The sequence below is a fragment of the Mugil cephalus genome, chromosome 1 (assembly GCF_022458985.1).
Source record: "Mugil cephalus isolate CIBA_MC_2020 chromosome 1, CIBA_Mcephalus_1.1, whole genome shotgun sequence".
Classification (NCBI taxonomy): domain Eukaryota; kingdom Metazoa; phylum Chordata; class Actinopteri; order Mugiliformes; family Mugilidae; genus Mugil; species Mugil cephalus.
Window position 1 is genome coordinate 13,298,435 of NC_061770.1, and position 144,179 is coordinate 13,442,613.

At 42.7% G+C, this 144,179-nt stretch overlaps 5 protein-coding genes across 15 annotated transcripts; 2 read left to right on the top strand and 3 right to left on the bottom strand.

Moving 5' to 3' along the window:
* Positions 1–1,039: 1,039 nt before the first annotated feature.
* On the bottom strand, positions 1,040–17,260 carry uckl1b (uridine-cytidine kinase 1-like 1b). 5 transcript variants are annotated; one of them, XM_047594889.1, is made up of 15 exons: positions 17,118–17,260; positions 12,216–12,409; positions 11,007–11,113; positions 9,776–9,946; positions 9,398–9,469; positions 8,206–8,395; positions 7,909–7,970; positions 5,420–5,439; positions 4,612–4,710; positions 4,398–4,491; positions 3,689–3,751; positions 3,406–3,528; positions 2,979–3,086; positions 2,730–2,886; positions 1,040–2,627 (listed from the first exon to the last, which is right to left on the bottom strand). In XM_047594889.1, the coding sequence occupies exons 1-15, from the start codon at positions 17,189–17,191 to the stop codon at positions 2,548–2,550; spliced, it is 1,614 nt and encodes a 537-aa protein (XP_047450845.1). In that variant the 5' UTR covers positions 17,192–17,260; the 3' UTR covers positions 1,040–2,547. The 5 variants fall into 5 exon arrangements, with proteins under 5 accessions (XP_047450845.1, XP_047450853.1, XP_047450862.1 ...); XM_047594897.1 differs by lacking the exon at positions 5,420–5,439 and adding an exon at positions 6,562–6,578; XM_047594906.1 differs by lacking the exon at positions 17,118–17,260 and adding an exon at positions 14,523–15,206.
* Positions 17,261–17,842: 582 nt separating this feature from the next.
* znf512b (zinc finger protein 512B) lies at positions 17,843–43,978 on the bottom strand. 6 transcript variants are annotated; one of them, XM_047595088.1, is made up of 17 exons: positions 42,614–43,978; positions 40,850–40,984; positions 31,644–31,723; positions 31,362–31,490; positions 30,885–31,060; positions 30,490–30,773; positions 30,311–30,382; positions 29,431–29,565; positions 28,828–28,955; positions 27,497–27,589; positions 24,836–24,934; positions 24,005–24,259; positions 23,532–23,873; positions 22,688–22,789; positions 22,485–22,547; positions 22,029–22,127; positions 17,843–21,616 (listed from the first exon to the last, which is right to left on the bottom strand). In XM_047595088.1, exons 2-17 carry the CDS (start codon positions 40,980–40,982, stop codon positions 21,272–21,274), a joined length of 2,535 nt encoding a protein of 844 aa, XP_047451044.1. In that variant the 5' UTR covers positions 40,983–40,984; positions 42,614–43,978; the 3' UTR covers positions 17,843–21,271. The 6 variants fall into 6 exon arrangements, with proteins under 6 accessions (XP_047451044.1, XP_047451036.1, XP_047451051.1 ...); XM_047595080.1 differs by having other exon boundaries at positions 42,442–43,977; XM_047595095.1 differs by having other exon boundaries at positions 24,005–24,157; positions 42,442–43,967.
* A 2,804-nt stretch (positions 43,979–46,782) lies between these two features.
* Positions 46,783–95,743, bottom strand: LOC125019331 (sterile alpha motif domain-containing protein 10-like). 2 transcript variants are annotated; one of them, XM_047605246.1, is made up of 5 exons: positions 95,394–95,743; positions 75,093–75,277; positions 61,376–61,544; positions 54,998–55,138; positions 46,783–48,347 (listed from the first exon to the last, which is right to left on the bottom strand). In XM_047605246.1, the coding sequence occupies exons 1-5, from the start codon at positions 95,404–95,406 to the stop codon at positions 48,325–48,327; spliced, it is 531 nt and encodes a 176-aa protein (XP_047461202.1). In that variant the 5' UTR covers positions 95,407–95,743; the 3' UTR covers positions 46,783–48,324. The 2 variants fall into 2 exon arrangements, with proteins under 2 accessions (XP_047461202.1, XP_047460400.1); XM_047604444.1 differs by lacking the exon at positions 95,394–95,743 and adding an exon at positions 84,992–85,122.
* A 12,290-nt stretch (positions 95,744–108,033) lies between these two features.
* prpf6 (PRP6 pre-mRNA processing factor 6 homolog (S. cerevisiae)) lies at positions 108,034–120,604 on the top strand. Its single transcript, XM_047601577.1, has 21 exons — positions 108,034–108,265; positions 109,347–109,509; positions 109,656–109,774; positions 109,883–109,961; positions 110,983–111,159; positions 111,422–111,550; positions 111,679–111,773; positions 111,911–112,067; positions 112,585–112,747; positions 113,503–113,621; positions 113,728–113,946; positions 114,834–114,956; positions 115,070–115,191; positions 115,955–116,093; positions 116,219–116,338; positions 117,035–117,211; positions 117,698–117,831; positions 118,140–118,231; positions 118,640–118,754; positions 118,849–118,975; positions 119,493–120,604. Exons 1-21 carry the CDS (start codon positions 108,078–108,080, stop codon positions 119,643–119,645), a joined length of 2,910 nt encoding a protein of 969 aa, XP_047457533.1. The 5' UTR covers positions 108,034–108,077; the 3' UTR covers positions 119,646–120,604.
* Positions 120,605–123,307: 2,703 nt separating this feature from the next.
* aar2 (AAR2 splicing factor) lies at positions 123,308–126,441 on the top strand. Its single transcript, XM_047579508.1, has 4 exons — positions 123,308–123,368; positions 123,495–124,431; positions 124,521–124,750; positions 125,636–126,441. The coding sequence occupies exons 2-4, from the start codon at positions 123,657–123,659 to the stop codon at positions 125,801–125,803; spliced, it is 1,173 nt and encodes a 390-aa protein (XP_047435464.1). The 5' UTR covers positions 123,308–123,368; positions 123,495–123,656; the 3' UTR covers positions 125,804–126,441.
* The last annotated feature ends 17,738 nt before the right edge of the window (positions 126,442–144,179 follow it).

A 144,179-nucleotide genomic window follows, 5' to 3' on the forward strand; every position in this document is an offset into this window, starting at 1 on the left:
CTTTCAAAGTCTTTTGTGTGTGCTCCTTACCCACATGGCAGACCCGGTGACTCCTCAGAAGCAAGCCAAGGCAGACAGGCAAGCTGATCTTCATCATTTGAAGTCTAGACCGAAAAGAAGGCGCACAGGAAGAGAGCAGAGCTACCTGGAGCCCAGAGCTGGTGACATGAAAGAGAAACACAGGTCGCTGACTTTTAACGGCCACTCCTGCTATCTTTACCAAGCTGTGACCTCATCATGCTCTCTACTACCAATGGGGATGCAACTCACTCGCACTCGCACACACACACACACACACACACACACACACACACACACACACAGCCGCACGCACAGACGCACACACCACCTTCCTGTTTGTCAGTGCTGGTGGTAAACTTTCCACTGACATCTTCATTCAAGGGACCAATGTGACGCTTTCATTCATTCTGTCATTAAAAGTTAAACACAGTGAACTTTAAAGGCAGATTTCCATTTGACTTGATTTATTGCACATTAACCGCGACGAATTAACATTTTAATTAAAACTGAGCCATTTTAGCCCTAAGAATCTGCGACAGCTGCATTTACGGAGAGCACAACATGACCACAGATTGTTGCTGCTGCTGCTGCTGCTGAGCTTTCTGATATTCTTAGCCCTTGTGTGTGTCTTTTGACCGTCCTTCTCACACCTCCTCCCTCAGGAATTAAAAAAAAAAGAAAAAAAAGATGCCTCTCACGCGCCAATATCTGCCCGATAGGCCGCTGGTTTCTAATTGTCCATCAGCCTCATGAAATGCGTGTCAATCAAACTTTACCGTGGCTGACGTCTTGACAGCTGTCAAGAGTGATAATTATGGAAAGTGATGGAAGATATCAAGGTTACGTTCCATGAGAAGAGGACAACCACAATATCCTTCCTGTTCATTTTCAGAGACTAGGTAAAGTGTCTCTGTGTCTTGTTTGATAAAGGTTCAAATATGACAAATATATCTGAGTCATGGTCATGTTATGTGCTGCGAGGCGCGTTTTTAATTACCAGTGAAATGAAACAATGCACTGTGAGCAGTTCCAAAATCTCCATTGCACTTTTATTAAATATATATATATATTTCTTTTTTTAAAAACAAAACAAACAAAAAAAACAACAAACAAAAAAATAAAGAAGCGTGCAGAAGTGGTAAACTCCAAAGAGCACAGTGAGACTGCTAACGCAACTGTATTTGGCGCTGGCTGTAGTGACAGGTGACTAAATGGAAAAGTAATGATTAGGCAACAGTGGCAACTTGAAGCGGTGACAGGATGCAGTGAGATGCTCAGTTAAAACACCCCATTTCTACTTTTTCCCTTAATGGTTTTGCATTTCCTTTTCTCAAAAAAAACAAAAAAAAAATTAATAAATGAAATGCTACCACATGTAAATTCTGATTAATACTGTGCATGTGATATGTTTTAAAACTTATGACACAGGATGAATTGTTGCATCGACTATAATAAGGAGTAAAAACTCATACCTCAAAAACAAAAAAATAAATAAAAGCCTTATTAAACAGGCTATCAAGTGTTGCTATCAAGTAAAAAACAAAAAAAATCTCTCCATTCTTTTGAGCTGTGGATATTTTAAGTTCACATGCCCGTAACACAAGACCACTTTTCTAAAGAAGCAACCCAACATGCTGCACGTTAAACAGAGGCACAAATAAGGATGTGTGACACTGTAATAAACAATCTGCGTCCGCTAAATGCAGGCGACCCATTTTTCAGCGTCAAAACGATGTATGACTTGCTGCTGAGTGGTCAGGTCTATCCACAGCAAAAATTATGAAAATGCAGAAACACGACACATTAATATTTTAATATACAGCAGGAGTACGTACTTTAAGGCATATCATGAAAAATCGTTTTCAACATCCTTTTCAGCTGGTTAGGTCAGCATCCACACACGTGGGAAAAGGCTGAACCAGAGAGCTAAAAAAAAAAAAATACACAGACAGATACACCTACACATTTTCCGACTGAATGGTCCTTCAGAAAGCGCTCATGGTGATGGAAGTTGAGCAACACGGGTTCATTTTCTGATTCTACTTTTGTGAAAGCTGTGAACATGGTATGTGATAAAAATAACCATAAAAGCTGAGCTTTTTTTCCATCTTTTTCTTTGTCTTCTGCGTCACGTGCAAATACACATTCAGTTGTGTCGTCCACAGTAATGTCTAGAGGCTCGAAATCATCCTTTCAATACGCATTTGCACATTTCGATAGATTGTCGCAATTTAAGCACTAAAATAAATCATTTTGACTTCATGACACGCTCTACAAGTAAAAAGATTTCAGAACACAAAACACAACTGTGCTCAACAGCCTTTACGCAGGATTAAATAATATAATTATTATAAATTATTATTATACATAATAAATTATTAATACATTTTTTCAGGGCTCTCTTGTTTTGGCCTCTGAAGGAGGCGTGTTTCGGCCAAACAGAGGCTTAGAGTAGATCCTCATATTGTCCACTGACGGGCACAGCCTTGGATTATCCAATAAGCAAGTGCAATGACAAAAGTTGAATCAGTAACTGGGCTCGTCCGTGTCTTCATCGCTCCAGTCAGGGGGCGCATCTGTTCCAAAGTATCGATCCCCAAAGTTTCCTACAATAATAAAAAAAATAAACAGGTTAATATAAATTCAACTGTAAGAAAATCTGATGTGACATTAAGAAGTGTTTTTCTTGAACTCTCTGTCTTCCCCACCGATGCCTGGTATGATGTGAAAGACATCATTGACTTTCTTGTCGACGGCGGTGGTGATGATTTTGACCTGTGGGAAAGCGTAGGCCACCGAATGAACTCCCATTTCAGCCATGAGCAGAGAAACCAGCAAGATCTTGTCCTCCTGAACGTCGTGATCCTGAAAGTGAAAACACCCCCATGAGAACGGACTACGTGCGCGACGCATTTCACCGCAGTGGGTGTGTGAACAAAAACAAACGGTGCACCCACCAGCAGGACCCGTACGGCCATCATGGCAGCAGCCCCGGTGGACACGGTGCAGTCCATCAGAATCACATGGTCTTCACTGATGTCTTTAGGCAACCGCAGGTAATGAAGCTGAAAGTGTGCAAAGACAGGAAGTGGCTTTATACCAAATGCCAAAACTGACCTGTAAATATGTATATAATCGTCAGTGGCAATATTTAGAAATCCCCCGACCTTATCATTTCCTAGAAAAGACATTTAGTCAAACAAAACATGTGACAAATACAACCATGCCAAACTATACACGGTTCACTCTGACATATTTATAAAAATGTGGTTATACATAAATAACCCCATGCGTGTTTCAAAAATGTGAAAGTGGGACAGAGCTACGACAGTAAAGTTACATACAAAGTACGATAAGTCACACGCCAATAACTCATTTCTGTACCTCGGGTTCTCCTGTGTCCTGGTTGGTCTGGATGAGGATCTTGCCGATGCGGACGTCTTTGCAGACGGCCCTCAGAGCCGGCTCCATGGTCTCCCCGGCTCGCAGGATGGACACGCCTGTAATCTAAAGAAAACAAAGACAAGGAAAAATTAAACAGAGGTTAATTGCACGGTTTAGGGAGAGGCGAAACTTTTCTTAATGTTTTTTGAGATTAAAAAAAAAAAAAAAAAAAAAAAAAAAGCAGCGTGGAGAAGATGTCGGGGAGAAAATGGAGTTCACTCACCCTCTTTCCGTGGAAAGCCCTGCCTTCATAATCCTCTCCCTGGGGCGTCTGCACTACGTGGACCTGGAATAATTTTAACAGCCATAACAGTGAGAACACAGTGCTGATCACAGTGCAACAGAGTGTGCTATAAAAAAAAAATAGTCAGGAATATATATCGTGACAAGCTTCAGCAATTCACAAACTTTCAGTCACGCGTGTTTGTATAATGCACATTTTATCTCAGGGTTAAGGTATGGAAACGTTCCACTGTGGTGAACTGAAAGTTTCCATGCTCACGTTGCAAACCAGTACAGTATGATTATATCAACCTGATTGTCTTTTGCTAATACAAGCACTTTCTCTTTTTCCATTCAATTTTTAGATTCTCATACTCGTCCACCACAAAAGCCACCAAAAGGAACTTTCAGTCCCAGGTACTAAAAGGTTCCTAAAAGGTTCTCAGCTCCAGTCCAGTAGGTGGCTGTAATACAGGAAACAAAAAGGGGCATGTGCCACAATAGCACGGTGGAAAATTCAATCCAGTCTGTGTGATTTAAGCAAACAGACGTTACAAAATACTGCTGAGATGACAAATAAAAATGCTGAAATGTTCAGAGCTCCCAGCTTCCACCAAAGTTCCTTCACTGCTGTATGTTATCATATCTGTGTCCACTGGTTGTGAGTCAATGTCCTACTTAATTCTTGAGAGTAACTTAGTATTTTTAACCTGTGAGGGGAGGAAGGAGAGCGCTCGCTCAATCAAGAGACGCATCAGCCTCTTGGAGTAGAAGATGAACTCATCTCGACTGGTTTCTTTGTTTCTAGATGTGGGCACGGGGACAAAAGAAGGACAGGATTTAGAGTCGGCAGCAGCTCTACATCGCACAGACTTAACGAAAACACGTGGAGCTATTAATGTAACAAATCAGGTTTTCTTTTACCTGATGATGGTGTGCATGCCCCTGACTTGAGGTGTGCTCTCCAGAACGCTGAGGGTTTGGGGGAGGGGCTGGGCTTGATGTGCAGAAGCCAGGGCTGCCCTGTAACCACGGCAACAAATAGTAGCGCGGGGGTGGCACAGGGTGAGAGCGGCGGAAAAGAGGAGAGATGGACAGGCACATGAATACGACACGCGGTATGAATACGAGTGCAATTAAGACGGCATGTGCATGCACGTGTGTATGCACAGTCAGAACACACACAGACACACGCACACATAGATGTGACCACACATGCACATAACACAAATCTTTTTTTTCTTTTTTTTTTCTCAATGGTAGTTAGAGCAAAGTTGATAATGGTAGTGTAATAGGATTGCTTGGGAAATGATAGACGCACAAAACTGCAGAGCACACAGGGCCAGTGTGGAGTGTTTCAGTGGAAAATTACAACAGAACAAAGACCATGCTAATGGAAAATAAGGTCAAGAATGAAAACGGATCCGTTTCAAAAATAACATTACACAGGTTGGGAACAACGGACAATTTTCTTATCTAATTTAAATGATGGCACAATTGTTATTTTCCATTATCAGTGTCTATGTGTAACAATTCCACAAATTTCCACAGGAAAAACAAAAAAAAACATTTTAGTTCTGAATATCTAGTTAGCCCACGTCTACCTTTGACTCTAGAGGAATACACACTCTATTACAAATACTCAGTGATGCACTCATGTTGACACAACAAGTCACCGAGATTCAGATTAGCCAGTTGCAAAGAAAAGAGAAATCATAGCAAATGTGCTCACATATCCCAGCGGAGCTTCCTCTATGGGGAGAGTGTTTTTTTTTCGACGAAACACAACAGTCACAACACAGAAAGACGAAAAACAACACAAAAGAGGAGGAAAAATGAGAAGAGACACAACATCAGGTGGATGAAGGGATGAAGGGATTGTCAGACACAGTGTAAAGTGTGACAGCTGAGGCTCGGGGGGGGAAAGAAAAGTCTCAGAAACACGCTCACTGACGACACAAACTCCAATTTTGAGTCATTTTGTTGGGTTGTGACTTGTTACACTGAGAAGATACTTTAAAACGGGTTCACGTATTCTAGCGTTGAGAAAGACAACAATCGAGTTTTGGATCAGATTTTGGTATCTATGCACAGGCATCATCATTGTGTGTACGCGTGGGAGGTGCACAATCTATCGTGTGGCTGTCACTCTTTCACCATGTAGAACAGTAGAGGTTGGTATTTCAGCTCGCAGGCCCCAGCACATCCTGTGTCTAAAGACAGACACCAAGCTCACTTCCTCTCTCTCTGTCTCACATACTGTGGCCGACATTCAATGGAAAAACTCAGCGCTTTGTAGTAGGGTATTGGAAACTTTCTCTGTGGCTGAGGTATGTGATAGTCAACAATAGCTGTAGCGAGAGCTTCCTCTCTCTCGCTTTCTGTTATAGTCACTCTCTCTTATTCTTGCTGGCGCTGAAAGGAGGGGTCAGTGACTTGACTCATTGGTGTATTTTTAGACACAGAAGGCAGGAAGAGTGCAAGTTGTCATTTCTCTAAAAGGTAGAGAGAAGGAAAACCAACACCTTCGCATTAATGCTGGCTGCACGATCACCACTTTCAAACTTTTGATCTGAACTTTCAAATGTTCGCAGCGGGTTTATTTATTTATTTATTCATACCGCTGGCGTGGACCGAGGCTTTTTCATTGTGATCGCTAATTTGCCGTACGTGGTTCACAGCTGCGAGAGTGCCGCCTGGTGATGTGTCACGGCAGCCAGCAGATCAGAGGAAGGTCGAGGTTGGTTTTGCTGGACCCTTCCTTTTTCTCTCCCTCCCAGAAAAAAAATAAATAAATAAAAAATAGCTGGACCAGTCGGGGGAACTGAGCAGATGTTGAGGAGAGAATGATAGACAGGATAAAGGCCACTCTACCTGACGCTGAGCTCGCGCTGGGAGCCATGGTGGGATTTAGGGGGGGGAGGAGGGGGGAGTGGGGGAGAGAGAGAGTGAGAAAGCAGTCCATCAACAGCATGTGTGTATAGTGGGGAGGACACAAAGCAAACCGCACTGTCGCACATACTGCTCCCTACGGGCAAAAATGTGCCTTTGGCGACTGGCGACTGGTGATTGGTGCGTGTTGTGAAACTAATCCAAAAGTCAGTCTGTTCAGCCACGAATCCACACTATGAATGATGGAGATAGAATTTCTTAAAGGGCAGCACGTGTAATGGTGCATTATTGTGTATTGGGATGTCGTTGTTTTCAAAATATTTAATTCACCCAGAAACTCACAAACACCTAAACAGGTTTGGAAATTAGTTTGGTACGAATGAAGGCAAACACTCTTATAACGCAATCTCATTTAAAAATACATCATCACAGAGAAGCCACAAATGTGTAGAAACTCTCAGTTACATTACTGAAATAAGACAGTTTTTAAAATGGAGGATGCAGAGAAGTTGACTCATGCTTTCATTGCTCCAAGGTTGGACTAACGTAATGCCCTGTTTGGTGGCCGACCAAAAAAAACTGAAAAAGTGGGTTCAGATCTAAAATAATGTTACTCACACACCAAGCCTTTAATGTTTTTTTCTTTTTATGGGTTCAGCATCAGGCGATCTAAGGGGTCTTGTCACTTTATAACAAGCAGGAGAAAAATCAGCTAACAGCTAACTGCTTTAGCTACTATACTACAAGACTGTGGAACAACCTGTCCGGTTATGTTATTTTATATTACTATATTATATTAAATGTGCTGTTGATTAATTTGAATTAAATAAAATATTTTTTGTCAGTCAGCTCACATTATAATGAGTGACCTTAGTTATTGAAGAGTTGGACTTAGAAGAGAGAAACAAATACATTTACAGTTACAGCACATTGCTTTGACAGAAAATCAGATAATGATTAAATGTGAAGATAATGAGTGAAGGTCATGACAGCATAAATTACAATAATGTCTTACTACTCTGCAAATACATAACACATTACTTCATTTAAATTTACTGAACAACGCCAGAGAAATCCCACATTTACATTACGTTTACGTTCAGCCTCCTCACCTGCAGTGAATCGTCTAACCACTAGAGGGAGTAATGTAGCCTGTAATCACTTGGAAAAACTGCAGGGCTGCAGGCGACAACATCGCTTATGAGTGAAACAATAATATAAAAAAAAAAAACATGACTCCAGGAAGAAGAAATACTAGTTACGGCGCCGCAACAAGTCAATGTGTCTGTGTGTGTGTGAATGAACAGCCATGAGTGTAACGTCTCTTACCTCCTCCAGCTGACTGTGAACATGCTGTACAATCAAATCGATGGCCACCATGTTGCCACCACCTGACAGGAGGACAAACAGAGAATGATGTTAATTTGGCATCATGGAAGTCTGAAAGCAATCTGTAACCTTTTTAGTTCAGTAAATGCAAAATACAGTTCAACAAAATGCCAAAAGCAGCATGAGAGAAGCAACTTGCATGGTATACGTAAATAAAAGTGTTTATGTCTTTTTTATATTGACGCTGCATGACAGCTGAGGTTACATAAAACAGAAAATACACAAATATGCACGCACCACGTGGTACCACGATGTCAGCCAGGCGCATGGTGGGCTCGATGTACTGCTCAAAGGCCGGTTTGACAAACTTGTTGTACTGTTTGATGACTCCCTCAATTTCCCGGCCCCTTTCTGTGATGTCCCTCCTCAACCGCCGCACCAAACGGATGTCAGAGTCTGTGTCCACGAAGAGCTTCATGTCCAGCAGCTGACAGGAAATAATGAAACATGACACAACACACACACAAAAGCATGACATGAGAAGGCCTGCAACCTGGATATACATAATTCTATATTTATATTAATATAACATTATCGGCTTATTTCCAGCTCTATCAGTGTAATTTATTTCACTTGTCTGAGAGGTTGCTGCGCTTGAAATTATTTTAGAGAATTTGTCCATTTTTTGAGGCAAAAAATAACATCAGGAGTTTAGCTGCTGAAGCGCTGTTTGCTTTTACAACTAATTATCACATTGGAGCTGGAATTACGTGATGAAAATGAACTTTCAAAACTGATTCAGATTTTTATGTTTGTGAACCAGCGCGCTGGTGCAATGGGTAAATATCTGACAAATTTCACTTTTGAAGATAAAATAGCTACATCTCCAATGGGTCTTTTCTTAATTATACAGTTAAACACACAAACGCAGGCTGTTAAATAAAATCAATACGTATTAGCCATTAAATTCTGACGATATTGGCCTGTGTTTCTTCTGTGCTTGTAATTTCCTCTGAAGTGAACAAACCTTAACTTTAACAGAAACATTAACTCTGTTGTAGCAAATGAATGAGTATATCAACGTCAATCAATTCAGAAGCAACAGTCAATGATACTATCCAATAAATTAAATGTGTGATACTCACACACCAGTGCTCCCTGGTGGACAAACGATGTCATACAGACACCATTCCTAATTCACCTCAAACATGGGTTTGCCGTTGTCGTCTATCGGTTTGTTGGCACTTAAAAGTTACCATAGACATATAATATAAGCTATATTTCATTTTTGAATTTGATTATTTTTCAATCAGGTATTACATGTCGTATATACTACATGTAAGGGTGTTTAAAAACAGAGTAAGCTGTAAGGACAAATAATGGCATTCAAATCATACCTCCGACTTTCTAAAAACCACATATACTGAGGAGTTAATAGGACTTCTCACTTAGCAGCTGTACCATTTGAACAACAACGACCTCGTCCTACCTGCAAAAGTCCTTTATCTGCGAAGGACATGATTCCCTCAAAGATGATAACGCTGGCTCCATATACGGTTTTCTGTGGTGGACAAAAGTGCATGTACGGTGAAATGTACGATCAGTGGCACTGTGGACATTCTGTACACGTCTCATATGCTGCCGTACGAGGACGGTGCCACTGATCCATAAGTATCTCATTGCAGCAAATGCACATTACAAAAAATAAATAAATAAATAAATAAAATGAAACACAGACTGCATCTAAAATATGCAGACTTGCAATGTGACTAAACTTCAAAAGAGGAAGATTAAAAACACTCATGTGATCATATGCAACGTTTCTGATATGCTACACATGAACTTTGATGTGTGCAGTCGTCCTTACCCACTCCTTCTGCCTCCCATGTGTTGTGAAGTCATACACAGGGATTTTCACGCTCTTGCCCTGTTTGAGTTTGCGCAGAGTATGTTTCAGCAAATCAAAGTCAAAGGCGTCGGGGTGGTCGAAGTTGTAGTCGCTGCTGGCGGCCAGGGCCTGCTCGTTTTCCGACAGGACCTGAGGATCGTGGAGACGTTCGGGTTAAGAGCTAGAGGCAACAGTGTTGTTTGAGTGCAGCATGATTTCCTAAACAACACGCTCCTCTCTCTGCTTAGACACAGATGTTAACGTATCAAAAAAGACAAACAGCAATATTACACAAATACACTGTAAACAAATGCTTAAACACTGGCACATACGTTGCATAAGCGTGTGCCTAAACACTTTGGCACGGTGCACTGTTAAAGAGCAGTTGAAGTTGGGAGGCCTAAATTTAGGAGAACATCATGCGCCACTGTGACGTCTGTACCAGGTGGTGTGTGTGTGTGTGTGTGTGTGTGTCATGCGTGTGCCCTTAGGGTGGTCGGGCATTAAAACCCCAGACATGGTATTTGGCAGTTTATGAGAAGCAACTCCCCCTTCTCAAGTGAACTGATTACAGTAATATGATGTTCAAGGCTCTATGAGAAGAACAGCAGATACATACATACATCAATATGAGAAGACATGCATCTATATGTGAAATGTAAATGAATAGCGGCTTGTGATGCAATGAGCTAAGTGGCCCTCGCTAAGGGCTACAGGGGTGCTGGTCACCGATAAATCCCTCCCACTCTGCTGTCAGACTCTGTGAGGATTACACAACCAGACAGTGGGTGGAGGTATGGAGGGGCAAGAAGGATGGCTCTAGCTTGATTGCTCTCCACCACTCTTTTTCTCTGTCACCGTGCTCCTTTTTCAACACATGTGGCTTCTTCTGTTTTATCCGTACATCTCCCTTCTTTGCAGACACTCCTCTTATCCTCATTTTCCCTCTGGGAACCGAAGGAAATCCTATTTTCTCTCATTCACTCTGTCTCCTGCACTCAGACTCACTCGTTTTTTGCCCTTCCTTCAGGCCACTGTGGAGTTAGCAGTCAAACAAAGCAGAGATGAAGCAATAATCACAGGAGCACATTTCCTGGACCTGAATCAAAAACTACTTGGAGTGATGTAAAGACACACGCAAACATGTCAAAATCAGCTAAGCTATAATGGCATTAAACAGGTGCGTGACTGCATGTGCGCACATGCGTACCTTGTAAAAAGAGTCCATTGAGAGCAGCACGACCCATGGAACGTCTAAGGCCTCGATGATTTTCCTGGCGACAGTTGTCTTTCCTGAAGCGCTGCCACCACACAGGCCTGTGACGGAAAGCGAACATTAACTGATATTCACACGAATGTTTAATTGCAAAAGAGCAATTTAGACATCGCTTTGCTTGGTGGAAACACGCTAACACTGGCTTGGCAGCACACTCTGTTATGTTCTTCCTCCAGAGTATTATTTCCATTCACAGAGGCAGGCACAAACTGGTGTTCTTTGAAGTAAACATTCCAGTTGACAGGTTAAGGTATTTTCTCAAATTCTCTAGCACTTCTTTGCAGCAGGGCAGCTCTACCTTTAACTGCCACCAATGACAGTGAATGAGCCTGTCGGTGCCCAGCAGCACCACTATGATGATTTCTTATTTATGCAGAACACTTCTTATCTGCTTACACAGCAGAGCAGTTATCTTTTTCCTGCAGACCAAACATTTTTGAGCTTCTTAAACTCAGCATTACAGTACGATATTTCACTAGTGTTAGTACTTAATCTAATGTAGAGCTGCTTTTTTTCCTTCACTGTTAAAAAAGGTGTATTGGTCCAATATCTACCCTTATATGGAGTTTAATACAGGGGCAATGAGAGGGGTGTTGATAATATGCTGGAGAATGAGATAAGTTATAATTTATTAGTTCCTAATGTGAACCCTTGGTAACGCTTGATCTGATCATCTCTATCTGGGAGGAGTAAATACATTTGTGATGCGCATGCTTGCCCACAATGGAATAAACATCAGGTGATCGTGAGGAGTTTCAGGGAGGTGACACAACTACAAGCTATTCAAAGTGTTTGAAAGGATGAAAAAAGCCAGAAACAATATACTTCTACTTACTGACAGTATTTTACATTATTCATTCATATGTTATTATTGTATGTGGTCTGTCACTGTTTGTTTTTATTGATTTAATATTTGGTCCTTTAATTGAATTAATATTTGATTTCTTGATTGAAATATTTGGTCCTTGTTCCAGTAGCGCTCCTAATCTCGTTCAATGACAATACAGACTTATCAGTAAATCCAGTTTCTACAGTATTTGTATTGTAACATTCTGTGTTACACAACCGCACATTTATGAGAGAAATTGAAACAAAGGAACATAAGCAAATAAAGAAGCCGGCGTTTCGACACATTTTTCCTACCAATGACGAAAGCCTCTTTGGACTGTGTTCCATGTTCGTTGTACCAGGGCGGGCGACCAGCGGTGTAGATGGTTCGTTTGGACGTGCGTAGCAGAGGAGGCTGAGACTTGCACTGGCTGGTGGTCCTTTTCCTGGGCGAGAGGCCCGGGCTCACCGTGGGGAGAAGACGATCCAGCGATCCCTCACCGCCTCCACTGTAAAACATGTAACATGTGCTTGTCAAGGCTTGTCAAGGCACTTGTAAGCTAAATGGTACGGTATCTAATGAAATGTCTTCGGGTGAAATGATGGGAGTTTTAATTTCACATCATAAGATCGACATTGAAAGAAAAGCCCAAACCCCCTAGGGTGTTTGTGTCAAGATTTATATTTGAACCGAGGTAACAGTTCAACAAAAGCCAACAAAGCATGCCGAGAACAAGGACGTTGTGCAAGTAAGACACAAATGTATTCAACAGAATCATTAAAAAATTAAAAAAGATCATGCCCTGGTCTCTTTATGTGATGATGGGTGTGTGTTTGGGTGTGTCACCCAAATAGATCAATGCAGAAGTGAATATAACTGACAGTAGATAAGACTGAGACTGTACTGTAGCGTTGTCCCGCCTGTTTCTGGGTAATGTTTTAATATTTTACATCTTTCACAAGCAAACTTTGCCCAGTCTTGTAGAGTAAAACCACTACAGATAACAAAGTGCAGACACTGTACAGTATGTATAGTATCTGCACTTTGTAAGGAAACTCAGTTGGTGCAAAAGCTTAGACAACTGCAATGTTCTGATGAATTGTGCAAATAAATTGGGACACTGTAATAATGTGCCAACACAGGAAAACAAGATAAACATGTCTTCATGAACAAATGGCAGCAAGCTAATTCAAAGCAGGCGTGGGGCTCAGAGAGGACATTTGCATAGACTATTCAAACTAAATACGATGGTCAATCACTTCTAATACAATACTGATGACTTCATTTCCTCTGAGAGACATTTGCGTAATACCCAGTGCAAATGTGATTCAACATTAAAAAATGCAACCACAAACTTTTGGAATGGCTTTTGAACTTTTGCAGCAGTGTTTGGAAATAGTTAGCCATTACAGATAGGCAAAAAGAACGAGCATTAACATGGAATCAGTCAATCAATCAATCAGTCAAACTTTATTCAGGACACAGTGAAGGTCCTTAGTAGAAAACAAGACAAGCTGTGGCTAATTGAGGTTTGGTGCGCAAAACAAAACAGGTACAAAGAACTGGTCTAACCACTGTAAAGTAACCACTGTAGAACTCGATCTCCTTTGAAAACCCTGCTTCGCTTCTTTTACACAGTTCGTGTAGTTAACTCTGTTAGAAAGAGCTTTTTTGACATCCAACCACAAGTAACTCAAGCAGCACCACCCTGAAATGTCACCAAATGCTTGTCACCAAATGCTGTTTCGGTTGTTGTGCAAACACAACGAACAGTGTGTGATAGCTCTAAGTTGCTAGCAACACTTACTGCAGTATCCGAGACATCCACACCTCACCCGGTGAGGACTGCAAGAAGCCAGAAGCCGTAATTACAGAAGACTGTGAAATAAAGGCAGTAGGTCTTCTTCTCTGTTACACGGCCACCTCTCAGCCTCCACATATTTATATTGGCCATATACCTCCCCCGGTGCAGTGTCAATAGGTCAAAAGGGAAGCAAACAAAGAGAGAGCAAAGCTTTATCTTATTGCATCAGGGTCACCTGGGCCCCCCGATGGAGCTGGGGAGTGGACTGAGAATACACAGTACAGCTCTCTCCAGCTGGGTTATCAGTTAAAGTCAAACCAAGGCCCCATAAAAGATTAGCCTAGTTAACATCGCTGAATCATGCCGTTGGTGAGTTGTTACACTCACAGTGCTCTAAAGGTCTTACTACATGTTTATGGAACGAAAAGGTTGACGAAGAGGTCAAAGTGCAGGTTACCTGAGAAGGAGGGAGCGTCTATGGTCTACGGTCAGCAGTAGCGGAGGGTAATATTAGCAGTAACCAAGACCCTTCACACAATTGTATGACATAACTAAATGGAATTTGCACAAGATCATTCGTTTGGGCAAAAGCGCCTGTCGTTACCGAGTGACAGATGCAAAATTTCCCAAAGTCTGTCCGAAGGCTACATCCCAGGGAGCTACCGATCAGAGTTGTCGCTCCTGTTTTTCCGACTTTCTCAAAAAGAAAGACTGCCGACACTTAAACCTCACAGAGCAAAAACACTCGTCTAGCACGGCTGAGGAAGAGAGACGAAGGTAGAAAAATATAAATAAATATAAAATAAAAGGCACTTACCTGCCATCAGATCTTAGAGTCCAGCAGCCAGATATTCTAGCTCCTGAGTAAGCTGGTAGAGAGTTCATTACTGGACGTGAGGGAGACTTCCAGTGTGTATATTCCGCAAGTTGTGTTTAAATCCTATGTTACTGCCAACAGGTATGACCACTATGTATCACATATAGAAGCACTCAAGCTTAATAGCTAAACAGCACTGAGAGAGAGACAAGACATAGGGGGCAGTATAGAGGGGACTCAGCTTGCACACGAAACGAAACTTTTAACATCAGTTGAGCTTTCAGTTTCTACTAATCTCTCTGTACAGCGAGAGAGAAGAACTTGGACAGAGAACGCAAACTCAGTGTGAACAGCTTTTCCCTCCTCTTTCACTGGCTCTCTGCTCCTCCCCTCAGCCGTCCAGCCAACAAACGTAAGAGGATAACCTATCCTCCAGATTATGTTCATTAGGCGGTATTAATAGCATCAGGTTAAAGCCAGACCTCCCCACTCCTGGCATACGCGCGCATACATAAACACACATGCCGGGCTCAGATCATCTGTCTTTGACAGTCAGTGTCGCAATATGCGGCCGGAGGCGGAAGAAGAGGGACCAGGAGAAAGCGACAGACACACAAGGAGACAAACTGGAAAAAAAAAATAATAAAAAAAATGCTAAGAGCAGACAAACGCCGTGCTATTATTCTGTTCACATGTCGACTGAATTCACAACTGAGACGCCTCGGGATGTGTCGGTGAGGGTAGGGGAGGAGGAAACGGAGAGGGAGGGAGCGGGAGAGAGAGAAGACGACAGAGAGGAAGGGCATAGGGGAGGTGTTGTGTTTTTACCCTGCAGAGACTCGGCATGTCTCTGTGTGCCTAATACCAAGTCTGGAGACGTCAGCTCGGTGGCAAACACATACAGAGCAACGTCCCCACCCTGACTTCACTCGCAGCGAAGGACTGGGGAATAAACAGCATGATGAAACCCAACGCCGCCTCTGCTGCTCTATCAGCTGACAGTTTAAGGAACGGCCCCAGGCAACGCACACATGTACAGCTCAAAAACACACACACACACATACTGACACTCCTCCCGGGGCCACAACTTGTTGGGACAAACAAATCATTATTCTCAGGGTTCAGAGGAGACACACTAATTGTTTTCCAGTGGATAAGAAAAACAAACCAGAGCGGCGCAAGGCACTGTTCAAGAATCACACAGCTTAGAGAAGATGTTACATTTCGTTTAAACCAACATTTAAATCAGCCCAAATACTTTAAGTATGCAATAAATCTTTGTTTATTTCCTAAAAACTAAAGAGAGGAGGGCCACAAGGGAATTCTTCCTTTAATCCTAACTGTCGTTTGGGGACTGTCGCTGTGGCTTTAAAGCGCAGTCAGAAGACAGCTGCAGACCATGAAAGCAACTTCGAAACAAGAAGCCTGGACTGGTTGCTATGCCAAACATTCAGCACATCTCTCTATGGCTACAGGGACACACAGCAGGGTTATGGGCCTGTGCTGATGTAACTCTGTGGTGTACTGTAAGCACACACCAGGCGAAATGTTGAGCATATTAAAACAGCACTTAAAACAAAAAATGTATGTTATGTTTTGTAAGCGAGCAAATATAGGGTACATGTACAGTGTAAACTATGTACAATACATAGTTTACACTGTGCAATGGTGCAGTCGTAAACTTAAACTGCTCTTTGAGTGTGTCAAAATATTACTATTATTAATATTATTGTTTTTTTTCCTTTTATGAATCTTATGGTTTCCCAGGTTAAACAAAGCCATATGAGTTTAATGTATCAAACTTTAAAGCTTCTGACAGTGATTTTAGAGACGCCCCCTCAATGGACAGACCAATGCAGTAACGCCCTCTTGTGGTAGAGTCGTGTAATTAACTGCAGGCTTGTCTGACACAGTGAGCTGGAACTGGGTCAACATGACAATATTAACACGTGTGTGTTTATTCAGCTACAGCATTAGTAGCCTAAACCAACTGTCGCTCACGCCTGAAGCCTTGTATATCCCGTAAGCTGAGGTCCTCTGACAGAAATAGTCGCTTGAGTCATGCTGCAGAGCCACCAGGAAACAGCGTGCCACGCTTCACTGCTTGGTCATACCACAGCTGTACTTTCTCTGCGTTGCCCGCAGGAATATGCCCGTTAATTGCTCCTAAGCTCGAGTCGTCACACGTTAAAGTACGCAGACTCGTTTAAGGTTTTTGTGAATCTTTTTTGTTGCCATTTCCTGGTTTGATTATACTACGATGAAGTTGTAGTAAAGAGGCCACCTCGTGTAAAACTAGACAGCTTGTGAAACCAAAGATAAGAGAGGATAAAACGACAGGGTGGGACGTTTTACAATAGGGGGTTAATTACTGTCTGTAATAAAGTAATAATTACACTGTTATTTCCTGACTGCCATTTCCTATAGGCTAACTTACATGTTCGTTATAAATAAAGGTACAGTACAGCTATACAGTGTGACAAGACGTGTTTCCGTGAAGATGCTTTAACCTAACTGCCAGAGGAAAATAAAGAAGGGGAAAAAAATGTCAAAACGTCGTGTTATAAATATAAATAAATCCCCAAACTCTGATACCTGTTTGACACAGAGGACGTTTTATCTTCGTTGTCCATCTTTGCGAGCCTTTCCTCCCTGCTAACGGCAGACATTTCTGCTCTGTTGACAATCAGGTGTTGAGAGAGCAGCCAGTTAGCCACGAGGCATTGCGGGACTTGTAGGCGTAGCGTCTCTCACCGTTGCAACGCTCTTCCAAAATCGCCCACCCGAATGGACTACAAGTCCCAGAATGTAGCTACATTTTTTCCCCTCGATTTACATCGCTGAGGTTTCGACCCGCCACGTGTAGATCTGATTACTGACGTTTGTTGATTAACTTTTACTATATATAACACACATATAAATATATATATATTTTTGTGATAAAGTAGCATAAACACAATAAGAAAGGATAATAATGAAGCAATGATATACGTCAAAATTGTAATAAACAAGAATACTACAAAGCCAGCATGAAAATGTGAAAATCACATATTGTTAGACTGAGAGTAATTCGTTTTTATAACTGTAAGAATATATCCTTATATATATATATGTATATATATATATATATATATATATATATATATATATATATATATATATATATATATATATATATATTCTGGTATGTGAATTCTTAGTATAAGTAATTAATTATGACTTGAGTCAATTATGGTATAAATTAAAAATGTCCTCACACAGAAAAATCCACTGTAATCCATACAATAAAACATGACATGAGTCAACACAGATGACACAGGTTTAGTCAACAAACTTTTATTAATTAGTTGAGGGATACTAATGCACAGGTACAACAAGTTTGGGAGAAAAATTGTAACAGTTCAGACTCAAAGGAGGTGTTGATCCCTCCAATGTTAGGTACTATACAGCTTTATTTCTGATATGGAAATCTTTAATACATAATTAGTCTCATTTGATCTGTTACCTATATATCATAAACAGTTATAAGCTACAACATCATCTCATAAAACTCTCCAAAGTTTCATCGCAATGGCCCGGAGTGAGCAATGGGCCGGATGCCATTTCCTGCTTTTGAAGTGGGTAGCATACAAAACAAACCACTGTTGTCCAAATAAAAGGGTTAAATTCTTAGGCTGTCTAAGGGAATTTCTAAGGATTAACCTTAGTTTTTGAAATAACATTGCTGACAAAGGGAAGACACTTGAGCCTGCTGTTTCCCCAGGTACAAAAGTCACACCACACACAATCCAGGTAACTAGAAAGCTCCAACAACACTCCTATTTCAAGCCTATTTCATGGTATAGTAAGTGCACTAAATACAGAAACAAACACACATACATATGCCTTGTCGTCCCATATTGAATAGATAATAATAAAGGACTCTCTCGATGTGTTTGCCATCATGTACTGAAAAAGCTCAATTTATGTGCATCATCAAAAATGGATAAAATAACAGTGTATGCCAACACACAGGCCTACAATGTTCTTTGTGTTCTAAAAATTTTTTCAATTATTATTATCATTTTTTTTTTAGATTTCATAATATGTAAAAAGCATTTTCAAAGCAAACAAATAAAATTAGGGGAGTGAAAAAAAAAAAGCCATACAATTTTTTGAGAAGACACATCAATATCAAAATATTAGCAAGCCAACAAAATCCGCTAAATATGGTGTATTGCTGTACTCTCTAAACATGTTGCAGTTAGCTCACACTGCGGGATAGATATGTGTTTCCACATCGTAGGAAGACAGATAGTAAAGGGTGTGATAAAATATAAAATACTCACTGTTAAAAGCAGTGCTAAACTATCATATTGCAACACCAAAGCTTGTCAGGTAAACACAGTCAATGTGACGTTATTAATGAAATGAGTAACAAGCAGCTGATGAACTGATTCTGTGCCACGGCGTAACACTCAACAAAGGTGTTACCATTTCTGACATCCAGTCATTACAAAGGTGCTAACTGTTTAAGACAAACACACACTTGCACACACGCGCACACAGACACAGACACGCACACACACACACGGTCCGGACAACTCATATAGTAAAGGTCCAAGGACCAATCAGTGCTCGTCTGACTTATCCTCTCCATCAACTGAACCTGGATCAGAGATAAAGGTCCATGCTACTAACAGAGACACGTGCATAACCATCCCCGCCTGAAAAGCCTCTATCAGTTGATTGGTAATGGAGGAATTCAGATTGAATATTTGCTTTACACTACAAAAAGTCACAGCGTAGGAAGAACGCACACAAATTTCAAATTCACTGCTTCTCGAAAGCGTTCCGCTGACATCAGTGCTTGATTTTAAAGACGAAAAGTGACATTTTGGTGCAAAATTCAGCCTGTAAGGAGAACACGGCATGGTATCAGGTCGAGTCAAGTAGAGTGGCGAGTAAAAGCACCCTTGTTGCGGCACCGTCATATCCTTGTGTCACAATTTTATCCAAAGCTATCAGATTGCTTTGTAACCAGTACACACGATATAATATAAAATAGACTTACGATCGTTCATTTTTTAAGCAAGCAAGGAATCATTTTTATGGACATAAACTGCAAATATAATCAAATATTAAGTTTTCATTTGCTCAAATTGTTAATGCAACTGTGGATTCAAGTATCGACTTTGTGAAAATGTTCTGTGATGTTGTAGATTTGAAAAGTAATATAATATTTCTTCTTCTTTTATTTAAGTCTAAAGCTAGTTTAACGTTCAGTGGCAAAGCAGCCTTAAACTAGAGCAGTTATGGCTTTGTGGCGTCAGACACACTTTTAAGGTTGTGTTGGGTTAATATATAGAAAGAGTTAACCATGTTGCTCATTACCCATTTAAAGCAAATTTAGTTTTCCTCTAGTTTTCCATCAGAGTAAAATATTCCCACTCCTGTTCAAGACAGCCACTACGTTAGGTTGAATATTCCTGTCAGAAATACAAGAGGTGAGGAAGGAGGGTAAAGGGTTAAAGTGCAAGCGTCCAGGAATTAATTCATATACATATTTATATTTGAATCTTCATTTGCATTTTTTTTCTATTTCATAAAAGATTATTGTCTTCAACCTCTCTATAAAAGATAGTATTTTTTATTCTCTCTCCAGCTTTGATTCAAGCTAAAGCAGTAGCCAATATATGGCCTCCTTTAATATGGTGTCACATCTTTTGATTGTGCTGCAATGGTGCAACAAGCTTCACATAAAGTTCATCGTTCTGTCAAACATTTAGCTTTTCTGTTCTTATTTTAGAAGGCTTCAACTTTGTTCCTCGTCTAAAATCAACTAAACGATGTTAAATCACATGTTACTGAAACTATCGAATAACTTACAAATGAAAATGTCACTTTTTTGGGGGGGTATTCTGCTCATTAACTTCAGTCTAAAAGAACCACAGAATCTTAAATCATCACATGAAAACAGATGTCACTGAAGCTGTGGGTAAGGGTGGAACATGACTAACAACTGACCAACATATTAGCTTATCTGACATTTGCTTACGTGAAACGTAGTTAAAAAAACAACAAAAAAAAACAAAACAATAAAAGTAAAACTGTAAAGAAATGAAAAAACTAAATTCAAAACCACATTGCACTATAGCACACACTGCAAACATTCTGACTGCTCATGATCCTACTGGATGTGTCAGGCTTGAAAATGACAGATGGCATCATTGCTTTGAGTATATACTGCAGATATATATAGATATAGATATTGTTTATGTACACGGTACAGTATATCTGTGGAAAAAATGTGAAAACACTAGCTATCATTAAATGACTTCACCATGCTAATAGATAATCCTTTTTAAAACCTCTCAAACACAACATGAGTCTTGAAGAGAACATTATTCTCTATTGATTAGGAAACTACCTACCTGTTTAAAAAAGGCTATCCACGTAAAGGTCAGGATTTTATCTTTGATTAGTTCTCATCCTCCTGCTGTGAGTACAGAAACTAAAATGTGTGACTTAAAAAGGAGACGGAGGTGGAATGGAGAAATAAAACACTACTGTTCTGAGTATTGTCTGCGACAATACACACATTAACTCTGGGGTTTTCAAACCAAGATTTGAAGATTGAACTGTTTTACTGGTTATTGTTGATTTGGCCTCCTTCTCTGTGTCCTTGTGAAGTAAGAAGGTCTTTCAGTTTCCCGGCAAAACATTTACAGTAAGCATCCTTTCTGGCTCCTGGGTCGACAAATGCAGAGCTACTCTGACAACGACAGCCTCTTGGGTTTGCTTCGTCTTGTGGCGGAGGGAATGGGCTGTTTGTTTTGGCCTGAATTATCACTGTCTGTTAGGTCGGAGCTCATGGTTGGGGTCTGTGCTGGGCTCAAGGAAGGGGTCACGCTGGAGGTTGAGTTTTGAGTAGAGGCAAGTGCTTCAGTTTTTGTTTGGAGAGGCACATCCACAAGGGGGCGTTCTTTTGGTTTGCGACCCCTCTTCTTACCAGTGGTGGCACCGTTCCTCACCTCAGCTTTGATCCCATTGTCCTCCAGCACTTTACTCTTGCTACTGGAGACCACTTGAGTGGCTGCTGCTCGAAACCAGTTCTAAAAAAAAAAAAGCAAAAAAACATCACTCCAAATCCAAACAAAGCACAAAACGTACATACAACCACACAACTACTATTTATCTAATTTTCTCAGCAGTATGGCAGAACCGATGGAGTCTAAAAAGATTATTATTAATCTTGTGGGAACAAAAAATACAAAGACACAAGTAATTTTGCAACTTCATAATCAAACAGCGTGTTCGACTCACTGTATCAGGGGCACAGTGGTTAATATGATGTATAAAAATGGACCCGAAAGTGTTTGCACAACACAATGTTTCCCTACAAGTGAAATAGATTCAGCTGGTTTCACCATCTATTCAAATAAATAGCGATGATGTTTATGAGAGTGTAATTAGGGGGATACTGAATAATATCAACGCTACCCTGAGAATCAGAAAGTGACCCACCTGTGAGTGCGTCTTGCTGATGTGGTACTTGACCCCACTCTCTGAGCTGAACTCCTTCTGACAGATCAGACACGTGTACTTCCCCAGTTCACCACCACCCTGTAATTCACACAAAGAGAAGCACAATTTTTTAAAGAAGGAACACGTAGAATTACTTATCATTGTATTTGACCCTTAAATGTCATATTACTTTTCATACATTTCTTTAAAACGTCATTTTTATAAATAGCTGTTTTCTCTTGCAGTGATAGATTACAAAGAGGCTGCAAAGTCAAAGTGTTTTGCAGAACCGTAGTTTTGATGACAGCATAAAAAAAAAAAATCACAAATATGGTTTGGGAAACTGTGGGTATTCCATATATTTATTTGTACGTGGGAGAGAGTATATGTTCTTATTTTTTACTTGTGTCTGAAGGAGAAATGTAATCAGTTTAGGGGGTTTTGCTGCAGCTGTACCTGGCTGCAGTTGGCGAGATGAGCCTTTAGTCCTGACACACTGGAATAGACAGCTTCACAGTTCTAGGACAAAACAGAAAAAGGAAAAGCAAGCGGACAAACAAAGCTGATCAAAAATCTCATTAATATAAACCTATAGCTTCAAGGTAAAGCCTTGAATTGATATTTTATATATATATTATTAAACCAGACAATGTTCTTACTTCATTTGTGCAGCAGATAAAACCCTTCTCCTTGACTTGGTTCTTCCAGGTTTCTAATAGCTCTGGGCTGAAGTTGGGGAGGCCTGGGCGAGTGTAGTTTAACTAAAAGGAAAACAGTTTTTTCAATATTCATGGTAGCATAAACCAGTTCACATATACAAAAGAAAGAGGGCACCGAGGACCCTATTTATCCACTGAACATCTTTGTGTGGAGCTACTGCATATAAAGGATGTCTCCTGGAGATATCTTCCTACAGTGCCCAATTAGTATTATTGGTGCTTCATTTTGGTGCCACTGAATTTTTAATTACCGCCCTCTTAGCTCTGTCGCTGTGTCGACGCTACACGTGAAAACACGTCAGTTTACCACCTGCATGGATGGAGGTGAACCTTCAAAATGCCTCAGGAGAAATGGTCAAAAGCTTGGCTGTAGTTCACCTCAAAAGATGCAGAATCTGCAACAAGTGCTCGAAGGCGATATTGTGCAAAGGAGGTAACACCTGGAATCTGATTAAAGAAGAAATGTACCATCTTTGAAAGCCTGCGAGACCCCACGCCACTATTTTTATTATGATAATTATGACAGCTTGTTGTGAATTTTATTTCATATTGGTTAATTTATTTCTTAGCCTTGTATTTCTATTATTTAAATTAATACTCTGCTCTTGCATGTCACAAAATCAGTATGGCACCGGTATCAGATAAAACCTTAACGATACCTATTCCTACGCCCAATACTGCATCTAATAATGCATCTCTGCGTATATACGAGAACTATCTATGAGTCTGCTGCCGGCATACTGTGTGTTCATCTTTTCATGTGTGCCGTGTCTGCTCTCCTCACCCTCTTGCTGTCAGGCACCAGGTCGTCCTTGATGCGCCGCTTGGTGCCCCAGTCTTTGGCCAGCTCATCCTCTGCTATCTCCTGCAGGTGGAACACTGCCACCTGAGCTGACCGCCGCCTCACTCTGCCACTGGGGGTCCTTTCAAAGTCCTCCCCCTGGCTCCCGAACTGTGCCACTCTTTCTTTTTCTCGCTCCCTCTCTTTTTCCTTTTCCCGGTCCTTCTCTCTAGATTCTTTGTCCTTTTCCTTAGGCTGGCTGGAAGGTGCTTTCTCTGGCCAATCCTTCTTCTCGGGATGACTCGAGTCCTTCTTGCCTCCCGATGGAGACTCCTCAGAGACCACCTGGAGGAGCAGTTGACTATTTGTTACAGTGGTAAATGCAGGGAAACACAGTTTTTCTTTGTTGTTGTTGTTTTTTTTTAACTAAAATGTGCCTGTGAACTACATAAAATGTATATTCTCTTAGATCTTACCCTCTCATTGCCAGTGTTGTTGTTGGTGTCAATGATACTGTCCTTGTTGCTGTTGGTGGTTGTGGCTGTCATGGCGGAGGTGATGGTCGGGGAGTGCTCGGTGCGAACGTGGTAGTCTCTGCCAGCCTTGGAACGGTAGCTTTTTTCACAGTGCTGGCACAGAAACACAGGCTTCTCATCGTCAGAAATTTGTCTTCCACAACGCTTCTGGTGATACTGGTAGCCCATCAGACTGGAAAAGTGGGCTGAACACCCCTGTGTATGTATGTGTGTGTGTGTGTGTGTGTTGTTTGTACATCGAATGTTTGTGTGATCATATGACACCAGTGACAGAAATGAGACAGAATGAAAACACAGATTAAGCAGGAAACTGGGTAAGTGGAACAAACTGCAGCTCTAATGGAGCAATATTACTGCACTTCAGGTCAATATTTTCAGGTTTAAGGTTAAAAGGACAGAAAAAGCAGGAGGAAGATGCTCATATTTCAGTGTGTAGACATTTCACTATGGAGAGTCTATTTTTTTTGCAGCTCTTTCTCCTTCTCTCTCTGCCTTTTGCACTCTAGTGTGAGTAATGGGAAGCAGAGTGTTGATGTGGTTTTGGGCAACATGTCAAGAGCAAGGCATAAAGGAAAAAGGAGGGAGAGAGGTAAAGGAGGCAGACACAAAAGAGGAGCCTGAGGAAAAGGGGGAAACAGAATCAAAACTGGCAGATGAAGAGGGAGATAAATGTGACACAGAAGACAGAAAAGGACACAGAGAAGCAAGAGTAGTATAGAATGAGAGACAGGAAAAGAGAAAGGGACTGGGGATAAAAGAAGAAGTGCATACCTCACTAGGACACTTGATTCGTCCCATCTGTTTGAGCACTCTGCGCAGCCTTTCTCTCTCCTCGTGCTCGTTGCCCGTCTGGCCTTCGCTCCCTGAGGGCTGAGGGGGAACAAACACACGTCGCATAAGCGTGTCCCACCATAACACCTCCCACTCCCTCATGACTTAAAAAAAAAAAAAAAAAATGCTGCGAAAATGTGTTTTCCATCTTTAGTGTTCGCACTGTGCCAGGATCATTAAGTGGCTTCATGGTGAGGCTGTTACTCAAGGCATGTTTATGACAACTGTCAAACTCGTGTTTTCACTCAAGTGTTGGCTGGTGCTAAACCCCAGCCAAGACCAGAACAACAGATGGTAGGGCTGCCAGGGAGAAGAAAGACATGCAGGGGACAAGGGAGAGTCTGGACTTATGAAGGGACCCCAGCGGAATAAACTTCATGTGTTTTCTCAGATTAATAACACGCAACCCCGTGGCAGCTTTCTGTAAAGGTAAAGATTAGAGGAGATACAGTTACAGTGCTTCAATAATGCCTGTACAAGCCTGCAGGCAAGAGAAAAGACACAGACTCGGCCTCTGATTTAAACTCAAAAGGAAAGAAACTATGAAGCCACATCAGCCTGTATTCTTAGTGCCTCCATCAGAGACACAGCAAAAGAAGAAGCACGAGAGAGAGAGAGAGAGAGCGGGAAAATAGGCAACAAGATCACAGTAGCAACATCAAGGTCAACCTCAGTGGGTGACCTCTGTTTCTCAGCCAGCCTGCTGCTTCCCACACTGCACTGGTGCTGAGCCATGTGACCGCACTGACAACACTGGACGCAGAGATAGTGGGAACTACACTATCCTACACAAACCATCACGGATAAATACCATAACTAATGCAGATGACAGATATGCACCAGCATAAACATGTGTAATGTATAAACATATACGAGTGTATATTAATAATAACATATGCACAATAATAGAAGCAGATGTCTTATTTTTAATCAAAGTTGATATTTCTACTTAAATATTAATAAGGTAATGTGAAGTAGTTTGCTCTAGTGACAGTACAAGACATTAGAGTAATTTATTTATTTATTTTAAACTCAGATGCATATTGAGGTAGTGGCCTCATTTACTATAAATATCTATTTATAGTAAATACTTTCCTATATATCTATTAGCCAAACTAATACAAAAAAAAAACTAAGCAGAGGACACAATCATACACAATATGTGAAAATGCAGTTAAATAGTAAGACCATTAAAGTAAATTATTGTTTAGCTATTAAGAACTGCTACAAACTGAAAACTTCAATCTGACACTGTGCTCTCCTCTTCTGTCCTCATCATATTCTGTGCTGTGGATTAACCTGAGGTGTTTCACGAGGTAGTTTAGTTGCTTTCCACTGTGTTTCTTCATTACCTCGAATGACTGAAGTATCGAAAGTATCGATATTTAGATTTTTGAATTGATCTTAGAGCACAAAGACCTGGTGTCGGACGTATCGAGCGCTCATATCACCAGCCTGCTCTCACCTGCTAGACTTTGACATAGAATTTCCTGACACTGAAAATTTTCCTGGAAAGATAAGAAAAGTATGACTCCAGTGAAACCTGTAGAGGATAAAAGCCTTCTTCTTCTCTAAACTACATCCACTTGAGATTAAAGCACAATGACGGATGCAAACACACTAACACAAAGCGATAGCTGATGATCGCGTTCATCACAAAGTTTAATTATCCAATCTGATAAAAAATGTTTCAAATATTTAATAGTTTGCTGCCGAAACCTTCAAGCGTCTTACTTTTAAAGCACACACATAATTCTGTAATGTCTTTTGCTGTGCTGGACTGGAAAGCTGCCAATAAGGTCGAGGCACAACAGGTCTGGTCTGAAGACAAATGGTGGCATCAAACAGTTTAACTTGGCTGACACAGATGGCACAGTCGTCCATCATCGCTGCGAAACTGGCAAACTTTTCACACCCGGAGCCTCTTACACGCATACAGGTGCACACGTTTCATGTGCTATTAGCTTATGCGCGTGCACAAAAAACACAAACACACAAGCTATGTGCCATGCTACGTTTGCTGCATGAAGATTCATTAAACTTTCATGATACTTTCTGTAACGGCCAGCGTTGAATTATTCAGCAAACTTCATAGCAGTACCGCTGCTCTAATGCAAGAGTGTCATGATAATATCTTAATGAAGCTCCCTCCATTCAGAGCTAAGGCAGCTGCAAACAGAAACGTGAGCAGTTCAAGGACAAGAATACCAATCATCCCCTCAAATGTATGATCACTTACAAACCCCAAGATCAAATTTTAAGCGAAGGTTACAACAGCTGATAATGAATATGCAAAAAAATACCTTACCATAATAGGCCATGTGACACTAGCAGGAGTATGGATGATTATCATATATAGTGTCACAACAGCAACATCCTGCCTCCTGAACTAGTGTGGTTTCTAACTAAGTGCCCTGTTCAAAGGATCAGTGTGACAGTGGTGAAGCATTAGCCGTCTGAGCAGGCAAAGCCTTCCCATCTCGACGCACAGCGAGCGATGGTAAATGGGGCAAAGTTCAGTTCAGTTCAAATAGAAGACGTAAAGTCAGGAGCTGCTGTTATTTGTTTAAAGTAGGTTTTAAAATCGATCTGCAACCGTACCTTGGTGCTGTGTTCCGCCATTGTGTGGTAGTTCAGTCCAGCCTTGGACCTAAACTGTTTGTGGCACTGCTGGCACTTCAGGGCATCCTGGAGCTGTATGGGTTGAAAGCCAAACATAGGATCCAATTACATTTATCAGTGAAAGGCAACTAACAGGTTGTCCACTCTAGAGCCTTGGTCTTTATTGGATCCATCAATATAACAGCATTTCATCTGTAACCTAATCAAGTTTGTTATTAGAGCACAATTGTGGTCAAAGTAAAGGACAAAGGAATCTTCAGGTTTCCCGAAAAAGCCAATTTTACACACAGTGTTCCTCGTCGCAGGCTTCTTTCCTCGCCTCGGTATTGATTTGGAGACAAAGGTGTTTTGATGGTGAGTGACCCAGTGGTAATGTGGTGATTCTGTCATTGCTTAATGGCAGACTGTGACTTTAATGGAGTCACACGGGCCGCTGAGCTAAGGAACCATTACAAAGGCTGCGGGAAGACATTTCTCTGAGGACCTAGGTTACTGGATCACTTACCTGGTTCATGTACAGGAAAAGCTCTATATGATGTAGTTGTACCACGTTTTTCCACTTATTTGCCGCTGCTTCATTTTCTAGCTCTATTGACTACATTCGAGTGCAATGCAAACACATGACGTTTGCACAAATGTAGTGTCCTCCTTCCCCCTTGATCCACTTTATTTGGTATTAGTTTTCATATCAGAAACAATGAACGAGGACATTACACAAAAAAGTGGTGGAGATTACTGCAGTGAGATACTGCCTGATATTATTTCTACAGCCTTCCAATCAATATCTTTACAGTAAAAGCTCCCCAGACTCGGCACAATGGGGTTCTCTGGGAGAGGTATCTAATAACAGTGCAGTCAAAATTATAATTCATTGTGGAAATTACAGCTCCGGGTTAAGAGAGCTTTAGTTCATGCTCACTAAAAAAAAATTAATGACGAGTTTTATCATTATTTAAACAGCTTTTTGCTGATGCATGTATTCCAACGTGTATTTGTGTTGCCAAACTGCTTGCCATAGAGCTCACTTCTTACATATTAATATTGCAAGACGACGCATGTTAGACAGCATTAAAAAAAACAGGAAGAGCACAGGACATTCTTGTCTTATCCAGATTTTCAGAAAGAACAATTCCTCTAGATGTAAAACGAAGCTAAAACAAGCTGAGAACTGAGGTGTTTGTTGTGAAATGGCATTTTTTTATCTGACAGGAAAACATTTTTTTCTTGGTTTCACAGCAAACTCCAACAGAGGTTGTGACAGCACATCCATCCTTCTCCCAGTCTGATGGACAGTTATATCGCCCACTGACCTTCTGGCAAATCTCCATGTGTTTCTTGAGGCCGTGGATTGTTTTTCTGGTGACGATGGAGCAGGTGGGACACACCACTTCGCCTCGCTCTGAGATCGCTCGCTGCCACTGTGTGTCAGGAACAACCCCTACAAAAAAAAAAACAGTAAACAGTTTTACTCTCTTAATTAGCCGATCACCACAGGGGAATGATGTCCCCATAGGTATAATATTTATCTTTGTGGATTAGCATCATTAAAATGCTTCCTCAATGCATCCTGGGTGTGTTCACATCTAAGCTGGCCACCTGATCATGGAACAAATGTTATTGCAAGATCTGAGCAGGAGCAAAGGGCATATGTTCTTAGGTGGGGGACAAAAAAACAAGTGGGTGAGTTTCAGAAAGGGGGTCAAAAACGGTGTGATATCTATGTACGTTATGAGAGAAGTTATGTAATTTTTGAACTTGTATACATGTAAATCTATCGAAGTAAACCCCCATAATAAAATTATGGACCAGCAACCAAAAATGTGGCTATTATATTTTAGCTGGCATCACATTTGTAGTACGTCCTAAAGAACTACAATTTCGTGGAAAAAGAAAAATCTGATCTAGGTGTTCACCAGAGCTTGTTGTGGCTGAGTCTTTCTTTGATGACTGGCTTGAAGTAGTTCTTCTCTGAGGCTCTTCACTACACCCACTCCCCTCTGCTCTCTTCGCGCGGCCAGCCTTCATCTTCTCCTCCGCCTTAGTCATACCTGCGACACACATGTGCACACAAGAAGACAAATCAGAAGACAGTAACTAATACCGGCATTGGAAGTTTTCCAGGTAAAATGAGAGACTCAAGCATTAAGGGACAGATGTAGGACAATGCTGAACAAGAACAAGATACTTAAATGTGAAAGTTGATACTGAACAGTCATTTAGAGCTATACTAGATCAATGACAGGCAGACTGAAAGAGAGCAAGAGAGAGCACCAAGTCCTCCAAACTTCAGATGGATTGCGTGACTCGTGATGATAAGTAGTTTACAGCCCCGTCTGTGCTACAGTATGAGTCAGTAAAGATTTTCAGCATAAGAACGAGACACGAGAAAGAGAGGTTGGTAAAGCTGTGTGTATGTGATGTGTGAGTCACTGGTTCGTTTAGTCAGATCGGAAATATCTCTACATTTTCCACATTACAACTGTTTAAAAACCATTGATCAGTCACAACAGGGGGCGTTCACAATCACTTACATAACCAATCATACAATGTAGGCAATTTTCTATTATTATTATTATTTTTGAAAAAGCCCAGAACCCATTTTGTCCTCTGAAGAATCCAATTATTTAGTAAATCATCACAGGGTTCCCAAAGCCTACTCAAACTAATGATGAATCAGCCAGCACTCAAAAACAATCTGTTCTTTATCACACCCACATGAGATCCCAAACTCATTGATTGTTATGGGCAAGGTGATTAGAAAATCCTGGTTTACTCTTAACAACAGGCACCTACCTTTCAATCCAAACGTTCCAGATATGGAGGGCTGTTCTCCAGTGAATTTCTTGGGCGTTTTCTGCTTCCGTCCTGGCTCAAGAGAAAAAAAGATAGAAAAGAACGGTCAAGCGTGTACAGTGGAAGAATATATAAAAAAGAAGCTGGAGTACATTTCAAAAGATATGCTGTAATCTTACTGTGCCTCATTCGCTCCGGGTCTTCGTCGGGGAATGAAGGGGGAAGGCTGCCCCCCTCGCTTTCGCTCCCCCCTGCGTCGGATGAGGTGCTTTGAGACTGCGACTGCTGAGACTGAGGCTGGACTGGCTGGGATTGGTGAATTTGATGCGAAGGCTGGCTGTGGCTGTGCTGTTTCCTGTCACTCTTCTGGTGGGCCAGCTCCCCGTTCTGAGACGGCATGGACACCTCATGGGTCTTTTTCACTTTGAAGAACACCGGAGAGGGGGGACTGTTCTCCATGGGTCTGAATTCACAGGCCGAGGGAGGACAGTTATGAGCAGTCAGCATTATGACATTACTAACATCATTATGTGGTATACTGTTGGTGGGTATTTGAACTATAAATCCCGGTCACCTTTTCTTTGTGTTGGGCTTCACGGGAGTCTTTTGAAGCTTAGCTTGCTCTTCCTTGGCTTCCATACTAACTCTGTCTGGGTGGTTCCACAGCTTGTGCTTCTGCAAGCGGACCTTTGTGGCAAACACTGCCTCACAGTAGGGACAGCCGTGACTCAGCTTCTCAGCTACAGTGGCCTGAGTACAGACATAACGAGAGGGGATTTAGAGTGATATTTTCCCCGGGCAAAATCTGAAGTCAAGGGGTGGCTATAAGTTTAGGCTTCATTTGACTCATCACAGGCCTTTGAAAAACCCCGACAATTAATTGACTAATGGTCAATGATCACTATATTTGTGTAGTGTGAGCGCGTATTCCCTGGAATTAGGATTAACTGGTTTTATGTGGAAGGTTTTCTCCGATTCTTAACTCCCCCATTAACGTCTACTCTGAAGTGTAAAGGTAAAAAAAGCCACACAGCAGAGGCTAGTGACTCACCCCCTGGCAGCGTTGATAGTGGTACTTGACGCCATAGATGCTGGGAAACTCTAACCAGCAGCCTGAACACGGACATTTAACCCTGGAGCGGCGTTTAAACTCTTCCTTCCATTGTACTATCATATGGGCCTGATCAGGGGTGAGGAAGAGAGAGTTGAGTACATGTAAGTTTTATTGCTAGTAAGCACTGTATGTTGTGCATATTCATGGGAAGCTGCCTACTGTGCAGGAATAATGAAGCTCACTTCAAGCACCCACTCTTTTCAAAGCAATAATACTCACAGGAATGCTTCTCAGTTCCTGCACTTCTGCTTTAGGACGACCTTTCCTCTTTCCCTCTGCTGGCTCATCACAAACCGGACCTGGCAAAGTGAAAAAGGAAATCACATCTGAGTTAGAAACAGACGACTGCCAGCACTACATATTCATGCAATATAAAGTTTGATTCGAAAAGTTTCTGCATCTATTGATTTAGGGCCTTTTATTTATTTGATTTAAAGCAAGACTAGCTGTCTCTGACTTGGCGCTCCCACATTTGTTTTTGATACATTACAAATGTTTCCAAATGTTTCCAAAATTGCTGAATATGGTCTCGTATTCAAAGAAAATATAGGTCACACATAAGGAAAGCCCCTCGGTTACACCCAATTACAACGATTAGGATCATTAACGAATATTTAACTGGTCGAACGTTACTTCCTCATGTGCATGCATGAGTGTTCGTGGTTGTGTCTGTGTAAGTGTTCAGAAGAGAAAGGCAGTACGGGCAAAGGCCTTGTGTTGAGCCCAACAGATCAGCTATAAATCACTAGCGGCTGTGTGAACCTCTGACACAGCAGACTGCAGACCGACTGCCTCAGCTCTCTTTGTGCTATCTATTGCACCTTCCCTCCATCTTTCATATTGCTGCTTACCTCCTTTCTCACACCGCGTCTAGCTTTCTCACTTTCCTTCCCTTTCTCTGCCAACACCCCATCCCAATCTTTCTCCATGGTTCCACCGGCTCATTACTGCTCTCTTCTCTGCTACAATTAGACCTCCGCACAATCCGCCCTGCACTCTATTCCCTCTATACACTGCTACTTGAAGGAAGGAGAGAGGGAAGGAGGAGAGAGTTCAAGATGAGTGCAAGCATTCGAAAGGCGGGAAGGGGGCGATAAAGGGGGGAAGAAGAAGAGCAAATGATGTTGAAGTAGAGAGGAGGATTGCAGAGGCGGCTGACTCTGACCAAGCATGGTACTGAATGGCTGTGCTGCAGGTAGCTATACTCCTGCTCTTTAGAAACAAATACATCTTCACAGGTGCTATCAGCTCCAATTGATTGATCTGGAAAGACTTTACAGCAGCAGCAGAAACAAAGCAAGCAGGAGACGTAGATGCTGCAAGAGCCTGTTCAGTCATATCAGATCTAGAAAACGTCAAAGGGAAACTATTTCTTGTAGAGATGTTATGACGTGGAATGGAGCAGCGGTCTTGCATTCACTTTTTTTTTTTTTTTTTGAATGTGTTTCACTTCCCCATGCCGAGGAACATGGCACTGTGTCTGGAAAGCGCTTTCTTTTGGTGCGCACTCATTGACAAGCAGAGGCAGCCTGCCCACATGCCCATTTGCGGCAGATCCCAAGCTGGATCAGAGCACTCCGTGTGCCAACCAGGATTATTAAAATGGTTAGATAATTTTCCATCAGATAAATGAATTGACTTACTACCTTCGTTGCTCATGCAAAAACAGCTCATGCAGGCAGTAGGACAGCCTTTGCCCCTTAAAAACATTTCTCTATGTCAGTGATGTTAATGTGTATAAGCAACGCTCATGGACTAACCTACCATGACCTCCCCTTCTTATTTCCCAGTGTTCTGTTACACAGCTTTCCCCTTTTTCCCTCATTTGTCTTCTTTTTTTTTTTTTTCTCACAGAGAAGCAGAGCAGACACAAACACGGGCTGACAGATTATATGTAGTCTTTTACCTTCGGATTCACAATAATAAGGTAGAATAAAATGCAAGGCCGAGTGAGATGGAATGAGAACTAGCACAGCATTGCATTGGCTGTGTTTCGGAATAGTTCACGACACGAGGTGTAAACACACGCACATGAAAGTGCACGCTGACACACAAACGAGAGCACAAAACCATTGCCAGCGTGTGTTGTGTGAGCGCGGATATGAGTGTATTAATATTCTCCAGGCGACAGAGCATTTCTCTATTAGCTGTCTGGGTAGCAGCTGGAGAGGTGATGCAGTCGGCGGTGCAGCTCTTGTGCTGAGGAGGAAATTGAGCATGCATTCTAATTCCTGTCTTAGAAAATAAAGGTCTTGTAAAAGAAAGGCATAATTAATGAATTCTGCTCTTGGGAAAGATATGTTCTTGTTGCTATGGGAATAAGATCCACTTGTCTTAGTTACCACTATCGGAGGCTTCTTTGCTGCGAGCAGAACAATTAGGCCCACATACAGTAGGCCACAATGCAAACAGGCAAAGCCACACAAGCTATGGCACACGTGGTAAAAAAAGACTTAAAAAAGACTATAAAACAGACGAATTTCTGAGTGAACAAACAAAGCGCAGACAATTAAATGTGTTCACATCTTTTACTTCGCTTTGCTTGCATGAATATGGGTAGCACAGTGGTGCTCAGGCCCTCCAGCAATCACAGCCATTGTCTTGATATGAAACAAAGCAGGTCCATTGTGTCAAGTCTAACCCACAGTTCTCAGGCACAGGCCATGGGGATAAAACAGCTGTTCAACTAATGTCAGAGTGTGACTCGCTCCCAGCTGTCTGCAACTGTTGCTCCATACTGGTTAACATTGAGAGAGGAGAACAGCTTTAGGGTTGGGAGAGAAAAAGAAGAGAAGTGGTGAGAAACGAAGAGAAGTGATGAGAAATGGGAAGAGAAGAGAAGAGAAGAGAAGAGAAGAGAAGAGAAGAGAAGAGAAGAGAAGAGAAGAGAAGAGAAGAGAAGAGAAGAGAAGAGAAGAGAAGAGAAGAGAAGAGAAGAGAAGACCAGGACCCAGGAGTGCCAGCAGCTGTCTAATGATCTCAAATAACCTCTGAGCTCTCCTAGCTACGCCTGCAACTGCTCTCCCTGAGTGCAAGGGTTCACACATTACCCACAAAAACAACACACACACGTATGCACACATGCACACAACAGTCATTTGTTTTCCTTGACAAACACTCACACAGGAGCCTTTGTCTGTGTCTGCACAGTAGGTTATAGACAAACTGTAGTTTAGAAAAGACAACACACAAATGCAACTGAGCGCTTCCTCAGTCTCAACGGACGGTAGATGGAGAAACGAATACACCTGGATGAAGACACCGCCAATGAGTGAAACCCGTTTGCTTGTATCTGTAATTTGCACACTGAGTCCAACCACTGGGCCTTGCTGCCATCTCTAGTCTACTACTACTATTACTGTATCTATGTGCTACCTCATAACGTTCCCCTCTGTCACACACTCTGTTCAGTGGCACGCTAGCACTTTCACAACACAGACGTTACCACACAATTTCAACTACTTCCTATACCTGTTCATGTTTTCCTCCTATGATATCATTTTCTCCCTCCCGTTCTCTCTCCCTCTCTCTCTCTCCCATACACAGAGACACACACATTCTTCCCGTTTACACACCTCCTTTTGAAGACGTCCCCATATTCCCTCCCAGTCCGTCCCGATGCCAGACAGTGAGTTAGGAAGGAGAGGCGAGGTGGAGCGGCACCTCAACAGTCTTACAACCCAGACACTGACTAAACCAGACTCTCAGTGAGTGAGTCTGGCTCTCACTCTTTGGGGTTTTTTTCGTATCTCTCTCTCTTTCACTACCTCATTCCACCCTCCCTCTCTCTTTATGTCATTCTGTGTGACTATGTATATAATCCACATATATATATATATGTATATATATATATGTGTGCTGTTTTAAAAAATCTGATTTTCTGAAACTAATTTTGATTAATCATGATAAGATTTCATTCATTTTTAATCTATATAATTACGTCTCATTTTGCATGAGCAAACTCACTCAAGAAAGAAGGGAACTTAACGTGTTTAATAAACACCTTCACCGTATTCAACAAAACTTGAGACAACTTCATAGCTTTTAGTCTCTTTTTTTTTTTTTTAAATAAACATTTATCCACATTAATATGGACCTGTGACTCCTCTTTCAGCAGCTACTAAGGGGCGCACTCATGCTAGGCAACCGCTACACGCTTTTCCCCTAAAGTCCGGATTCTATGACTAGTGTGAGTGCAAGCGCACCCTGCCTGGGTACGGCACACTTCCCTGGCAGGCACGGTTGGAGGGGGTGGACTTTGGCATGGAACGACTGGTCACAAGCGCTGTTGAGCATGCATCGCGCAAAACGTAACCGCATATGAAGCAACGATGGCAGCAGCAAAGGGTTCACGTTGGTTAGAGGAAGAGGGCTGACAATTTTGAAGATAAAAAAAAGTATAAATAAGTCCTTTTAGTATGACGTTGCACCACGTGCATCAGTGTGATGACATATGTGTTGGAGGCAACCGTGCCTCGGCCTGCTTGGTTCGGGGTAATGTGAGTGCAGGCCAGCGGGGGACAAGGGAGGGGGGTGTCATTCATGCCTCAGCACGGCACAGGACACGTGGCCCTGGTGTGAGTGTACCCTGTAAGACAAACTAACTTGTTGACGTTGTCTAAGAGGAGAGCTGATCGCTTCTCATTTACTATGTTGCCTGCAACTGAGAAAGGTCTCTCACATGGAACAGTGGTTGCAGGAGTGGCCAGATATTTGCAAGCCAGCATTGCCAGCTTGTCTTTGTCTTGGTTTGTCTCAAGATAAACCAAGACACGTTTGCCAAAGTGCAGAACCCCAGACTAACGTATGCTTCATGTTAATGTGGTATTTTAAGATGGAAGTGCTTCGGTGAAAAGAAAACTCCTTCCTGCAGAGTGTGCATAATACTTCATGTCGGTCAACTGTTCCGCCTTGTTTTTTTTGTACTCAAATTTCCCATGGAGAGAGCCAACATGCTGTTTAGCGTCTTCCATCTTTATCAGCTGGTTCTGCTGCCCGTCACTCCCTGTTCAACTGCACATTTGCGCATGCGTGACAGTAACTTTACTTGGACAAACTGTCCAAAATGCTTTGCCAGAAATGCTCAGAGTGATTGGGTTAATTTTGTAAAAATTCAGATCATGATGATGGATTAATCTGCATTAACATGTTCATTTTGACAGCCCAGTCGAAAGTTTGGACACACCTTTTCATTCAATTCACAGAGACGGTGTGTCCAACTTTTGACTGGTAGCGCATATATATATATATATATATATATATATATATATATATATATACACACTATCTGCATAATACAAAATATTACTTCCTTGGTAAAATGATGGTATCACTTCACACATCTATTTCCTCATTGGTATTATGAGCATCTACATGCAGTGTGAAAGTCTGTTTGTTTATGCTATCATTAGGTGCACTGCGGTAGTTTTCGTCCTAAAATTCTCTAAAATGCTCTCTTGTTGTTATTTTGTTCACTTTTAGGCGCGGAGAACTCTTAATGATAAATATAAGGGACTCGCTTCTCACCAAATAACTTTTAAATTTAGTATGATGACAAATAATTTCCCTTGCCCTCATTGGCCTGAACTACTGTGGTTGGATTCGCTGCACACAAGAGGCCGAGGCTCATTATGCTAAGCTATCAGTTTGCTAGCGCCACTAAACCACACATAGAGCAGGCAAATGAAAGAAAAGAGCTTGGGCTGGAGTTTCCTGCTACATAATCTAGTGACTCATAGTACCTCGACATCTTCTTCGGGCCCGTATTGATTTTACAGCTTTCCACCTCAATGGCATGATTCATATTATTGGAAACCTAACGTGTTGCCTGATGGCCATTTGGCCAGAGATCAACAGTGTGTTTAGTGATATATGTAGCCAGTGATTTCCTAGGAGATGAGGCTGAACTGACACCAAAGCAAATAAATTGTTCTCAAATTAAAGACAGAAATTTAAACTAATTTATACCGAATATGGCGGAGTCTGCAACTGTTGCACCGCAAATACAAGTGCATGCGAAAAAAAAAAGTTATGTGTTTGAGCAACAGCGCATACATTACAGTATGCCAGACAGACAATGTACCGCTCCAGACTGTTTGCAGTGCCCTCCTTATGGACAGTGACTCACCATCTCCATCTCTCTCCTCTCCAATTTCCCTGTACTCCTTCTCATCTGCTATCCTCAAGCCTGCCAAATAAAGGTGTGACAAAGATGACAAAGGACCCTCCTCAAACCGAGACGCAGCATCAGGCTGAGAAAAGCACCAGAATTCAATTTCAACCCAAAACAAACATCTATAGCTCTTTATCGATTCAGTCTTTTGGTGTTTCTCGAGTTTGGTAGACTCAAAACATTAGCAGGAGGGAGCTGATGTTGAGTCATTGCCGCTTATAGCGCTGCATAATGAGTGAAAAATTAAAGAGCTGAAGAGTTCGAGGGAGGATACAATAAAAATGACAGTTATACGTGGAGAATTGGAAGATACGCGAGTGTGAGAAAGCAGGAGACTGAGAGGAAAATCTAGAGACTGATGTTGAGGCAAATATACAGAGTTGGCAGATGGCCACTCTGGGCCTAAAATAAAGGTCGTACACTCAAGAGTAAAGCACGGTCATGTGGGAATACACAAACAGGGTGGAATGCACATGAGCAGAAATGTGTAAATGTAAACAAAAAGAATTTGAACAAACTAGCACATTATTATTCACACATAGCCATGAGAATACAACATATCCTCCCACTCTTATTTCTCCAACCAGCACACTGATTTTCCCATCCTTTTCCATACTTATACAGACAACACCAAGTGTGGAGCACCCACCTCACTTTACAGCCCGCGTGCCCAGAGGATAGTGTATCTGTAGAGTATTGCACAACTTTCCATGACTTTTCCAGACTCCACTCATCTAGATTAGCGTTAATGTTTGCAGAGAAGGGCCTACTCTCAGGGCTCGTCCACTGCACTTAGCAGAGCAGCGTTCAATTCAGATTCATTCAATCGAAATACAAAAAGAAAAAAAAAAAAAACGACAAAACCATCGCCAAATGAGTTAAAAAAACACCGCACAACTAGAGAGAGAAACGGAGAATCACACAGAGTGCAAGTCACCCTCAAGGACCACATCCTTTTCTCTGAATTATCTGGTGTGGCAAAGCGACAGCGCAACCGCAACACTCTAAAATAGTACACAAACTCAATTTTCAGGTTTTGTTTTTGTGGAGGGAATTCAGGAAACCACCAGTACAAAAACACAGCAGCCAGATGGGATTTCTTCAATGTGACATCACGTAGAGTTTCCATCAGAGACATTTATTGATCAACATCATAACACAACAAGAAGTAATGGTCCAAACACTCCATGGCCCAGGAATGAAAAATGGAAAGCAACCAGTGGGATGAGGGCAGATGCTGAGGTACCTGGTAATCAGAAGAGCACGCTGTGTACAATGGGCATAGACTGAGAACAGAAAACCCTCCATAGGGAGCCTTACATATTGATGCCTTTGTTTCCACAAACTGAGGTTCACAGCCCCCCTGGGATAGACAAGCTAGTGCCAGGCTCGTTATTATTATTAGCGCTGTTGCGTTTCTCTTCATCACTAGCTCTAGCAGGGTGATGACTAATATGCTAAGGAAATTTGAGATTTGAGAAGATGACTTGTCTGCAAAGCACTGTGCGGGAAATAAGGAATATATAAGACACTGTAAACAGGTGCTTTTTCTGAAATGAAAATGGTGAACTTTCCTGTGCATTTCCCATGCACTGTTTTGTATCTAAAAGAAATTCCTGTAGTTATATAATCAAACAGATCTCAGTCTACTGGCAATGTAAACTTCTTAACTGTCTTAGAAACCAATGGGACATATATGATGATCAAGATGATGGAAACTTTCCAACCAAGCAAAACTATTCTTCAACCACAACATGAGTGTAAAAACTGTTTCCTATCTTGTGCAAACAAATTGTGCAAGAAGCTGTCCTCAAAACGCTGCTGTAATAACTGTCCTAGGATCTGTGAGAAGTTCTACGCAAACTATAGTCAAAGCAGATCAACTGTGAAAAAAGAAAATGAAACAGACACTTGGAAACGGTCGAGTCTGAAGTTACCAGAAAAAGTCCCAGAAAAACCGAGGCTGATGCATCACCTGCGATCACATTAACTCAACACACATGCACACAGGTTCGCAATCGTCAGAGTTACTCATTAGTGAACTTTAGCCAAACAAGTATTGCCAAGCGCTGACATGAGTGAAACCCCAAGCCATCGCTCAGTTGTTTCTCTAAGTTGTAGTCAAAACAATCAGGGCAGAGCCCCCCACCAACTTTCTACTGACTGATTTATAAACTCATCTTGTTTATTGAGTAATAAAGTGCAAATAAAAATCTATAAAACATGAGACTTTGAGAGGCCGCGGGGAATAGCCTGTCATTCAAATAGACTTACTTTCTTCTGTTACAATAAATACTTCAAAAGCAAAAACCAGCTGGCAGCCTGTATACAGAGAGAAACAGGAGAGCTCACAGTGAGCCAGTGACATACTGCTAACTACCAGAGGATGAGTTAAGTTGACAAAAGATATATATTAGTAAAGGCTTTGACACGTTGTGTACCCTAATTTATGTCCTACTGGAATGACAAATGACAAAATAAGCTTTGCATTAACCTCCACAACAAGGAAGCAGGCGCACAGACACATGCATGCACCCACACTGCCACGATAATCGAGCCTAGAGGGCTGAATAATAACACGGAAAGAAAATAAACTGAAGCACCTAGTCTGGTGTTGGTACTCTGTGTGTCTGGGAATGAGAGGCTATTTTGCAGCAACCAAAACAACTGGGTCATATTTGAGCAGTCCCAGTTTTCCAAGCCTGCCTGACGCTATTAACAAAGTCATGATGATCTGCTGGTTATTGGATTGAAAAATAATTCCCCAGTCTGGCTCTCTCCTTCCAAAATCTTCCGTCTCCATCCAGATGGCTTGGGGTTTCACTAATGTCAGCGCTTGGCAATACTTGTTTGTTTGGTTTTCTCACTGTAAGGCAGTCTCAGGAAAAACGTTGTAGTTTCCAGGCCCTTCTGCGGTGAGAGGGGTAGAATTACACCGAGGCTGGAACCATTGATTCTTAATAATGTAATAAACTATAAGCCATTTAAAAAAAAAAAAAAAAAAAAAAAAAAAAGCTGCAGAGAGCAATACATATATGGTATGCTAATTAAATCCCTGAGAAACAGCATTAAAGTTCTGCAAAGCCAGCGTAGAAACTCCAGGCATTGGAAAATAAGAAACAAAGGCAGTCGTTAACAGTGCATATGTTAGTACGTCACGCTATATGCAAACTATTCTTAACAATGCATCGCCCAATGGAACGAACCTGGGCCATGCTGACGTCCCACACTGTATTATAAAAAGTGCACTCACTGTGTTTGTTGTTGTTTTCGTGGCCTGGCGTGGCTCTAACCAGCTCCTGGGGATGTCCATGCTTGGGGGCTCGGCCCCTTGGCAGCCCTGAAGACGACAGCTTCCCAAGCCTGGGGCCACTTGGGCTCTCCATGCCTGCAATGGTGGATGAGGGGGAACAAACTCACAAGAGGGAAACTGTATATAGCTAAAGGCAAAACCAGGATGCTTTCTGCTGCTCATTAATCCAGTTACGTTATTTGCCAAAACATTATTAGCAAAGTCTACTACGTCAATAGCCCACGATGATGCTGCTGCCTGCTCCTTCTATAATGCAGTTGCTTCACGTTGGCCGTCGGCGCTATTAGGCAGAAGGTTATCTGAGTGGAGGCGCACACATCGTCTGCGGCGGTAATGAGGGTGTGACCTTCCATGTTTCATTTCAAAATCAATACTCTCACTTACACGCTAACTTCATGCTCTGTCCATTAGACAGAAGGTGGGTCAAAGAGAGGAAAAGGCGCTTCTTTCTCCAGAGCAGCGATGCCTTCTTTCTTTATTATGAAAAGCAGGGATGCTTCTCTCGATAAGGTCACGCGGGCAGAAGCAAAGTTTTCTACATTCAGTGAGGGCTAATCCTGATTTGTCGACCTCTAGACGGATTAGCCCATCGGTCCCATACATTACGTGGCATCCTCATCCACAGCAAGCCAGCACTATATGTCAAATTCAGGCTCCCAGTGATAAATGCTTCTTCCTCATCATCGTGGGACAGTCTAATGAATGGAGGCTGACAATCGCTAATTATGGTAAGTGGTACTGATTGCGATCCACCGTGCTTTCTCTTAGCACACATTTGTGTCACTCTCTTAATGAATCCCAACAAAGGGTCACTCCGAAGGGGCCAGTGTCCGTTTACATGCCGCACCACCCCGTGCACACTGGTTGATGTGGTGCTCGTCGATCACGGTGATAACATGCTCAAACGTTTGCTACGAATGTGACTTTAAAAGGCATGTAGTGAGTGGCTGCAGGACGTGACTTGCCGAAATACAGCACACGTCGTGGTCTTCCTGTATGATGTGAGAGTGTGAAGAGATAGGGTTGACAACAACGGCAGCGGCATTTAAACATCTAAAATTAGCAGATGCTGTGAGAAAGTTACCAGTGAGTCTTCATAGCCGCCTAAATACTTTGTGCTACTTTTTAGTTCCTCTGTTGAGCAGATTGAGTGAATAGCAGTTTTACGGCATAACACTTTCTTTTATCTTTTAGTTTTGCTACAATTTAATTGAACTTAAAACATTGCAGCAGGTACTTTCGTTAAAAAAGAAAGAAGAAAAAAAGAATAATGCCACAAGTAAACAACTGCCACCTACAGCAACTTTACTCATTATTATACATTTAGCTACACACAACAAATCCCGGTGACACCCACTCACAGCCCCCCCACTCGATCTGCTGACAAGCCAACCTGGAAATAAGTATTTTAACACGGCACGTGGCACGCTGCCATGCTGTGTTTGTCAACTACTACGAGGATAGAGAGGCCAGCTAGTGCGGTGAGGATAACACAGGGCTACACTTTCTGTTTCTTCTCCAGCCACACCTACCTGAACTGTCGGGCAGTCACCCAGCACCTGGGGCCGGGTGGCCCCGGGTCACCCACGTGAGGGGGGAGGAGGGGGGGGTGATGGAGGAAGAGGAGGAGGAGGAGGGGGGTCAGGAGACGGGCACCAAAAGTGGGCGTTTTTCCACCAATGTTATGTTACATGGCAATCACACCTGCCGTGCGTCAAGGACCGGTCACGCTGAGGTTGGGGGGCCTGGAAGGAAGCGGACAGTCGTCACCGTCGTGCTGTCCCCCCTCTCCCTGCAGACGACGACCAGATGGACGGCGAATAAAGCAGGGCACGAGAGGAGAAATCCCAATTCCGTGTGTGCACGAAGAGAAATCCAGGATAGTTTCACCTTATTTCCAGTTTCCAATAGCCGTGCCCCCCCTCCTTTCCTGCATTAACATGTAAACCACGAGGCACTTCTCCAACCTCCGTCTTCTCCTTAAACACTCCAGAAATGTTTAAAAAATAGCCACGAAAGGTAGGCAGGTCCTCGACTCCTTGAGGAAAAATATTAGAATACGGGATGGTTTATATAGGCAGTGAAGCAAAATGGCGACTTTATTACGAAGGAGGAGTAAAAAAAAAAAAATCCTTGCGCTGGCTGGAGCTAAAGGGAGGCACAAAAATATGTTTAGTGCAGTATTTTCGACGGCGACGAGACTGTTGGTTAGAGTAAAAGAAAACGAAGCGAAGGAAAATGAGCAGAAACGGCAGACCTCGGTCGGGGTTGGTTCACTCCTCGGCTCCTTACCTCGGGATTATTTCGGGCTTTTTTTTATACGGATATTATCTCGGCGGCCGTGTACAGTATTACAGTAATGTGTGTTGGGTCATGCGCGTATCCACTCCACCTTTGACAGTTGCAACTAGAGTCTTGAGGCAACTTGCAAACTCTCGCGTTATTATTATCTATTTCGAGCGGAATAACAGTGGGGTTTTTCTGGCTAATAAACTCGCTGCGATACCGGCTCGAGCTACTCTTCCGACGTAACGGCGCTCGTTCCTGACGAAAAAGGGGTCAGGGCTTAAATTCCTTAGATCAACCTTCACTCTGTATTTTAATCCATTTGCAGCTAAATATCCTCTTCACATCCCCCAGCCTATATCAGCAACGGTATAAAAGTATTCTATTAAAGGTTATTCTCGTGTCATCGCCTTGCTGTAGGCCGGTGCTGTAGTCAGACACTGCAAATAGCTCCCTTAAAAAAAAAAGAAAAAAAAGACATGAATATAAAATATAAAAAATGGAATATGAAATAACGTGGTACTGTATTGAAAGGTCCACGCAGCAGCTGAGTATAATAAATTTATTTTGCCGAGTTTTTGCACTAATATATGAAAAAATTCAAGGTCAATATTAAGTCTATTATTCCTATTGACACTTGAACAGCACTGCACTCAATAGGCTACAGTATTGGATTTTTAATTGCTGCAAACTGACCACAGGCTACTGGGACATGCTGGCACTTCCCCATTCAACACAGCTAACAATACATGTCTCACATATGGTCCACCATTCACGGCATCACTGTCACCTCACTCAGTTTCTGTAAAACAACAGCGGGGCCCCTCTTCGTCTTTGATTGGTGCCAGTCCTCATGACCTAATATTGCCTTTTAGTGGAAATCTTCTGAAGCCATGATGTAATTTATGTGTAAAAGAAAAAAAGTGTTTCTGTGTTGCCAGTGGGGGGCAGCAGAGCCTCATTTTTGGAGCTTTAATGGGACTTTGTTAGTCCATAATATCACTGGAATCTCATTTAATAGAAGTATATTATGTTTTCTCAATGTCTTTTAACCAAGAGGGACCATCATTACATCAATGGCATACATACTGGCATAAAAAAGATTTATGACGCTGCCCATCACAAAATTAACAGACACTTTTAAAAAGAGTAACGTGACGGAACAAAGCACCAAATGAAATGAATTAATCAATATTTATAAATATACGTCCCGAATGTCACATATTTTGCAGATTAATGCCGTACAACTCAGTTTAGTATGTATAAAAAATATATATCAATATATATTAATGATATATATTAATAAATGAATACTTGATTTTATGGCAATACTAGCAAAATAACACAAACTGTCAGATTATATCCAATCAAATATGTCTGCGTTGCTGTTCCACAAGGGGGCAGAATAGCTCTTTGATTTATCTGGAGTAGCTCTCTCGCTACATGGGAGGAGGCCTTTGTATAAATGTAAAACTTACGGTTGGTTTTGATGGCACTGCCATGGGTTTGGTACAAATGCATTTGGGATTTCTCAAATCTGTTCATTAGACACAAGATCATGGTGGTTTATGGCACACTGAGTCTGGAGAGAGGGTCTTTATCGACTCAATGACAGCTGTCATTCTCCTGCAGAGTATGTCGGGCTTCTAAAAGTTAAATCTGCTTCCTGCCTTCTTTAATGGCTGCTGATGAAAAGTTCACACAGGGCCTTGTTTGACCCGAGATTAATCCCTCCAACCGTGGCAGTGATTTATGTTCCCACTCCTCCTCTGCTGAATGAGCAAAGGACTACCTAATGGTTTTTAAAACTGGCCAAGTGGAGTAATCTGTGCATTTAAGGAGTCGATCCACCAGCTGATTTTGTTATGTATCTTCTGACTTTTTACAGTGAAAGTTGAGGAAGCGTAGTTTTTACATGCTTTGCCGTGGAACGCTGAATATTAACAGTTGGGTGTTGGCCAGAAAAATTATCGTCTTCAGCTGCTCGCGCCATAAAGCAAAGCAGCTGTGGAAGAGCTCCTCGCAGCTCCCAGTAGCTGATGAGACAGGACAGAGTGTTTCTCATTCAATATCAGTGCTGTCAGAGGACTGAGATCCTGCTGATCAAAGTCAGAAGCAGATAACGATAAACAAGCTGGATGAAGAGACTCAGCATTAAGGTGCTTTAGAGAATAATCACGGAAGACAAGCCTCCAAAAGGGAATCGCACATTTTCAGATGTCACTCAGAGGAAGAAAAGATACTTCATAGTAAACAGTACCCAATTAACTGCACCATCCAACCATCTTCTCTGCAGATTTATTCTTTGTCAAGGTTGACAAGCCACTGTTCACTGAATCTGTTTATCATACATGTGCCCTGTTATTAACAGGTGAGATGCTTCATGTCTCCCAGTAATTGGATCCCAGTTTATGTGGGAGCACGAGACAAGCAAGCGTGTACGTCTATTTAGACATGCGGCACTGTTTTGCATTCACAGCGTTAAGAGTCATGACTCATGGACCTTGAATGACGGTTTGGGGAGTAGATGCAATTTTGACGCATACTCTGTGACAAATATAATATTCAGTACCTACAATTAAGATTTTTATATTCAGCTTTGGATTAGGCTGGCATATTTCCCCTGTGAATTAAACAAGTGTTACTTTAACATAAATTCCTATAGTCGTGTATAGATAAACACATGGATAGTAACTGTATAGATTTATCATGTATACACTGAATTTTTGAGACTATATTGGTTATTGTTATATGATAAACACCCAGAGTGACCTCACTTATTTTTTGAATTATTATATTTAATCTGTTATACGTTTTCCGTTTTAGTTATATAGTACAATTTCAACTTGTGTTTGTTTTTCATTGCTGAATTTGTTGTGTGGACCCCGTGAAGACTAGCGTCCACTTGGTGGAAGCTAATGGGGATCCCAATAAAGAATAAGTGTCTGGAAGAAAATTTCTAGGTTCACTCTTTGGGATTAGTGGACGGTGAGGTGAATCCCTTAAGTAAAGACGGACAATTTATTCACTAATTTATTCAATTGTCTTTTATCCCTTAGATAATTATGTGAGGGCTGTATTTTGCTGTGATTTGTTCTGGTGTACTGATTTCCCATTTCAAATGTACATAAATCAGCCTTTACACCCCACTGGCCTTACAGTTGCAGTATCTTTGAGCGGTGCATGGGCTTGATTGCATTAACAAGATGCGAATAAGAGACACGGAGGCCTGCAAAAAGCACCGCTCCGGATGCATTCTTAGTTTGCCTGTTTTTTTCCCCCCTTGTATGCAATTTACGAAAATAACCGTTTAGTTTTTGTGATTGATGACTGGTCTACACTGTAGGCTGTGGCCCACAGCAGGCTGCGACTACACATATCCTTTCTCAACAGAGACATGGCTATTTTTAGAGAGTCAGAGAACACTCTTATCGCTTGCCTCTGGTACATAATCTGCACTGATGATGGGAACACTGGCCAAGGAAAAAAAAAAAAAAAAAGGTTATAGACCCTGAATATACAGTTGAAAAACTTGAGCCCAACCAGATAAAAGAGGGTGTCATACAACGTGAAAACAGGACCAACACTTCATCTAAATCAGTTTATTCAAAAAAAGACAGCATCCATCATGTTACATACCATGTGCCCATAAATGTTCTCCCTTTTTTTTTTGCATTTCAGACAGTTCATCAATCATCAGTCACAGTAAACCAAAGTGTCGATATTTACAGTACATGTGGTAATCTAAAAATAATACGGAGTGTTTTCTCCCTTTTTTAACAGTCAGTAACTCACATTAGCCAAAGACTTGTTGTCAAAGCACGGATGAAAGGCTGCTGGATGGGGAGGTCTTGTTTGCTTAAAGTTGATTTATTCATGAAATGTATTTATTAATGTTGAGCGTCCACATCATCCCCCCCCTTACAGAGCTGTCTGCCACTGCTGCTTGGAGTGACATCAAAGGTGCTGGCTTCAGTCACAGTTGAAATCTTGGGTAGCTGTTTCATTTGGAAATATCACAAGGAGGGGGAGAAACACAACAGAACAGGGCAGAGTCTTGTCCTTTCTCGCTGTACGTGTGCGCGCAAGATGACATACAGAATACACTAGCGCACACCAAGCACTGAGGCTCTACGAGGTTGGCAAGCTGCCACCGTAGGCAAGATGTACAGGCAGGATGTACAGTATGTTTCCCTCAGCAGGCGCTCACACTGTGCATCTAATTCCTGTAGAAAAGATGTGTTAATATTAATCCCAGGCATTGCTCTATCCTCTTCACCCATTACCATTTAAATTATTGCTTTATGAAGCATGAAAAGTCAGTGATTATCACATCGACTCTGTGAGCCCTCTGGACCCATGCCATTAATAAAAGACTAAAATACTGTTACAGTATACACAGATGAAAGTCTACAACGCTCATACTGTATATATATAGTTCCTAATTTCTCAATGACATACTGCAGATAAGTCACAATACAGAAAAAAAGACTTATTGTGGGAATGACATTCAACTTGTTGATGATCCTCCTGGGAGGAGAATGCAGAGTGGGTGAGGATTCAATTACAGTCAAGTGTATTTAAGATCAGGTAAAATGTTGCTGCTTCAAAAGGTGATAAAGATTGACTGGAAGTTTTTTTTTTCACCACTCCATTGTTAAATTTGTAGTGCTGCCTGTAAAACAGTTGACTCTATAATTTAGATTATAGTTTGAATCCTGCAAAAACCAAAGCTTGACATGAAACAGCCCAATCAGTCCACTTTAAATGAGACGGGAAAGAATTTGCTGCGATGAGCTATGATCGAGGACGTACGAGGGTCAGGCTTACATCATCACGAGGACCGAGAATCCCTCATCTTGTCATTATGTTACAGTTGGCACCCTTGCCTTGAGCAGGGGTCTCTGTCTCTGCCTTGGTGTCCATAAACCAGATTGGCCGTGTTGAATGAGAATCCTCCAGACGAGCTGGCGTGTAGTCTATTGGCCCTTCTCCTCTCTCCTTTCACTGGTTGATTCTCCGCTCACATATCTGAAGACAGCAGCTCCTCCATGGCTCCTAGAGACGTATTGTGACGGGGAATGAGGGGGGACGAGGGGAGAGGGCTGCCAAATGGATCCAGGGATGAGCTAAGAGAAGTTTCCAAAGGAGGCTGCAGAGAGGGGAGACAAGACAGGAGGGGATATAAAATTAGGATTCCCATGGATAGAACGGGCAAGGCTTAAAATGCAGAGGCTGTTCGTTCTCACAGCGTGGCCCTCTGTAACTCAAGTGAATGTGAGTGAAATACATTTCTGTACGTCTCTGTTAATGTACCATGAAGTTGTTTGTCCCGAGCTCCAGGCCTCGACTGCTCTCCAAAGCCAGAGTCACCCACCTGAGTCTGTGTTTGACTCGCACAAGCTCAACGGTATTATCAAGTGACATGGCCTATATTCATGAAACAAACAATAATTATAAATGAAACATTTGTGGGCTAAATAAGCAAGAAATAAGGTGAGAAAAGCTGAAAATGTCTTTAAGACAGTTTAAGACAAGCTGTTTATTAATGAAACAAAGGGTTCCATTTACAAAAAGTTTATACATCGCCATGAATAATGAGCTTTTTTCTGAGTCATTATCTCTTTTTTTTTCTCTTTTGAAACAGATGCAACCAGGTGGTTTCCCTGACAACCAGCCAGTTTGCCTCATCCTGAAATGACTCAAGTGTCAGGAGGAAGGCAGACTTTCCTCTCCCAGACTGTTGGCATTTCAGCTCTAAGCCCTCCTCTCACGGTAGCCAACGAAGACGCGCCACCTGTCTCTAGACACAGACAGATGTAACGTGGCACCGGAGCGCACCTCCGCCGGGGAACGACGGAGGGGCGGGACGGAGACGCGGTGACATGACTTGAGACTTGCGCAGACAAAGAGAGGAGTGCTTCTCTGATAGAAATTCATTTAAATGAGCTCCCTATGGAGCCGTCAGAGAAGTAGGTGCAGCAGAGGAGGGGGAGAGGCGAGGGGGGGGAGTGGAACAGCAACCGGGCGAAATTTGTGCAGGGGAGAAATGACACGTTCCTCCTTATTCTCCGTCTGTCACGCTCGGAGTTTCATTCATATTCTAATTCAGAGCTAGAGTTCAGCTGGCAGGCGCCGCGTGAAGCTCTGGGTAAAGCTCTGAACGGTCGAGCAACACCACAGAAGCAATGCACAGTTAAAATGCTTCAAAGACAGGTCTCCAATGATGAGCAAAGTGATGCAGACAATGTATTTGCAAGGTCTGGACCAGGTTTTGATGAAAATTTGATATGTTGAGCAGGAAGGAGGTACTGACAGTGTATTATAAAGATACACGAACAACCAGTGGCTAAGAGGAAGAAAGAGGAGGAGGGCCGATCACATGCTGTGCTCTGATCTCAATCCTCCCTCCCAAAGCTTTCCAGATGTTACAACCCCTGCATGATTCACACTACCCTGAGAGAGCTGTGGCTCTGGGCTATTGGAGACATCAACCTTACCTTTCACTGACTGACTGAAATAAAACAGCGTAGCCTGCGGTAAACACATGAAAGACCGCAAACAAATACAAAGTGCACGCACTAAAAAATAAGAGGCAGCATCTTCCCTAACCATGCCAGGGTTATGCACAAGAAGGAACACAAGCGGCAGCACTGCTGCCGCTGCCTTGGATGGGCGCATGTACAGTATACATTTGCATTCAACATTGATGCTTTGATTCATCTCGACACGCTTTTGAATGCTAGTGACTGGGTTTTGCGTTTCAAACGTTCACGACATTCAGACTCTGGAGGTGAAAAGTTGCTGTAAAAAGTTTGTGCTTTGTGTTAAAAAAAAGTTTGTCAGTAAAAGTGAAACCCACCATTATAGGACACACAGTTGGACTGTGCCCAAGGACTCACTTTAGAAGTACAATGGACTCCTTTTCAATGTGAGCATCTTTCATCATGGAACTACGGCGAAAAAAATCTGACTTGCTGAATCCAAACTTAACATGGTCACCTTTGTGGGTGAAAAGGTAAAAGTGTGTTTTATATTTGAAAGATTTTCGATTACCATTACCTCCCATGTGCATACATGTGTATAAAAGTCGCCATTTGGTATAATGCATAAAAATGGCATGTTGAATTTGTGATAGTTTAATTTTTTCTTTCGGATGTGAAGGAACGTAATGTCCCCTGTAGTGTCTCCACAACAAGTAACTTGTGATTCAGCAAAAACAGTCAGATGCCAAATGGATCCAGGGATGAGTGGAGTTATGCCGTGTGTGTGGTGTAAGCCATCGCATTCACAATTATGCTTCCATTCATGAACATTTAAAAAGAGCCAGAGAGAAAAATCCAGCAAACAAGAGACAGAAATGCTTGAAACGCTTCCGTTTACCCATGAAGGAAAGTGCCTGTGTGTCCTTCTGAGCCCAGGAAAAGACCAATGTAAGACACAAAATAAAAACCCTAACTACAGAAGTGACCATACCTAACCTTTAAGGCCACTTTAGTTGTGCACTTCCATGAAGTTGAGGGACTTGCGGTGGACAGACTAAAATAGAACATTCACGGCCAATATGTCCTCACACACCACATCTAATGTCTTGCAGTTTTCAAACCCCAACCTCAACCCTGGGGACATCATCAGAGTTATTCTGACAGACTCGAGAAAGCTCCCCACACAGTCATCTAACACACTACAGACTAGTTCTGACAGACTGAGTAGTCCGGGTGATGAGTAAGCTGACCTGTATGCGCAAAGTTGGTGTCCCTTTAATAAATATTTAACCGGTTAGTGGGGTTGTATGAGGTACTTCTCCTTTACTCACAGTAGATGGTAGATGGGATGCCCCAAGTTTGGAGATGGAGAGAGGAGTACCGGAAGAGAGGCAAAGCAATGAACTGCAGTAGATGGGGTCAGGATATAAAACATATCTAAAAAAAATATTTTAATTGAACCCTACATTTAGAATATTATCTGTGCTTTGCTTTGCTGCCAGACAATATTTTTCCAGGAAGGCACTGAAGCATTTACGTCAGTCTTCAAACCCACAAAAAACTGACCAGTGATTTTACCCCAAATATCCCAGAAGTCACTGATTGGCCACTGCCTCATTCTGGTATTGTGTTTTATCTATGGCATGGTATTAGCTCTGCTCTTAATTAATATGCATGCACCCAAGTTACACAGCCACTCTATTACACATGCCAGTTCTTATCTCGGTTTTTGTGCTGGTGCTCACCTGCCTCTCCAAACCAATCACGGTGATCCACTGACTGACTATGGATAAGAATCTCACGCAACCCCACTTCAAAGGAGGTCTGCTGTCGACTCCTCGTGCTGAAGTCACTTCATTTACTAATCAAAATGCCAGTAAAGCATGGAAGCCATCCTGAAATGCTAATTTTTCCACATTCTCCATGGACTCCAAGAAGCAGTCACAGACACTGCTATTTGGAATTCACACTACTTCTTCTTTGTTCACCCCCTCCATTTGTTATTGTGTGGCGAACAACATTTTCAACAACAGAAGTAATGTGATTCTACGTTGAGTGTGAAATGCTATTACAGTGCTTTGAGCAAGTCAGCCTGCTCCAGACAGATTAACATGAAGCCCAAAGTAGGGCCCTGCAGCCAAGGAATAAAACTGCCATCAGACCAAGCGCTCCCTTCTCTACATCCATGATCCCTTCATTAACCTCTTTGCCCGTCTCATTTCTTAATCTCTGTGATCTGCCGGTTTCACAGTTTCATCCCCGGCATTTTTTGCTATCTGTTAAACATCTCACCTCCGGTTGCAACTCGGTGTCCTCATCTTTTTTTTTTTTTTTTTTTTGCACAGCAGTCCTTCTTCTTCCTCTCCCCTCTCTGTATTTAAATCTTAGCCTTCGGGTGTTTAGGTGCTCTATCGTTTGTCCTTTTTGGTTCTGTGCCACAACTCTCCATTTCAGGCTATTCCTTCAAAGGGAGAGAGACTTAGAGACTGCTTGTGAAAGTTTAAAAATCACTAAAGAGAGCCTTGTAACACGAGGTTCTGCTTATTTGTATTTTTATCCACCTTTTCGAAATGTATTGTAAGATCAATATTTAATTTTTGGTGAATCCATTGAAGATGAATTGGACCTGACAGGCAGCGTGACAGCTCCTCTAGATCACGCCAGAGCTGTAAGTGTATCGGGGTGAGTGGGTGGGTGGGGGGTTACCGTGAGCAAAACCTGAACCTGAGCCCAAACGCACATCCCACCCTTATCCTTCCATTTCACCATCATCGCGCCTCGCCATGCATTTTACAAGCGATTCAAAGCATCGCCGTCGTCTCTTTCCCCCCGACTCACATCAGCATTTTCACCAACCCACTCCCACACAGTGCAAATGTCTGCAGCCGTGTTAGCAGCACAACAGGCGTTTCATTCAGAAACGGCAACCTCGTGGTGGTGCCAGAGGAAAAGTCATGAGATGACCAAAAACATGAGGATTTGTGGTCATGGTCACGCCGTTCACCCATGGACACAAGAGGTGACCACGTGACTGACTGACATCCCTTGCTACGTAGGCTTGTTGATTTCCTAGCAATGTCCAGACCTTCACTTTTGCCCCTTACTAATCACAACCCCCTGTCACACATTTCACTTAAACCACCGTAATGGTTTGAAACCATTATCACACCGTCCAACGTCCTGCCTGTATCACCTTGACTACCCTCCAACCCCGTGAAGCTCAGGTGTGGCGTGAGGCCACCAAATTAGCTTGGCCTTATAGCTCAGAGTCAGAGCCTGCTGAACTGGGAAATTACATTTGCATTGCTCAGTTAATAGAAGTGTCGAACAGCAATTAAATTTCTCTTTTCTCACCAGTCAGTGGCATTCCAGCTCTTAATTTAATTCTGTTTAATTTGATGCAAAATGCCTGATTTGCATGAATTTCATCAAAAGCATTTTGCTTACAGTGGATCTGCATGGAGTAAACTAAAAAAAACAAACAAACAAAGAAACAACTTGTGATTTACCCGATGGATTCAGCTAGTCAGTTTATTTAAGTCAATTACTTATGTAGTAGGAATGCTGGTCTTATTGTGTTTCCAAGTTTACGTAGCATTAAACCATTAAAAATACATTGTCTGGTTCTTCTTGTGTGGCGCATTTGTATTTTCTTTTCTTTATTTTTTGTGTTTCAAATCACTATTCAAGCAGAACACAATTTAAAACTAAAGTTTGTTGGGAAAAAAAAGCCATGTTAAAACTCTTTTTTTACTGAGGTGGCTGTTTTTTGTGTCTAGGATGGAACAGATTCGCCTTAGCAGAACAAATGTACTAAATTACTATAAGAAAGCAAGGAAGCCATTTTTGGCCTTACTTGATGAGACCTAATGATGATTTTTTCCCGTACTGATCAAAGCGATACTGTGATAGTCAATGACTTTTGATGACCCCCTTGCATTTTGAAATGTCATATAGAGTCAAGAGGCTATTTACTATACATCACTTGCTCAGTGTCTCCGTCTCACTAGAAAAACCCTTCCAAGTCTGAAACCATGCACCGTGGAAAGATTAAAATCAGCATAAAATGTATTTGTCAAGTGCTTACCTCAAAGCCAGTCTGCAGTGAGTATGAACATGCGGAAAAACCAAACGCATCTGAAAGTGAGGGCTTGATAAAAGCCTGAGAAACCACTTCATTTGCTTGTTTGAATGTAACTGGTGATTGTAAGAGCCCTTGCACCGTCAATTCATAATGATCAACTGATGGAAAAAAAACAACTTCATTGCTCAGCTTGGTTTAACAAAATATTCTTCTTCTTCTTTTTTTTTTTTTTTTGTTACTTCAAAACACTTGTGGCAAGGGAGAAAATGGTGCAATCGTCAAAAAACGCTGTTCTTGACAAGATACATATATATATATGTGTGTGTGTGTGTGCTTCTCACTTGAGTTTTAAATTACAAGGGAGCACAGAAGCAACTAAAGCTTCTGGCTTGTTGCAATTCCTGCTGAATGCCTCAGAGTCCCTCTTATTCAAGGCATGTGCTCAGCCTGGATGCTGCTACTGAATGTAGGTCATGATCTTGTAGATTATAGTGCCCAGAGGAAAGCCCGAGTGAAATAGGTGTAAGGTAGTCATGAATTTTGCTCTGAATGGGAAAGAAAAAAAAAACCATAGCCCCTCTCATCATTAAATAAGACTTTTTTTTGTGTGAGAATGTAATCAAAACGTTGAAAAAGAAGGACATAAAACAGTCTTTTCCTTCTTATTAATATGTACCTGACATACGAATCCAGGTAGTTAAAATGAATAACTTCCTGGACAAGCTGCTTGCCTTCAATAATCTTCCAGAAGCAGAATCCAGTTCAGGGAAAGGAAATTGTGCAAATATTTCACTTTGACGACTTGTAGCCACCAGCGCACACAGAAAATAACACACAGAAACGGCTGCAACAGAAAAAAAAAAAAAAAACAACAGCCAGAAGCAAGCCACATGAACTGCTGGATTCAGGTCAGCAGTGACTGACTCCGTCAGTTTATCGATGGCCGGATAATAAAAGTGTTTACCCAAGTCATCATTCAGAAGCCGTGCAGAAAATCAAGAGCTCCCATCAATAAAACCCCACAGCTGAAAACAATTGCACTTGAAAGTCAAACCCCACGTATGTCACAGCAGGCACGCATGGCCTCAGACTGCCTCCCTCCAATTTAGCCCAACACAGCCGCTCTCCTACTGTCTGTCAGCAGAGACTGCATCGACCGGTAAATGCACACAAAATAGTTCATGGTAATACACAACAAGGTTGTCGCTACGCACATAACCTCTTGCTACTTACTTCGACTGAGGAGCTGCAGGTTGCGGACCTCCTCTCTGACCTGCAGCTGGAGGACTTGCTGGAGGACCTCCTGCCTCAGCGTCTCCTGGACGATTCCCATCCTCTCCAGCTTCTCCCCGTTCAAACGCAGCAGCGCTCGTCCTAATCAGGAGGCGGGAATTGGTCAGGTTTCTCCAATAATTTAGAAAAATGCAAAATGGTTTTCATTCAAGCAAACAGTTGATATAATATTATAAACTGAATACATGTATAAGTGCTGTAATCATTTGTCTATTTGTGCAGTATTTGTTAACTTCTTCTATATAAGTCACTTACAGAAGTTAAAGCCATCAGCGCAGGCTCATATCTCTTTACAACACCCTTACAGTGACGTATAAAGCACTGATCATTTCTTTACCGCTTCTAAAGAAATACATAAATAAATGAGGGGAGCTTAATGTGATACAGGTACGATACGGAGGTGTTCTCCAGCTAGGATTAGGGCGGGTGTTTCTTATAAGCAGTGTGTAATTGAAAGACATCTACTTGAAATAATAATTCTAAGGCTTGTACACACTCCGCCAAGCAGTCTCCAGGCTGTCAAGGCACACAGCTTGTTCTTCGGCAACAGCTTAGTTGCTCATCACAGGCACGGAGCGGGATTTTAAAAAACAAAAATTTGACATTTTTTTACTCCCACACTTGCTAGACACCGATGCTACTGAACCCGCTCTAAAGATTCTCAACTGCACAACTCTTGGAAATCTGACGCAACGGAGATGGGGAATAACAAATGTTCCATCCAGTAGTCTCTGCTGGAACATGGCGTCCTCCTCATTGTTTGTGCTGCGCTTAAAAAAAAAACACAGAAGTTTTACAGCTGATGCGGCCTCGTCTCTCAGGGTTTGAAGGAGTTAAGCATGCGAGAAGGATGCGCGGCATCAACATATGCGGAGCCCACATGTTGAGTTAAAAGGTGCATTCGCTTGACGTTTACAGTCCTGGTGCACGGCCTGATTTATATCTCAGCGCACAGATTTACAACCTAAAATTACATAAATTGTGTTTATTTCCTGGTTAGCACCACAGCCACCCTGTTAGCAGCAGTAATGAGGCTGACATTGGGCTGAATACTCGGTCTGGCTGTTTGCTGTGGTTAAGTTTTTACTACAGCGCTTGGCAGTTAACCCTGGGGACATACACATTTAACATATCATTACCCACAGTAAACAGCTTTTACAACCGCTCACACACACACACAGACAATATGAAAAACTTGTACACGTGAAGCTGCAGACATTTGCCGAGGTTACTGTGGGCAGGAGAGCTATGTCCTTCACCAGCGTGGATAGAAGAGGGATCCATCATACCTGCAGCGGCTCTGTACGACGCCCAAACCATAATTAGACTCATTACTCATGCAGCTCCCCTCTCCATATCATTCCGTTCATTCCCATTTCCTCGCTTTGATCATCAGCATATCCTCTGTATCACTGTCTTTGCCTCTTTTCCTGTATCTGTGCTTTACGTATGATCTGCAGAGGAAAGGCCCTGCAGGTTGTGTACGCGTACACGCGGGCACCGCATGTGATTTTGCACAATAAATACGGTTGTCTCTCTCAGACGCGCATTAAACTCAAACTTCGTTCACCCGCACAGAAGAGCAACAGTGTCTGGAGGGTGAGCAAAAATCAGAGAAGAAGAAAGAGCACAATGAGAGGGAGCAAGATCAAAAAGACCTCCGTCTCTTGTAAATTTTTTTTGAGCCCATGAAATATAAATACCCTTAATAGGGACTCTGTAGTCATATTTTATAAAACAGGTTTAATGGCGGAGAACTGATTTCGCTGCAGTAGACTTTGGGAGGTCTGTTGCGCACGCTAACATGAACGTAACCTCCAGGTACGGAAAATAATAAGACCAATACCTTGAAGTGGAACACAGCTGATCACTAGGGGCTGGCACCAGATATCAGTTTTGTTTATTCTTATCTGTCTATTAAATTCAGATCCACCCACCCCGAGCCCAACCACAGCAACATATGCGAGGAGAAAGCAATATCTTCACGTTTCTGCAAAGTGATGCAATTAAAATAACACATGCTCATACCAAGAGACCTGTTTGGGATTTTATAAAGCCATTTGAGCCACTCTAACTGCCGCTCCGTCTATTCCGATCTTAATTTTATTTCTCAGTGTAATTTACTCTGCCCCCCACCCCCTAAGGTAAACCTAACGAGGATTTCAGATTGAAAAATACATTTGACGAAAGTATTGACATTCAGAATCATTTCCATGCTCCTCTGTGCACCCGCTCTCTGCAGAGATACATATTGAGGAAACCTATCAGTTAAGAACGCTTTGTTAAAGTTTAGTTATTGACACTTTGTAAAGAGCAGACAGACAGATGAGCATTTGAATATATAAAATAATTGCTTTTTTTGTCACATCCCAGCCCCCTGAGATCTGATTTACACTACAGATCTCACTGTTAGATAAATGGAATGAGGACGCAGCCACCAGCCAGACGTGGGTTTACAGCCAGATGAGCTGGAACTACTCAGACAGTGGTTTCCTTTACGAATGGGTCCACTTCTGCGAGGAAGAGGCCAGCTTGTTTTTTTTTAAATCTTTGAATGCTTAGTGTTGTTGTTTAAAAGCGGATTATTTTCCTCTTCTCAGGTGCTCTATTTTTCTTGCACATCATGTCGAATAATGGGAGCACGACTATCTTAAGGACGCAACAGCGATAATTTTCCATTTATTTTGGTTCACAGTATCAGTATTATTTATTTATTTTTTTTTCCTTCTTGCAAGCGCACTTCTTGCCTGCATGTACACACTCACCAACCTCTTCACCCCATCCCCGCTAAAGCCCTCTGGTGTGTGCTTGCCAACATCAGTACCAGCGTGTCCTAGGAAAAAAAAAACACTGCCCTTGCTCCGTGTGTGTGTATGTGTGTGTGTGTACAAATGAGACAAAGCAGATGAATGGAGCTCAAATCAATTCCCCTCAGACAGACTTAATACAGCGCCTAATAATTGCCTGCGGATAGGGAAAGTATGCTGTCAAAGGGAGAAAAGAGACACAAAAACAAAAGCTGTTTCAATAGAGATGCTTCTCTCAATTTGGCTTCAAAATAAATTGCTTATTAACAATGTCTGTGGGCAAATGGGAAACAGTTCTGTCTTGGCTAGGGCAATAATGACTCTTAAAGCAGCCTGAAAAGCAATCCAAGAGGGGGGACGGTAAAGACTTCCTTAGAAAAGAACAACCTTCAGTTTAAACCCTTGATCGTAAAGCCAATTTAGCTCACGGTTTCACTTATGGCCTCTATGCATTATCACATTCCCGTAAGCTTGTATGCACATATAGCCCTATAGCCACATTTATTATTTAACCAGCCATCACTTTATTTCCCCTCGAGTATATGAACTTTATACTACATATTCTCTCTCTATCTCCATCCTATCTACCCTATCTGTCACTCACAACTGTGAGAAAACTGTCACATTCATTCTGAAACATTGCCTTGATAAGAAAAAACTGCATATCAGTGTAGGTCTGCAGCTGATAAGCAATGCAATCTGTAAGACAACATCTGGAGGTGGTCCAGCTTCCGTCTGTGATCAGATGTCAGTACATGAAACTAGCAGTCATGCCACGAGAAAGTAACGGACAGCAGGTATCGGTTTATTGGCGTCGCACCTGGTGACCGGCTGCATATTAGCAACATCTTATCACAGTGAGGGACAGAATCTTAAGACAGAACGCACAAAACACCTGGCATGAATGCGAGGCGCGTGACAAAGGAGTTATTATTGTAAGAACTGGTCCAGATTCAAAGTAGATTTTTGAAAGTCTGCTGTCACTAAACCATCTGCCAGTACTGAATGCAGTCTCAGTCTTTTAGATCTTTGCCCTAAAGCAATGTCATTTAACTTTTTAATGATTTGAGATTTTAAGTGCATATCTGTCTTGCGTCCCTGAATTGGCTTCGTTCTTTGGGACATCCTTCTTGTTTCCCTCCACTTTTAGGAAGAGACTAACCAGAGAGAAGGGTTCACTCCCAAAGTCAGACAGTCTCCATAGACGTTTGTGTTAAAATGCAAAACGTTGTGTATCAGTGATGTCTAGCTACAATTCACAGGGGTGAATTTTTGTATTACTCACTGATCTAAGTTTTTAAGTTTGTATTAAAGCTTTGAGATATTCATAATTTATATTTTTTGCTTTGAGTAACAGTCGTCACAGGTTTCTAGTTTGTGTCTCCCATACGTTTCTGCTCAACCTGAAATCTATTTTTCAGCTGGAGCCACCACACTGAGCTTCAACTACTCTGTCCATCTTTTAATACAGCCCATGCAAAATTACAAAAACTAGTCCATGTAATATCTAGGTATTATTTTCTTGTACAACAGATACATCCCTGTCTCTATTTTTGCAACCAAAGTTAACAGTAGCACAATATGACATAGGGCCCCTTGACTCAAAATGCTCTGTGAAAGCATTCATTTTACTGAACATCTAACCCCAAGTATATTCTGGTATTGTGGTAAGACATGGTATATCTTCCCATTGTTATGCTGATGACACACAGCTTTACCTCAGGACAACCCCCACTTCTTCTGCTCCCCCTGCCTGGAGGAGATAGAGGTGCATATGAAGGTGAACTTGCTTCAGCTGAACCATCTTAATTGGTGCACCACATCAGCTCTGCTCTTCCACCATCACCAGCAAGATTTCTCTGGCCAAAACATCTCCTTTTCCACATCTGTCACCAACTTGGGTGTTAAAATAGACCCTCAACTCTCCTTTGGCACCCACATCAGACACCTCTGTAAGACATCATTTTACATTTCATTTTTAACTATTTATTGGCCATTTTATTGAGTTGTAGCACTTTGTAGTACTTCAATACAAATAATTATTCTACTACATATATACATATATATGTGAATCATGTGAGCAGCATGTAAAACCTACATCTACAAATAACTGTGGTACCTGCAGCTGTCAAATAGATATTACTGTTAACCACATTATGTTGAAGAATATAATCACACTGCCTTTATACGGTTCAGTAATCCTCTCTAATGACCTGCTTTGGACTAATCTGAATCAAGTACATGTTGTCTGATTAATATTAATTAAGATTCAGAAAACAAAATTATAAAAGCAGTAGTCATAAAATGTTGTGTAATAAGTATTGCACATATCTTCATGTACAAATTAAAAGTAAAAGCAAGAGAACTGTAGGAGCTGCTCTGGTCTCCTCAGGCAGCTTGTTCCACTGCAGTGGCGCCATGACAGAGAGAGAGATACGCTTACTTTCGGGTCACTGGACTAACATGATACAGACACACAATCCATTTCTTGGCGGTTAGTGAGACCGGAGGTCCTTCAGAAATGACAGAGAATTTGTATGTGAGGCATAAAATTCTCCGCCGCTGTGACCCTTTGATGTTGACCGCGTGCACCGACAACAAAAACACACATTCACCACGGAGCATTTACACAAGAAAACACGGGCGCTAATAACAGAGGCAACACGAAATCCAGCTGGACATCAGCAAGTGAATGTGGAAGGATAATTGGATCCAAGCCGCCCTCTCATTTTCACCATCTGAGAATACATACATAAAAATGATCAGATCAGAGCTGCTGCAGCTATGACCGTGGTGGCAACGTTAACCCTAAAGCCTGAGTGCATGTGTGTGTGTGTGTGTGTGTGTGTGTATTCGTTTGCATGCAAATGTAAGTGAGTGGTGGCTGACCCTACGGCACAGAGCGGCAATCTGTTCTCTGTGAGCCGCTAAAAAATAAACTGCTCCGCCGTCTGCTCTGTCAAGGCTGGAGATGCGAGTGTGTAAACGTGTATGTGCACACACTTGTCCGTTGGTGGGGTGATTTGGGGGCTCGCAGGTTCATGTGGGCGCGCAAAAAATAAAAGCGCGCGAGCTCGTTGTTTGAACTTGAAACACGAAAACCCACCTTTTATTTATTTATTTTTTTGTCTTTTTACTGCTTTGCCTTTCTTCTCCAAAAATAGGCTGCGCTCCTTCAGTTACCTCATATGAGTGGTTTTTAAATCTCCCTTGCAGAGCTTTGGGTGTAAAACCTGTTTCCAGTTGACAAAGCTAAGCCATAGAACTGCATACCTAAAAATAAAACTTATGGGAGATTTGCTAAGCCTTTTATGGCAGTGGTTTGCCAGGCCTGGACTTATGGAAAGGAACGGAGGTCAGTGAAGAAGGTCTAAGGATATCATCACCGAGGAGCACACTTTATTGGGTCCATTTTATACATTAGCTACCTAAACAACAAAACAATTCCAGTCAGTGATGCTAAAAAAAAACATCTTAATGTGCATGTATCTTCATGCATTTTGTACTGTACCTGTAATGGCATGATGGGAGAAGGCCTCTACATAAGTCAGGTAGTTGTGAGGACAGTGCTTCTTAAGCCACTTGCAGACGTCCTGCTGAGTCCACAGCACCACAGGTTTGGACAGGCTGGACAGCGTAGGGCTCGTGTGATACACGGCGAAGGCTTCACCTGGATGCAACTGGAGCACACAAGTAGTACAGCAGAGTGAGACGAAGCTGGTAAGTAGTGGTATGAGTGTGTTTTTTCTTCAAATAAACAGCTCGTAATTGCTTACTTGGCTATGCAGGATTTTGTCATTAATGCGAAATTAGCTGGGATGATGCATTCTAATGCCACAGTTAGCAACAAAAATCCCTTCTGGTAATCCAGTAAACCACCAACAGAAAATGTGCAAATGAAGTAATGATGTAATGGAAAGAAGCTTATTAGATAAACTTATTATTGTGTAAATTACTGTCTAACCTGCGGTCAATGTTATTTCTCTCATAAAAGCTCATACATGCCATGGCATGGGCATGTAACCCTGAAGCATTTCAAATTTAAAAGGGCTAGGACTTGAGCTTGAGAGGACTCTAAAGCCTGGTCTTCAACAGGGGGTCCGCAACCTCTAGGAGGTCCGCAGAGGTACTGCAGGGGGATTGCAAAATCTTTGGTTGATTGGCATTTTTATTATTTACCCCACAAATTAAAATGTCTTTTTAGTAAAAGTATAAATGGAGGCAGTAGACGTTGTCTTTCAGTCAGCACTCATTCAGCCTTTCAGGAGCTGTCTCAACAGCACACAGAGCGCCACACTAGCCGAGACCTGTCAAGCCTCCTGGCCAAAGTAGGCCCCGCCCCTATCACTGCTGAGCCAGTCACAAGGCTGCATATTACATTCTGCCTCAATCAGGTTTTCCGCAACTGGCCGTGAGCCTATTAAGTCCCCAGGTGAAATCCAGAAGCACGCTGCAATATTAGCAGAGAGAAGCTAACAGTGCAGCTCGCTCCCATCAACACCCATTCATCCAAGGTTAGATAAGTTGTGTTCTTCTCCTGTGTATTAGCTTAATATCGAATGCAAAATTATAATAATAAGGTAAATCTATAAACAGGATTATAAGCGCTAAGTTTAATATAGAACACATATAATAGCTAAGGGGGATTGGGGGTCCTTGGCCTAAAAAACATTGGGCAAACCAACCCCGTACCTTGAGCTTCCACTTTTTCATATTTCAGCCTTAGCTCAGATAGACACAAGTAAAGTTTCCACCTGTACTTCGCATTTTCTCAATGAGTCCGTTATTCTACTTACTGTGGCACTCCACCCTTCTCTCAACAACATATATTGATATTAGTGCAACCAGTGTGCATCCACCAGCATGTGTGCCGCTTTTTTCCCGAAGCTAATTTTCCCCCGGCGGCATTATCTTTACGATACAGTCAGCACAGCATTAGCGTGATTCTGTCATGTTTTTGTTTCAGTTACATCGTTCTCTTTTCCCCTCGTTCTCAGTTTTTCCTTCTCCTTTCTTCAGACACCTTCCTCTGATCCCTGAAAGATGTCGGACAGCGGGCGTCCCTCTGTGTATCATGTGGCGGGGAATTAATGGGGCAGTTAATAAAGTCACAATGAGGGCAGAAAACACAACCGTGTCTCCTCGGCCCCGTCCGCCGCTCTGTCTCTCTCTTTCTTTCTCCCTCTTTTCTCCCTCTTGTGTGTGACTTACTCTCATATCTAATCCATTCATTCATGCTCCAACTGAGCCAACTCCACAACAAAGGCTTTGGCTGATTTTCAACAGAAAAACACAGGCCTGCCGCCAAATGTTGCACTCCATAGCTGGCTGCGTTTAATGGGATTATGTATGCTGAAATATCATACACAAGAATGCAACTAAAACAGGCTCTTGTTGCTTAATAGCCGATGTTCTCACCGCCGCTTTCTCATTAATGACACAAAGACTGGCTCGCGGGACACCTTCGCATCTCAATATTTGACAGGGACAAGTTCATAACTATCTTAATCTTTTCCAGCTGCTGTAACGAGATCACCTTCTGTCAATTTAAGCACCGATCAAGTTCTTGCGGATCCGCTAGCTAAGTGTTTTCTACTTCGCAGGCCATAATTGAAAACAGCTCCATTTCTCTCCTCCAGTGTGTTTGCTTGTTGCCTAATTGCGCACATACTTCTACTCCAGCCCAGTGGAGCGCCGAGGCCATTTTAATAACCCAAATTTACTGCTTACCCCCAAATCATTAATGGAGATGGAGCTGGGAGAGGTGTGGAAACGGTCTCTCGTGTTGATGGGAAGAGAGAGGGTAAAAACGTTCCCTCGTCTTTGGATGGCTACAACATCTGCCCGCATTCCAAGCTGTAAATCTGCCAGTTTATTCCCTATCATCTTTACAGTCCTCGCATTGACGTAGTTGAATAAATATTGGAGCGAGCAGGCGGCCATGCAAGAGCAAGGACAATCATTATGCATGGTAAATTGAACAAGGCAAACAGATTTTTGGCTAAATCAAGACAGGACCAGCTGTTTGCTCTTCAAGGACCAAACAGAAAGGTCGCCATCCTGTGACCTGGAGGGCTTCACGGACAACAGGATGCTTAAGATGTTTTTAATGGATTACTTTGAAATGTATGCAAACTTAAAGGTGAACAGTTATCAAGTAGAAGGAGTAGTTCAACAAAGTATGCTTATTCACTTCACAAGCCAAGGCGTTACACAGCGGCTACGTTTTCATCGAGACGCATTTAAGAATGAGTAATTCAAACCAACATATGTGATTGTCGTTTGGAAAAAGCTGAAACCGGCTCAGCTTTCCTTTGCAGCTCGTTGCCCCTGACAGGCATCGATAAGTATCTGGTGTGGTCTTCCATGGAAAATGACTTGTAGCTTTTTCCTTTTTCTTTGGTAATCTGAGCAGAAAATTATAATTTGATGAAAAGATATCTCGCATGTCTGTTTGCTGACTACGATCTAGACATCACCTGGAGGCCAGCGTGTTGCTTCGCCTTCCAGGAAATGCCAACCATAAACAGTGATTTGTTGTTTTTGCACCAAACAAGATGTAGCATGGCAATTTGCGAGATTACAGCGACAGGAGGGATGGCCTGACTGCTTCCAGATTGCTGTTTGTGAACACTTACCAAAATGTGAAATTAGATTTTTAACATATGGCTTCAGAGTATACACCGATCAGCCACAACATAACAACCACCAACAGGAGAAGTAAATAACATTGACCATCTTGTGACAATAAAATGTTCAGCTTTTGGACCTGGCATTCATATAGACATGTACCACCCACCTAGATCACATCAGGCACCCCCACCCCATAGCAATGACACTCCTTGATGGCAGTGGCCATCCCCAGCAGGATGCAGCCTGATTCGGTTTAAGAAAAACTCAAAAAACATGAAAAACAACACAAGGTGTTGACCTGGCCTCCAAATTCACTACATCCCAAACTGATCAAGTATCTGTGGGATACACTGAAACAATCCTGATCCACGGAGAAGAATCCCCTCAACCCACAGGACCCAAAGGACCTCACTACCAATATCCTGTTCCCAGACACCACAGGACACCCTCAGGAGACCCATGTCCATTCTCTGATGAGTCACAACTGTTTTGGAGGCACAAGGGAGACCTACACAATATTAGGAAAGTGGTCATAATGCTATGCCTGATCGGTGTAAAAAACCGAGATGTTAAATGGGTTGAGGTAATAGGATGGAATGTCACTGTGGCTGCTGACGATAAGAATACGGTTAATTTAGTTTTTGCTTCTTGCTGCTTATGATACAATATGGGCAATTTTAGCATGAATTATAGATACGTTAAAAACAAAACATTTCACACATTTGAAGCTTTGACTATGAACGTGTTTAAGAGGACTGTGCAACAATAAATAAAAAAGATAGGTAAAAGGAGGTTTAAATGATGTGGCTGGAAATGCATTCGCTTCAAGTAGGGGTTGTGAAGATTTCCCAGCTGGCTCTTCAACCACGAAGCGTAAATCGACACTATGCCACAGACAGCGCAGTAAAAAATTCCACACGGAGATTCATATTAATCAAGGGAACTGCTTTGTAATAAAAAATAAATTTCAATAAACAGAATACTTATGGTCCCATAAATGACCACCAAAATCCCTGATAGTTTATCTTTAATACTGGCTATGCTGCCCCTCTCACCGCTCCAAAAGGAATTAAATCCACTTTAGATCCATTGAGGGATGACTGAGCGCAGGGACAATCTCCGAAACAGATACAGATCTCTGCTAGAGTTGTACTAATTAATTTTTTAATATTTTATGAGTTACATTCGCTGACATTTATTTACAGTGTAAGAGATGAATAACTGAACGAAAGACAGGAAGACAAGAAAAGATGACAGACGGATAGAGTGAGCGAACAAATAAGACAGTGAGCTGGAGGAGTGGGGAACTCTGCCTGAGTAACGGCCTTCACCGTCAAGAAGCCAGACAGAAGGGAAATGGAATGATTGCTCCCCATCATCCATCCCTCTCACTTTTTCCTCCCCCGCTCTTCCCGCTCTGTTTGTTGGCCATCCATCAGCCTGTATCTCCTCCGGCCAGTTCTCTGTTGTCCCCGTTCACCCTTTTACTACCTCTCCCCTCCTGAGACCTACTTCTGTCCAGCTGGAGAAGGTCCCTCATTTGTTACGTAGAGAAGAGGAGGGGGGAGGAGGCACGAGGGGTGAAGTGAAATAATGAGAGATTAAGGACAGGAGGGAGGACAAAAAAATAAAAGGTAGGAAGGCAGGAAGAAAAAATATATTCACTCATGTATTCAGCATCAATGTTTCAGTGCTTATTTTATCTCTATGACGAGATATCTGCATAGGAACATGTCTCTAGGCAAGGGTCAAGACTTTTGGTACCGCTTTGGTTTCTACTTGCTTTTTGTATTCCAACCAATCACACTTGCAAACAGTCCATATGAAGAGGCACAGATATTCGCTGACTACACGGAAGGCCCAAAACATTGGCCTTAGACCTTAGAAGTTAAACCATCAAGCAACAACTGATTGGCTCCCAGATCGGTCCTTGTATAACCCAGATTTCATACCAAAATATCTTAGTAGTGCTTCTTGATTAGCGTAATTATCTTGCTGAGAGAGTACGTTTAAAATAGTCAAAGGGCTCCAGAGTCTGAGAAGTACGGTTAATAACACCAAACTGAAATTTTATCGCATACCAGCTGCCGCTCAAAAAAGAACATCTGCCTGCATCAACAAGATCATAGAAACGACAAAATGAGTTTTTATAGGTTTTATATGTCCTCATTTTCTCTTTATTGTACACATTTGATTTCTCCATCAAGTGTCCAACTGTTGAACAGTAGCTAATCTTGTGAGATCCTCCATCCATTGTGTTATAGGTCGGCAAATCTGATCCTGTCTATTAATGTTAACTTTTTCAAGTAACACTCTTGGACCTGGAAAATGAGGGACCATATACACTGCCTGTCACCACTAAATAAGAAGGTCACACACTCTAATATTACGTTGGACTGCCTACAACTTACAGCAGGCATTCACTGTGGCATTGTATGGATAAGCTTCTGCAATGTCACAAGATTTATTTCCATCCAGTGTTGCATTAATTTTTCAAAGCCTTGCACAAAGCCTTCTCCAGCACATCCCAGAGGTTCCCAATGGAGTTAAGGTCTGGACTCTGTAGTGGCCAATCCATGTGTGAAAATGATGTCTCATGCTCCCTGAACTACTTTTTCACTATTTGAGCCCCATGAATCCTGGCATTGTCATCTTGGAATATGCCCGTGTCACCAGGGAAGAAAAAATCCATTCATGTAATAACCTGGTCATTGAGTATAATCAGGTAGTCAGCTGACCTCATTCTTTGGGCATAATGTTGCTGCACAGGCTTCACTTCATCTGCCTCTCTTCTTACCCTGATACCCCATCACAATGGTTCCCCACCATCCTTTCAGTTTTTAATAATGCATTGGACAGTTATTAACCCAGTTTTAGTAGTTTCTCCAATCTCCATGGATGTTTCCTCTGCTTGATGCATCCCAGTGGTGTGACCCTTCTCAAACAGACCAAAATCTTTTCCACAACCACAGGACGTATTTTAACACGATTGTTGAAGAAATGATAAGTTACTCATAACTAACCAGCTGAAAGAAAATCGCCCATGCAGCAATTATCAAATAGGAGTCTCTTACGTATTTGCTTACTTAAACCTGGGTGGTGACTTTTTTTTTTTTTCTTTTTTTGTCAGGTAGTGCATATTCAGATAAAACTAATATTTTCTTCTGGTATTCGCTGGTAGTCCATGTTAGCTATAGGCATTCCCGTGGATTCTTTTGCCTCGAGCCAAGCCCCACCCACTAAAACATGTCACCTTGTTTACTAACACAAAAGGGATCTATAAGGTAATAAAGTTCTAAAGTTCACCAATGACATTAGAACATGTTACGATCACAAAAATACAACCAGCAAGGTCTCCAGAAAGTCACAGTCATATGTCCAACAAATAAGGCTGCACATGACCACCCATAATATGTTTATACTTTGATTTTTGCATGGATTTATCTATATTTATGATTACATATGTGTAGCCACGTAGTACTAAATGAGTGAGCTTTAAAATTGCTGGCAGTGGGAATATTTCGTACCTTGTGGCCATGATCAAGCAGTTTTATTCTCTGTATATTTAGTTGGTTCCTGTAGTTTCATATACGGAGTGACATTAATCTTCTCATACAGTACAATAATCAGTACATCCAGTGAAAATCGTTGACTTGAGAATCACATATTTGCTTTTTTTAAACACGGCACAGAAGTCAATCATTTCTACAGGATGCACATTAACTGTTGAACCATTTGTTTTACGATCACATTTTTCATCTTTATAGAGACTGACATAAAATAACGTATTTAGGTATCTCAATTCATTCAGTAATACATGTTATTTCTTTATGTTATTCCTCCATCTATTTATCTTCCTACTTTCTCACATCCTGTGCTTCAACTTCCTTCACTGCACTTCTCTGTTGATCATTCTGTTTGTATCCTCCAACAGCTTATTTGTCCTTCCCTGCTAACTTTGTTCTATCATGTCTCTCATCCCTCCTCCACTTGCTTCCTCATAAATTTTATCCTCTCCCTGCCTGGCATCCTCCCTCCTCCTCCTTCCCTTCTCTTGTTTCCTCCCTTCGATTTTTTTTTTCACTGCTGTGCACTGAGTTACTTTTTGTCCGTTTAAGTGCCTGTGTTTCCAGTGTGTGTGTGTGCTGCTGATATCTGTGTGTATGCATGCCCTGCTTCTCTGTGAAGTTGAATCGGGGATTAACTCAAAGTCAGGGGAGCGTGGGGAATCCTTAAAACCCACTCTGTGTGACCAATAACACCACTCTTCCGATGACTGCCTGTGTCTGTTCACGTCCAGACCCTGTCTGAGATTGATCAATGACGCTACGCCAATTAACAGCAAAAATCTGTACGTGTGGATGGATGCTTTATGGTATACATGCCATGCACTTTATCTTACACATGCCTATCCCCCTCTTCACTGCATCTTTTCTTGCTGTCGCTTCATCTCTCCACAGGATACTAAACACTCGTCCTCTGTCTTCTTTGGATCCTCTGCTGTCTGGCTGAAACACTCATTTTCTCCAGCGTACCTCACTAACTCTAACTCTGCTGTCGTTATAGAATAAGATCTTCAACCTGTCTGACACAATCTGACAGATCCTGACAAACGATCCCTCATATCTCCTTCACATCTATCTAGCCTGCTTCTTATTGAGTTGTATCCTCCATTCATCTCTACTCAGAGGCGTGGAAACCTCTGAATCTGAATTCCACCCCCCATTTTCCCTGGCAGGTTCAGTGGCACTGCTCTGCTTTATACCTTTGCATGTTTTAATGGTGTCACTGTGATCTGGAAAATGGTCCAGAAGCTTTTGTGAGCGTCTACTTGACTGTTCCTGCGCGAGAGTGTGAACCGTCAACCTCTGTCAGCTTTGTGCGACTCTGCCTTTGGCTGTCCCCAGGACACTAAGAGTGTAAATGCCTTGCATTCATGCAAATATGAACGGTTGCTCAGTGGGTGGACAAAGGGCCAGATGGGAGTTTCACAAAGCTCCCTATTTAGCATGCGTCAAACATGTGTCTTGGACAGAGCAGCTCGTCACTGAGAGGCAAAACAAGGAAGCTACAGACTGAAGCGTTTCTGTATCGCTGCCCAGCGTCTCTGTTAGTTTTCCCTCTGTGGCTCTGTGTCTTTCAAACCAGCAGCCTCTCCTGCATTACTTCAACAGTGCAACCACTGGCCACCAAGGTGAAACTCACATTAACATTAGCAACACGCTGATGATAAGCAGGTAAAATGTTTAGCATCCATTAGGACTCATCTCTTGGGGAAACATTGCCATCTCTAGAAGCACGCCACTAGAATAACTAAAAAGCAGATAGTGTAAAGCATAAATATACAACATAGTGTAGTGTATAATGCCTACAAGCAAAATTATCTATTGCAAAATAAGCTCATGCACAGTGCATGTTGATGACATGACAGTATTGGTTGTTTGATACACAGAGAAACATTACCGACACCATGGTGACATCAGTGTAGAAGTGAACACTAAGACTAGGAGAGGAATCTTATTAATCCTTGACAAGTGAAGAGACGTTGCTCAATGGGCATCAACGAATCAGACAGGACATTAAGCCTTTGCATTTCCTACATTAAGTCACATGGTTGTCTGCTTGCTAGCCTTGTTGACTTTTGCACAGTTGTCTCATGACTGACAGCTGACGTTATCACTTAAATGCCAAGCATTTGATTTCCACGACTTCCTGTGGAATAAGAATAAGCTGTTATGTTCCATTTGAAGGCAGAAAATTGCAACAATGGTAAATTAAGAAATATATATTACGTTACTCCAGCTCGGGCCTTTCTGGGTGGAGTTTGCATGTTCTCCCTGTGTCTGCATGGGTTTTCTGGTTTCCTCCCACCTCCAAAGACATGCTTGTTAGGCTAAGTGGTGACTCTAAATTGACCATAGGTGTGAGTGTGAGTGTGAATGGTTGTTTGTCTCTGTGTTAGCCCTGCGATAGACTCGTGACCTGTTCAGGGTGTACCCCGCCTCTCGCACAATGACAGTGACCCCCGCAACCCTAGTGAGGATAAGCGGTAGTAGATGAGATGCAATATTACGTTATATCTTGACAGGAGTTTGACAGAAGAAGACCAACCTCAAGGCTGTGAAGCACCAAGCCATGGTGTCCAGTGGTCTGTGAGAATCAAAATATGTCGGACTAGCCCCTATTTATGTTAAAACTCGGCTCGAGTGCTGGGACATTAAGTGGAGACAGATGTCAGCCTTATAAAAATAGATGGTTTAATTCAACGAATTAGTCTAAACAAGGCTAACAAATGGTGAGCTCCCGCAGCAGCTGAAGGGTGGTGTCCTCCCAGGCCTTTCCAGACATGCTCATTATCCACACCACTTCAGGTGTGGCTGATTAGGGCAATTAAGCTCATGAAACACCCAAAGACACTTGCAGTGCCACTGGGTGCGGAGGGATCTATTTTTGGAACTCTGTGACCACTGAGCCGGGCCCTAACCATCCTACCGCAATAACTAGGCAGCTTCAGTTGATTTAGCGTGTTGAACCGGCAGTGGAGTGCATCGGTGAGAGAGACGTGACTTTGATTGGCTGATCAGCTTAAGGGAAACAGTGCACGAGAGGGGAAACTGAAGTGACAAGTGTAAACAATACAAATAAGGTCAGACGGCACACATGGTCTTGTTATTTCACCTTCACGTCATCTGTACTTTCAAATACACAAACATTTTCACAACTACACGATCATCTAGAATGAATTAACTGTTTATCAGCATGATTGTGGAGAGACCAGCTCTGTACAAAGGTTTGACCCTGCACCCTTGCCTCCCAGCTAATGGTGGCTCTTCCAGTTTCCCCTCTTGAACGACGACTACACACTACTGCCACCTGTTGATATGAAGATTGCATGTATCTGTACCTTATATTTAGACCACATCTTATTAATTTCCATGCAAGAGGTGGCCAAATTTGTCGAATTGTTCTGTGTTTGTGTATATTCTTTCTAACTGTTCACTCCTTTGTGTTGGCGGACAGCTCGGAAGGTCAGCCACGGTGGTCTGTAATGAGGTGGGGAAAATAATCACAGGCCGGACTCTCTCTCATTCGCCCACCCTGCACCGCAAATTAGTGAATAACAGCCTTACTTCCTGTAACAGGCTTGGCCCTGCTTTAGAAAATTGGAGGCACAGTGGCTACTTCCTAAATTGTGTCTCTGTTATTCCACCAATTCCCCAGTCTCATCTAAAGGTTCACCAACAAGCTGTGTGTCAGACGGCAAAATGAGCCACCCACAACAACCCCTCCTTCCGCCCCATCTGGCCACCCAGGCAACAGCCAATTCAGGGATGGCACAGAAGGTGCGCCAACTACACAATAACTCATTATTTGGAAATACCCTGTTAGCGGGAAGGTATCCATATAGGTCGGCCTGCGGCAATGTAACATCACTAACGAGTATAAAGCCTTTGTTTAAGAAAGAAAATAACCAATTCGTGCAGTTGTGTGAGTCAACTGATGGTGCGTGGTGACATTATTGCACTTGTTTACAATATAAATTAACTTGGAGTACAGGAAATAAACCTCCCACCTTTTTTCTTTTTTCCATCTTGTTCATTAGAAAATATGATGCATTTTTCCAGTGCATGGTAATTTATGTGTCACGAAACTTTAATACGGGAGACATATTTGGTAATACCAGCCATTTTTGTGCATACATCAACACCTCCGTACCGTACATCTAAGATTTCTGCCCCCACCACTCTGCTGCCGCCGTTTCCATCTCTCCTGCCTTGGAGTTTGCATAGCAGTGCATAATGTGCTGTAAACAGATAGTGAAGATTCCCCGGGTCCCATCCTACAGTATATACAGATTCACTTAACTGGCTCCCTCATTACAGCTGTGCAAAACTGGTGTAATGGAGAATAATCATCACTCCTGGGAGACGCATACGCACATCCATATACACCCAACGTTTAAATTCATAAATGCACGAATGGACACTGGAACACTTTGTGACTGCACACACACACACACAGACACATCAGACATAGCCGACTTGCTCGACCATTTGTTGAATAATGCATTAAGAGGCTTGTTGCCACGAGGAAAAGATAAGCCTTACTTCTCATGGTATAGAGGAGGTTTAATTATCCAGTCTCTGTGTAATCACATGGAAACAGCTTCCCACTCGTCTTTTATTAAGCCTTTTATAGCCGTTATAGCTGAGGGGGCACCCTTTTATGAATTATTGAGCAAATTTTGCAGTGTATACGTACATCCCACTTCCTCGCAGTCGCAAACAGAGAGGAAACGAATGACCTCCACAGGACTATCTGGTCTATTTCATCTGAAGAGTGGGAAAGAGGAAGGCTCCTGTGTCACATGCTGTTTTAGGTCAAACATAGGCAGAAAGCCTTGAAATAGACTTTTTTTTTTTTTGGTACTCTTTGTTTTGCCTCTCTGGTGATTCACAGATGGGAATCCATTTTGCACAAAGCGGCGTGTGGAAGTAAAGATGCTCCGGCTGCTACGCTTATATTCTACTGCGGAGAAATTGAGACACCAAACAAGCATTCCTCACCCAACAATCTGTATTGAAATGACTTTCACATTGTTGTTTTGCAACATCATTCTAGTTAAAGCTGTTATTGAGCTTTGGGCAAAAACATGCATGTGTGAAATAAATAAGATGTTCAGACACGGAGGACATGCAATATGAAGTGCCTGCGTCTGGGAGTCTTTTTTTTTGTGCACCATTTCATCACAAGCTACGAGTTCCCCTTCCTCTTTCATAGAACCTGTTTCTACGTGGTGATATCTATCGCGAGCTTAGGTGGGACTAGACAACATGTACAAGACATCTCGTACCACATGTACAAGATAAAACACTTAGACTTCCTGTTACTTCTGAGACTGGACTGCTACAGCACTCACACTGATGCACAATCTCTCTCGTCTCTCTGATGTCAGCAGATTAAAGTATGTGTATTCCCATCCAGCTTCACTGCATCACTCTTCCCCTCACAGTTAGAGACACCGCTTAAAAAATACATAGTTTTCGAGGACTGGCAGTCACACTATTAGATTACAGATAAAAAACAATCAAATCAAACATCACTAAAACATTTCACGGTGATGTAATTGACAGGATTACAAAAGCCCAATATTAATTCTAATTTATGTTGTACTTTGTTTTCTTTTGCAAACAGAGATGACCTAGTGCAAAGATGGCTGTAAGGTAATGTTGGAATGCATCTTTTGCTGCACTTATGTTAACAGATTTGCTGTTATGTCACTGCAGAGCCTTCTGTTCTCCCTTACAGTCATCAAAGTAATTTTTTTTTTCCCTTGCTACACTTGACGACGTGCTACGAGTACAACAGAGATGGATGAAAGATTTATTTAGCATAAGGAAAAGTTGTTGTGCCGGACTTTCACAAATGTTTTTTTATGACGTTTTAGCGTACGGGGGCTGAGATCTATCTCTGAGAAAATGGAATCACACTTTCAATACATTTCTGACTCTGTTATTCTACCTATTTTTGGAGGCTGATCTCGTGGAAATGTGCTGCCGTGACACAGACGGGTCTGGAACAAAAGTGATTTTCTTCTGTTTTGTCTGTCTGATGAAATGCATGGATTTAGTCTGCCGACTTCGGCGAGCATGCTCAGGATCTGCCACGTGTCTCCCGAGGGTGCAGATGTGGCAAAATCATGGACAGAGGGAAAGACAATTAAGTACACAAATGGTCACGGCGTTTACAAAGCTCTCATTTGCTGCGTTTCCATTACCCCTAGAAATGCGCAAAACCTAAATATCGCAATAAAAATCTGGCAATGGAAATGGCTACATTTTGAAAAACCTCTCAAGTATTGCTAAAATATTTTCATGCTCTGAAGAGGTGTTTTTTAAGACGTATCTATGTAAAAGTGTATCACAAAAGTGCAATGGAAACACTTTTTTACGCAATTCCCTGTCATTGCCTTCGCCAGAGATGACGTAAGGGGTCATGCAACCAGTTGGACTTGAAGTCAATCTTCCTCAAAGTGAAGTCTCACTCAAAAAAAAAAACAACTTTCAATGGAAACACGTACAAAGCGCAATTTCTGAAATATCGCTTTTATTCTGTGCTACTGTCGGCTAGAAACTGTTCTTCGGTCCATCGTGGTGACCCGTTTGTTTTAATGTGGTGTATTACAGTTGATAGTGAAATACTTTCATCATCAAACTTGAAGTTGCTGTGTTAAATATTTATTCTTTTTTCTTCACAGTCCAAAACACATTTTTGCCGTTCCAGTGGCGAATTCCGAAACATATGAAAAGTAAATGAAAGCAACGGCTCAATTTAACCCCAAGGTGCAGCCAGGTGTGACGATAGACGGAGCTTTGGGTTTTTCAGACACTGGCTAAAATAGACCATGTTTCCTTTTACTAATCTGCTGTGTCTTGTGGCAGGAATTATTAGTGACAGACAGTTCGGGGAATCTCTTTCTCTTTCCATGTTTCTCTTGGCTGGTTATGGCTTACTTATTTCGCCAATCTTTATTCTGTTCTCACCACAATAGAAAAGCCATTTACATGCAAAACTTCTGGTCTACGTCCATATACCTGGATGCCCTCTGTGCCGGGCTGCTGCAATAGTTTGACGGTGCGTGTGTGCGCTGTCCTCTGGCCACGGCCGTCGTGCCAGGTCAGGTTGCTGCCTCCGGCGCGACGCGGCAGCTGGTAGCTCAGCTCCTCAGCAGACACCGTGTGCTCCAGGGAGGCACGGCAAAAACTGAAGCTGGACGCCGCTGAGAGGAGAGAAAGGAAGGAGATGAGAATGCAGGAAGTCGCGAGCGGAGAGAAAAACAAACGCTGATAACCTCTCACTTTGCATTGTCTTTGGTTAATGCGCTTTCATAAAATCTAAGACAGGAGCACCAAAGAAAATAATATATGAGTGATAAGCCACAAAGCTCTTTGGAGAGCTTTACAGACCGCATTCATTCCAGATTACATGCTTTGTCTAGTGACTCCAGTACAGCGACAAACAGATGGCTGTTTTGGTGATGCTGGTGGGCAGCAGTGTGGCTCCACTGTGATCTCTAATTATACTGAGTGCATATTCACAGAAGCAGAGCATGATTTTCTGGAAAAGTGTCTCTCTTGCCAGATTAGACCACGATTATTTAAATCCTGCATCATGAATATTTGATTCGTAACCTTCCTCCTTTTCCTCACAGGATACAGCGGTTTGCTGTGAGACAGAGAAGCAGACAAGTTGTCAGCGCAGGGTCACAGGGCATCCTCTGCAGTTCACAACACGTTGAATAAGGCACTGCAATGTGCATTTGTAGCACTGGATTTATTTTAAATACACACACAAACATTGCTCCCTTTACCTAAACGGAAATTATATATAATGTAATATAAATAACAGAAGAAGATGAGAACCAGATGAGAGTAGAAGGGCACATAAAAAACAGGAAGGAAATGAAAGGAAAACAGAGAAAGCTGAAAAACATGTAATGCAACAAGAGATCCATTCATTTGGCTTCAAGGGCCAAAATAATTGAATTGATGTCCAACCAAACTGAAACTAAATTAATGAAGTTGAACAGCAGGCTTTTTCAGACGGCCTGTTCAGAAACATTCTTTATTGTCCAGCATCTCATCCATTGTAAAACCTTACAGCCCCATTAAGTTATGAGAATGTATTTCTCCTCTTTAACAATAGTCATGAGGTTTTGATATTGAACTCAATTTAATATGTTTTCAAAACTTAAAGTGATCCATTGTTTTGAATCCTTGTGAGTTTTGTCTCGGTGGACGGTGTTCATTTAACTCAGGAATTTAAGAGTTGAGTTGGAAAAATATGATACGATACAAATACTGGAAAATATAGAGGTTGCCGCCATTTTCACTTTTTTTTTTTGTGAACAATTGGCAGCCGTCAAGCCAGCCGACCAAACCTCGCCTTGTTTCTCTTTCAGCCCAAATGTAAATCGTCATTGAGCAAAAGCCATATGCTTAAATGTTCCTGGTGTGTTCAGGGAACACAGGTCACAATTTAGGCTGGTCGACAGCTTCATACGAAATCTCAAAAGTGGTGTCAGATAGGCCTTCTGGCACAGCTTATAGTAAATCAACTGGTGGTTGGGGTTCTTTGAGATTTTCACATTTTTAATTAAATAGATGGATTACTATAAAATGTCAATACCCTTTAAGCCATGGTATTACAATGTCAGCAAAACTACTGGCACCATAAACGTAATAGATTAATTCGGTGAATTTTAGAAGCAGTTACCCTACCAGTAATGAACTAAATAAATAAAATAAATGTTCCCATTTCAGTCGGATGAATCTGTCTGTTTAGGTTAAAACTTTCCATTAGTCATAGAGATGAGAATTTTGATGTAGAAACAAAAACAAACTTAAAATGATATGAATATAGTTAAACTGATCTTAACTTCTTATCTTAAATTGTGAGTCCATTGGACAGGATAAAATGAGTTTTCTTCACTGGATGATGTAACCTAATGAGTTGCATTAACTCATGGTATCAAGTTGAAACCAGATATGAGCTTTTTGAGTTGAAACAGAGTTTTCTTGAAGGTTGAGTTTACTCCCATGTTTAAGGTAGCGGGTTTCTAGGTTTTTACTGAAATGTTTTACAGTGTACTACAGTACACAATACATATAATACTACAATAAAGTGATAGAGACGCAATCAGTTAACTTAATAGGCAATCTGCAAGTAAGTCCAGGCGGTTCAGTGCATTTAAAGAATTCACAAATGTCCTCCATTATTTGGACAGCTCTGTAAAATCCTTGGTTTTGTCTAATCACTTTTTAATGTCATGAAATCCTGCCCAAAACACAACATCACGGCATCCTTTGAGGAAGAATCAATGACTTCCTGGTCATGGTCCTCCAACTTCCATCCATCTCCTCATACCGAAGGAAAAAAAACATAACAACATCAACAACAACAAGGGAAAACAAACCTTCCATTCCCATTTTAGAACAGCACAAAAGACCACTGGCGTATGACAGACGAGGTTTGAGGGAAACACCTGGTTGCAGCCGAGAGGAGTTGGTGGAAAAAAAAAAACAACACTTTTTCTCAACCTAGAAGTCTGTTCAAGTGAGCAGACACAGCCATGATGAAGGAATAAAAAAAAGAGGGTGGAATGAAAAGGAAGAAAGACCTGTCAGGAATCACTGAGGTGTAACCTTCTTCTGTCTCCCTCCCATCGTATATCTCTTCCCCTCTCTTGTCTTGCGCTTCACTACCGCTTTTCTCATTTCTGTACGTTGCCCCCTTGGTCTCTTCTCATGCCGTATACGTCTCGCTCCCCCATCTGCGCCTTTTCCCTGCGCTCTCTTTCGCCGTTCTTCCGTCTCTTTCTGGCTGTCAGGTCTTTGGGGTTGTCGGGACAAACCAGGCCCAACCCTGATGTAATTACTGCCAGTCAGACTGAGGGGGAGGAGACGGGAGGAAGGAACACGGTAAGCTGAGCGCCTTGCAACCCTAAAGACCTGCCAATCCCGGAGAAAGAGACAAGAGAGAGCGCAGGCAAGACAGACAAGGCGAGGGAAGGGGAGAGCCGTGCAGTGAATTAGCATCCATGCAAGCCCATCAAATTGTATCAAAGGTAAAAAGGGCTCAGAAAGAAGGCCGTGTGACACGTTAGTAGCCCACGAAACAACTTAATTTCCCAAGCTGTTAAAGTCAAAGCTTTTCACTTATTAGTGAAAGGCCTTACGCATTACACGCATCCCTTCCACATGATGAAGTAGAAGCTCACGACTTTCTTCTTGCACTGAAGCTACATCGATACACCTCGCCACCTCTAACAGTCAAAACAAAAGACAAAGTGCTCATTCTGTAAACTTTTATGGATCCGGCTGGCTCAGCTTAGGATATATTGGAGAATTTAAAATCAGCCAAAGAGGATTAAATATCCATACCACCCAACCGACATCTCTTTTGAAGACACAATTATGCCTGTGCCGGTTGCTTATAGGGAGCTTTAAAAAAAAAAAAAAAAAAAAAAAAGGCTGCCAGCCGTTTTAAAGCTCCATAGATTTCTCAGATCCCTGGGCGATTATTGCTCGGCACGAGATGATATCTGTCACCTTTCCTTGTCTTGTCACAACACGCACTCGATCAGCCCGTGCGACCGCCACATCTCCGCCCGATTTGTCACTATCTGGTGTTGTATTATCTCTTGCTGCCCTTGCCGGCGACTGTTATCACCTCCAGCTGAGGGAGGGGCGACGGAACGCGGAGGACGCGAGGCAGCATGAAAAAAGAAAAGCATGATATGTGTCTTCTGAGATGCAGCAAGTTTATCAAACAGAAATAAGGAGCGCGGCGAAGGAGTGCAATTTTTAAAGGCTAAGGAGTCTGTCTTCAGCCTGGCACGTGGGAAAAAGGAAGAGAAAAAAAACGGCTGCGGATAGTCAAAGTCAAGGGCAAAGTGTCAGACAGGTGTGTTGTGAGTTTGCGTGTGTGTGTGCGCGCATGTAGGTAGGTCAATACGACCGAGCCCAGTGAAGTGTAACCTCACATCACCTCCTCTTGACTGAGCAGCATATCTGGTGAGCGGAGTGGCTGCTAAATCTCAGAGGTATTCCCTTTTGAAAAGGTAATTAAGCCGTTAGGTACGGCACCCTGGAAGGTCGTTCCAAGCCAAATCCCATGGTAGATTAACATGGCATCACCCAGCATTACTCATTTGACTCCAAAAGAGATCATCTAAATTATCCCATGTGGACTATTTTGCTGTGTAGGCTTTTTTTTTTTTTTTTGGAGAAGTTTGATTTCTTGATAACCTTGGCATCAACTTCAGGGTACGCATGTGTGTGTGTATGTGTGTGTGCATTAACTTCAGGGTACGCGTGTGTGTGTGTGTGTGTGTTTGCCTCATCGTCTCGCGTGGACGCTGAGGTATTGGTCTGGCTAATCCACCTCATTTCAGGCATCACAGAGAGGGTGTCATGGTGTATTTCAGCAGCATGATATCGGCATCAACTCCCTCCATACCCGGCACCTCTTATTCAACCGACAGATAAAAATTTCTATTTGCACTCCAAGTTTTATATAAAGAAAGGAAAGAAAAAAAAATCCACCATCACCCTCATTCCTCTGTAATCTTCAAGGGGGTGAAAACTTCATCATGCAGTGATTTCACGCCCATATGACACATTAAACCTGGATTCCTAAAAATAGCGACGAGCCGACCGACGCTGCCAGCTCCACGAGTGGGTCCTATAGGATGTTGGGGGTAAAGCGAGGGGCTATTTACAACTCTTCCACTCCACCAGACCCAGTTTAAACCCCAGGAATGAGCCATGAAATTACTCCATTTGAAAGCGCAGGAGGGAGGGAAAGAGAAGAATCTGGTTGCAGCTTTAAAAATAAATATAAAACCCGGGACCCTGGGGGGTTTTCCCATGATGCACCGCAGCCTATTATCCACTCTGACATGAGACATTGTCGCAGAGGCCGGGGCTGAGGTTTACCTTTCACAAATGATCAGCGTCACGGGAGCGCGCAAACAGGGAAATGGTAGTAAACAATGGACATCAACAACGCAGGGCCCCTGCTCTCATCGGGGCACAGGCGAGAGAAGCGCCAACTGAATCTACGTGTGCTGTCGTGTGTGTTAGCGGATGCCAGCATATTCATGCATGTGGATGTGACTCGCGATGCCAGCAATGCCGACTCACGTATTCACACGTCTGGATAATCCCTGTCTGCATTTGTTTAGGCCAGCGGATGCGAATGAAGCAACAGAGCAGCTGTAGATGCAGCCGCGTGGACGGAGGCTGAATTCCGGATTGAACTGGAGGGAAACTATGGCTCACAGCGCACGGCGTAGCCCAGAAAGCAGGTGGAGCTGGCATTTCTGCTTTGGTTTTGCTAGAGAGAGCCAGCACCATACCCCAAGGGAACATAAAAGATTTTAACAAAGGCTGGTATATATATACTCACTTGCCACTTTGTTAGGCATACCTTTTCAATTGCTTGTTAACACACATCACATGGCTGCAATTCAATGCATTTAAGCATGTAGAGGTGATCAAGACAAGTTGCTTAAGTTCAGCATCAGAATGGGGAAGAAAGGGGATTTAAGTGACTTTGAACGTGGTATGGTTGTTGGTGCCAGATGGGCTGGTCTGAGTATTTCAGAAACTGATGATCTACTGGGACTTTCACGCACAACCATCTCTAGGGTTTCGAGAGAATGGTCTGAAAAACAGAAAATATCTGGTGAGCACCAGCAGTGTGGATGAAAATGCCTTGTTGATGTGAGAGGTCAGAATGGGCAGACTGGTTGGAGATGATAGAAAGGCAACAGTAACTCAAATAACCACTTGTTACAACCAAGGAATGCAGAATAATATCTCTGAATGCACAACACGTCCAACCTTGAAGAAGATGAGCTACAGCAGCAGAAGACCACACTGGGTTTCTCCTGTCAGCTAAGAACAGGAAAGTGAGACTACAGTTCACACAGGCTCCCACAGATTGGAAAAATGTTGCCTTCCTATTACTCGGCCTACATTTCAGCTGAGAGATTCGGATGGCAGGGTCAGAATGTGGGAGATATTTTCTTGCCACACCTTGGGCCCTCTTAGTACAAACTGAGCATGGTTTAAATGCCACAGCCTACCTGAGTATTGTTGCTGACAATGTCCATCCCTTTATGACCACAGTGTATCCATCATCTGATGACTACTTCCAGCAGGATAATGCACCACGTCACAAAGCTCATATTGTCTCAAACTGGTTTCTTGAACGTGACAATGAGTTCACTGTACTCCAATGGCCTCCACAGTCACCAGTTCTCAATCCAATAGACCATCACCTATGGGATGTGGTGGAACGGGAGATTCACATCATAGATGTGCAACCAACAAATCTGTAGCAACTGCGTGATGCTGTCATGTCAATATGGACCAAAATCTCTGAGGAATGTTTCCATCACCTTGTTGAAAGTGTGCGAGTGTATATGTAATGTCTGACCAGCCTTGGTTTTCTCTCTGTATGCAGTGCAGGGAAAGAAAAACAACTCAACTAAAAGGTCCAGCATTGAGGACAGGATGACTTTAATTCTCTAACTCTGGCCCCCACCACAGTTTCACAGAGACAGACAGAACTATTGATTATCCATCACCGTGTCAGAGAACATACAATTACAGATCACTTTAGATAAAACACGCACACACATACACAGACGCTCCTCCACTCGGGGCCAGAGGCTGTCATATCCACTCCCGTTCAAACTAACTGACTAAACGTTTCACACAACAAGAGGAAAGGGAAGGATGACACAGAAAAGGAGATGGGATCCAGGGATCTGACATGGACATGTCCTCTTAAGAGAATGAAGGAATGAAAGCCAGACACAGGGAGTGAAAGTCAGGGAACTGTCAAAATGACAAGAAACAAAAGAAAGAGTACATGGAACATTAAGCTTTAGGGAATAACAATAATAAAACTAATTGCATTGGGAAAAGAATGAGGAGAACGACTATAGGAGGTGAACTGCTGAGGAGGTTTTGGAGGCCGCGTGCGCCTGTTGTTTTTTTCTTCCCTTCACAACCAAGCTGTCGTATGACAACACAGGGAGAACAGATTACATCTCACTGGCAATCAATAATCCAGAGTGAATGTCAAAGCGGGAGGGAGGATGAGGAAGGACAACAAGGAGATGAGGCCGAGTAATAGGAAGTGAGGTACGATCAGGCTTGATCAAACCCGGGAGCAGACAGGATCAATAAGGTCCTTGGCATGTACACTCGTAACTTGGTGGTCTGGTGTATTCCTGATGTGTGTTGTGGATATTGAATTTGATAGATCTGAATGTGCGAGTGGATTATCTAATGTAAAGAAAGTGAGTTCATAAATCAAGCACAGGTAGCCCAAAACCAAACTGTATTACTGACCAAGTTCTGAAGGTGCACAAACTCATGGCTAAATTGGACGATCATCAAGGGGATTTGTCATTGCACATGCAAATGTACTCTGAACAAGAAAGCCTCAAATCCTGAAGACAAATGTGAAAAACACACTCCTACAACTAAAGTATATTTAATGTTTTTATGATAACAATGTATCAAACTGAATGACAATGTGAAAAAGGCAACGCCAAAGACGGGTGCTTGTACTAATTACCAACAGCAGATTATCACCTGAACGCAGCTTCCTTTTTCTTTTCTTTTCTTTTTTTTTTTTAAATTTGGGGGTGGGAACAAAAGCTGTAAACCCTAGTGAATTACCCACTCCTCACCAAATGGCTGATAAACGGAGTCAGTGAAAAAAAACAAAAGGGCGTGATTTATGCGATGTAACACTAACAAAATCTGCTAATCTGCTTTAACAAGCCAATGTGGGTGTGGATTGATCAGAACTGGCTGAAAGGCCAGACAACATGAGCAAACAACAGCTGTCTTAACATTTCTGATTCAAGTCACACTGAATCCTGATTGGTCCAAATACAAAACAAGAACTTACGTGATTTTCTGAACTCATACATGAGGTATGAAGGCAAATCCACATGTAGCCAAATAGCTCGTTGGTCACTCGAGAGTTGGTCACTCGTGGAAACAGACAAAACAACAAATATTGCTAGTTTATATACAAAGCTCACTCATCTCATCACCCCCGCTCTTCATTTGAAAAGCTAATACATTAAAGAGCTCCTCTAACCCATCTGGGTTGACCTGACTCCCCAAACCAGTATCAGCACAGTGAATTTGTTGGTAGGAACCAAAGTTGTGGATGACGTTTCCATGACGTAAACAATTGGGAACTCTGCATATATGTCTCAAGAATGAGTTTAGTCCAACGCCACAACATTAAAACCACTGACAGGAGAAGAAAATGACCGTGACCAATGTTCTGCTGGCAAACCATTGGACCTGACATTCATGTAGATGTTACTTGGATATGTAGCACCCACTGAGACCGGACCAGGCACCCCCACCCCATAGCAATGACACTCCTTGTTGGCATCCCCAACAGGATGCAGCTTGACACAGACACACACACAACAACAGTTTAGGAACAACCCCAAAAACATAAAAAAAGAGCACAAGGTGTCGACCTGGCCTCCAAATTCAATCGATCCCAAACTGATCAAGTATCTGTGGGATGTACTGGAACAGGCCTGACCTACAGAGACCCCTCCCCTCAACCCATAGGACTCAAATCCACCCCCCTAACAACATCCTGTTACCAGACACAACTGGACACCTTAAGAAGATCCATTCTCTGATGAGTCACAACTTTTTTTGTAGGCACCATTAAGACCTACACAATATTAGGGATTAGGCAGATCTTTGCCGGACGATAATTGGGTCCCAGCTGAGCGTTTCCAAACCAAATTTCCACCGCACCGATGGTGGTCTGTCTCCCGCCCACCTTACATCACCACACGTATTTCCATCGATCATCAGTGAATTTCATTAAACCTGTCTGGTCACTTCTTGCCCTGTCTCTGCGCCCAGAAACGCAAGTCAAGGTCCAGCAGCTATTTGACAACATTTCTAATAAAGTACCACAGATATTCAAGGACACGCAATTTATGTGCGTTTGGGAAATATCTAATTATTATTCAACAAGCCAAGTCTAACTGGCAAGGTAATCACATGATCAATCCACACAGAGCTTGTTATCACTCAAAGCGCATGAAAACCCTTGGACAAATTTATCTAAATTAGATGGGTTAGGACTTCCTAATGAACCGAGGGAAATGGGACAGAGCATGAAATATGGGAAATTACAAGAAAAGGTCAGACAGGCAGAACATTAAAATAAACTGTTTGAAATTCACACGCCAGTGGTACGCCGCAACTGAACTGAACTGATGTTTCACTACTGTAGATTTTAATATTTCAGACGCTTCAGTGCAGTCAAATTGAGAGAATGCCGGTATTATTCTCATCTGCGTGGGCAACAAATAACATTCATTTTATCTGTCAGCTAAAAATTACACATTATTCCTCTGCCTTCAAATCTCGCTACACGCTGAGATCTAAAATGTCTTCACAGTTTGCCTGTCATGCAGATGGTTCTCCTTTGCTTCGCACTGGAAAGAATCCAAATAGGTGGCGGAAATGAACTCGCATAACTTCTCCGCTCAGGAAAGATCGGGTCTTTGGCCTCACACAGGAACATGAAAATATTCTGTTTGAGTGGATTAACGGATGTTTTGGTTACAAAACATTAGCGTTCTGAAATACTCACGCCTGAACTTGGTGCCCCATCCTAGATATAGAATGAAGAATAGAATAATGTATAGCAGGTTATCACAAAATAAGAATTCAAGATCCAGTCGTTTGGAACTAAGAGTTATCAGCCAGATGGTCTGCTAATGAACTCCAGAGTGTTTCAAATCTTCGAGACTAACAGTTTTCCCCATTATCAACCCCCCCCCCCCCCCCCCCCCAAACTGGAATAGAGGAAGCAATTTACACAAGCCAAATGAAGGCTGCCAGTTCACACATACCTTCAGTGACAGCCTGAATGGCTGTCCAGCAGGGATCTGCCACCCTCTTTCTGCTGAGCATGGAGAAATCAGCCCTTTATGCTCTCACATTACAACTCTTAAACCACAAGGAGACACAACTTCCCAGAGAGGAGTGCAGTGTGTTAGCTGGAACTCATACGTACACAGTACATAGCCTACAGTGATGAGAGTGGGCCGCACTTATTTGCGGTCGTCACATGTGGTCTGGAAATCGATGCGGTGCACTCACGCCAGGGCCCGCTGAGAGGACAGGATGAGGGAGGGGGTTCAGTGCTCAATACTTTATTGAGTGTCCTTAAACCAGTATTGTTACACAAGTTGCTTGCTTATATATGTCAGCGCTCGTGGACATTTACTTTACTTATTACAGAAGAAACGTCAGAGCTGTGTAGCGTGGCAAAAGAAGGCCGTCGATAAAAACAGAGTGCGCACATTAACGCAAATAAACGGGGCAGTTATTGAGCATCCGGGGTCAGCAAATAACGACGCGAATGAATGACCATCGTGGCAGTTTGTTGATGATCTGCTTCACGCATCCACACACAGGGAACGGGTTGGAAGGGAATAAAACGAGATAAAGAGGAATGGAAAAGAGCAGGAAATGAGCCCACACAATTGAGTTAAAAAAAAGAGAGAAGGTTAAGGCTCTGTGAAAGCTGAGAGGTACACGGGGGGAGAGAAAAATTGGAATGGGATAAAATTGGAGCAGAGATAGACAGGGAGAGAATGAAAATTGCAGGTTGGTAGTTTGTAGACTTGTAAGCAGCTTGGATGAATTAATTAAGATGAATTAAGAAGCAGCAACTCGGCGGCAGCGGCGGCAGCAGAGGGACGACTTCTGTCAGCCAAGTGAAACATTGCTCAGAGCTTTGAAGTTTTTAAAGTTTGCCGCACTCCTGTGTGATGTGATCCAGGAAGCTCTGTCTGTCTAATCCTTCCTAGAGGGGAAGGAAGGGGGAGGAAGAAGAGCGGGTGGGTGGAAGATGCAAAGGTTGTTGCAGGGGGAGGGCGCCCCCCACACAGAGAGGCGGTGGAAATACTACCGAGACAGGTGAGTGGAGCACTGCAGCGCCGCAGCACCACCACTGGCAAAAAGCAATCAAACGGAGCCATGAAATTACTCTGCTCTATTTCCTCCGCGGAAGCTTCGCCAGTGCTGTTGTTTCCGCGGCGAGCGGTTTGGGCTTTGAAAAAGACGCAACAAAGCCAAGGTTTTGTCAGCGGGTGCAGCAGGTGTCTTCTGCGGGAGCGCGGGGCGACACAATGCATTCAGCCATGTTTGGTACAAGCCCTTCTGGAAATCGCTTGTTTTCTGTCTAGCGGCGAGACAAATTAGCTCACACCTGGAGGCTCTCGTCCATTCTCCTCGTCTCTGTATCCGCTCTCAGTGCTTAGTCCCACCTGTCTCTGTAAGTCTCCGCACCACGCTGTGCTGATTGGGGGTCTGAGTCTCCCGGCTTAATTGCCATGTTATCAGCTCCACTCCTGCACTGCCACTTCGCCCAGGCCTTTCAGTCGGATGGACATGCCAATTACCGCTCCTCTGCACTCACGCGCGCACACACTTGTTCCTGCTCGCTCGCATGGCTTCCTAAGGCTGCACTGTCAGACAGCCCAGCAGACAGCCGTTGGTACAAAGCGGGCAGTTTGGGATGAAACGGACAAGAGAAGCAGAGCTCTTTGTTGCTCCTATGCACACATGCAGATAAACACACGCGCATCAATACGCAGAAAGCCTCAGCAGGAGCTTCTTGTCCAGGCAAGAAAGATCCTAGGGGACATTTCTGCTTCCTCCCCTCTTAAATCTTTTACTCGAAACCTCACCAACTCACCCTGTCATCATTTCTCAAGGGGTTTCCTTTCCCTTAGGCCCAGTCAAATAGTTTGGAAATGCAGTCATCATCCTTTTCTTGCTCTTCCAGGAGGAAAATGACACCAGTGTCATGCGCATGCTATGCACAGAATACAAATTTTTACTCAGCTGGTGATTAATATAGCTCAGGGCTGAGGTGTAAGCAGGCAGAGATGGTAGGTAGCCTGTTTCTTATTCTTTTTTTAAAAAATTTTGTACAGATTAATTATAACTATGTGTTCTGATTAGAAAACTGACAATCGCGATGGTCACAATTTAAAAGAGTCAAAGATGAGTCTGTGTTGAATAAAGTCACTCTGAAACAGAATTACACAGGCGACGTTTGTACTGTAGCACGAACAGAGTCGGCTAATAATGATCGTTTCTGTGCCTTTGTAAATTTGCTCCTGCAACATTCTGAGTTATTAGCGTAATTGAACGAGCCATCATCTGCAGCCACGATAGCAAAAGCGAATGCCTTTGCCCGTTTTCTGTGCACAGCACGTCGTGGATCGGAGCTAGGATGTTTCACTCAACATCATCAGCTCGATATTGATAACTCCCCTCTAATGTTGACTTCCAATGGCGCCAGGTGTTACACAGACAGCACGCTGACGCAAAAAGCGCTATGGGCTCCTCTTGGTGTCCACCCAATTAATCAACCTCAGCGTGTGCGAGTGTGTGTGCGCGTGTGTGTGTGTCCGTAGATAGATTCTTGTTAACGCTGACACTGGCACTTCTCATGGTGTGTGGCACGGTGGTTTCAGTAATTCAGTTCCAACACTGCAGAGCCAAACCGGCTCTAGTCTCCCTTCCACACCACTGAACCATTTCCTTATTATCACCCAGCTACTCAGACGTCACAGACAATCACACAAACCGAGGCACACTCTAATTATCCCACAGACACATCATGTTAACAATGGGGCAATGAAAGCGCGGAGCAAAGCCTTTTACTCGCTTTCCGTCTCACAGACATGAAAACACACACACACACACACACACACACACACACACACACACACACACACACACACACACACACACACACACACACACACACACACACACACACACACACACACACACACACACACACAACAGCCACGTCTGTGCTGTTACATCTACTCATGTTAATTGGCTGATTGCGGAGCATTTTCACTTTAAATGAGATAGGACAAGGGAGAACAGCTTGATTATCCGACCCTTAATTATTTCACTTTCTCACCTCAAGCCCATCTCACTTTATATCCCTCACTAGAGGTTTTCTCAACCAGCTTTAAAAGTTTCTGCAGATCTGTCTCATCTCCTTCCATCCATTTTCCAAAAATCTATCCCATGTCTTGAAAGCTCTCAATACATGACACCGTGTCATTTTTTCCCCAGCTGAAAATCTTTCTCAGCACCACAGTTGGTGACTCAGCCCGCCAGTGCAATTGCACGTGCACGGGGTGCGAAAGCTGTATGCACGAGCTGTGTGTGTGTGGAGGTTTGTGAGTCTGCATGTGTATATTTGGTCCTGCCTAGACCCAAAGCCTGCAGAGCACCAGTGACCTGATATGTAGGGCGAGACCGAAACGCTGGGATGACAGCTTAGAGCCCGCCCCCACTAACTCTGACTGACAGCCCTGCAACCTCGGCTGCCTCCCGCGACAATAGTCTGGTCTCGGTTCCACTTTAACGTCTGTCATTTCTAGTTTAATACAACAGCTATTCCTGGTGATAAGTTCTATAAAAACATCATAACATCACTGGAGGACACGACTAGATGAAGTGGAATGAGAGGGAATAAATGTTCTCGGGAAGATAGACTGGGACGTGTACAAAGCGACGGCTGTTTATTCCTTTAAGCTACTGTCGGGTTCTACACAGCCTTGCGTAGCTCCAGGTGCTTGGGCAGAGTCAAAAACTACATTAGTGTACATGCATCACTAAGGATTTATTTTTATATCTTTTAGCTCTACAGTCTTTGTGACCAGTGCGGCGTAAGCAGTCACATCCAGCAGCCAAATCCACCCTAATCTACGGATAAGGTACAGCAGTCGCATGTCTCCATGGATTCAACTAAATCGGGTCAAAAGGGTGCAGATGCTCCAAAGAGCATTAGTGTACACAAACAGTGCACAGAAGCACAGGGAGTGTTTGCAGTGTCGGGTGCAAGGGATGCAAACAACCAAAATAAACACACACACACAAAAAAAAAACTAATAAAAAAAAGGAAAATTATATAAAGATAATAAGACTTTTCGTAGGACAAAAAACTCATTCTGGTTTTACCAAAAATAAAATAAAACCCTAAATGTTGTAGACTTTGAATGAATCATTTAACAGGAAGACGGGTGGGGACATATGAGGCAGTGAGTTGGATTCGGGCAAGGGGAGAACTCTACTTTCCAGCCTCAAAGACATCTTCCGGTTCTGTGATATTAAAGTCAGGCAGAAAATCTTCTTGCATGAACGCACAAACCAAAAAAAAAATAATAATAATAAAAAAAAAAAAATGTTTTTACCTCTCACAAATATCAGTGTAGTTTGGGCACATTATAGATTACTGCGGAACGTATTTGATGTGGTGTGAGGCACTTTTTGAAAGTGCCATAAGGCTTTTACATCATCCGGAGCTTTTCCCCCTATGCGCAGTGAGCGTGTGAGGGGGAGGGGGGGTGGAAATATTTGTGAAGTGAAAATGGCACATGTTCAGTGAGCATGCAAAGAATATGTATTTTGCATTTCAGTGCAACACCAAAGACATACAACAGAGGAATACGACAAGACAAGGCAAAGGCGAAGGTTGCAAAAAAAAAAATCTGAGCTCAATGAGAGGGAGTGGGGGGGAATGAAGAACATGTAACCAGTGTATATGACACAGTGCAATAAAGTAAGGAGAATGTTAGGTGTAGGGGTTGAAGAGAGAGTGTTGAGCTGCATTTGAACAGCTCTTCCTCCCCACCTCGGTTGCCGAGCTGACACACTGACACTTGGCTGCCTATTGACATGGTAAATTGAGGACCCATTTGAGTAGCACTGTGACAGCCAGAGGAGGCCAAAGGCTCTGCCAGAGCTAGGAACCTTGTGATAATACGTATCAGGGAACAGCGCAGGAGAGGAGAGAGGCGGTGAGCTGTATGGAGGTTTGGGGGAAAAAAGAGTAGCGAAGTGAAGAATAGTATTGGATAAAAACAGACATTTAAATTGATTTCTATTTTTGGAACAGGTGAGAGCGATCAGCACGAGCCTAAGACATGTTCAATTTCAAAGTCACGCGGGCTAAATAAATAAAGAAATAAATACTTGGATAGTTTTTGCACATGTAAATTGACTCCACCATGCAGATGAAAGCCACTGCCTTTCAGGAATGTAATTGCTTTTCGAGTGGATGATCGTGACTTGTGCTCCCGCCTGTGCAAGGATGTATGCCTTGTTAGGGCGTAGCTGGAGGCATCGGCCATTTGGTTTAATGGGCAATCTGCACCACAGGCTTCACTGACCCCCCGGCACTTGGAGGGAGGAGCGGGCCAACCTATTAACAAAGAGTGAAAAGCGTCAAGCTTACCCCATCGCACAAGGCCACACTTAATTAGACTGTTTGTTTAGCAGACTCTAATGGGAAGCAAAGTGAGTGGGATGGGGGGGGGGGTGCTCTCCTTGAAACTGCAGGCTCAAAGACATCTGGCCAAGGATGAGACGGAGGGCAAAAAGATATTAGTGGAACACGGCGCTATCTCGCTTTCTCTGGACAGATGGTAGTTACGGAGAGCGGCAACGGACAATGTTCACGAGTCGCAAATTGAGTCTTGCCAATAAAACTACACAAAGGCTTCATAAATGCTTTGATTGAACGGACTGAGCATGTGAGGGAAGGGAAAACACAAGGACGGTATGGATGGGGGGGGGGTGGTGATAGAGATTACATGTATTGAGTCAGTAGTAAGTATGAACATTGTAATACATGAGGGATACAGCCCCTGCACAGTGAGAAATTATGCCTAATTTGTGAAATCCTTCAGAAAAACTACATACTTTTCTCATCTAACCCCACACACCCTTACAGCTCCTCTCCCCGGATCCCTGTCCGTGTGCAGGAGGCTAATTAAAGGAGAGGAATTGGACATGAGCCCTTGTGCGCTCTAATTCAGGAAGAGGAGGGGGGTAAGGAGGGAGCTGGTATGGGGCAGAAGTCGGGACCCAGTAGAAGGACAGTGAATGAGAGAAGTGTTACAGGTACAGCGAGCCTCCGAATCCAGAATCCAAACCCCGCGGACTGTGCTCCTGTTAATCTGCTGCTGATTTACACCGCCGAAGCAGCCTTCTCCTCTTTTACCGCTTCATCAGCCTCTGTAAGTGTCCTAGGATCGGAGCAGAAATCCACCGAATCGCTCTCTGTCCATCCATGTCTTACACATCTGAGTCAGAGGTCAAAACAGTTGGCGGCTGGTCTGACGGGAGCACTTGAAAAATCCATTAGATCAATAACTCATTGAAAACACTTTCCATTAACAACTCTCTAATGGACATTGGAGTTTGAATTGATTATTGTATTACTATTAGAGTGAGTTGTGTAAGTGCCCTCACCCCGACGTGGGGCATTAAATCAGGATTCATAGTTTTGGCCTCAATAATGAGCCTCTGGTCGCAGATTTAATTAATGAGAACTGGGACAGAGGCAACATCACTGTGAAGAAAAAAATAGCCATGAAACATAAAGGGGGCGCTGAAAAGATTTTACCCAGCAAAGGCTGTTTACAGGTCCTAGAGAGGATAACTTCATGTGGGGCTAAAAGCTTCAGGCTACATTAACCGACAATGGAATAACACACCTGAATCCCTGAACTGTCAGCAGCTGAAACTGGTTTGTGTGGTTCTGCTGATTTGATTTCGTTTCAAACCGTGCATCGCGCCTGCAATAATCCTATAGGAGTGAATGCAAAATCTTTTGAAGGAGGTCGTCACACAATCTTGAACAATAATACAATAAAAAAAATTCCACTTCAACTCGACCTCTTTTACTGTAGATAATCAAAATGTCCTGGATTTCAGCCATTACCTCAGCGCGCACAGCGTTCTCACCAATTGTGCAGCACAAATAACAACGTCTTTCACCTGCCAGATGAACATTTTCAAAGCTCTTGTTTTCTCTGTCCACTTATCTTTATTCCACTCTGTGGGTCTAAAATCCACGGGTTGAGGCCAGGTGCAGCTGAAGAGCAGCGGTAGATCAGAGAGCTGATGACGGATGACTGGAGCGTGTGTGTGTTTGTGTGTGTGTTTTCGAGAGGATTCTCCATGAGCGACACGCTCCCCCGCTGTGAAGAAACAGGCGATGATGATAGACAGTGGAAAGAGGTTAACGGCTTGCATGATCCCTGTCATGCATGCGCACTGAAAATTGACTCATAAACCCCATCACGCCGCCGTCACTGAGGAGGCTGACCGGCTATTACCACATTACTTAACTGCAGAGGAGCAGAACACATTTGGCTACAACACCAAATGCACCAAATGGAGGCCATTTCCAGGAGGCGACACAACACATGCCAGGCACACAACAAAGGGTGTGTTTGTCTGTTAAAAGCTAACACTCCTCCTCCCCCATCGTCCCACTCACCAGGGGGGGTGCTGGATCCCCTTCTGCTTCATCTGCATGCTCACACACAAACATAAACACACTCGTGGGCCAAACGCGCTCGCTCGCCCGCGTTTTCCCCGCGCGCGCGCCCGGACTAGAATCCGGTGGAGAAGCGTCCCGGTGGAAAGGGGCAATGATTTCATGGCTGAACAAGCACGCGACATGTATCAGAAGAAAAAGGGGTGTGTTAATGCACCGCGGGGCAATTAGAGGAACGGGTTAACCGCAGCCTGGAGGGTTGACCATTCAGTTAGACGTGGATGTAGTGCTGCAGACGTACATTTTGTCAGTTAAAATGATATTTCAAGCAAGAGGTGTCTTCTCCTCACTCTTCCAATGCTTTTCTCCCCAAGGGCTGTTTTTCATTCAGCTGTGTTTTAAAGAAGAACGTGTCATAGCACAAACCATTTCATACAGTATGTGTGCACACTTCTTGAGCATCCTGAAGTCAGTAAATAGACACTAAAGACCCTCCTACAGCACACTCTCTTCTAACATGTCCAGAGAGAGAGGGCTGTGATAAATAAAGGGGTTGTTTTTAGATTCTGATCCAGCTAGCTTTTCTCCATGCAGGCCTGTCTGCTGGCTGGTGAGCACGGCTTGTTGCTTTTGTTTTTTTGCTATTTGTGCATGCCTGTGTGTACATGTCTATAAGTATACGGATGGATGCTCTCCGCATCTGGCCCAAATCTTTGGATGCTCTGCTTGCTGAGCTTAGCCAGGCCTGCCTTCAAGGAGCGCACGCATACTGAGCCGCCCCCCTCCCCACGCCCGTTTCCCACAGTGCGAACGGCGGGGACCGACCACGCCGCTCCGGAACAATGTGCTCCGGACAGTCCAGCGCCGTCCCTCGCATGGGCTGCTTATCTCAGGCACGACAATGCGGACCAGATGTCCCGGGCGATTTAAGCGAACGTCTGATAAATTTCATCCATTCAGACTTGCCAAACGCGGAGAAGAGCATAATTGCACAGCGCGACTCGCCTGTGCAGCAGGGTAGCGAGGAGGAAAATGTAATTCTCTCCGCAATTTACATGAAGATGAGGCAAAAAATGTCCATTGTACAATTTAAGATGCAGATCACCCCCCTTGTAATTGATAATGTCACGGGCTCGTTGCTGGCGGCCCACGTAACAATGGCACCGTGGCCTCCAGGCAAATGGAAAAATATAATCAATCTGTGAAGCCATTATACTGATCATAGCCCACCTGAAGTAGCCACTGTCTCACACTAAATTGCTCTCATTTAGCGGGTATCCAATCCCACATAAACATTACTCAAATGGCGTGAAACTTTATGAAAATCACATAAATAATCACAGACAATAATTCCGAAATACGTGCCCGTGCCCTAACATGCGCGAGATCCCTTGTCACGGGGTATAAATCAAAGCCTGTGTGGGCCTTCAAGCAGTGCTGCAGTCTTTTTAGACCAACACTCATCAAAGTTTAAGTGGCAAAGCATACCGTGAGGGAGGCACCAACGCTCAGGGCTCTGAATAAATTAATGATGCTTAAGCAAACTATGGATTCATTATGAATGGCTCAATGTGTCACAGCGTAGATGCATATCTGACCGAGCCTTTTACCTGCAGCCGCGCTAATGAAGACCTGACCTGCTCCGGTGTGGACAGAGGACAGATGGAAAACACGCTTGGCACTACTCTGGCACCCTCCCACACATTATTGCCCCTGAGTGGAGGGGTGAGGCTCCGATTAGGCTTTCACTTAAGCTAGTTAGCCCGGAGCAGACTCCGACCAGCCAGGCGCAGGGAGGAGCGGGACAATAAGTCAGGAACAAATCAGAAGAAATGGAGAGCATTTCATGCTCAGTATATTCATGACTAATTGTTTTTTCCCCCTGGAGCAAGAGAATATGGGGAAGAAAACTCAAATGCCTGCAAAAAAAAAAAAAGAAAAAAAAAAGATGGAGTCGCAGAAAATTTGACCTTGTTTGTAAAAAAAAAAATGGTTATTCCATTACACTTTTGAAGAAACATTTTCTAGGAAAAGTATGGAATTCACTGGGTCATTCAAATGAATCTGTAACTATTTTCATGCTCATACTCAAGACATTTTGTATTTTTCCTCAAGCAAAGCCACCACCTTCTCAAAGTTATTGTTTATATCACCATCTGCCTGGCCTTTTCAAAGACGAAACAACAATCAGCGAGTGAAGAATAAACAGCAATAAAAATAAACCACTGCACCTCAAACAGCCTTGGAAAACCTTGGATTTATACACAACAAAGTGAGTTTTGTGGGCGTGGTGCAGGTGTTTTTTTTTTTTTCTTCTCAAATTCAAGTCATATTTCATTCTTGTCTTTCTATAGAAGCCATTCAAGAGATACAAAGGAAACAGAGGGCAGAGAATGCTGCATCATTGTTATATTCCCCCGCTGAACACCGCCAGTAATTTATCCAGGTGATCCAGGTGCTGCCAGACAAATATAGACTTTCAAGCACAAACAGGAAACACTGAACTTCTTTGCAGTAAAGCAAATACTGTGGCTGCTTAACTACATCGAATATTAAAAGGATCCAAAAAGGTTTTCAGCTCAACTTAGTGACTAGATGGATCACTCACAAGTTTGGTTTTGGGTAAATCCAAGATAACCTCTCAGGCAGACAAAGATATCATCATGCCATTTCTGAAAATTTGATCAAGGAGACTTTATAATGTAATTTATATACATAATCAGCTCTTTAAAACATCCCCTACTGTTCGTAAAGCCAATTTAAAACTACAGCATCATTTGATTTCGGGATAATATGCACATGCATGTTGAGGTTTAATGTTAGATGTAAGTGCTGTAAGGTCTCCATGAACTCACTGGTCAGTAACCTGAATGTGGGTGGTCAAGATGAATTACTACATAGAGGAATAGTATACGCGCTCCTACCGTCCACAGCCATAGTCGGTCTCAGCGTGTATCTCTCCGTGGTGTCAACAGGACTCTCCCATTCTCCTGCCAGACGGATAAAATGCACAGTGCAGAGTGAGGATGAAGAGCGCTCCTTGCCCCCTTCAGACCTGCTATGTGAGCATGGAGGCAGATCTTTCGCCGTGGTCGCACCGAGAGAGGAAAAGAAACACAGATCACACTCTTCTTTCGTGTCGGCTCACGGCCATTTGTTTGTGCGGGACGCCGGGACCAGTCCGATCCGAAGCCGCTCCTCCCGTGTCTCCGCCCCCCTCTCCGTACCTGACCGCCGGGAGACAAAAGGTCATTACGCACCGGCACCAGCTGTTATTGGATACTGGTTGGAGCTCTCTCTCTCTCTCTCTCTCTCTCTCTCTCTCTCTCTCTCTCTCTCTCTCTCTCATACACACACACACAAACACACACACACAGGTTTCCACGCCTAATTTTATCAAACATGTAAACCTAAGCTGCACTAGAAGGATGGGTCTCCTTGAAAATGCCCAGAATAGCCTCTTTTGTTATTGCTCGCAAAAATTCATGTTTTAATGAGGCGGCACCAAGGTTGACTCACTTTAAAGTTGCAAGAGTTTACTTGACCCCACACAGCAGGGGTTACATTAGAGCGCATTGTAGAATAACTAATTGCTGCAACTATAACCATTATCACACCAAGATAAATCACTGTTTTTCATTTATTAAGGGGAGCCAATTATGCTTTTCATTTTTCAATAAATAATTTATTCATTTGCGAGGTTTTTGTTACAATAATTTATTTTTTATTTTTTTTACACACTTTTGTTGTAGAAATGCAGGTGCAGGGAGTCAGGAGAGGGCAAGGAAAACAATTCACATGTTGTAAAAATGCCAATGAAAAAAGAAAGAAGAAAAATCTTCAGTTTGTTTATTTGGAAGTAAACACTAAAAGCAGTCCCCTTAGAAATATATATATTGTCAGGAGACTGCTTTCAGTGTATGATAGAAACAGTGGTTTTGATTTTATTCATGCAGTCTGCAAACCATGCCGCATTCGCCTCAACTCTCCCATGCAAACAAGTTAAATCAAAACTCAGCCACAGTGTCAAGCCGACATAAGCAAACATATACACATTCATGAATACGGCAAGTAAGTCAACAGGCAAGCTTTCTGTGTGTACTCAAAGAGATGAGTTTTGATATGTACTTGTTTATTTATTTGTCTGAATGCTATAGGAGCATTTTGATACCAAAGTTTCTGAATTCTTTACAGCGAGGATTTGGAAATAAAACTATTTACTTATTTCTAAAATCTCCTTTTGATCCTTTAATTCAGCGTTTTTTTCTCACACGTCAATTTAATGTTTAATGGAGTTGAAATAGGGATTAATCTGTTTGTCAGTAATCGCGTAATTAATTCAGTTAAAATTGAATTGAACGTCTGTGACATTGAATCAGTTCAGCCTTCTGAATATACATGATTGTAGCAAATATAATTATGCAAAAAAAATAAAAAAATAATAATGTGGCCTCTGATCTTTCTAATTGTAAATTGTATAAAACAGCTGACAGTTAATTTTTCTAGAACATGTCCCATGGCACTGGAGAATAATCCACAAGCTGCAGCAGTTACATTTGTGTGTAGCAGGCTACAGAAGATGATTGCCATAGATTTCTGCCTTGATTAAGTTTTTTTGGAAAGTTCAGCTTATTAGTGAACTTGGATGCAGTACCACTTCAGCCCAGTCGTCTAATCTCCAGTTATGGCCATGTCTAGTTCCAGTGATTTTAAACCATACACTCTCGACCTAGCATTTTTATGGTGGATGTCAACCTGTAAACTGTATTGAAGATATTCTTGAAAGCCGTTAAGCTGCACAGAAATACAGAGAAAGCAAAAATGTTGCGAATTCTCCAGCTCCAGCACTTTCAAAACATACAAACAGACACACTGAATGTGACTGTTGTGAAAGTTCAGATTAAAGGACAATTGAACATCTGCAGGATGAGGACAAACAAGTCTGATCTGTTGAGGCCACACCTCACAGCTTGTACATAAAGAGTATCCTACAAACAGTCATTATGTAATGGCTGATCAATGTATTGTCTTGTATTTCCTTTTGTGTTTTATGTCCCTATCTGTGTGCATGTTTTTCCTCCCTGTCAACTCTCTGTGACACCAGTATCTTTGCGAATCTCTAACACATTGTTTTTTTCACTTGGATCATCTTTTGCTTAATTCTATCTTGCCTTCCTTTTGGGTCCTCCTTTGAACACGGTACTGCATTTTGGATTTTCTTTCTTTTCTAGTTTGGTTTGCCATGACTTTCAGTTTGCTGCCGAGAGAGTTTGCAAGTCAGTAGCTATGGGAGTGCACTCACAGCTCACTTCCTGAATGTCACGTTGAGGAAACTGCATGTCTGTAAGTATGGTCAGCAGCATCGGAGGACCACAGGGCACTGTACTCTGCCCTGTCCTATTCACCCTGTACCCTTCAGGCTTCAAGTCCAGTAACAACAATTTACTTTTGTTGGACTGCATTTCCTGCCTTGACTATTTGCTCATCACAATACTGTAAATCAAATTACAATAAACTTTATTGTTCCATCTTGCCTTGCTTCATTGTGTGTGTTGTGTAATCACATCCAGGTACCAGTCGTCCTGGGCTCCTGTCAAAAGATTCATGCTGTCAACAAATAACTTTTATCTGCAGCATTCTTCCAGTGACATGGCTTGGTTTCTTTTTGAGAATCGCCTGCAAGCTTCGGAGAAGGGAACGAGAACTCCCAAGAATCCAACACACGAGGCGGAGAGGGCAGAAAGCCACAGAAGATGAGGCAGATGAGAGCTGTGTCAGCGAAGAGGAGAAACCTATGTTTCCTTTCGCACAATGAATGAAGACTTTGCCTTTGTAAAAGGAAAAACATGATGACAGCAGTTTGTTATGAGGCCTACCACAGAAAGAGCCTGGGAAGCTTTTTCGCCATCCCTTGTGACTCTGAGGTTTTTGATGCTGTCTTCAACGGAAACTTGGAGAGAGGCTGGAAATGTTTCAGGCTTCTTTAAGTAGCTTTTCTATCCCATCAAATATGTGCTCAGTCCTTTGTTGCACAGCGTGGAGTGGAGTCTTAAAAACAGCAACTACTACTCACTATCATGTGATTGGAAACGCATTATATGGTTTATATGTTGCAGTGGCTTTGTTTCAACAAGTTGCCACCTTTACTTTAGATAATCCTCTATTGGGTTGTATATAAATTATTATTATATTGGCCGTGCTTGGAATCAGAGTACATATATAGGCTGCTTTGTTTTACGCATCCCATGACCTTTACTCCAGTGTCAAATTTAAATGAAGTGGGAAACTGAACATATTTTTGTGTTTTGCTGTTTTACTCATGACAGCTGTCTTGCTATATTAAGGATGCACCACAGAAGAGGCTGTTCAAATGAAACTGTAATGACAATATTTCTTCCTCTGCCACAGTGAGTGAAAAATCATTTTATGAATTTGATGCATTTATAGCAGCTGCCCCAGCGAGCTATTTACAGTATATACATACTTCTACTGCCTCATCTTAAAAAATGCTTCTCATATTACAATGATTGAAACGAGTGCTTTGTTTCAGGATGGTTTGGGTGAAGGCAGTGTGACCAGAATAAAAGAGGGAAGAAGGTCACTAAACAGCTGGGTAGGCAAAGGAAAAAGTTAGCGCTGGCAAAACGTTGCAAAAGCAGAGATCTGAATGAACAATATTTGTTTTCCCTCAAAGAGAAGATGAGATATGGTAGGTAAAGATGCATCTAGAATGCAAGAGTCAAACATAGAGGGTCTAATCTGGCCCGTGGCATGAATTAGCAAGTTGCATCTCCTAATTTATTTGTTCTTCCTTCCACTAAAACAAATGGAAAAAAACTGGTGTTGTTTTTACTTTTATTCACGTAGAACTCACCTGGAATGTGGACTTAACCTTAAGATAATTAACCCATCAATGTTGTGCTCTGACAAACTTTTTGCTTTTCTACTGTTTTGTTTTATTAAATGTGCCACGTAAAGAAGCTGAAGTATAGGTCCATCGGCAGAAGAAACTCTGAAGAATTCTTTTTCCTCTGTAGCTGTCGATTATGGCGAGTGAGTTCTAACAAAAAATAAAGTGAAATTTTCTATTTGCATTTTATCTTCCCCATCAAACACCGCCGTAGCATATCCCCCAACGCCACCACCCACATCAAACGTGTGTCTTGCTACCTTTAAAATGCCGCCCGCTTTTCCCTCACTACCTCTTGTACTTTGTAACTTCGGAGAAAACTGATTGGGACTTTGATTATGCTAATAGGCTCAGACTGGATAAGCCAGTTCCTCTGTAGCGGGTGTAGAATCGTGATAAATATTTAGTCCCACAGCAGTTTTTCTATTCTTTTTGTCTTCTTTTTCTCACACTTTCATTTTTACTTTTCTTGTCCCTGCTTCTTTCCTTGTACTTGCTGGTCGGAGAGTGAAAGAGGATGCATGCATAATTGCACATGCATACTTCTCCCCTACAAATAGCCTTTTTTTCCCACACGCACCACACCAGTGAGGCACAACCTGTGAAAAGTGTCCTTTATTTTTCCCTCTGGATCAGAATTTATATATTAATATTTGTCTCTTGATGTCAGTGAAGTAGAGCCGGGTGAAGATGTCCAAGGTAGTTGTCAGCATTCCAATATAAATGAAGGTTAGCTCCTTTTTTTCCTCTCTCCTGTGAAGGCGAAACTAATTGCCACGCGGTGTAAATGGCAACAAAACAGTGACAAGTACACTGGACTGGAGCAATTTTCAAGAACACAGGGTTTTCAGTCTTCTACAAATCAATAAGAAAATCTGGTCGACAGATTAAATTGCATTTTCTTTTTAATGTTTTGAGTTCATACCTATACAAAGAAAATCTGCCAGTTTGACCTGTAACTGTCTCCCCTTCGATGAGAACTTGCTCTTCTTGCTCTTCTGAGTCTGGACATGCAGTCATAATACGAAGCTAAAATGTGCAACAGTGCTGAGTTGGGGTTCGATTCCAGTGTTGTCATTGAGCAATAGCTCTCTTAAGCATCACGTGTGTCTATGCATGTATGAGGTGATATTGCCCTGAACTTATGCTCCGATTTTTGAAAAATGATTATAACAAACTCGTTGCAACAGACTTAGACTTAGACAGACTTTATTCATCCACAAGAGAAAGTGCTCGGTCACAGTCGTTCAGTTGCACATAAAAAACACTCTTGAGAACCACTAGTAAAAGGAAGAAATATCATAAAATAAAATATAAGTAAAAAAAAAGAAAAAAAGATTAAATATCTGTAAAAAATAAGTAAAATAAAATTGTATAAGCAAAAATATACAAACATTTGCATATGAACAAATGTACAAGAAACAGACAGAAGATATATTAACAGAAGTTAATATATATTATATACATAGGATTAACAGGGTGCAGTAATGTGCATTGACATTGACAATAACTTTATAAGTGAATTTTACAAATGTGTTTTCCAAAAATGTCTGGTCTCTGTTGGCACAGGTAAAACCTGGCTACTACCTGAGAGAAATGCCAGATTTCTGTTTACAACTGCTTTCTAGTGTCAACGCATTGGACACGTCTTTTAAATTATTAATTGGGTGGGTTATTTGCACCCACTCGCATGTACACCTTTCCACCAGAATGTAGCATGTATTAGAATTTAACAATGTGTTAAATTAAGATATTCATTCATTCATTTTCTGTAACTGCTTGCCCTGCTGGCAGGTCGCGGGGGGGCTGGAGCCTATCCCAGCTATCACTGGGCGAGAGGCGGGGTACACCGTGGTCAGGTTGCAGGGCTAACACAGAAAGAAGATACAACAGCCAATTTAGAGCCATCAGTGAACCCAACAAGCATGTCTTTAGACAGTGGGAGGAAGATGGAGTACCCGCAGAGAACTCACACAGACACAGGGAGAACTCCACACAGATGGAAAGACACTTACTTCTTTAAAACGTACTAACCTGCATTTCCAAAGTCTTTTGGGTGAAAGAACATCAGTCCAACATGGGACGCCGACATAAACCGGATTTTATTATATTCCAACTGAAATTGTACTCATGCCCGATATTAGTTGTTCACTTCAAGCAGACGTTGGGCTTTGAGTTTGGGTTGTATGATGTCGTCCTTGTAAAACTGGTGGAGAGAAAATGCGAACATCTTTATTCAAAAGAAGAAGCAGAGTCCGGGAGATCCGCCGGTGGAAAAAACTAGCCTTCCCCCGGCAGACACCCACGTCAGCTGCTATTTACCCGTCAAACAGCCGAGCTCCACTTCAAAGGCGAGAATATGGGAGCAAGTTGTGAGCACGCCTTTGTCTATGTAATCTCAGAACATACCCAGTTAATTGATTCTGCTGGCATTCAGATACATGCAGGCTCCTTTGTTTCTGTGCTTTTTTAGCAGAACAGTGGAGAGATATCTCCCTGACTCCATCAGACGGTGTAAGAAGATGAGGGCCCTCCCAAAAGCCTGAAACTGACTCATCAAAGGGCAAACAACTAGGGAACAAAGGATGAACAGGTCCACCGTGGCTTCGCTGGAACACACACTGACTGGGATTGCAGGCGCTACGCAAACATGCGCATTTATGCGTGACACACGTACATGTGTAGACGGACGCATTTGCATGCAGTCATTCACACTCTGAGACGGGGCTTAATTTAGAAGCGTGCCTCTGCGCGCCCGCAAGGACATTTTGTCGTGTAAAAAATTGACGAGTGGAAGCTTGTAACTTTAATTCAGGGGGTGGTCAGTGTGATGAATTATGAATGGAGTGGGACCTGCAGATCAAGGAGTAAGACTTGCTAAGCACTGGTTCATAAAGTTAGAGGTGGCAGAAATGCGGCCGCTAAGGCATGAAGAACTCTCGTGGAAAGAAATCATCGCACAGTGTTGTGTGTCGATGCAGAAAAAACATGGGGGCACGGCAACACAAGGGATAGTCAAAATGTTACTGTTAATGTACCGGAGTTTTTCCAGAGAGTTTTGGTTAAAGCGGATGAGAAAGTCAGAGCAGGAAATCTATACATTACAACGATTAACTGACATATGATTACGTTCATTCAGTTTTTTACTTACAGTGTTGTATGATTCCACCTTGAGGACACATTCATACACATTGCTTTTTGGAAAAAGGCTGACACCTCATGAAACAATATGTCTGCAGGGCTAACTGACAGATTGTGACTGATAACACGCTGAAAAAGATGCGTCTCTGGCTCGTCTTGAAGCCCTCGTCAAAGAGAAAGCGAGGAGAGGGCACTTTCTCAAGAGGCACAGAGGCGCTATTGATGCTGGAGTGTGTACCAAAGCTGGTGTCGTGGTGAATGGCTGTTCCTGAGTCGGCAGTGAGAAATCACGGTGCCAAACAGAGCAGCAAGACAAAAAGAACCGGGCGGCCGAGGAAAGACCGGATAGACCTCGGGGTGCATCTGAATGCATGGAAACAGAAAAGATTCAAAGAGGATGGATTTCAATAAAACACAAGAGTTCTTCTCTGCCTGTTCTTAATCTGATCTGAAAGGAAATACGCTTTCAGGTGGAAGTCTAATGAACTCCCATAGGAAGCTGTTTACTCCACTGAGTGCAGATGATAGAGAGGGATCCACTTTATAGTGTTAAGTTGTGGCCCTGAGCTGTTTTCCTAATCACAGACCAGGGGGAGTTCTTGGTGATTCAGTGTGCATATTGCAGAGAGGCCTCCTTTGAAAGGGCTGCGTCCCCGCTCTGGATTTATTCAGAATGCACAGCCAAAGATGACAGAACCTATTTGAGAGATGTATTCCCCTCGCCACTCCCTGATCATCACCTCATGTCTTCTGCATTGCACACCCCTTGTGTGTGTGCGTGCGTGTGCTTTTGCATGCGTGTGTGGAAGCTTCTGCATGTATGCATGTAAGTGCAGGGGGGGAGGGAGGGAGTGGGGATGGGAAGGGAGCACAATTCTCATTCTACTCACTCTTTAATGGTGACCTCACCCTTATGCAAATGATCACAATGTATCAGACAGTGTCTGAAGCTGAGCTGTACTACAGACTCTATCTATCTATCTATCTATCTATCTATCTATCTATCTATCTATCTATCTATCTATCTATCTATCTATCTATCTATCTATCTATCTATCTATCAGGCTGCACTGTGGCTCTGGCTGAATGTCACTGATTCCTTTGATGCTGCGAAACAAAAAAAAATCAAATGCGCCGGTTTTGCACTGTGTGTTCCCACAGTCATGAGAAAGTTCAGACACAGACGGCGATTATATTTAAAGAAAGAGCGCTGTGCTCATCTCACATCTCGCGGTTTGCTGGTGAACAGACCAAGGCACTGGTGCAAGAATATGAAGATAAAGCAGGCGCCGTCGGCTTTCGACAGTAAAAATCAAAGAGATTCGCACCCCACAAAGTTTCTGTAGAGGAGACTATTCTAGGTTACTTTTACATAACGTGCTTTCCATTCACACATGAATAATATAGCGCGGTAGGTGCGCTGTTTTGCTGACCAGAAGTAACCCAAACTGTGCTGTGGCGCTCCTTTTTATACCAATTTAAGCAAGCCCATTTTAAAGCAATGCACAAAGTAAAACAGACGGCCCGTTCTTTTGAGCACTATAATGTTTTAAGTATACAAAATATAAATGGATTTTTTTTTTTTTCTAAATGGAACGTAATTTCATTGTAATGCTTTCTACTCTCACCCACATGCACTGTAGGTGGCCGGTTGCAGGTCAGTACATTAAAACAATCAAGTCTCTCGGCCTCATTGTGCTACCCAGCTCACAATGTCTGTTATTATCTTGGCGAGAGAACGGTTCTCTGAACGCACAACACTGAAAGACAACGCTAAATGTCCTTTTCTGACCTGAAACTGCATTCAACTCATCTTTATATGTATTAAAAAAAAACACATCTCTTTGTTTTGGGAGGAGATTTTTTTCTGACTGGATAGAATCCAGGTTTATTCAACCTTTTGAGGGAGATGGATGGATGGATGGATGGTCTTTCTAAAAACCCACTCATCACTCATCTCTCCTTCCATATCTGCTGCAGCCGTCCATACCTGTCCAGCGTGGGAGTTTCCTGCGTTGTTGTCTCACCTCCTCTAAAGAAAGACGAGGTCAGGGAAAGCAGAATGCATCACGATCTGATTCACTGTGTCTAAATAGCGGCCTCAGTCAGACAACGGGTCGGGAGAACAGCTCCAGTCAATATTCTCATTTATCCGCCCGGGGAAACAAATCAGCTCTACTAGGGATCATGTTAGCTGTCAGATTTTAAATGTGGAAAAATATGAAAGGCTCTCTCACCATAGCAGTGTGAGTGTAATTTACATGATCTCTTTCCTCTCCCACACTGAGTCGAACTAAATGGACACAAAGGGATGCGTAACAGGGCAGCGCACGGAGAGACGAGCGAAGATTATACAGCCGGAGAATCCAGCCGCTTCTCATCGCTGTGTCTATTTGCGAGTCTCTCCTTCAGACTCAAGGTGATCCTATTAACGCTCGAGGAGAAGAGAGGAAGGGGTGCCTTTCTTTACACGTCAATTAGCCTAATGAATCATTTCCATTGACCCACATTGCACGTATGTCACATTTGTCACATATGTCAATGCATTAGTATTCACAACGCAAAATCTCTGTTTTTATCCCTTTGTGGAGCGTCTCAAATCCCACCCCAGAACAAATATTGGACTATCTTTAAACAAAGCTTTGTTGTTGCACCGAGCTCAGTGGATCAATTTTATTTAATCCACCGCCCCAATAATTTTATTTTGCCCAAAAGTACTCTGGATGGTCACTCAAAAGGAAGGCCCTAATAGGAATTAACCGTTGTCCTTTTTCACAAGGACACTTCTCTTTGTTTCGGAATAATAGGTTGTAGGCAATCAGCGCTAAACAAATCATTAATCCTCCCAGGACTTTCGTTTACGTATGAAGTCAGGCGTTGTGCAAGCAGGCTGCTTTCAACTAAGAGACGGTAATTGAGTTTAGCATGTGTGCGTAATATTGAAAAATGACAACGGCCGTGTCCTATTTTGTGATTAGGTTTTTTTTTTTTTTTTTCACTTTTTCCACATTGTGCTGTTGAATATAATAAGATAAAATTAACTCACAATGGAGCCCGTGCTGCATCAATGATGCATCCGTGTTTCTTTGTGTGTTTGAAGGTGGCGCATTCGGTGTACTTTATCAATAAGCCTGTCGTCTCAAAATATCTCCTCCTGCGGCTCTTTCTCGCAATCATCAGCTTTCTCTCAATCAGCGAATCGTAAACGAGACACGGTGACATTTGCTGTGGTAGTACATCTTTCGATTCTTGATATCTTCCTACAGGCTGAAAAGACCCACTTTCCACAATAAGATTCACCATTGCACTGTGGGCATCTGCTGCGACAGGGAGGTCATAGAGTCCGGTGGTCCTCCAGGACGGAGGGGTAGAATAAACAGATCAAATGGAGTTGTGCATTCATGCAAATTTGCGCACACATGAATGGATAAACATGTGCTTATAACTTCACAGTTACAAGCACAGCATCACAACTGCACTAATTTCACATTTCAGTTTATCATTACACATTTCCCAATGCATCATGTTATCACCGTATCACAATTTAAAGTATTATTCTCAAAAAAGGGGGATATTATTTTGCGAGTCCCCTCATCCAAAATGCAATCCCATCCAAATGAAGTGATTAGTCTTTGTTATAAAGAAGTGTCTGAGCCATTAAATTACTGGCTTTCAGCTTTGCTCAAAGACGGTTCACATTAATAGCTTTCTGTAACAAAGGATTTATTCTCTAGCCTTCAGTGTAATAAAAAAATGAATGGTTGTGCCAAAGCATGATTCCTAGCATGACCTATGAATTTACTAGCAGAAAATATGGTATAGAGTTAGAAATCTGTGTTGTGATGCCAAGTTATCTATAAACTAGAGATATATATATATTTATATTCTTTTTAGACATTATTGATTTAAAATAGCTTCCAGTTCACAGATGCATTTACAGGATGCATTGCCAAATATTTTATGGCAACACATCAAAAGAGACTATGATAGTAAGATCTCCGGCGAGACCACAGTTACTCAGTCAACCTTCACAACCCCCAGCAGGATGTAATGGCTTTTGGCCACTATGTGTGCATATGGATGAAGTTAGTGGATTCCTGTTATTGAATCACATTTTTGTTTCCAAAACACAAGTCGATTTACCTATTTTTGCCATTTGGGTGTAACACTGTGACTGTATTCATCACAACAGGGATAAATGAATCAGTCACACTGGAAATTAATCAGGGGAGACCATGTGCGCTTGGATTTGGCTCCGAAAATGTTTTACTGTTAAAATGATCCTCTATTATTTATCACTAATGAGACTGACCTGGATCATTCATCCATGGATCAGCACACATAACCGTGCACGTGTAATCTGTGGTTCTCTTCACTCTCTTTCTCTCACTGTACAGCTTAGACTGTGCATTGCACTGATTTCTATATGTGATTATAACCGTCATTTAATTAAAATTAAATGACCACTGAAATAATTATGGGAAAGTAAACGAGGCACTCCAAACGCTGGATGAAATCAGGGCTTGAGTTATTTAAACTGGTCCGTTGGCTGTCTGAGCTATATATCTTCTAATGCGTCTGACAGTCCATTTTCATCATAACATCTTCTCCCAGGAGTGAACTAATGTCTGCCCTTCAGGCGATGTAAATGAAGAAAAATGTAAAGGCCTGCGTCGAGGCTCAGACTGTGGATGGTTGAAGTTAAATGTGATTGAAACTAATTGATGTATGGCCTCCCTCCATCTCATGGGATGGAACCCGGAAATGTCATGTTAATACATAATTACTTCCATTGCCATTTGCTGTCCCGTGTTTGAACATAATAAATTATTGCTGCGGCATGTTCATACATGTCTGTCAGATCTACATGGGAACCACCCAATTTATAGCTATAACTCAATTGACTTTATGTATGCAAATACGATTTCTGAAAAAAATGGCTTTAATTCTACTTCAGAAATGCATTGAATACTATTTCTGACAGCCACATTGTGTCTGAAATTTGAAAGAAAAGGGAGATTCCGTTAAACTAGGCCGTATGCAACATTCAGGGCGACATGCATTAAGTAATCACGTAAAATGAATGAAACAATCACTAAAGTTTATGTAATTACATACACACACTCAAAAATGCTACCCCCAAGCAAAACACTAAATCCCATTTGAAATATATATCTAGAAATCCTGAAGCCTTTTTTGTTTTCCTGCAGATGTTGTTTTCTATGGGCGCATTATTTTTCAGACTGTGGCGCTCTCTTGTGGTTTCTGTGGGGAAGAAAAAAAACGAATATCAGCGTGAAATATAATAAATATCCCAAATAAATCCTCTATAACATAAGAAGTCGTTTAGAAGCTGAAAATAAAAATGCTACTTTCACAATTTTGGAGCTAAACAAAAAACAGGACATATATGAAAATAATGACTAGCCCGCCTGTCCTGTGGGGGGCGCTGTTACAAACACCAGCGGATATTTCTAGAAGGACGAGGTCGACTTTTGACGGGAACGGAAGTGCGACTGTTGTTCATCCGGCTGTGATCCTAGTCGTGGGAGCAACGATGGCCAGCGGTGCAGCTAAACAACCGACTAAAATTGTCGCCAAAGCTAATGCGGGCGGCGCTGGGGCGGCGGGGGCCGGCGGTGGGCCCCCGGTGATGCCCCTCGCGTCTCCCCTTATGGGGAAAAAGAAGAAGCCGTTTCTGGGGATGCCCGCGCCGCTCGGCTACGTCCCCGGGCTCGGCCGAGGGTGAGCATGTTAGCCTAGCTCTCTAGCTAGCAGGCTGGATTAAGTCTAACTAATGCAGCCTCTGGTTGAGCAAACTGTTGTGCAAAGATCAACCATAATGCTGTTTTTGTTGTTGTTTTTAAGTATATTACTGCTAGAAAAAGTAATAAATAGTGCTTATAGGCATTATCATGTCTTATATTGATATATCCCATTTGCTCATGTCAGATTAGTTAGACTTGGAGTTAAATACATTTTAACCATCCAGAGAAATTACTTAGTTAATTAGCTTAGTTGAAAGATCAAATAAGAATAAAATTAAAATAAAATAGAGGTATTGTTATTTTATGATATTCAAAAGTGAAAAAATTGTGGGCAAAAAACAGTGGCATGGATCTCTGTCACACTGTTGCCTTGTCCGCTGAGGGAGGGATGTAAACACTCAGGATGTCTATATCAGCTTGCAGAGGCTTAAAACCAGGCACAGACGCACTGTGGTCTGGGACGTCTGCACGCAGCCAGGTCTCTGCAAAACATTGCTCACGGCACACTCCTTCTGGGTCCCAACAAGCGCACACAGTTCGTCCATCTTGCCCGCCAAAGACTTCTCATTCCTCATGAATACAGATGGCACCGCTGGCCTTAACCTCCTTATCCACTCTTTCACTTTAACTCCAGTACGATATCCCTGGTGCTTTTTCTGTAATTCCATGGGAATCCCAGGTCTCGTTGCCTCGAACAGCACAGAGGGCATGGACAGCGCTAGCAGTGGCTCTTTTGAATACTCCAACACCACAAGCAAACATGAAAAGTCCATCCAAGATATTGGCTTAATTTTAACACAGTTATCCACCTGCCCGACTTAAAGCACATTTAAAACATATTTACTATTTGGTGCACGCAGCGTTGAATGCTGATTGAATGTACTCCTATCTTGTAAGTAAACCACTTTAGCTGCCTGATAATGCAGCATGACCCAGTGTTAATATCAAAAACTCAAACTCAGCACAGATGCACCGTCATCCAGTTATGTGTCCCAGTGTTTGCTTTTTGCGAGTCTTTGCCTCCCTCTGTCATACTTAAATGATGGTTTTCCCCTCAGTGCTACTGGTTTCACCACCCGATCTGATATTGGTCCTGCCCGTGATGCCAATGATCCAGTGGATGATCGACATGCGCCGCCGGGGAAGAGGACCGTCGGGGACCAAATGAAAAAGAACCAGGACGACGACGATGAAGATCTGAATGACACCAACTATGATGAGGTGATCTGTGCTATGACAAAACTGTCTCTGCCTGTATTTCATGTTTATTTTTAGGTTAATTTCAAAGTTCACTATACAGTATTTCTTCCTGTTCAGTGAGTAGTCATCTTAATAATAATATGCTGGTGTGTTTTTTGTCCTTGTAGTTTAATGGATACGCGGGGAGCTTGTTCTCCAGTGGACCCTATGAGAAAGATGACGAAGAAGCCGATGCTATATACGCAGCACTGGACAAGAGGATGGATGAAAGGCGCAAAGAAAGAAGGTTGAAAACAAAAACAGCTTCAGTGTCATGATCAAAAATTTGCTTTAGCGTTCAAAGCGCTAAGCAAAGCAAAAAGCATTTTTTGATTGTTTTATGTCGTTTTTTCAGGGAGCTGAGAGAAAAGGAAGAAATTGAGAAATACCGTATGGAGCGACCAAAAATCCAGCAGCAGTTCTCAGATCTGAAGGTAAAAATCTGTCCTAACCCTGCACTGATTCCTGATTTGAAGACTGGTTTTACTGTTACATTCACAGGCTGATACATTACACTGTGCACCTACATTCTTGTTTTACTGTGTGTGCTTTTTATAAAAATAAAAATCTGTACTTGCAAAGGCTCAAGTTAAAAAGTTTAAACAAAGTTGTGTCAGAATCAGAAAGTGTTTATTGTCATTGCACGTTCACATACAACAAAATTACAATGGTGCTCCTTAGAAAAGACTACAAACATTAGCATAAATGACATCCCCCACTCTCTTTCACTGAGGTCACCGATAAATTCCACATACCCTTACACTCCCCGTCTCACCCGTGCACACACTGATAATGAAGTGAAATAAAACTCTGCGCTGAGTGCACCCTTCATAGCAGTATAACAGACAATATTGTTTTGCACAACATAATGTGGTGTAGTAAAAAGTAAAATATATGTATCTGTTGAGTAGCAACACTGTCTACACAAAAAGCTTTTAGCCACATTTTCATTCATCTGTTGCTTCCATTCTGATTAGACCAAAACACTTTTATTTTCAGTCCATTTTTTTTTAATACAACTCACATTTTACTCAAATGATACTTATCAGGTTTTGTTTATTTGATTTGAAGAAAAGGAAAACGGGTTCAACATTTATAAACTATGCTTCCGCCAAAACCCTTTTTGGTCGGCTATTCTTTCTTTCTTTTTTGTATGTCTGCAATTGTGTCAAGATTTCTGATGCTGACCAAAATAAAGCACATTCATTCATTCATTCATTCATACCTGCTGCACAGTGCACACATTTCTTATAATATCCAGGGGCATTTAACAAACTGAGGTAATAAAGCTTTTACCATACTATATTGTTTATTTGGGTTAAATGTTTAATGTTTTACAGAGTAGGGTGTTTCATATTTTGCCACACATAATTGTCAAAGTTCATCAAAGTTGCGTAGTTGCTGGCATTCCCATTCACTTCTCTGTTTTTGTGCTTTATTCTTATTTCTTTGCAGAGGAAACTGGCTGAGGTGTCTGAGGAGGAGTGGCTTAGCATCCCTGAAGTTGGCGATGCCAGGAACAAGCGCCAGAGGAATCCCCGTTACGAGAAGCTCACCCCTGTCCCCGACAGCTTCTTCTCCAAACACCTCCAAACCGGAGAGAATCACACCTCTGTGGATCCTTTACAAGGGGTCAGTACTTATGCAAATACACACAACTACACATAATACACTAATAAAATGTATGACTGAAAATGAAGGTGTAGTATCAGCCTGCCCCAGCAGGAGTCAGGATTTCTCACGCATTTATTCAACCTGTCTGATCATATTACACTGAGAAAGGTGTAATATGACCAAGCCTTACATTTCATAAGCAGTTTAAATGTGCCATTCTCAAACATTATAATACTTCATAATAATACTCTCTGTTATCATTATCTCCCCCCATGACTAGCTGGGAGGTCTGAACACACCTTACCCAGGAAGCATGACCCCAGGTCTCATGACACCAGGAACGGGGGAACTGGATATGAGGAAAATCGGTCAGGCCAGGAACACACTCATGGATATGAGGTTAAGTCAGGTAACTGGTGCAACAGCCTGAGCACTTTCACTTTTACCTCATTCTGTGATTCTTGCCCTACTGTTCTTATCGTAACATGCACAATTTAATTTTTCTTTTCCTTGTGTGTTCCTGCCGTCTGTGTTCAGGTGTCTGACTCAGTCAGTGGGCAGACTGTAGTGGATCCAAAGGGATACCTGACAGATCTCAACTCCATGATCCCCACTCATGGAGGAGACATCAGGTAGAAACACACGGGCAGCACCTGATGTTTATAGTGTGTAGCTCTAAAATGGAAACCTAGGCTTTTAACTCATTTAAGAATAGTGTAGTTTGTTGTGTGTGGGTTTTGATGGGTTATTTGTGATTATGCGTGTCCAGTGACATCAAGAAAGCTCGCCTGCTGCTGAAATCAGTGAGGGAGACCAATCCCCATCATCCGCCGGCCTGGATTGCCTCAGCCAGGCTGGAGGAAGTGACTGGCAAACTGCAGGTGGCCAGGAACCTGATCATGAAAGGCACAGAGATGTGTCCCAAGGTAAATTAATGGACTAATTTCCTCCTTGAATTTGTATCACAGGGCTGAGCAGCATGGCGCAAAAAACGAAATGTTCCTTATTTTTTAGTGTTATTGGATTTAAGTTTTTTTTTTTTCTGTCTACATGAACTTAAGACAAATTATGGTTCAAAAAGGATTTCCTTCATTTAATACTGTATATGGTATATGTTAAATTAAATATCACCAAATAAGGACAATGACAAAAAGGCAGGACTTACACAAGTTTTATTTTATAGCGTTATTTGTTGAAAATAGGACATTTCTTTTCACACCACTTTTTTAACATGTGAATAACTTGGACACGTTCTGTGATTTAACTCTCGGTCTGACCCATATTTTGGAAAATCAGGCAGTGTTCATGTGGGCCAAGATATTTATTTTACTGCCCAGTCATAATATGACACAACACACATTTCAGTTTCCATAACGTGCTGCTAAATGTCCTGACATAATTTTACTACTGCTGTGACTACACACACGTCTCTCCTCCAACCAGAGTGAGGATGTGTGGTTGGAGGCAGCCAGGCTCCAACCTGGCGACACAGCTAAAGCCGTGGTAGCCCAGGCCGTTCGTCACCTGCCGCAGTCTGTCCGCATCTACATCCGAGCTGCAGAGCTGGAGACGGACGTCAGGGCGAAGAAACGAGTCCTCAGGAAGGGTAAGATTATCGCTACCAACAACAGACTACTGTCGAACAAAGTTGTCCTTGTATAGTCTGATAGTGAGGATGTTGATGTTTTGGTAAAGAGGTGCGTGTATCCCACATGAACACAGACATTTCCCTGCCAAGAGTAAAAAACAGTTTGTTACAGTCCCAAACCGTCAATAACAGGCTCACTGTTTATTTTCTCGTAAAAGCCGCAGTCACACAGAACGGCTCAGTCCCCTCACACATACGATTGCATAAAAGCCTTATTTAGTGTTACATTTGGCAGCTGTGTTGCTGGCTTCTTGTCAAGGCCAGGCTCCTTGTTTAACCATGGTGTCAGTGCTCTGAAATACACATTCACACACACACACACACACACACACACACACACACACACACACACACACACACACACACACACACAACGCACTCTCTCTCGTCTGTATTTCCCAGCAGCATACCCCAGTGACAGAGATGGATGCAGAACTTCCTCGAAGGAAGAGCTCTATCCGCCTCTACATGTTCAGCTGCCTCTACTTTACTTTTCTCCGTTACATATGCAAAACACAAACTTTACTGCAAGAACAGGCTTTACTACTAAGAGTCTAGCGTTTGTTTTATTGCGTTTTCATTTCCTTTTTGAACACGTAAGTGTAACAACGGTTGCGTCTATTTAGCAGTACTAAAAATATTGTCTGATTTGGGCGTGTGTGTTGCTGAAGAACTGAACTGACATTACAGTCGTTTAATTGTTACCCATTTAGCTCTGGAGAACGTGTCCAAGTCAGTTCGACTGTGGAAGACAGCTGTCGAACTGGAGGAACCAGAAGATGCAAGGATCATGCTTAGCAGAGCTGTGGAGTGTTGCCCGACTAGTGTTGAGGTACACTTAGAGCACGCTGTTATTTCTTACATTTTCTCCCCACCACGAAACTATACGTACGCCGCTGAAAACGTGTAGACATTTTTATGTTTTCCCTCCTCCACAGCTGTGGTTGGCACTGGCCAGGTTGGAGACGTACGAGAACGCCCGTCGCGTCTTGAACAAAGCTCGAGAGAACATCCCCACCGATCGCCACATCTGGATCACTGCTGCTAAGCTAGAGGAAGCCAATGGCAACACACAGATGGTGGACAAGATCATTGACAGAGCCATCACTTCGCTCCGTGCAAACGGAGTGGAGATCAACAGAGAGCAGTGGATACAGGTGTGTTTCTCATAGTCATGGCACTGGGGCATGCACACATAAATCATCCACTTACCACACACTCAAATGAATTATTGTATTTCGTAGGGCCACACACACACACACACACACACACACACATACACACATACACATATATTGTGTGTTAGTGTATGCCTGTCCTATATACTGGCACATATACATACATACATTTATTATTGATGTGACAGCGGTTTTATCCAATGAGTGAAGCGTCTGTTATTAATACTCAAGAGGAAAAAAAGGCTTGTGGAAAACGAGTTTCTAGTTTAAATTATGTTTGGCTGGTGAAAACTGTATTTTATTTAATTCCAAAAAAAACAATGATCTAAGATGTTTTACGGCATATCTGGAAAAATACAGTGCGTACAGTTACACAGAAGTCTGTGACTTTGCCTTTAAACCTTAGGCAGTAGAGACTGTCATGTGTTTGTCAGATTTGATAGCATGCCAGCTTACTTTGGCAAAGCAGCCCTCAGTTCATTCTTGTGAATACCGTCGAAAAGGAGCCAGCACTGTGACGCACATTTTGCTTAGTGCCGTTCGTAGCTGTTTTGCAATCATAGGTTGTTTTTGTTTTTTTTCTTCTTATTAACCTGGTCGCTGTTTATGTTCAAGATTTGCTTGTTTACCTCTCATTTTAACTCCCTGTCTCACGAGCTCGTCCTTTGCTCTTTCCGTTATATTCATCCGTGCCAAGATTACCCGCCGCTTATAAAATATCTATAAACTCATCTACATGGATGTCAATCAGTAACTCAGGTTTATTTCAGGACTTCTGTTCTTGACTGACATGAAAGGCGTGTACATATTTCCATGTTAACGTCTTTGTCATTCTTTCCTCTTAAATGCTTCTACTTGTCCTGCAGGATGCAGAGGAGTGTGACAAAGCAGGCAGTGTGGCCACCTGCCAGGCCGTGATAAGGGCTGTCATAGGGATAGGCATTGAGGAGGAAGACCGCAAACACACCTGGATGGAGGACTCAGAGAGCGTGAGCATGGACACAACCCACATTCATATCCTGACACCACGAGGGATCATTTGCATACTCATTTTCTCTTTGAGTTCAACCTAACTTTGTAATGTTTGGCTGTTGTTCCGCAGTGTGTGGCTCATGGAGCGCTCGAGTGTGCCAGGGCCATCTATGCCCATGCCCTGCAGGTGTTCCCCAGTAAAAAAAGTGTCTGGCTTAGGGCTGCCTACTTTGAGAAGAACCATGGCACCAGGTGACAAACATTGGTTTCTAAAAAATCTCTAACACTCAGTGCGTTTACATGCACAGCTTATGCTCGAGCTCTGCTAGAAATTCGACTTTCTGAATGTGGTCCTTGTACTTGTTGAATTACTGACTTGAACATGTCCTCCTCCTCCACACTAGGTGGCGATATGTGCCTTGTCAATGGGTTTAAACCATGTTAATACAGCCTCCTTTCTGGTTGACCTATGACATCATATAATAAACAACTGGAGTCGTTAATGTGACGGACTGGCATTTCAAACAACAACCAGATGGATAATAGTACAGCTTTTTTAATCTTGTACGTAATGTGCGCGCTACCTGTGGTGCAGATAAGATGCTCGCTCTCCCTCAGGTGGTTCTTCTACTGGCTCTATTTACCTTCTTTTTCTGCGGCCAACTTTCTTTGATGTTTTTGTTCCGGGTCATACGGCAGCGCTGCGGTTGTGGTGCATGCAGACGCACGTTACCCTTTTAAAAGTCCAATTAAACGTAAACATGCCAGAGAAAATCAGTTTCCAATCGTCTTAGTTGGATAAGGAGAACTCAAGTTGGATTAAGGCAGTAACTTCAATTTCAATTTCACGCGCATGTAAACGTACTGACTAATAGTCAAAAGCTGACTGTTACCACATTGCTTCGCATTTTTTATTCGAGTGTTTTTAACTCATTCCTCCACTTAATATTCTTGCTTCTTCTGCCTCTGTGCTCCTGCCATCCAATATTCTTCCATGGCTCGTCACATTTCTTAGAGAGTCTTTGGAAGCCCTGCTCCAGAGAGCTGTAGCTCACTGCCCCAAAGCAGAAGTACTGTGGCTAATGGGTGCCAAGTCTAAATGGCTGGCTGAAGATGTGCCAGCAGCCAGAAGTATCCTCGCTCTGGCCTTCCAGGTGATTATGCAATCATGCTACTATCAACACATAGTATGTCGCATTCTGTAGTAGTTTTCTGTCTAACTCTGTCCCCCCCGTCTTCTGCTTCTCTTTCCTCGTATATCTGTGTTTTAACTTCCTAGGCTAACCCTAACAGCGAAGAGATCTGGCTTGCTGCTGTCAAACTGGAGTCTGAGAATAATGAGTATGAAAGAGCCCGCCGACTGTTAGCCAAGGCCCGGAGCAGTGCACCAACAGCCAGGGTGAGTGGGAACGAGACAGAGAGGCGTCTCCATTCAGGTTCAAATACACCATTAAAACCACCGTCACGGTGTCACGCTTGATTTGTCGTATTATAAAACAGAAGATTGATAAAGTAAAGTCAGGCTGTTCTCGCTGTTGATGTGAACCGACGAAGGCGGGCGGTTTAGCCAAACAGCTCCGTTCTTTCTCAACCCTTGGGTGACCTTTCTGTACCAGTGTAGTGTTTTTCTTTGGGTAGTAATTGAGCTCCGATCCACGTTTCAGGGGTGACTTGATAATCAGGTTTTATTCTTCTCTGTTTTTTAAAGCCGTTTAATAGTAAGATAATAGTGCATTGTCCTGCATAACTTTCTTCCTCATGTCCAGGCTTGCAAGGTTTCTACATATTTAAGCAGTCAGCACCACTCAGGCTGACAGATGCTGTCAGCCATGCTTAAACTATTATTCTGTCTCTCAGGTGACCTGGCTACACATTTTGTTATCTGTGTTATATGCCAACCGATATGACTAAGAGATCCTGCTGTACCGATTGTCCTGTCAGATAAGGATGGCGTTAATGAAACAGTTAAGCGTTTAGGCTAAACCCCAGAAGGCTGGTATTTTCCAAAGTGTTGTTATCATACTTGTGAGGCCGGGGAACTTGGATCGTTGCTTCCTGTCTAAACGGCTAATGTGTGCTTTTGTAATCTCTGCAGGTATTTATGAAATCCGTGAAGCTGGAGTGGGTGTTGGGGAACATAGAAGCAGCTCAGGAGTTGTGCACGGAGGCCCTGAAACACTACGAAGACTTCCCCAAGCTCTGGATGATGAGAGGCCAGATTGAGGAGCAGTGTGAAAACATGGATAAGGCCAGAGAGGCCTATAACCAAGGGGTGAGTTGAGGACTTACAGTTCACTTCACAATACAGGGGTTTCAAAATCCTAGCTGGATTCAAAATCAGGTAGGATTTTGAATCCAGTTTGCTTCGCACACGTCAGGTGTAACTTCCCAGGTATCCTTATCTTCAACCTCAAATTCACACACTGCACGAGCTGGAAATAACAGCAGTAAAAGTTGTTAATAAAACAATAAAACTGTTCTTTCGACAGCAATAGAGATGATGATTTTAATAATTTTAACATTAGTAACCTTTGCTTGGCAAAACCATCAGATGTGCAATCTCCTTTTAGAGGTTCTCCTCATTGGTTGTCTTTGAAAAATCATTCCAATCTAAATCTCCAATATGGCGATGGTGGTAATCGCAAGTTTAGCGAATTTGTGTGATTGTTTGTAAATCTGTGTAATAATTAGTTCATCTCTACAGTTTGTTATTTATTGATTATTTTTAATGATTATTTATTGATTTTTTTTGCTGTAGCTGAAAAAGTGTCCCCGCTCGGTGGCACTGTGGTTGCTGCTGTCTCGTCTTGAGGAGAGAGTGGGACAGCTGACTAGAGCCAGAGCAATCCTTGAGAAGGCACGTCTCAAGAACCCACAGAGCCCTGAGCTATGGTGAGAAAATACACAACAAAGAGTGTGCGGTGATGATTAAGTGTTGATTACACAAGCAACATGTTGTGTCAAGAAGAGCTTCAGCCAAAGAAGTGTCATCTGAGAGAGCAGTGTGTACCCATTTACTTTTATAAAAATGTATATAGTATTTGCTATACCTCAGCTATAGGATAGAAACCCAAGCTGGGACCAGTGTCAGATTAATTAAAATTAAACTGATGCATTACCTCTGATAATAATGAAATATAGCCATCATATATTTGTAGTCTGTGCCTCTAAAATTATGTCTATTTAATCCTATTAACCAGGTTGGAGTCAGTCAGATTGGAGTTCCGGGCGGGAATGAAGAACATCTCTAACACGCTGATGGCCAAAGCACTGCAGGAGTGCCCAAATTCAGGTGAATATGTAATGAAAATTTAACGAAAATAAATAATGCTGCAGGGAAGACATTTTTTTTTTCAGACATCTTGTAAACAGGCTGTGTCAGTTTAATGACCAGGAACTTTGCCAGGGACTAAGAATTTCTCAGATTATCAAGTATTTGTACAGTATATGCCTGCCGGTCATTTCAAATTTTTTTAAATCATTTCTGTTTGGTTATATCAATGAACTCTATTAAGTCCTAATTGTTTAGCCTCTTAGATTATTTTTCTCTGAACTGTTGGTAGCCATAGCAAACTGCAATGCAAACCCATTGACCTGGATTACAAATGAGGTGTTGTTTCATTTTTATTATTATTATCTCATATATGGTTACAGAATCTCACATTCCCCCTTCATCTTCCTTCCTCTTCTAAATAAAAAGGTATCCTTTGGGCTGAGGCAGTGTTTTTGGAGGCCAGGCCCCAGAGGAAGACCAAGAGTGTGGACGCTTTGAAGAAGTGCGAACATGATCCCCACGTCTTGCTCGCTGTGGCCAAGTATGACATAGTTTCATTCTCCTTCTCAGCAATAAGCTCTGCTCTTTGTAAACTGTTGCAAAATTTGTAAAATGTAATCCTCTGAACGTCTCAGGTTGTTCTGGAGTGAACGTAAGATCACCAAAGCCAGGGAGTGGTTCCTCAGGACGGTAAAGATTGAGCCAGACCTGGGAGATGCCTGGGCTCTCTTCTACAAATTTGAACTGCAGCATGGCACAGAGGTAAAGACCTTATGTCTGCTACGTTGTCAATGGTTTTATCTTTCATCTCCATTCTGTGTTTAGATGCACATTTGGTTTGGTCAGATGGTTTTGGTTCATCTGAGTAGCTGCAGCTGATGTTTTCAGGGTGTAATCACCCACTGAAAACACTGTGAATCATTAAGTAACGCTGTGGACAGTAAATAAAACTATTGATGAACCTTAAACAGTACATTTTCTACCTAGGCTGTCTTCCGGGCTTTGATTGTGGTTATTTTCTTTCAAAGTACCTCTGTGAAAAGATGTTGAAGGAACTGCAGCCATTGTGAAATATGACAATATAACGGTTCAGATATTCAGTGTGTGGGAGTGAAAACGCATGGTTAAACGTGTCAGATGATTCACCCTTTCACTCCTAGGTGAACAGCACACGCAAACGTTCATTTCCTCGTTCACAAATTTGTAGTCGCCCCTGAAAACATTGCTTGTCATGTGTGCGTGTATTGTGTTTCTAACTTCACTGACCTGCATCCACCAGGAACAACAGGAAGAGGTGCGAAAGCGCTGTGAGAACGCGGAGCCCCGCCACGGAGAGCTGTGGTGTGCCGAGTCTAAACACGTCTTGAATTGGCAGAAGAAGACAGGAGAGATTTTAGCGCAGGTAGCCAGCAAGATCAAAAACACATTCTGATACGACGGAAATTTGGACTGAATTCACCAGTGTAGCAGTGAGCAGCTATGGACATGCTTATTCTTCTCCAGGACCTGCCCATCTCTGGCAGACATCAAGCATTCACAAGTGCATTCGTGTAACTATTTTACAAACTCGAGTCATTTATTGAACTTATCAGTCGAAGGTGTTGATTAAATTTCAAAGTGAAAACAGATCTATGCCCATTTAAAATCAAGTCATAAATAAAAGATTAAACATGGGTGCAAATGTGCAACAAAGTATGTGCCACTAAATCTTACATGGGTGTGAATAAGTTGGTGTGGCAGAAATATGAAATTGTCATTGTTTCTCATCCTCAGTTGTTAACTTGCTCCACAACAAGCTGTTAAGTCCTGTCCTCATTAGAGGAAGTTTGGGGGGCTGAACTGAATTGTAGTGAAATCCACACCAAAACCAACCAGTGTCTGAATTTAAGGTGATTTCCATCCAGCATGTGATATGAAATTCTAGCACTTAGATGTATCACAATAAAGGATGTTCAAACTAAGAGGTACCCAAAGCAAAATATGTCTTTTTCACTTTGACATTGTTTTCTGCTGATTTGTGTCATATTGTTCAAACCTGTTAATAACCAAAAAAAAAAAAAAAGACAATGAATGCTTTCATTGGGTGACTGTAACAGATTGGATGATTCCACCTTTCACTGTTTAAAAAAAAAAAAAAATCCAGACATCAAATTTTTGAGAACATCTATTTTGTATATCTTGTCCAAGCTGCTATGTTGGCGATCCAGATGTGACTCTGTCCGTTCAGCAGGATGTCACAGTGTATATATATGGAGTCTTTTTTTCTAGGAGTTATTTCAAGATTTGTCATGTTTTTTTGTGATGATTTTTGCCCTTTCTTGTAGCTTGCTTTCAAATGTGCTTAAAATACTTTGCAGGCATCCAATAAACAAATTACAAACTTTAAATGCACACTTCTTCACAAAGGAGTCTTATTATTAAACGTTTATCATGATTTACACATCAGATTGAATTTCTTTGTAGGCTGTGTTTCCCCAGTCAGTCAGCACTAATCATCCCATACAGAGTTGTCCTCGTAGTAAAAGGGATTTCATTGTGTTGTACGTGCTTGAATTTGGCCGAAATGAATTAGGCTCACCGCATGTTGTAGTGTTTTCATTACAACCATTTCACATGACTTTTAAATGATTCAAAACCATTACTAAACATGGGTTTAAACCAAACAATAACTTTTGCATAAACGCCTCACTGAAGTGCACTCCTCCGTGCCGTGTCTATCGCGTCTTCCCATCGAAACCGAAAGCATGAAGGCAGGTGATTGATTGCAGAAGATTTCTTCGACTTGATCAGACTAGAGTTTGGTGAAATCCTATGCCCAGCGTCAGCAATCCATGACGGGGAAGGAAATAGGAGCAGCAGTGAGTTTGGTGATGTTGGAAACCTCGGAGCACCATATCGGAAGTCTGTCCTCCGCCGTATTGACCTTTACACCAGAGGAAGTGCAAGAAATACTGCGGAATTAAAAAAAAAAAAAAAAAAAGACTAGTGTGGTTACAATGAACGCGGCCGGATCAGTAGTGAATCCTTGGATCACCCAGTCACTGGTAGAGATGGGTTTGCTCGTCTGAGGCTCCTTAGAAGAACATGATAAATGGTAAGTGCGGTTTTAACACGTGGTGCGTATTTACGCCTACACTTGATCTAATGGAGATAATTTGTGAAAGTCGCACCTTTGATGACCGAGACTCCCGTCGTGGGCTGTTTTAACTTGATGATCTTGGTGATCATGATGGTACATGGCTCAAAAACAGCTGGACACCGATACATAGAATAACGCGCCGTGCGTCCAAACAGGGGCAAAATTATAACTCATGAGCAACGTTTTTCCTCTTTCTGTACGAGTGATATGTTGTAACGCCTCTCTCTTTCATAGTGTCTGACCGGAACTCTATTCCGTAGTGTCCTGGTGGTTCTCTTGTTGGCCAACTCTTGTGGTAAACGCAGATGTAACTATAAAGAAATACTGGGCTCCTACAGAGAAGTCATCTTCGTTGAGCTGCACAATCTGGTATGATAACACACTTGCAGACAGGAGCCCATGCATGATCTTAACGAGGAGATATCATTTATTACTTTTCTTGATGCCTTTATTTTGCATTTTATCAACCGACATGTAGGTTTCATTTCAATCTTTTACATCTGTCGTCAAACATCCTCGCATATCCTGTGATAGGCTGCCATCCAGTGTTTGCTCAAAAGCCTAATTTAAATGAAGACCTAAATATATATTTTTGAAATAACGTCATGTTGTTATTTTACAGAATTTGACTGGTTCCCTTAACACCTTCAAAGAGAGAGACCCCTGTCCCTCAGGAAAGGTATGGCCCTGTACATTTTGCATATACTTTCAGCACCATGGACAGGGTAATGCGTCCTCGTCCGTCTCATAATGTGACTGTGAAGTTTTCCTTCAAGACAGTTCTGAATTGTGACTTCGTGTAGTTGTGCTACATAGAACGGATAAATAGAATAAATTACACGGAGTGTGTTTTCTCCACTCTTTGGGGTTTTATTTCACCGCAGGCGCGGCGCATCCTTGTTTCCATTTATGGAATGACACAGCAGATGCGGTGTCAGAGGAGTGGAAAGCACAAGTCTGACTTGGAGAAGCCAGTCGAGAGAATGGAGGAGCTCATCGTTCGCAACTGCAGTCCTGATTATCTGGTAAGAAAAGGAATAACTTGCACCATAAATTGCACGTAAAGCCCTCGCCGCCACACACGCACAAACAAGTGATCCGTGTTTGTTTATTTGCATTCGTCTGGGATGCTCTTAGGGGAAGAGAGCCTCTTGTTCAGCTGTCCAGAAGGTACGAGGAAAGAAGAGAAAGAGGATCCGGTTAATCAGAGTCATCAAGGCGCTGATCACGTGTTGGCAGAAACTTCGGAGCGTCCACAAGCTCTCAAAGTAGGGGACGCCGTGTCTCCCACAGTTCCTGTAATTCCTGTAGCATTTCCTCATGAAGATGCAACAAACAGGCCACGATACCACAGGACAGATTTACATAGCTGTTATTCAAATGCAGTGTCGTCAATGTTTACCGTCGTCAAGTTCTCAGTGTTTTGTGTACTGATAATATACCGGCCTCTGCATGTCAGCAACTTGTTTCATAGTAACCACAGATAAGCTAAAGACAAATATACGCAATGCATTCACATACTTTCCGAATATGCACATTTTCAAGGTCTCTCCTTTTGTAACAGCCATTATGTTTTGTGTTCGCGTCCATGTCCATGAAATGTTCTTCTGTTGGTTATATTGTTGAGTTTATGCCGTATAATAAAAGTTTTGTGAATGTCTGATTTATGCTTTTTTTTTTTAAAGTATGTTATTATTACTACTGAACTGCAGGACAGAAATGTTTCAATTATTGATTAATATAACCAACCGATACGTAACAGCTTACTGGTTGGGCTATCAAAATTAAGTAAAGTAATTATAAATAATATAGATATAAATATAGGCCTAAAATCGCATATATTTATTTATAATTTTGTTTTTGATAGTTGGAAGAATACGGCCCAGTAAAGCGCACTTTACAGGGCGGAACCTTTCTAAAGGGGGAACGATTTCCGTCCGGCGCTAAAACATTGTTACGCAACGTCCATCAAACGCATTCCGAACGACTTGAAACATCAACAACTGGGTTCACGAGGTATTGTTACCGTAAATACAAACTACTACGTATATCTGCACACACATAGAGCGTTAAAATTTGTTCTCGTGTTACTTAAATGTTTTATTTCCGTTAACGTCCATTTTCTCGTCATTTTTTTTCCAGAGATAAACTGCTTTAATCCAAAACGCTGTCATTAACCAGCAGCATATTTTAAACGTTTTGACGCATATTTGGGCATGACAAAGTCAAAATAGTTTTTCAATATATATCTTGTGGCTGGGTTAGTTAGTTGGTTTAAGTGAAGTAGGCTTTGAAGAAGTCGACATGGCCAGCAGCAGTGATAGTAATAGTGTAGACATGGATCCAGATGTTGCTCGGAGGCTGTTTGAGGAAGGAGCTACTCTGGTGCTGCTGGGTGTTCCTCAGGGCACAGAGCTAGGGATAGACTGCAAGAGTTGGCAGGTGGGTCCTCGCTTCCGGGGTGTTAAAATGATCCCCCCAGGACTGCACTTCCTCCACTACTGCTCTATTAATTCGCCACGTTGTGGAAATGAAATAGGCCCGAAGACAGGCCTCTTCCTCAGCCTCAAACCCAGAGAGATCATAGTGGCCAACTGGGATCCCAAAGAAGAAGATCTCGACTTCTCAGCCTCCAAGAATGAAGAGGAGGTGAACCGGATCCGGGCGACCTTGCGAGAGCTGGATCCTTACCTGGGACCCTATCCCTATGAGGTGATGAGGAAGTGGGTGTCCCTCACCGACCGCCTCAGCGAGGAAGTGGCCAATAGCCTACAGCCTCTTTCGGGTCGCATATGCGCCTACAGTGACGTCATTCCTGAGACTGAGTACAGACACACCCAAGACAGGGCAGAGCAGCCGAGGAATGACACGGCCTGCCAGAGCATGAAAGAGGGACTGGACAGACTCCCTAAGATGAAGGTGAGGGAAGGGACGGAGTTGCGATTCTCTCACATCGCCAAGAAGACCTACCCTAACGGGGCCACGCCGGCCGAGATCACCCAGTGCAGCATGGACCTGAGCTACGCCCTGGAAACCGTTCTGGAGAAGAACCACGGCCAGCAGCCTCTTAATTTGCTTGGTATGTCCTCCATATCCTTATATTAGGTGGTAAAAAGTGGGGAACATTTTACATGTGAAAGAAGTGCCTGAATTTAATCTCTCTCACAGGTGAGCTGCAGTTTGCCTTCGTGTGCTTCCTGATTGGAGACGTGTATGAGGGCTTTGAGCACTGGAAACGACTCCTGGCTCTGCTGTGTCGCTCAGAGGAGTCCATGCGGGAGCGTAAGGATCTCTATCTGGGGCTCATCGCTGTGCTCTACCACCAGCTCGGAGAAATACCTCCCGACTTCTTTGTTGACATTGTGTCACAGAACAACTTCCTCACCACCACACTGCAGGTAGATGCACACCATTCCATGTGCTTTTAAAGGAAAGAGTTACGTCTGGCCGTAGGAACTTCATTGTGATACACAGACCGAATGGTTTTATTGTACTTTTCTCATGGGAAACAAAACAATATAAAGTTCCCAGCTGTTGTTTAGTATAACACTATTTAGCTACTTTTCATTCAGTATCATATCAGTATATTTTGTCTTCTGTCTCTTATTTATGAAGAGTGAGAAAGGTTGAACCTGTCTCAGATCAAAACTCCCAGAGGGGTGGCTATTTTATTTATCCTGACTTGCAGACTTGTTCTAACCTACTTGAAATTCCTAGCAAGTACATGATATGAAAAAAATACCACTACCTTACTGTAAAAACTTTTTATTATTTCCGTAGGTGAGCTTCACTCACCTACGTAGTCGCCAACGTGATTTATTTTCTTTTCAGGAGGCCCACATTGTCACTGTCACAGCTCCACACATTTTCACTTTGAAGCTGCCTGGTGCAATGCTTCCCTGACCTTTAGGCTGCCATTGTCCCATTGATACTAAGTTCTCATATTCATAATATCCGACAAAGAGCAGCAACACTGATGACGTACGATTGCAGCTGCAGTATTCTGCGTTAAACATGGAGTATCTTCCATGTGTTAAGACAGGGCCACACCAAAGTTTCTTAGGTAAGGGTAAACATTACGTCAAATAAATGAGTTCCTCCACAGAAAGGATCCTATACATCCAGTACATTTATAATCCTGGATGTTGTGATCAAATATTATATGTGACATGCATGGATTGTTGCAACAAGTGAAGCAGCTGCAGCGTCAAAGCCCAAATGATTACAGTTCTGAAGGATTTACATCTTGTTTAAGTCTTGTTTTTTTGTTTGTGTGTTTTCAGGACTTTTTCCAATTTGCCAGCGGACCCGGTATAGATGCCGCACTTCGCAAGAGAGCAGAGAAATTCAAAGCCCACTTGACCAAGAAGTTCAATTGGGACTTCGATGCCGACATGGACGACTGTGCGCCTGTGGTGGTGGAACTCCCTGAAGGTGTAACAGTGGACTGAAACATTTCTGCTACTGAGGCTTTATAGGTCGAGCCACTGCAGCGCAACAGGTTTAGTTTCTCTACACAGCACAACAGCAGTTCTCTAACTGTTTATTGAGATTGTTACATGTGAGCAACATCTCACTGTATACACAATCTGTACCCGGTTATAAAGAAAACCGGGGAAAACGGGGTGTTAAGTCATCTGGGGCGGTGACAGTCACGGTGCAGCTTCAGTATACTAGAAGAGAGTGCTAACCCTCTGGTGGTGATATTCTTTAAAAACCTGTAACTTCCTTGTGTGTGTGTGTGTATATATATATGTATATATACACATATATACATATATATGTTTTTTTTTTTTTTACCTCAGTTTAGTTGGACATTTGCTTTGGGAAGAATTGTGAACACTGTCATTTTTGAACATTTTCTACATATTTTGAACAATCTACATCAGTTGTACATATGAAAATATAAGGTATAGTGAGCAACTTTAGTGAATAATAAATATGGTTAATATTGTTCCATGCTGGTAAAGCACTAATTTGCAGTCCTGTTTTAAAACCCTAATGTTTTGCTTTTTTTTTTTTCAATTTTGCTTTTCTGTAATTATTTGAACCCCAAACTCCCTTTAATAAAAACACTTTGGAACCAAAACAGTGATATAAGCCTCAGTTTCATTCTATAGCCATTAATGTTATGTGCTATGTTGTAACTCCTATCAGGTGTTGTCTCTTTCTCCTCCACTGGATGGCGGCCATGAGCCTTTTGTGTAGATTTGTGGTTAAGCTTCAAGTATGCTCCTTAGGATCTTAACTGTTCATCGTCAGATATCAATTCTCAGGAATTGTGAGGAGTGTCAGGAATAAATGAAGCGCACCAAAAGCAGCTGAATCATCTTTGTAACATAATGACATGGATGTTACTAACTTTGAGCGTGTCCTTATTTTTGACGACATAATGATGGACGAGCCAGACCTTGTATTGTCTTGTTGCTCCATCAATCTATTCACTCATTAATTTCACCTCTGCCCTGCTTAAAAATTGTTTCTCTCCAGCTAGAAGTCTCTGCTGTGACATGCCCCGGCTTCACGAACCAATCGATGACCATGAAGCTGCTGTGAAAGGGACAAAAGCCATCTAATGTAATTATGTGGATCTATAGAGTCTGAGCCCGTTGATGGAGATCCAAATGCCAATACAAGGAGTCCATTCTCTCCCTGGAAGACGGATGGTATTGCGAAATGCGTGGTAATGCTAGCCTTTCTGCTGAAAACTGCCCCTTTGAAAATGTATGCACAGCTTAGAAGAAGGTCAATATTGTATTTGTGGTCCGTCGTGAAAACCGCTGAGGCCCTGCGGTGCTTGCTCTTTTCCTTTTGAATGCAATTAGATAGAAAATATGGCTTGAAACACACGGCGGAAACACAGCAGCACAACACGGAAGGAATTTTATGCATGTGATTTGTAGATTAATTTTCCCCCCCGGGGGTGAAATACTGTACATTGTCAGTGGACACAGTCGCAGAAACGACTCTGATGGGACGTCCTTGGCATTCCAGCCCCTCCATTAGCGCCAGGATCACAGTGTAGATCACGCGGCATGCTGCTCTTTCAGCTCACAGCCCTCCTGTGCTGCATGCACCCTTTCGCCCTCCGAGACGGCTCTCCTGGTATGGCAACCATTTTCCTCCTAATCGCTCTTATTTGTTTTGTTTTGCGCAGCCACTCTGGGGAGTGAGGCGCGCTGGGAAACGGGCCGCGCTGATTGTGCAGAGCCTCGAAGCCTACCAGGCCCTGTCAGTCACGGTGGAGCTTTCTATCCGTTAGATGCGAGCTGGGCCATTTCCACGGGGCTCACTGGCTGCTCACCCTGCCAGTGCAAACACAGGCCCCTCTGTTTCCTTCTCAGCCGCTGACCCACTCGACTCCTCTCTTTGCATCAGCGGGGACGACGGAGGTTGGCGTGCGCGTGCAACTCCTGGACTGAGCACTGGCTAGTTGGTGGAGGGGCCGAAATAAACTTGGAAGATGTGCATGTTGCCTGCGCCCTACACCTACCTCATGCATCATCCTGTTCCCTTGCAGTCCTTTTGTTTCTCTGGCGACTTTGATTTTCAGCAAGGTGCTTAATTCATAATAAATAGCTTGTGAAAAGGCAAAGCTTTTGGTAACTGTTTGTATGCTAAGATTGCTGTATATGTCCAGAGGTTTGACAGAGTGTTTAGTACATTTGGCAGAGGCGATTTGTTGACAGTCCCAAATAAATCCAGATGAAGGTTAAATGACTTTGTCCCATAAACTCAGATAAAGTTTCTACTCTGTGGTTTGGATTCCACTCGTTCGTCCGCTCAGATCAGCCACCAGCTGCTAAATCCTCTCACCTTTTTTGCCCTGAAGTTTACATGTACAAGGCCCGGCTGAGATTCCTCTTTTGCTGCAGCACCAGCGGGGGGTTCACATGTCTGACTCGCACGACACTAATGTGTTTCAGGCACGTGTGTGTTTTCCTCAAGAGTCGAGTGTGGAGTCGGGGGCGAACACACATTTTGAGCTCTGGCGAACAGACGTTTGAAAGCGGGGCGGCTAAAGGGTGCTAAAAAGAGGGGACGGACTGGGTTAAAAAAATCCCTCCTGGAAATTTCCTACACACCAGGGGGACAGCAAGTGTGTGCGCAAGAGCGACTTAACGTGTTCTGTTATAGTGATCTGCTGAAGTGATTAAAGGCAGCGGCTAAAAACAAGGCGGTCGGACGTTTGAGGTCGACTCGGCGGGCATGTGCGCGTCTTTCTGATCGTGTACAGCAGCCGGCCAATAAAACAAACCCCAGGCTGAGTAGCTAAATTTGTCGAGGTGAAGCGCGAGGGCCGCGATCACGCAGTCCTGCGCAACACAACAGAGGCAGGGATCACCTCCACTGTCGTGTCTCTGTGTTGTCGCAGAGCTCATAAAAGTGTCTGCGCCTGGGCCGTATATCATCCTTGAGAGCTTAAACATTCGACGGGCCTTTTTGAGTCGAGCAGTTCAGACAAACCACAGCAAAGGCCTCATCCTGTTCTGCTCCCTCTCCCCCGTTTTACAGGCCATCAGATAGCTTTCACTCTCTCCCACCTGCCCATCAGATGACTGATCTCTGACTTCCATTTTTAGTGGGCCCGTGTTGTCTTTGGCCGCGGCTCCGGAGCATGAACTCTCGCGGCCGAAAAGGATTTGAATACCCCCGCAGCCCGAATGCACACGGCCTCTGCTTTTGCTCCCATTCTCCTCTATTTTTCTTTAACAGTTGTGTGTCTGTGTGTCCTGAGGTGGAAGCAGACCCCTCTTGGTAGCCCCACACCCACGGGAGAACCAGCTGAACGGCCACGGTGTGCAGAGGAAGGGCAAACCCCGAGCAGAACTGGGCCTCAGAAGAAGATGAAAACATTCAGTGCCTACTGTTTTCCACAGGGTACTAAAGTCGCTCCTGGTTTCCTCTACCCTTATTCTGCTTTATATCAGTTTTCTCTCCACCTAGCTTCTCCTCACCCTGTGCCGTCTGGACTGCCACCCCTCTACCTTGTGAATAATTCAGCGATTTTTGATGTATTATTCAGACTTTCCTCTCTCTCTCACACACACACACACACACACACACACACACACACACACACAGAGAGCTTTTGTCTCCTCTGATTTCCCCCCTTTATGTTAAAATGTAGGAAACCCTCCTTAGTACATCAGGTATGAAATATGACATCAGCAGGGGTAAGTATTTCCACCATGGAACAACAGATTTAATACACGGTGGTATTTTCCTGTAAGTTAAAAAGCCATTCCCCAAAAATGACTGCAAGTCACACAGGGGTTGTTGTAGTAAAGTTGAGTCGGCCACGTTGAGGATGCTGATTGGTTTTCCTTATGACAAAAAAAAAAAAAAAGATTAATTACTTAGCAGGAAACAGAAACAACAGAGGACAAAACTCTTGCTTAGCGCGGACGTGTGTTGTGCCCCTTCATTAGTCACGCTTTAACTAATTCTCCCAGGCGTGGGATTTGTTTTGTGGCCTGGGGAGCTTTTAGAAAGCCGCAGATGAATCCCCACCTCCCTTGTTTTATTCCTGCATCTCTTTAATGCAACAATAAATCGTCCTCCCGTCTCCTTTGTGTGCCGTTTCCTTCCATCCCACCCTCTCCTACCGTATCCCACTTCCTCCATCGCTCTGCTTCTCCCCGTCCAGGCTCCGGCTGAGTTATGGGGCCGCCATCCGGAGGAGCACGGAGTCGGGAGGTTCAGGTCTGATCTGTTATCAGTATTTCGTAGCCATTTCTGCTAATCTGCTTCTCCGAAACCCCCGCTCCCCCGCATTCACCCATAATCATTAACAGACCGCAAATATCATCAAGATGTTCATTAAGTAAATAACTCTCAATTAACGTTTTCTTTAAAGTCCTTCCATTCGGCCTGCCAGCCCTAACTCCCCTTCGATGTGTGCTGCTGGCCACCATCCTAGACTCATCTTAGCTGATCGTCCCCTAGCTGTCTCCCGTTTTATCCTGCTGCTGTCACCACGGCCATTAAGTCTGTCTAATTGAACAGGCTTCTGTCAGTGTGTGCGTGTGCATGCATGTATGCGGCCATGTTGTGGCCAGGCTCGCTGGAGCCAGGTAGCCACGTGTTTGGCTCACAGGAGGCCGTTTCTCAGTGGACGTTTAACCGCAGGCAATAAACGCGGCCATGTGATGCACACAGTGTAAGATCTGGGACGATGCCAAACGCTTGTCAACCGATGCATGGAAAGACATTAAACATAACCAGGAATGGGACGTTTGGTCGAAGACCTTAAAAGTCAGGCAGATATGACCAGAGTGGTTTGGGTTTGTTCCAAGATGGTAATGGAACTGTTCGGGAGAGATAATGACTCTGGATCTGAGGTATTCGCTCTGATGGATGCACGCTGCGAAGTTGTAGATGAGAATCCAATGGGTCTCCGATGAGTAGGCTGGGTTGTGAAGCTGAAAATGGGAGAGGTTCGAAGGGTCTGGGGTCATAAAACGCATTATCACAAACTAAACCGTGAAACAACTGCAAGTGCTAAATCATCTGGATTTTTTTATTTTTTTTAAACTGTCATTTAGCAGCAATCCAGCAATATGTTAGGTGTGGTATTGTGGCATGTCAGCTTAGGATAATTAGGGAACTCAAGTTACTCAACCCAAATCATAAAAAAAAATATTTTTGCAGAAGCTGCTCATCTGCCATGAAGTCATTGCAAGCTGTAGAACAGCTTTTCTGCCGCGGCAAACATGAGTTATCATTCATGTGTTTCCACACTCTCTCTCCCCGCGTTGCTCTCTTTTAGCTATGTGGCTTCTTCTGGTACCGTGGTGTTTATCTCTCTGACCCACACCGTCTACCCGGTAAACACACGCTGGCTCTGGTCCTGGTCTGGACCGGCTCCACGTCTCTTCTTCCTTCTCTGGGGCTTTTCCATGTCCACATTACTACCAAACCACAGCTGGCTAATGAAAGTCAGGCCCTGGCTACCCACAGAATGCCTTCGCAGAGACTACTGGAGCATCTTGACAGGGGTATGGGACCACTAATGTGGACGTGCCAGGAATTTTGAGAATCACAACATGGATGTTTAAGTCTGGATAGAACATCAGAAAAGGATTTTGCCCAGAGTAGCAAAATATTTTTTCACAGTATAATTAGTCAATCTGTTTGCTAAGAAGCTGTATTTATACAAAAACATCAGTATTAAATTACGTCTAACATTTTAAACCCCAGTTCTGCTTCTAATACGAACAGCGATACACTTTAAAAACTGGTTCCAGCGTGTGTGGTTATGCATTTAACATGCATGTATGTGTGTGCTGTGCCATTTTTTTTATATTTATGGATGCATGGGCATATGTGCGACATACTCACAGTTGCACACACTAAAACCATTTCCTCTGTTTGGCCAGGTGGGGAGTCCGAACCCGGCAGCAGTGTCCACTTTTCGGTTCAGACTCGGGGGATCTTGTACTTGTACTTGTTCTTAAGTGAAGGCGACCAGTTCAAAGTAAACACTGGATCTGAGAGCTCGCTCAGTTAGAAGCAGGCTGCCTCTAGAAAAAAAAAAAAAAGCCATATGTCGAGTTAATACTACACGAGGATGCAGGGTGAAGATCTGCTTTATGGCTGATGATATTCTACTCCCACAGCTTCCAGTCTGCATCCCTTCCTGCACCCCGAGCACCAGGGCTCCCAGGATTCATGGGTAGGCAAATAAAGACCCGCGCTTAGGCGGAAACACGTGGGGTGATCTAGTCACATTTAATGGTCAGAGAGCGGAAAGTGGTATTTTTATACAGAGGACCGGTGCTGAATGTCTGTTCAGCACAGAGGTTGACAGGCTGTCGTCCTGTGGCCAAAAACAGGCAAGAGAATAAATCATAGTTTAAATGTGTTGCCGTGTCCACTGAATTAGATAGGATTCGGAGATATTTTTTGCCCTCATTTGACTGTTGATGTTGTTGCTACAGAGAACCGTCAATTCATGATCTCTTTTTATCCCCTCTATGTAAATGAGGGCTGTTTTTCCGTATACACGCATTCGTTTCCTTCTCTGTCTTGCTTAATTCGAAAGGCCGTGCTTCAATCTCCCTTTCTTTTGGCAGCCCTGTCAGTCTCATGAAAGCAATGGAATGATTGGCAAATCGGCGGCCGTCACACCCAAGCAATTTGGAGTCCAGCTTTTCACACAATAATTTCACACGCCCGGCAGAGACCTCAGTCTCCAGCAAGGACATGGGAGCACGTTGTAAGAGTGTGAGTTTTAACGTTAAGAAGAAGAGGAAGGAAGAAAAAAACAAAACAAAAAAAAAACAACAAAGAAAAAGATCTCAACTTTTTTATGAGTCAAAGGGAGTTGCCGACTGAGATTTGGGCACTGTGAAGACATATATCACACATATACATACCATACAAATCAGAATGAGATGCTCTGCTCACGCCTCTGTGCTTCAGAGGGGTTCAGGCCCGATCTAACAGGGCAAACAGAATTCCTGACTCATCCAATTGGGAACGGCTTTAGACGTAGCCACGCCCCAGTTTCAGAAGTAATGCTGCCTTGCTAAGTGGATACAGTCGGCCTTAAGTTGCATATCTGGGGTCATCAATGCAGAAATTCTTGCCTTAATAACCAATAGCCTGAGAAAACACAAGGCCGCCTGTAGATCAGCATGTTGGGGGTTCTTAATCCAAACCACTCAAACGTACTTACATGTGCATGCATGCGCAACCCCTCTCTTTCCCACACTCGCACACGTGTTCGGCTGGCACATGTTCTCTGATTGCCATGGCAGATATCCTTCATATCCTGTCCACTACTGAGTGCAGATTTGTTAGTCTTTGAGAGTCCTGGGTGAGGGGCTAAATCTATACCGTCACCGCTCTGGGAAGGTTTTTTTTTCATCAGACTAAATCATCTTCGGGGTAGGGGTTAGTTGCCCTACTTGAAGCTATATCAGCACCACAAGTAAAACACTAACATATGCGGGTCAGAGTTGAAAAGAACCAGGATTCATCTTGGAGTATGAGTTATCTATCCATGCTTGCACATTATCAATGGTCTTACCCTGATACCTGCCAGACTTTGTACTTAAAACTCCAGGTCGCTAAGAAGGAGTGAATTGGAAAGAACTGTTCATTAGTACTGCATGCCTCCAGTGAAATGCTTCAAGAGGCATGAAGATATTTTGTATGATTAATGGGCTTTGTAGAATGGGGGCTGTGGGTCATGGGATTGAGGCTGGGGTCAAGGACAAGGTCACAGGGATAATAGAGTCACCACAGTCACGCTGCGACAAAGTTTGTTGATGGGTTGCTATGTGTTGATGAATTAGTGGTGATGCAAGGGCAAAATTGCAAACAGACAAATAGTCCCCGCTTTTGTTTCATAACTGCCTCCGTGTCAAAACACGAGCAGAGGACTATTACGCTAAACCGGTATTTCACCAGCGATGCCGTTTTAAAATGCAGCCAGGATCTGTTGTCTGCACATAATAATATAAAAGTTTAACAGCCACCAAACCCACAGTCAGATCTGTGGACTGGATTTGTATTGGCCTTGCAGCGAGAGTGCGAGTATCTCTGGCCTGCAGTTAGTCTTTTGTTGCAGATGATCATCAAGTTACTTTGCAGAAGGTTTTTTTTTTTTTTTAATTTGGTTTTCTTAAACTGGCTTAGGGGAGCTTAGGTTGTTGGCCGTGAGCTGGGTGTAATAAAATAACACTAGCATGCTAGACAGTTTAAGATGAAATCTTCTGAGGGCTTCCAATCCATCTGATAATCGCCTTGAAGTTAGATCATTGTATCTTACGTATTTTAGCTTTGTCCTTTGATAATTAAAATAAAACAATGGTAATATAAAGGTATCGATTATAACTGACAGATAAATCCAAAAAATAATCAGAAATAAACTCAAGTGAAGTCAGTGCTACTTATCACAATCTAGATTTTGGCCTCTTCCGCATAAACTGAAATGTGGATGATTAAAGCCATCCTTCAAGTGATCTGTATAACTATCTCTGTTTCCTGCCAGAGATCCTGAGTTATCCCTCACAGTCAAATAAAATCAAGTGAAAATGACTTCAAAATAAGCTAACGGCATACTTTGAATACCCGATGTGAAGAATTTCATAAAAGATTGACGTCCCTGTTATGCAGCCAAAAAAACAATAAGCCAGTTTTCAACAGCGTCTGACCTGGATATATTAGATTTTCAACAACGTTGCAGACATCTGGTTCTCCCCATGCCTTCCATCTCAAAAATACAAGAAGAAGTCTGATTCTCCTTTGCTTTCATCTCACCGTAACGTCTGAAATGCTTTGCTGGTTGAGGCGGTGTAATCTCTATTGATTCTCTGCCTTATAAGTAATTACTTACAAACAATGGATGGACTTCACCGTGTATCTGTATAGTAAGTGAGCAACACATGGCAACTTTTAATTAAGTTAGTGCGCCTAAATATTCATCTCTCCTCCATTGATCCGCTTCAAATCCACACATAAGACCTTCATACTCAAACACAATACATTTACAATATACTCCCCCCCAGCATTAATGAATCCAGACTTCTGTCTTAGTCCTCTTTCCATCGGGAAAAGAATTCCCGACTTTATTAAAATGTGAGATTTGTTTGGTTAGTTCTGTGTCGTATGAAGGATTACACTGCCAGACAAAAGAGTCTGTTTAAACCTCCCTAGGCCCACGTACAGTATATTGTGGATCTTCGTTAAACCAATATGCTACAGCTCGCAGGCTTATTTCATTATTGATTTATTATCACCGGTGCACCAATCAGCCATGATTACATTCCAAACTGTATTATGGCAACAGTCCTTCTGCACGTTGTCAAAGCTAAGTGTGAGACTTGCAGGCTCCGCTGCAAGTAATGTATGCACATGTATGCATGCTTAGAATTTTTCAAGGCTATGCTTAAATGCTATCCAGGAGAGTTATGCAGAGTGGAGGCAATGGCAGCAGCTGCCGGGTGTTCGGTATGCGTTCGATCCATTACAACTGCATGTACAGCCTTTGCCATGTCATTAAAACATTCTTCTGGAGTGAGGACAGGAGGTCCATAAGAGATATGACGGCGGACAGCGCTATTTAAGCAGCGCCTATGATTTTATATGTACCCAGATTAACAGTCAAGAACGACATCCGGATGGTGTTAATGGCCGTCAGGTTTTACTGGGCAGCGTGTTTGATCCTTCTTGGCGTGTCCTAATTATCAACCACCACAAATATAAACCCTAAAGTGGCTGATACAGGGATCTCTGTATGTTTGTGTGTGTGGGTCAGTCCTGCTCCTTCTCGACAGCTGTTCGCCTGATAAACCTGATCACCTTGGCGGGGCGTATTGCCGGCGGCACAAGTAAGTGCAACCAGCGTGAGGTCTGAAGTTGGTTGGGTGAGTGGCGCACATACTGTGACTAAAGTAGTTTTTCCTCAGGCTTCCTCATTTCGTCATCAGGGGACACTGACATTCACAACAGATTTTGTCCCTTTAAAAAAAAAAACAGTTAAGTGCAACTCTTTATCTTTTTGTTCGGTTTTCTTGAGTGGTTTTCAAGAAAGCTGCAACTCTGAATTGGTGCTGTACTAGTAGCCAAAAAGCCACCGGCTATAAAATGCACAAACATGTGAGGAAGACTACCACAGAACAAACTGTTAGTACATTCTTAGACAACTTGACAATTCTCCTCCCAGGAGCCTCTGACTTTGACAAAGGTATTTGTTTCCATTAGCGTAATGTGTTAGCCCCATAACCGTGACATGTAAATCTGCATTTTACTGAGTTAATCAACACTTTCTGTGGAGGAAGATACAATCCCTCTCATCCATCAGAACAACTAATTGATGGATGCTGATCCAGGGCACAGAACGGATGAACCGGATCTGAGTTAATAGTTGCATTCACCTGGATTGAGTGATGTTCAAGAGTCAGGGTGAAAAGTCTCGACTCCATTAACTGAGGAGGCTCTGACTGGATGAAATACGACTTAACTGCATCGTTATTTTTGTCGAATAGATTTCTTTTTGTGGTTGTGGAGGCAACATATAACTTTTGGTAAGAGGAGTTTGATACATAAGTATTGAGACGTCTGCAGTCAGGTTCTCTCATGTTAGCATTCGTCTTAGTTAGCCGTCATTAGCTCGGTAATTCAAACTACTCTCTATTGGTAATGGTAAATGGTTTTGCTTTTATATAGTGTTTTTCTACCTATTGGTACTTTACAGTCACAGAGGTTCAGTGTTTTGCTCAAGGACTTCAGTGTGGTGTACAATCCGGGGATCGAACCAACCGCTCTACCTACTAAGCCACAGTCACCCCACTGCCTCCCACAAGAACTAAATCATCATCACAGTCATGTTCTGCCCCTTCAAGTCAACATAAATCACCTTTATTAGCTGCATGTAATCCAAAACATTAACCAATATTGCATATACATCCATAATTATTATAAGAATACTTACTTTTACACTTACATATACTGCATTAGAAGTGTAACTCAAAAAAATCTGATTTTTTCACCTATTTTGAATTTTATTTGAATGCAAATACTTTTTCCCGTCAACAAATAACATACAAATACATATACTGAATGCTTTGACACCACAGCTGTCTATTTAGCACAGAAAAATAATACAAAGACACACTTACAAAAATGCCAGAAACTCAGCTAGGTCGAGGACAAAATACATGCACGCTTCCCTTAATTTTATTGCAAGGCAACTCATATATCCTGCTGTCAGAAGAGAGGCCCCTAACACACTCAGACACACACACAGACACACGGACGCACACACACAGGGGCATGTGATCGGACCGCCAGCGCGCAGAACTTTCCATGCGTCTCCTCTGCTCTGACTCTGTGCCAGAATCTGTGAAATGAGATTATTATGTGTGAAATGATAAGCCTCTTGCCTCTTCCTATGATCCAGACAGGACAAATCAGGGTTAAAGAGAGCCGATAAGCGGCGCTGAGAGATAGCTACGGGCTAATGCTGCACCACAGGGGGAGGACAGTGCTGGACTAAATTCTTCCACATTATTGAAGGTAACTTTTTTTTCTTGTATCTTGCAGCTTTAGGGAAAAAAAGAGGTAGATATGTTACTTTGGGATTTTCTGTCATAAATGATCCCAGGTTGTAAAAGCGATCATCTGAGTGTGAAGTGCGGCCCTCACCTCCTAACCTGATACAATAAGCAATTCCTCCTACTTGCAGGTCTCAGCAGCATCTGTCTGCCTCCGCTGCAGTGGCATTCCCTGCATACCTGTGCTCTCAACTGATGGGAGCACATGCGCAGGTCACGGGGCCACAGCGTGGAGCGGATGTATATCTGTTAACGCAAATCTCCAACGACGACCCCCGTTATTGCAGAATAATGTTTCCCAGGCCAGGAAAGGTACAGCGCGTAAAAGGTTAGGCCGCTGAGAGGAGGGGAGGGGCTTTGTTGAAGCCGCACTGGGGTGAAGGTGGGAATGCGAGTGAGAAGTTTCAACCCTAACTCCCTGACCTCCCGCCGTGACCTTGAGGCGAGCTCAGCAGAGGCGGACCTCCCCCGACGGAGTAATTAGCGTGAACAATAACGCACAATTGGTTACAGTTGGATTAGCTTGAGCTCATCTAATAAGGCATGCGATGCACCGAGTGGCTCAGTGAAGTGCTCAGTTAGGGGAACGATACACGTCTTTGATGTTTTAATGAAAGGCATCTCTCTCGTCCCACTTCGCTGGCTTTTTGACGGCCGTGTGAACGACAGATATTAATAGAGATACGAAGTTCCTGAAACAACAGAACAGAATGAATTACAAAAAATAATGCAAACGCTTTTCATCCCATGGTTTATATATTCTTGATTTATCTGCGTGAAGATTCGAATGTTGCCAAGTCACATTCAGAGCGTCTCCTTTGTGTTTTTACGTAAGTTTATCCATCTGTAAGTCTTTTATTTTTAATTTCTTTGAGGTCAATCCCTGCTTTAGATGAAGCAATACAATCAAAGATGCCCACAATGTATTTCATTGTAGCATTTTTTAAGTGCATATGTCAAGAGTCCCCGAAGGACATCATTATACAGGCTCGCAAGTGATGAAATGTAATCCCTGGGACCCCAACCCCAAATTCTTTTATTTTTTTGTTGTCTTTTAAAAATTCCACCAGTATAATTGTTACAGCCCGGGCCTTGCGCCCCTCCACCACCAGCTGCTGAGTTTGACTTCATTTCACATGTGCAAACTGGCATGTGTGAGCCGACCCATCATCTTGACTCGCTGGAGCTGTGCTTACGGCTGTAGGTGAATGGACACGTGCTCCAATCGAGCTGCAGAAATCTCTGCAACAGTAATTGTTTGTCGGGAGGGCTCTGAGTTAATGTGAGCGCCGTGCCTCAGCGGCGCTCATTTCTGTAAATCACTTGCTAGAGGCTACCTGTAGCTGTTCTCCTACTTGCAGCTCTAAGCTGTGTTCATCTGTTCTAATGAGGTACTCATTTAAGTACCTGGATGCTGAGCCAGGCTTAATTTCACGCACCTGCACGCACTTTGTTAGATTCCACGAAGAGAAGGGGTGCTGGGTGTTGTTTTGCCAATTATCGCACAGGGCCATGTTACATTTAGTTTCCTTCATTCTTTAGCAGCCCTCTTTTGGCTCTTGTGTTCACGTGTTAATTTGCAAAGAAAAAAAAACATACTTAATGAGAAACAGCAAGTTCTATGTTGATTTCTTTTACCGAGCTAAGCTGTGCGTATGTAATCGGCTTACTCTATGTTGGGAAAAAAAGGCCTGTTGAAGGGTTTGTGCAGAAAAGCATCACCCAAAGCACTAAAACACTCTCTGAAGGAGCATTTCACTGATCCACTCTCTTCAGCTGTTAGCTAACTGGAAATACTGATAGCATGATGTGTTGATGGAGGTTTGTATTCATGTTGCTCTGTTTTCTTTTCTTTCTTGCATGTTTTTTCAGTTTTATGAAGACACAACGACACCTAATGTATCATCTGTAGTCTCTCTGGTGGGCAACCGTGTTAAATACAGCGTGACCTTCCCTTTTCAGGCAACGATCAGATGCTGTTGGACGGATTGGAAGTATGCAGACCAAGTCCAATTCCAAGTCATGAGACACTGATGTTAAAGCGATAAGTCTGATTAAGCAAACCTGCTCATCCTTCTGTCGGAGTGAATCTGGACCAAGTAAAAGTAAGTCATTACCAGCTTTTAGCATCTCAAAATTTATTTTCTCTACTAAATAAGTGTAAGATATGAATCTAGGTTGCCATTGAAAAGCACCACAGAAAACCTGATCAAATAAAATAAAAAATAAAAAATACTTTTTTGCTAAGTCACTCTGCTGGCTTGGGGTAGGTGTCTTTATCTCAATACATCTGGTGACACCATCTCCTCATTTCAACCTGCAAGCTAGCGCCTTCAGCGGCCGGGTCCAGGTGATGCTATCTGCCGAGACCCCTGCCCTTCCTTACAGGTGCTCTGCCAGTGCAATAAACTGCTGCATTTGGTTAGGCGCAAAAGAAAAGCAGTGCTGCCCTCAAGTGAACCCTCAGTGGTTAGCAGTTTCTTGCTCCTCAGGGAGTACCAGGCCCTCGCTGCCAAACTGCGAGTGAATGGAATATTATTTAACTCTCCATCCAACATTTTTAAATGACCGCCTCGAATCCCCACAAAAACTTCTGGAACCCCTTTTGGAAATATTTTGTCCATTAAGCTGTACCATGTTTTATTTCGCCCCTGTCATGCTACGCTATATAATTTAATGTGCCGGGTGCCGCCATGTACGACTGTATGTAGACAGTCCGCAAAGCCTCCGGTGGTGATTTGGTTTGTTTGGTGCCTGTGTGTTTACTGTTGAGGAGCCGATTCCAGCGTCATTAACAGAACCAAGTGAACCTCTGCAAACGGGCCTCTGCTGAGTTTGTTGCTGTCTTCACCATCCAATAAACTCAACCTTGAGTTTCTTCTGCACTCCCCGTCCGCAGGCAAAACAAATGCCTGAACGGAATGCACTTGATTCATTTCAAATGTTTTCTCTTTCTAGCTTTTTTTCCCCCCTCCCTCTGTTATTAGCATCTTAAGCAGTTAATTCTGCGTGGGTATTAACAAAACTTCCAATGTCCTGACCGGTTTTCATTTTGTCAACTCTTGTAGTTGAAAAAACAAAAATACTTGGATAACAAATTATGGAACTCAAAAGAAAATAGAGCTCCATTGTTAAATGTGTAGGGATTTAATGCCTTGCAGTGGGGGGAAATGTCATGGGACAAAGCTTGCCAATTTGATACATGCAGGACGGTTCCTGGGGAAATGACTGAACGGCCCTTCTGGCTTTTTTGTCTGAGTGGATCAGGAGCATATCACCAGTAACATATGCTGCCCTCATTCCCTCCTCAGGTTCATAGCGTCGTTCCTATAATAACATAGGAAGTTAAAAAGTATATGGGAGTGAGAACTTAGGTTTAAAAGCCCTACAAATTTGAGAGAAGAGGTGATCTTGCCGATACATAAAAAGCAGCGACTTATCCAGTGACTTATCTTGATTACCTTGCCCAAGTGGAATAGCATAACTTAATGTACAATTATAGCTTGCCCTGTATAACTCTAGGGTCAGGTCATGTGGTTCAGAGCAAGTTGAAAAGTCCCATCTCACAACAGAAATAGCCAACCAAGGATTTATAGAGTATACCACCAGTACTGTTTAATTAGAACAGGGGTGTCAGGGGAGGACTAGCCTCTATTACCTCTGATTGGTGAGGCTGAAATTATTTCCATTCCTCCATCAATTAAATTCAGTGGTAGAGGAACCATCTGTTTGTGGTTACTGTGCCTGGCTCTGAAATATACTCTATCCTCTGCCTGTTCTTTTATTTGAATGCTGAATGGGCTTTGTCATGGTCAGAAAACTTCTGAAAACTCAGCGTGTGCTCGTAAGCTAAAGTTGACTCTGGTTTGTTAGTAGGTTGAACGGGAATCTCATCCATTTAGCAAGGAATTATTTTTCATTAGCGGTTATGTTGTTTACAATGCTTGACTTTCACACATTCATGCAATCGTGCGGGTTTGGACAGTTGATGTTCAAAGAATCTCATAAATCATGTATGAAAGCAGGATTGTTTTAATGAGACCTTCCCTGGCTGCGAGCGGGGTTCATAGTTTTACTATGGGAAAGAAAATGACTGTATTGTTCTAATGTGAGCGTGCCTGGGTGGTGTAACAAACACAAAGAAACGTGTTCTGCAAATCGTGAAGTCGAACTGAAACATTGTTAGCGCCAAAAACTGGAACCGAATAAATCACGCTGCCACTTCTCGCTCAACGCCGCGGGTGTGTTCGAACATGCAAACATTCCCTGGACACAATTAAAATACCATCAACTATCTCAAACTATTTGACCTTGTCCAGTTTTTGGTTGTCAGCTCTCAGTAAATATTTCACATCACTGTTCGGTATTACACGACTTAATGGCTGGCCGGGTTTTAAATCGGATGTTTTTAAAGCGCCTAGAGACAATTTGTATTGTTATTGACGTTATATAAATAAAGTTGAATTTAACTGAATTGAACTGAGTAAGATAAACTTCTAAAATATAAATAATAATCCTTTGGTCTTAATTGTGAAACCAATGTGGAAGCGGGTTGAACCTGCATTCCTTCCGACTTCCAGAAGGAGGCGACTCCTCCAAAAGGAGAAGATTGTTACGAATTCTGTGGTGTGATGTTCATTTAGTAAATCATGTTAGCATTTAAATGGATGATAAAGCCAGACAGATATGGTCTTTATTGGTTGACTTATGGACATATATTAGGTTTCTCAGTCAAGTCAGCCACCCTTTCCCCTGCAGCTCCACCCTCTCGTCCAATGATAATTGCTTCTGGCTCCAATAAGAAAAGAATGGAAGACAGCCAAAGCATGAAACTACAATCCAAACAGTAGTCCAGTCTACGGTAAGTCCTTCATATAGTCTTCCATACATAGAATCTCATAATGTCTTGCGGTTTATTTTCCCATAGAAATTTAGTTCAAATTCAATCAGCAAGTGTTAAACCAATTCACACACTGTCAAATGAATGGAGCCTGTGTAGACATACTGTACAGCTCCTTGTAAACTTTTATGATGTGCGTTATTGAGAAATATGCCAAATAAAATCAAACCTGCACAGTTCATGTTCAACAGCACATCCTGTACAGTAGGCGCTTCTAATTTGGATCTATCCTTTTTGTTGCAAATGGTTTGCTTTGAGCAGTTGCATCACTCATTCATTATCAGTAATTGTAGCTGATGACGTTTTTTTTTTGTAGTTTAATTATGTGACAGCAATTCATGCCACTGGTTATTTTCAAGAACTGACGTGCCAATGTCAGCGATAACAGGACAGGTAGATGAAGACATAGAACAGTTAGCAGGTTAACTGCCTGTTAGTTATTTTACTAGTAACACCAGATAATCAGACGTTGTTCTTTGGGTCAGGTGTCCCAGTAGCAAAGTCATGTCAAGTCACTTCTAAAGTTCCTGTAGATCTCATAATCCGGGGAGAAAAAGGGTTGAATGAGTTCGCAACGCCGAGTGCCCTGACTCACAGGATGAAAAACGTTTGGAATTCCTGGCTGCTCTCCAGACGCGATGGCTTTAATTTTTATGATCACAGTCACACAACTTGTCATGTGTCATCAGCTTGGCCCTCAAGGGGTGCTGACGTTGGAAGTATTTGTTGTTTTCACTGCAGCACGCTCGTGTGTGAGGGAGAAATTCAACAATGCAACTTTTATGGTCTTAATCGTGGTATGTTAATTATATCTGTGTATGTTTTTACTTGAGAAGCAGAGTGGGGAATAAACAAAATTCGATCCCTTTAAGCCAATTTTCAGGAACAAACGCAACACATTAGGGGCTTGCACACACACACACACAAATATCCTCACATTGATAACACACGTTGCCATGTTAACACACATATCCTGTCAGTTGTTGATTTGTGGTTCCCCCCATATGGCAGTCTTACTTAGAGAAGGAGGAAGGGAGGGTGCACAGCAGATATGATGTGCTTGGCCAGTAGCCCGTGTGTGGTTCTACAGAAGTGACCAGGGAGACTTTTCATTTCTAATTCAGCTTTTTCATTTGGCTCCAGGCCTTATGTAACAGGCTGGCTAACAGCTGCTGTTACATCAGCAGCAACAGGACAGCGATGTCCTTGGAGGTCTAAGCTGGGCTGAAGTCACTCCAAACAGCACATACTAGGACATTACAGAGTTTAAATGGTGCTTGACTGTTTTCTAGGACCATTTGAACTCGTCATTGATAGTGGAGGAGGTGGTGGTGGTGGGGGATTTGTCTCAGTGAGCTTCTATCTCCATTAGAAAGGCCCAGAGGTTAAAATGATGTGCTGGGTCCGAAGGCTTCTGGCTCACGCTGCAGTGGATGCTATACACTGATGGAAAGTAAAATTTCTGGAAATCCTTGGCATGAGCCACGAGTTAGGTTAATAAATAATAGTATGGGGGAAGCCAGGGAAGCATCTGGCTTTTGTTTGACCAGCAGGCCAAAGACCCAGCTTTCATCTCAGAGTCAGAGTATCTCTGTTTATCTATTCAGTTTACCTCGCTGCTGCCTTCATAAATAACCAGCTGTGTCAATAGTTTTTATGTTTGGCTATCACCAACAGTGTGTCACTCAGACAGCTGTGAGCCAAACTGCTTGATTTCCCTGGAAAAAACTGAATTGGACTGAACTCAAAGTGAAACTAAACTAACAGTGGGACGTCTTGACTTCCTGCTTCATGTTTAAAATGATGGTTTTTGACATATGTGTGTATATAACCCTAACCCTAACCCTACATACATCTCTT

What these genes read in the sequence shown, in the direction of transcription:
- uckl1b (XM_047594889.1), bottom strand. Translation starts at nt 17,191, where the DNA reads ATGTCTGCCGTTAGCAGGGAGGAAAGGCTCGCAAAGATGGACAACGAA. An exon ending in ACGTCCTCTGTGTCAAACAG is followed by an intron (nt 12,410 to 17,117) that starts GTATCAGAGTTT and finishes CATGTTTTACAG; the next exon opens with TGGAGGCGGTGAGGGATCGC. An exon ending in GGGCTTTCCACGGAAAGAGG is followed by an intron (nt 3,529 to 3,688) that starts GTGAGTGAACTC and finishes TGTTTTCTTTAG; the next exon opens with ATTACAGGCGTGTCCATCCT.
- znf512b (XM_047595088.1), bottom strand. Translation starts at nt 40,982, where the DNA reads ATGGAGAGCCCAAGTGGCCCCAGGCTTGGGAAGCTGTCGTCTTCAGGG. An exon ending in CCCGGAGCGAATGAGGCACA is followed by an intron (nt 30,383 to 30,489) that starts GTAAGATTACAG and finishes CTCTTGAGCCAG; the next exon opens with GACGGAAGCAGAAAACGCCC. An exon ending in TGGCGGAACACAGCACCAAG is followed by an intron (nt 24,935 to 27,496) that starts GTACGGTTGCAG and finishes GTTCCCCCTCAG; the next exon opens with CCCTCAGGGAGCGAAGGCCA.
- LOC125019331 (XM_047604444.1), bottom strand. Translation starts at nt 85,052, where the DNA reads ATGCTCAGCAGAAAGAGGGTGGCAGATCCCTGCTGGACAGCCATTCAG. An exon ending in CATTCAGGCTGTCACTGAAG is followed by an intron (nt 75,278 to 84,991) that starts GTATGTGTGAAC and finishes CTCTCCTCTCAG; the next exon opens with CGGCGTCCAGCTTCAGTTTT. An exon ending in CCGGCACAGAGGGCATCCAG is followed by an intron (nt 61,545 to 75,092) that starts GTATATGGACGT and finishes TGTGTGCTCCAG; the next exon opens with TTGCATCCAGGTGAAGCCTT.
- prpf6 (XM_047601577.1), top strand. Translation starts at nt 108,078, where the DNA reads ATGGCCAGCGGTGCAGCTAAACAACCGACTAAAATTGTCGCCAAAGCT. An exon ending in GTTGCCCGACTAGTGTTGAG is followed by an intron (nt 113,622 to 113,727) that starts GTACACTTAGAG and finishes CCTCCTCCACAG; the next exon opens with CTGTGGTTGGCACTGGCCAG. An exon ending in CCACAGAGCCCTGAGCTATG is followed by an intron (nt 117,832 to 118,139) that starts GTGAGAAAATAC and finishes CCTATTAACCAG; the next exon opens with GTTGGAGTCAGTCAGATTGG.
- aar2 (XM_047579508.1), top strand. Translation starts at nt 123,657, where the DNA reads ATGGCCAGCAGCAGTGATAGTAATAGTGTAGACATGGATCCAGATGTT. An exon ending in GCAGCCTCTTAATTTGCTTG is followed by an intron (nt 124,432 to 124,520) that starts GTATGTCCTCCA and finishes TCTCTCTCACAG; the next exon opens with GTGAGCTGCAGTTTGCCTTC. An exon ending in TCCTCACCACCACACTGCAG is followed by an intron (nt 124,751 to 125,635) that starts GTAGATGCACAC and finishes GTGTGTTTTCAG; the next exon opens with GACTTTTTCCAATTTGCCAG.